Raw genomic sequence first — 144,179 nt, forward strand, 5'->3', positions numbered from 1 at the left:
GGGGCGTCCATATACTACAACACACTGGTGCCAGTGGATGGAAAGGTAAATCAGTATATTATCATAAGCCTGAATATTTATGAGAGTGTTTTTTTCTTTTCTAAAGGAGTGTACTATGAACCTTTTTTCTTTCTTTGTAAATGATCAGTGTGATTTTTAGTGTCGGTTTGATGGTTTAACTAAGTATGAAGAATCAGTGAGAAGCTGATGTCTGGGTATACAGTATATAAATCATTCAATTTATTTTGCATCTCTAGATCCAAGGTAATTGCTTTGATAATGAAAATGTAAGAAATTTGATACCCCACCCTTTTTATAAGTGTTTTTCATGGCTTCAAATATCTTTCCTCCTTTTCTCAGATAATCAAATATGGTGTGATTAGTACAGAGTCTCTGATTGATGACCTGATGCACTGGAAAACCCTGTATGTTGCTGGACGCCTTCACAAGCCGGTCAGTATCCTAATCAGACTGCTACTGAAGTTTTCAGACAAAGTGAACTGTAAAAAAAACGAATTATTCTATTGTGGAATTATTTATTGTTTTCAAAGCAGTCAAATGTTTTCCCAGCTTTAAAGAACATTGAAATAACTTACAATTCCAGTATTTATTATTTATTTTTTTTTTCAAAAAGGTGTTCACAATGACCTTTTAGTCGCCTTCCATTCAAGTTTGCCTAAATAAATACATACTTGCTTAAATCTTCTCAGGCTTTGGTGAAATGTACATGTGCATCAATGTTTATGCACTGTGTGTGTGTGTGTTCCCATGCAGGTAAAAATGCTGGTGCAGAATGAGAACGGGAAGCTCCGCGCTGCCCTCGTGGCCAATCTGAAGAGTGCTGTGATAGCCTCCTTCCTCATGCTGCCGGAGAGCTTCACTGAGGAAGACCTTTTCCTGCAGATAGCTGGTCTTTCTTATGCTGGTAAGTATTTTATACAACTACACCTGAATCTTGACATTATTTTTGTCTCAATGATAATATAAATTTAGTTCTGAAACTCATATGTCCTCTTTTGGGTTTTTTCTCCCACTTTGACACATAAAGTCTACTTCTTAGTTCTATTATTCAAGTTAACAGACGGACTGATATCAAAGCTGGTATTTTTTTCTTTGTAATAACACTTTAGTCTGTGTGGTTCAAACACGTGGAATACTTTATGGACGTGTGAACTCCCTGAGATGCAGTGGTGGATGGCTGGATCCGCAGAACTCACCTTGTTATTTTTTTCTGATGTAATAAAGTGAAATAGAGGGAGGTAAATAAATGTTAGCCTTGTGTTGACCATATAAATGTTTACATGCCAAGAATGGGCTAAACTAACATGTAGATGGGGGCAGAAGAAGTGGCAGAAGGAATGCCCTGATTTTATTCAGGAAACTGCGCATCAGAAGGTGTTTCTGAATTTGTTTCTGCTTTGCTACTATGAGATGAAACAAAAATGTTAAGAAAATATTATAGCAATTATATTATTCGTGATTTGGACTGGGTTTTGTTCCTTTCGGATTTTATGCAACACATTTTATCTGTGCCACTGAAGGGGATTTCAGGATGGTGATTGGAGAGGATAAATCCAAAGTGGCCAATATCGTCAAAGACAACATTCAACACTTCAGGATTCTGTATAGTAACATCCTGCGGGACTGCCCGCAAGTAGTCTACAAACCTCAACAAGGAAAACTTGAGGTATGACATGGTAAACAGACAACAAAAAACATGGAGCCAAGGATATCTTCATCACCTCAGGCGTCACACCGCCCTGAAATAACATGTTTAGCAGGAGGAACAGTTGAGAGCAAAGCAATAAGTATATATTGTTTGTGCATGTGTCATAGTCTTCGCAAAAGACAGAGTGTGATGTCTTTTGCAGTGAACAGTGCCTTGAGGAATTGCAAGCCGTACGCTAGTCCTGAGGGAACTAAACTTATACCCAGAAGTTACAAATGCATGAACCATGGTTACAAGCTAAAAAGTAAATTCCTTAAAAGCTCTACTTGAGGTCATAAACTCTTAACGTCATTTTCTTTGCAGTCGTCCCAGACAACAAATTTCCGTCGAACATTTCACTCAAAATTTGAATTTTTTTTTATAAATATACAATCATAAGTTGCTTTACTTTATAACTAAATACTCAGGGAAATAGTTGAGGATAGTCAAGTATACTCAATCCTACAATTCCTGTTGTTCTTCATAGCTTCTTTCCTCAATACAATCCACCGTTGAGGATAGACTGATAAATTGGGTGGCGTGTTTTAGCCGGTAAATAATAAGAAATTGTGGAACAGTAACAGTAATACAGTCTGTACACCGGCGAGCACAGACAAATGTATTTTTCGCCTGTAAAATGAATGAACATTTATAGGGCTTTTTTTTTTTTTTTTTTAATAGAAATGGTTGTGTTCATGTTAAAAAATTAGTATTGGCCATCATATTGTTTTCAGTTATGATAGTCAGATGAGACCTGTTGATCTGGTAGTTGTGCTGATGTCCAGTCAACTGTTTGCATCTCTTTTTCTTTTTTTCTTGTTTGTGTTTCTGCAGGTTGACAAAAGCCCTGAAGGCCAGTTCATCCAGCTGATGGCTTTACCCCGGACTCTTCAGCAAAGGATCACAAAGCTGGTTGATCCTCCAGGTAAAAACCGGGATGTGGAGGAGATCCTGCTGCAGGTGGCCCAGGACCCCGACTGTGGAGCCGTTGTTCAGCAAGGTATGGCACAGAGGAAAGGAGACGAGGAGAAGGTTATCTACTGTCGGATCTGTTTTCTAGAGATGATGGAAAGGCACATTTGGATTAACAGAGAGAGAGAGAGAGAGAGAGAGAGGGAGAGACGGAGACGGAGACGGATGAAAGAAAAACAAAGACACCTCATTGATCCGAGGTTCATTGTCACTCCTATTTTATTTGAAACATAAATAATAAATGACTGCATGAACAACTTCACTTGTGACTTTTATATATCAGCAAGCAAATATTTGAGTCTTTGCTAGGTTAAGATTGATGAATTAAATAAATTAAAAGTTAAAAATCCTAAACTTATTCCCCATGAGGGCATTTCCTTCGTAGTAGGTTAAACAGGATCCCCCCCATATGCAGCAGTCATACCATCATTTTGCAGTGTGATGAGATATTAAATCATGTTTGTTCCTCCTCAGGTCTCTCATCTATTGTGAAATCCTCCAGTATAACACAGAGTGTCAAAGGCATTGCTACAGCTGGTAAGAATCTCGACATAGACACATCGTTATGTTGTGTTATTGTGGGTTGCTTTAGTGTTGCAGATCCCTTAAAGAAATCGTATGGCATTTTGGGAAAAGCAACTATTCGCTTTTGAGTTAGTTAGAAGATTGATACTAGAGCTTAACCATTACTGAACACTTGAGACAAAGGTCAGTAATGGAGGAAGATTATTTCACAGTTTAATCATAAACTTTATTGTCCAAAATGATATCAGTTCACTGAAATAATTGTAATAATTATGAATTGATATTAGAGATAACTTTTAATAAAAACTTAGTCTAAACTACCCCATGCATCTTTTTATGCATTAAAAAAAAAAAAAAAAAAAAAAAAAAACGTTTTTGATTGACAATGATCTGGATGAATGAAAACCTTCACAGACAATATATCTGTGAACACCAATATTAGCTGATATAATCGGCCAACTGATCAAATTGATCAGGCACTAATATATACCTCTCTCAATATTTGTGCAATCACTTAAGTGCTGCAGCTCACCATAGGAAATTATAAAGGTAGAAAATAAGGGAAGCAGTTAAGCTGGCTCAGTCCAAAGATGACCATGTCTGCCTTGCACCACCTCTACCATTTGTCTCATCTAACACTTTGCAAGAAAGTGAAAAAGATTATTTCTCAAATGTTTCTGATCATATAGCCTTCAAGCACTAAGATGCGTTTTTAAACCTTCCACTGTTTTCATACAGAAATATTGTTCTTCCCATGTGATTCTTCATGCTCGGTGCATTGTTTGTCCCGGTTCTCCTCAGGCTTGTGGAAGACAGTGTCGTACAGCTCCAAAAAACTGATGAAGATGTGGAAGGGCTGGAGGAGGAAGCCGACCGTCTCACAGATGTCCTGATCCTGTCCATTCACCAGGAACCTGTCTGTCTTTATTACTGTCAATCCGACAATCCAAAAATGTCCATCCTTGTGATTTTTTTTTTTATTTACCCAGAAAACTGTGACTAGACCATTCACACCCGTACCTCTGGGCCGATCACTCCACAGTCTCTATGGATGCACCCAATGACCTGGTATCAGGCTGTGTGTGAATAGCATAGAACCATCTCTGCATCTGCCCGTTCTCATTAAACCGTAAAAGTGGTAGAATAAGAAGTGACATTTCCTGAGTCTGACTGAATTATGGCTGACATTTCTGGATGATGACTGCAGTGACACGTGATGCACTGCTGAATGGGCAACATTTTAAAGAATAAAAACCACAGTGTGAACACAGCACGAAACATTTGAGGTTTGGATGTCCTCTTTTGAATTATGTGTTACATCTGTACATTTTTCTAACCAATTGTTGCCATCTAGATGACAGATGGTGGAGAGTTAAGATGCAGAAACAATTTAGAAATTGAGGATAATATTTCTGTGCACGTTTACACTTCTCATCCATCTTCTCACCTCACCAAAGATCTCAAAACTTTTATCACTTTACATGTTTTGTCATTGTGAGTTGATCATACTGGACACTGCCTTGATGCACTGAAGATGCAATGATTGTATCGTCACAAACACTAGTCTAATTTAGCAAAAATAAATAGTTTTAATAAACATTTTAGTATAACAGCATTAATGGCTACTTTCTCTTCAATAACATGGTTTTAACTTTAAGTCTTAAAGAATCCAAAGTGACTTCATCATGTAAGAAAGTCACGAGAAGCGTTTGATTCCATTACTGGACTCCTTAATCTCTAGTATATTTATTTTTTAGTCTTTTAATTTGAGTTAACTGGTGTAAATATAACACATTAACCCCCACTGATGGTCAGTAAACATCCCTGTGACACCGAAGTGAAACATACACATAAAATACATAGTGCATTAATCTTACTCTGTACTTTTACATGAGAAAAACATTCTTTGAGCTTTTAAAATTGTTTCATAGGACTTTTTCTCTGGTGAGTTTGACATGTAGCAGGGAGAGCAGTGGTGTGACTGATAACATTAATTACAGCCACATTTCATTTAGGTGTCTCAGTTTTAAGAGGCTGGTACTGTGTGTGTTGGCTCACTGGCACATATACTGGATCCACATTATCATTAATGTTATTAGTTACATGTGTCTTTTCAGCTGTGACAAGTCTACAACAAATACTGTAGATAAAAGCACCATGTTAAAAATTCTGATAAACAAATCTATCAAAACAAATAATAAATATAGATTTTATTTTTTATACACAAGAATGGAAATTTATATTTATGGAAGTATAGTTTGGCAATTAATAAAAGGTCATTTTGATATTATTGCTTTTTTTTTTTTTTCCTTCCAAATGCTGAAGAGAACATTTTTAAAAGAAAAACAAAAAGCATTTAAAAAGCTTAAAGGTGCTTTGGTCTAACATAAAAGTACAATCACAAGTGACCAGCTCCAGTTACTACCTGATACTGTTGCTGTTTTTGCATGTTACACAGCACGGCATCATGAGTCATACTTTAACTGTGAACACATGAATCATATCAAGCCCAGCTCGTATTATCTGTTTCTCTTTCTTTTTTTTCCGCTGCATTTGGGGCAGTTTGCTGAGGACAGTCTTTTCTTTGGCATTTTCCAGGTCAACATTTTTGCATTTTCACACATCCTTGTGGTATACTGTTCATGGTGGAAAGTACTTGAGTAATACAGTTAAGTACAGTTGTGTCATGTTTTTCTTGAGTATTTTCATTTAATGCTGCTAAATTCTCCCTTCACGAAGCTGCTTTGGTTCTGCAATTTACAATGATGTGTCTATTATGTAGCTGCTTTTGTGAGTTACTTTTCTGATCATTACTTTCCATAAAAATACACACATTTTTAACACAATTTGGTACTCAAGCTTTTTGGCTTGTGACCCCTCTCACAACTCAAAACTCAGAGTCTAGTTTTTGCCATTTGCCATGAAACAGATGTATGTTTGCACGCTTGAAGATCTGTGTGCACCAAAAATATATTTTTCATATAAAACTTCTCTTATCTTCTGTTTGTTTGTTTACTTGTTCTGACGGCAGTGCTGTTTGTTTACAGTTCTGTGCTTTTATGAATTTAGTGATATTCTCTTATTTATATAATAATAACTTTATATTGCACTTTTTTAAAAACAAAATCACAAAGTGCTTTACAATAACAAACAGATAATAAATAAGATCCACACTATATGATAATCAACATAAAGCAATTTAGATATTTTACATGAAATCCCATCAGTAAATTAAAAGAAAAATAAAGGTGAGACTTAAGACATTTGAAAGAGGATATTAAGTTTGCCTGCCGGAGATCTCCAGGCAGGGAGTTTTAACAGCTGAGGGGCCTGAACAGCAACAGTCTGCCCACCTTTAGTCGAGATTTTGGAACCATTACTGGGGCCCTGCTGGAGGAGATCCAGCAGCAATCAGGCTCATAGGGAGTTAGCAGATCACAAATATAGGCAGGATCCAGACCAAAAATCTTAAAAATATATTCTACAACTCACATGTAAGTGGTAAAGGCCAGCAAGGACTGATCTCATGTTGTCGCTCAATTCAAGTTAAAAGCTTGACACCAGTGTTTTGTATCAATTGCATTCTTTGGATGTTATTATTCATGTCTGTATTTTAATTTGATTAGACCATCAGCACTTGTTATTGTTAAATGTGCTCTATGAATAAATTGACTGAAATACTGTATGCCTTATGTAGGTCTGAATGTACAGTATAAAGCAGTTAAAACTGGTTCAATCTTGACCAACAATATTGCTGCTTTACACTGATGCAGTATTATAGAGTAATATTTAATAAGTATTTTCCCCTGAGATACCACGAATTTACTTCAGTCAATAAAGGTATAAATACTTCCTCCAGACCAAACTGCTGGAGGAAGTGAGGGAGGAGGGAGGGAGGGATCAGCAGTTTGGTCTGGAGGAAGTATTTATACCTTTATTGACTGAAGTAAATTCGCCACACAGAGCTTCTGGCTGAAAGGCAGTTAAACTGAAGTTGTTGTTAGAGGAGGGAGAACTCCTCACTCACATCTACTAAATGTTTCACCACCTCGGTGTCCCTGAGTGATGCAGTGACAGGCAGCAGTCTAACCTTCAGAGGATGTGATGCAATGCACCATTATCATAATGTATGCTGATATCATTGCTTCAGTCCTCCACCAATCAGCGCGCTGCACTTTCACCACCTGCTAGGAACTGAATTCCATCATTCCAGGCATTCCTGCTCCCTCCCTCCCTCCCTCCCTCCTCCCTCACTCCCTCCTCCCTTCCTCCTCTTCCTCGTTTACAACCAAGTTTGTGCCGACAGCTCTGCTACTATTGTCTTTCCTCGTACAGGACCGTTTAGCCGCGGCCTTTGTTTTGAATCTCTGGGAATATTATATTTTGTTTTAATTTATTTTTGTGTGGACATTATCATACTGGAAGATACCAAAGTGGCGCTTGAAGGAGGTACGTGCTGCTCAGCGTAAAGTTGTGTCTGACTGACATTGTTTCGGGTTTGTAGGATGAAGAGTGCGCTTTTTATTTGAGCCGTGTGGGGTAAAAACAGGACGACTTTTCTCAATCATTCAGCTTGTAGCCTACTTGAATACTGTTTGGAGAAGGGGTTGCAAATAGGGGTGAAATAGTATCCGCCTTCTTACGCGAAAGGGGATAGTTGAAATTTCATTCACCAAATGAAGCAGCGCTGGCGGGTTCCCAAACTTTCTCATGTCAAAGAAAACCCCTTCAGCCACATGCTCTCCTCCAGGGACGTCTCAGTCGTCTCTGTTGTACTTAAAGTGCAGAGGAAGTGCCCGGAGACGGAAACCCAATCACAAAACGCATTTCCTCCTTCGTGCCTATTTCACTTTAGTGCGCAATCATTTTTTGCTGTAATGCTTCCCACATCTTAAGGGACCGTTGTTAAAGAACCACTGAGTCATACTGATATAAATGCCGTTGCTGGTGGGAATAAAAGTGGACGCACTTGCTACACTTGTAATCGCTTTAATTTTTGCCCGAGTCTGTCCCATTGAAAGTTTCTCGCGTGTCTTTTACGCGCACCGCTGCTGCGTTGTGACGAGCGGTAAATCTGAAATGTTTTCATTTCGGTCTAAAGTTGTGGGCATAGATTTCACTGGTAATGTTGCTCAAAACTCTATCTTCCTGGAGAAATGAGGGAAAGGTATTTTAGGAATGCAGAAAGAGGGTAAACGCGCTCGGGAGCCTTTTTTTTTTTTTTTTTTAATCCACAAATACCTTTATTAGCTCAGCTAGACTGAAGGATCAACATAGTAGTAGAAAATCCTGAAAATCCTCAAACAAATTTGAGAAGAATGTCAAATATCACAGAAGGGTCACAGTTAATATAAAAAGCTGGAGGACTATAACGGTGATGCCACTGGACAGTGTTGATAGTATTTGGCTTTCCAGGAGAAATATGCCAAGTAAAAAGTTTAGTTAAACAAAAGTGCAGAAGTATTTTCAGTTAAGTGTAATTACTTTAGGTATCAAAAGTGCTAGAGTGAGCCCCATTACAGTCTCTATAATAGATAATAGCTCTCAGAGCTTCCTTGATTGACAGAAATTGAATCTTCAGCTATTTTGATAATTGATTTAATGGCTTTGAGTCATTTAATGAATTTTTTTTTTTAACATTGACAAATCATTTGCATGCCCACTGGAAAGAAACTCACTAGTCATTCACCGACATCACTCATGGTTTAAACACATTCACCGGTAATAATTTATCAGTGATAAAAGTGTGGAAACAGTGGAAACACTTTGTAGCACAAAGTAACAGAAATAAAATATAAAATAAGACTTATGTCCACTGCTGTTGCCCCCAGAGCATGCTGGGAGGGGTCCCAACACACCTATCTCACGCAAGTGTAACATCATGACCAGCACTTTGAACTTTCTGCTTATTTTGGCTCCATACAAAATGTGAGTGGAGAATAATTTCCTCCAGGATTAACAAATCTCTAATCAGACTTCATTCAAGGAACCAACTGATTCGGATGAGAATTGATCAATTTGCTTTAGCCTGATAACTGTGTGCCTAAAATGTTTATTTGAACAGCAAGATTAGATGTCTTGAGACGTCAATATTCTCAGTTTGGTTGTATGGGATTTAGACTTTATTTAGTGGGATACAGGAAATTCACAACCAATGTTGTTTTATTGTCCAGCCATAAATATATTGTTGAGCTGTTTAATCTGCAGCAATGCAACATATTTTAATAGATACTCCATTTCTGGAAAGTCAATACTTTATATCTCCCTCTGAAGTGTAGTAAAACTAGAAACGTAAATCTACATTAATGAGAAAGTTAAAGACAGCCACTGCAAAAGTGCTCTGACACAGCACATTAAGCACTGAAGTCAAATTATTTTAAGTAGTAAAAAAGGTTTGGGAGAGCATCATTAAGATTTACATTCACTGAACTACAGCAGGTAAAATAGTTTCATTTAAATACTCAAGCCAAGTCTTTATAGAAATATGAATGACTTTATCTGTATCCACTTGAGACTTTGGGACAGTTCTTGAGCTCTTAATGACTTTACACCCATCAAATATGAACTTAGCTTTTGTATAAAATACGACAGACAGAAGCCAAACAGTTTTGAACATTTTTCCCTTTCCTCTGTCCCACAGGCATCCAAGCATGGAGACACCACTGGATGTTCTGTCACGAGCAGCATCATTTGTTCATGCGAATGAAGAAGAGAGTAAGTTTCTCAGGCTCCAAACTCCTCTTGTGTTTATTGTGTCTGTAGAGGTTAAGTTAAGATGTTTTTTTTGACCCGTCTCCTTCTGTTCAGACTCTTGTGCTGTGGAAAGGTGTGGACAAACGGATTTGTATGATTAGAGTCGTGTTTCGTATGAAGTGCAACGTTATATTCAGCCATATCCCCCGGCCCTGCTTTCTGTAAGACAATAGGCGTCTTTGTGTTGTGTTCAAGCCTGCAGTTGCAGATACACAGGCAAATAAGACCAACTGCCCTCAACTGCCATCACCACTGCTTTGTAACCAGCTGCTTGCTTGTGTTAACCTGGTTTCAGTCTCCTTTTGTTACTGTTTGTCTCTGTCTCATTGACGTCTCTCCATCTTCTTCTCTCTGTCAGTCGCCTTATCAGTGGTATCCACTTCTTCTCGTCTCCGGTCTTAATTTCTCTCACGTCTGCTGTTCTGACTTCTGCCTTTTCCTTTCCCCTCTCCTAATCATTTCGGGGGACTTCTGGCTTTACTGAAATAAAATTCCTTCCGAGATTAAGGAGAAATGGCCAATCCTTCTCAGCAGGCCTCTCTGCAGCCAGCAGGCCTCAGAGCTGAGTGAAACCTCTGAGAACACTTAACATTCAGTGGAAACCCCTGATAATTGATGTCCACTGTTCGGAGGAGGCAGTTCAGTTCGATATTTTTGGTAGTCTGTACAGCATTTTAATATATTTTATAGTTGATGTTTCATAATTGCTCTCTGGCAGAGGGGCTTCTGAAATGTATCCACTGTTGGGGAGAGGAAAAGCTAGGAGCAGGTGGATTTATTATTTTTTTGGAATAACTCATGTTGTGGAGGAATTCAAAGCTCCTGAAGCATCAGGAGATACTTTAGTTTGAAATTCTAAAAGGAGCCAAGTGATGTGCAGAATCCCATTAAGGAAAACAACATTTTAATTTGGTAGATGTTCAAGCTTGCTGCTATTTCACATTCACATGGAGAAAACATACCTTCTAGAAGATTATTTTAAGATCCTAATTTAGAGTTCACTTTATTACTTGATTAACCTGGAATAAATATGAGCAGGAAATTGCACTGTAAGGCAATCACTTGTTAATTGAGAGACTGAGAATGTTTAGAAAGAGCTTCGTCTCCTGTGTCACCAACATGTTCCCATAATGCTTCGGTTTAAATGGTCTCCACTTTCAGGAAAATGGCCTGGGAGCTCTCCTCCCCTCCTCCTCTGTTCCCTCGCTCCCCTGCAGTGTTTTTGTTTTTTCCCTCTGCACTGATGTCACTTTTTGTTGTGGGCTGTGCATGACCTCTTTGTCTTAAGACAATGCATTCGACCTGTTTCCACAATAGCGCAACAAAAAATGTCGAAAGCGGCGAGCCAGCGACTATAAACTAGTCGCCTAACCAGCTGGTCAGCTAAACTAGCTAAGAGTTAACCGTTTAACCAGGCCAACCGACTTGCAGACGATTTGCATGTATGACAAGCCTTTATAACGACGGTGCAGCACTTGACACCAGAGTGGGGAGAGGCTCAGGCCTGCCATCACAACGGCCGCTTCAACTCCCAGGGACTGAGTGGGCTTGCCAGGGCCAGTGCTGCAGTTTGCATTTGGAACTCGAACTGAAAAGCGTCATTCAGTTTCTGTAAACCACTCCCCTATCCCTGCAGATAGCCCATGTCTGTTGGAAATTTTTGATGTTATGACACAAATTCTGTCTGGAGAGAAATGGCCTTGGAGTACATGAATAATTTATTCCTCTGAGGTTACGCTGTTTGGCTCTAAAATGGAAAATCCACTACAGTAATGTGCAGAACTCTTGGATCAGGCCTGGATATTAAGGTGGTTTAAATGGGAGTGCTTATATAAAATAAAACCCCTGTCTACTCGTTATTATGAAAATTAGTTCCGTTTCGATATCTTTGGAATTTGTTCTGATTGCAAACCTCAAATTACTGTACTTTGCACACATTACTTTGACACATTTAATACTTTTGATGGGTTGATAGCAGTAACAGTTTTTTTTTTTTTTTTTTTTTTACCAGCCCACAGTTAGAAGAGTTTATAATATCACAACAGTTGATCTACATACAGGTCACACACATTGTGCTGGACACAAACTTTGAAGCAGTGTAGCCACAGCACTGAAGTATGACTAAACTGAACATTAGAATGATGAATTTAATATGGACAAACAGAATGAATGCGTTTTATTCATTAAAACTTTCATAATTGTATCTGTAAGACAAATCTCTCCATGAATGCCAGATAATTCCAAGGGGTTTACGCACTTATTTTTTAGATTCACTATTGCAATGTGTTGTTATACTGTATTAATCTCAGTAAGATTTTTGATACCATGGGAGGGAAAAGCATGACCAAAATGTCACCATAATTTGATGTTGTCTAGATTGGCATGAACATATCAATGCTTTACATTCCACACCACATCTGAAGTCCTGCCCTGCTTACATACATCTGTATGCGCAGTCTTCAGCACGGCTAGTTCTTGCAGTCGGTGAGCCACCTTCTGGTTAGAGGACAACCCATCTGCATGCAACACTAATCACAGGTCTTAAGTCTGATACTCCTGACCTTGGACATACAGTGATGACACACTTTCCAAAAAAAGCGGTGAAGTAAACTGTGTCCTATATTTAATGTCGAATGTTGGGAAATGCTTAATAGTTGTCATCACCCCTCCATAACAATTTTGGTGGCTACTTGGAAGATCTTTCAGCGCACTCCACCCTTCCTGGAAGCAAACCTGTATTTGAGATCAGTCTGAATTGCACTACAGGCTCAGCTCCAAGCACAGATCAAAATATTTTTGTTTGTAGCTCAGTGTTTTCTATAATTGCAGCATATTTAATACATTTTTTTTATCAGCAATATCTTCAGTTGTACTATAAATTCAGTGGTTTCGCATACCTAAGGCTATCTCCACCATGCTGTGCCATCCTGGAGGATGGTCTGGCTGCACCCATATCATTCTGGTATGAGGGGAAAAAAACATGCTGGGTTATTTTAGTTATTTGAACCAGTCTCAATTATCTTTGGCAGTGCTAAGCCAATGATGCAGGGATCATCCCCTTGCAAAATAGTGTCGGGGGGGGGGACTTGTTTGAACTTGAATGAAAAGATCTGGATCTCGACTTATTGCATCATCCATACTTTCACCAAAACTTGCCATTTTCAGGGGGTAAGTTGTTAGCGCGAAGGTTGTTGTTTCCCACTGTGATTCAAATTTTGAAAATGGTAACACACAGACAGCAGAAAAGGAGGAAATTGTCGCCTGAAATAACCGGTCAATTCGGGTTCATACCAATATTTTACATTAGACTTTGAACTTAATCACGCTGTCAGTCAGAAGGCCCAGATTATTGTTGTTGTATCCTCGATGTTAGATCGAAGCCAGTCGTTCCAAAAATAGCCAGCGGTTTCGGGCCCCGATGAAGAAATGGAATATGGAGCTTTTGTTTTTGACAGGAACCACAACAAAAGATAAACTGCTGCCAGGAGAAGGTTTTGGCTGAGATCGCTGCTCTGGTTCCGTACACTGAAATCATGCTTGTGTGTTTAGAAAATACACACACCCACGTACAGAATCCCCCTTTCATCGTTATATGTGGCCTTCTTAAAAGGATGAGACCGGACACCAAAATAAATATTGTATATTTTATGCGGGTCTTTTATTTCCCCCGTCTGCACTCTTGAAGCACAGCGTTAGTGTGGCAAATTTTGAAAGTACAGAACAATGTCCGTGACAGCAAAATGAAACGATTGCTTTTCACTCAATTATGACCACCATACAACAGGAATGACAACTGGAAACAACACTACTTTAAGCAAACACTATGTTAAAAAGCTACATGGAAAACAACAGCCGTGGCTTCCTTCTGTCAACCAGAAACATAGAACCTCCGCATCTGTCTCATGGTGTTCGACTCTCAGAGATATGCAGGTAGCACTAACTTCTACAGGAACACAAACATTTTCAAAGTAAAATAATGAACTCGCTCGTATTCCGGTGCGCGGCCTTGCGTGTTTAACCCGCACACCTGGAACTCACGGCAGCTTTCGTCTCCCCTCTGCACGAGGCGGACGCATGCAACCTAACCAACGTCTCAAAACGGTTAACAAACCCAATTACTGGGTGATTGGGCATTTATCAGCGACTTCTCCCCGCCACTTACGCTGACTCGTCGTTCGACTCTTTCCCTTCAGCGCAGCTTGGATGCTAAACGCTCGTGCTCGATCCTCAGCAGCCTCTAATTCCCGGGCATCGCCGCTCTTTGTGTCTTCATCTCACGTCAGCTCCGCGCTCTCGCGGATCTCACACTTCACTGCTGGTAAAGTGACAGCACGACCAAAATAGAACATGCAGCTGTCAATGATTTAGCTGCACGTCAGATCATACCTATCAGGGACAGTACCAAAAACCTTCCTGCCCCAACTTCACCTGGCTACATATAGTTTCCATGGTTTGGTCAAACACTGGCCGTCCTTTTCCTAACTCTTACTGTTTGGTCTGAGGGAAGCAGTCCATTAAAACAGACTCCTTTGTGGTTCTGTGACCTGTACAGCTGTGACAGATGAGTAGACAAAATAATAGAAACACCTCACGGTGTAACATTCTGACAGGCTACAAGCATGCAATAATACTGTTGTATTTGTTCGGGTGATTTTTGCCGGGTTGTCTCTTTTATTTGCTTCAGATCTTGTTTTCAGTACATTTGCATAATGTTCAAATTGGAATACTTTCTGAATCTACTGCATACCTGCAAAACTAAAGACGTTCCCATCAGCCTAAGCTGGACTTTTTGTTAGGTATCAATTAACAAATGTTAGCACGGTAACACTTTCATCTGCAATGGTGAACAAGTCAAACATTTCCTGCTAAGCATCGGGATGTTAGCATTGTCTTTGTGATCAGGTTTGCATTATGACGTTAGGATTTAGCTCACCGCACCACAATGCTTTTAAGTACAGCTTCTGAGAGCTGTTATATGTGTGACTGTATAGACTTAAAATCTTTTTTACATTTTTTTTTTTTTAAATAAGTGACACATCGTAGGCTGATTTACTGTTTTCTCTTACTGGTATGACAGAGCAATTTAGTAACCTTAAATAATCAAATCTGATCCTTGCTGCATTTTATTCTCTTTCATCAAAATCTTGGCTTTGTGTTAGCAATGTATTGGAACAGTGTTGTGGTAATTATAGTTTGTGTGAAAGCTGGCTTTGGTGCTGTTATGGCAAACTTAGAAGTACTGTCAATCTGGTCAATGCAGTCGCGCACTTGAGGTTTAAATCGAGGTGTACCACAATGGTAGACGTAACTTTGTTTTCCTCGTCTTGGGCGTCCACATTTTCGATAAACTACTGAATGTTTGGTTAATCCGGTTTGGCCCAGTTCGAGACTCTTAAAGGGTGGCGTCGTCCTCTCGACTAGTTGGTGCTCATTTATGCTCAAGTCAACACTGAAAGTGAAATCGGAGACCTTACATCATGGCACTTTGTTGAAACCCATCTAGAGGTAACCACTATTCCAGGTGGGAGGTAATTTGATCGAAGGTTTGTGCCCTTGGGTGGGATGGGTTTTGTTTTTGGGTGTGTAGAGCTTCCTCAGCAAGGAGTGGGTTTGCCCTCCAGCCTGTGCAGGTTTATGACTCTTTTTCGATGCAGCCTGTGTAACCTGACGCAGGTGTTAAACAACTGACCAATAATAACGCATGCAGATAATGAGCAGCGTAGCTGCATCTGTGTAACCCGTCCTCCCTGCATGGTTTGTTAGGGCATTTTCAAGTTAAAATAGCTTAAGCTTTAACACACAATGTGTTCTTTAGTGACCCAGGTGGTCACAGCAAAAAGAAGGTGGCTGTCGTTAGCCAATAATATCATTTTGCAGGATCACTAAAGCCAGTTTGAGCACTACTTTCATATAGTCCAAAAAATTTCAAACATGCAACATACACAGTCTGAGTGTCATTGAGCCTACATCTGTTTAACAATGTTAAGAGTAGTCTGAGACTTCCTTGAATTTCTGATTGGTTGAAATACTAGAATGACTAGAAGATAGCTGGAAGTCTCTGCTCCTGGTCATGAAATGGTCACATACCACCTATAAAACTGCAACTAGTCATTTTAATATACAGTATTTGTTCTGCTCAAAGTTAAAAACTTGTATTAAGAGGTGCCAGTGGATTTTTATATATATATATATATATATATATATATAAAAAATCCACTGGCATATATATATATATATATATATATATATATATATATATATATATATATCTTTGAACGTAGCCTGCATGCTAAGCTAAGCTAGCAATCCTTAGGTTGCAGTTTTCTAAAGTGTATATCCTAGAGATGAGTGGTATTGATCCTCGCAACTCCTAACACTCCTACCATCTAACAGTATTTTAATCTGTTATTCACTCAACTTCTTGTTTACTCACCTTTCAAAGAAACACATCATGAGACAAGGTGACACCACAGATGTGTAATCTTTCTGCTGAGTGTATGGATTACTGTGTGGCCCTAATTTATGACTAAAAGTTTATAGCAGAAGTCTGCAGCAAACATGTCGGTCATAACCAAATCAGTTTGAGACAATGTGGAGAATACTGACACTTAGTGCAGTTGCATGTGCATGCAATAGCTTTTATGTGTATGCAATAAAAGTAAAAAGAAGTGCATTGCATTCATGAAAGACTATTTGCTCTATTGTGTCCAACGCCACCCGTGTTTTATTGCTTATTTTCCTATCACTTTCCCTGCCAGTGTCTCTTGTCTTTTTACTGTAATGACTGTGAACACTGTTGGATTTATTGCTTCCTATCAGTTTTTGTGTGCGTGGGTCAAAGAGTCGGCAGTAGAAAAATACTTATCAGTAAAGTTTTTTTGTTTTTTTTTATCAGTGCTATAAAGAGCTAATAGATTATAGGTCAGCGATGAACAGACGATATTTGCCGTCATAATACTTATACCTAACCCTTACCCTTATTATTGTGCTTACGCTCGCGTTCTCTCGCACGTTATTTTCCTCATCACCGAAGACGTGTATTTTATCTGAGATATTAGGAATATACTGTCCTGGACCAAGGCCTCAGAACACTAGTAAGTTAAATACTGTTTCTGGTAAAAAGTGAGGATAGGTCAGATGATTAAGTATAGCAGTGCTTGCACTGTAATTGATTATAATCCTGTGTTCGACAGAGTTAACAAAAGACTGTCATGGTTTAATAGAAGAAAATGGCAGAGGCATTATGTAGATCTGAGAGCCATGAAGCACACAACGCATGAACTAATGATAATGATCTGGTTGGTATATAAATACATATATATATATATATATATATATGTATCTATACATATACAAGGCTCTGTTCCAGATAAAGTAAGAAAACGTACTCCCACCGACATTAATAACAATGCTAATAAATACAAATGTATTACTCAACATTTCACTCTTGTGGACAGTACTCTGTCCAAGCAGAACTTACCAACCTGTAACTAAGCTGGTAGCTGTCCCTCAATGTTTAGATTGACAGCTTCCCTATAGTTCCATTTTACCATCAGTCTATCTGATGTCACCGTCCCTCTGACCTGCTGTCATCTATCTGTGCCCCTACACACACTTCCTTCGGCAGTTTTACTTACTTATCTGTTGACCGCTGCACACACATTCATGCACACATGCAAGCATAAAGGCATGACGTCACCGTCAGTGCTTTGTTAGTGTCGCGCTAATGCAAGCTGCCATTAAGACCAGAGGCGCAAAAGGCCACGATGGTCACAAGGTCAAAGGTCAAGTTTCACAGGGTCATGGTTGCAAGCCATGTGGTTAAACACAATCGGCCCCTGTTTTTTTTTTCTTGATTTTCCTTCACAAGTAAATTTCCATACCAGTAATCATTTTGCATTGTTCACTGTGAAAAAACATAAAGTTCAATTGTGTTATTGATCAAATAATTGTGGGAAGTGAAAGTAGAAAAGATAACTGTAATTCCCCCCCCCAAAAAAATTGTGTATGTTACATCACCTTGCAATGTGATATTGTTACAGCAAACTGCTTCACGGTTCTGGAGAGGTTGTGGATGGCCACATGTACACCTGGGACACTTTTTGCCACCTGCCAGCAAGATGCTTTACTGTTAGGCACTGAGGTGCATATCTGGTTTTCAAGAACAAGGTTGGATGAAGACTCATCCACTACAGTAAGACCAACATTGTGTCCACTTTTTTTGTAGCCACCACCATTCATAATGTGGAGCTTCTCTCTTCTACATCTATTTCTCAAACAATGGCCTGAGTCAAACAGTCAGATGTTCCGTTTTTTTTTAATGGTTTTTCACCTGACAAGAGGGGCTGGTTGAATTCGAGGCACAGGTCGAAGCAACTTTCCTTGATATTTCCATCTAGACTGAAATCGTAAAAAAAAAAAAAATCCATGTCCTACATTCACTCTCAGTAAATGTCACGCTTGCTGGTCCTCTTCCAGCTCTGCTGTCTTAGCGAGGGAACCTTTTCTTAGAGCTGTGGTGACCACACATACTTTGCATTCCTCTCTTTTTGATAGCACTCGCTATAGTTACCCAGAATGAAATGAAACAGGATTGCAATGCCTCTCACAAAGAAAAGGTTAACCTTTACACATCAGAAAAAGGTATTTCGTCTGGAACATGCTCCACGCATCTTTTAAAGATGCTGTCGATTTAGACAATTAAGAGCATTTATATTTCTTGTGAGCTCACCTAGACACAAAGAAGGAACAATCATAATTTAGTTAGTGTATTTATCTATCCTGTAAATTTTAACTTTCAAATGGGAAAGCGCATATTGTATTTGTAGCCTCTGCATCCAGTGAAAAAGTTGTGTTGGACATGGATACTGTAATCTGAGCAAAGAACATGAGTGGTATTGGTACAGAGCCTCCTGTCCCAACTGTCTTAGCCAATAAATAATAAGCCCCATGGGGTCAGTTTGCTACCAGATAATTGTTAGCATGGCAAGAATGTTGTCACAGGTCCGAACAGCTAATGGGAGCAGTGATCATTTTCCATAACCAGAAATAGGATCTGTTTGGTGTAATATGTTTGAAATGCTTGACCAAGCTTTATATAGCAACAAAACAGACACTGACCAACATAAACATCTGTATGTTAAAGTTGGGTATCATTTGAAGACTTTTTTCTTTTTGTAACTTTTAGTTTTGAACCGTGAATGCCTTGGAAACCACTGCCAATGTTGCACACAGGTCAGATTTGCAGATCAGAATGGAGTTGTGTTACAGTCAGTTGCATACTGTACTGTATATATCCAGCCTTGAATCACAAGAAGCCAGTGCAGACGGTGTCTGCCAACATTCTGGATTTGTTAATGTTTCAAACAAATTTTGACAGGCAAGGTGGATTATAGGAGATTTTTGATTAACAGAAGCAGGAAGAAGATCTGAAAGAAAGATGATGTTCAGGACAGACATTGGAGAAGAGCTTTGCTAAATCAATGGTAACAGAAGAAAACTGTAATAGCAGAGGGAAAAGAGCAGATAAAGAGCTCGTCAGTTTGAGAGAAAAGGGAGACAGTTTGCTGAAATGGTAAAAATAAAGCAGAACAGATGGCCTATAAGGAAGAGTAGGTCACAGATAACTTGGATGTCTCGGCTGCGAGAGAACACTGCGCAGAACGTAGCTGGTTTACCTCGACTTTGTACAGATCATATAAAACAACTGAGAAACCTCCATGATTGTTGATAATAGTACACATGAGATCTGGAACTTGTTAGGCAGCACTACTGCGTGATATCGTCTCTGCTCAAACCTGGGAAAACCTCAAACTTCGGTGAATGGCCAAAGTGAATAATCAGAACTCTCAGTGTCCATGTGGTGCACATTCCACACTGCTGTACACTTATCATGTGGTGGGACATTAATATGACTAGAATATAATCTGTGATGTTACAGTAACATCCAGCATTAAGCAATTCTATCAACAATTCCATGAAGGCACACTAATACAGACCAAACTGTCACTAAAAGTAAAAACGTTGACATCTTGTGGCTTGCTGGTAAAGACGTGGGCGCTGTAACTCACTCACCACGTACGTCGGTCTTTATCAACATTGCAAACTGTTAAATGACTGCAGAATTTCCAAAAAATCATCTGGAAAAAATATAAAAGATTTCATTCTGGATATTACCTATTAAACAGAAACCACACAATGTAGGGAGGCAGCAATATTTCTAATGTCAAGCAATTATCTTTCGTCTGCTATTAACTGCTAGTTATGGATCATGCAGGAAACATCTGCATATTCTTCCTTAAGTATTTTATTACAAATTCTGTAGGCTATATACATGCTAGAAATGAATCGCTCTCGTATCCTAACAGGCAAAAAAAACCAGCACCTAGTTTTGCATTTAATAATAAACAATAGCTTGACTTGTTTGACAGATTTTCCACTCTTCACCCTCTGCCACAACAAAAAAAAACACAGAGAACACAAAGGTGGGAAGTGACAGAATAGCTTTGGTTCCACACAGTCACCTGTTGTTATCATTGTTTCAGTGTAGCAACCTGATATTTCGTCTTCTGTGTGTGTGGTGAGGATTGTGTCGTCCAAACACTCCCAGAAATCCCGTGTAAAGAAAGAACGAGCTCGTGTTTGTTGTCTTGTGTCTGCTGGGAAGCAGGAATATTTAAAGATTTGATATAAAAAGTTGGATAAAGCCATTTAGTATTTGTAAATGGTTAAAAAATTGTAAATACACTATTGTTTGTAGTGTATCATGAGTTGAAATACAGGTCTGTCAGGTGCTTTTAAACATTATACTTGGAATTTAACCTTTTACAGCCTCAAGGTTTGTCGAAAAGACGTAGTTAAGTAACCACGCTGATATCAAACACTGAGACAACAAATTTCAGAAGGGATAAACGCCTTCGATCCATTGTGTCAACATTTAAACAAAGCCCGTAATGGTGCGGTGGAATTTCAACAGAGGTGCCGTAAAGTAATCAAGGATTTGACCTTTGATCTCTGTTAGTGCGACAGTTGTTCTTTCAGCCTGACTTTCTAAGATCACGTTTTCACGAAGGAGACAAGTTGAAGGCCAGTTTGCCAAAACCGACGACACATTATTTAATCAATTTTTAACAAGGCATGAAGAGGATTTTGTAGGATCAGTAAATAGAGACTGAAATCAAGAAAAGAAGCTTGAAAGATGAAAAAGCCAGAACCGAATCAATCTTTTTTTTTTTTTTTAACACTCATCCATCATCGCACAGTCTTTTATTCTGCCAGTGCTTGTGTCACAACATTAATGAAGCATAAGGATGAATCACCGCCAAACCTGTGCTGTGTTGTTATCCAGACACACCCACTCCCCGGAGAAGCCCAGACCTGTTCAGGGACATCCAACATTTCAGGAGATTGAGTCGGCCTGGTAGCGCTTTATCCTGATAGATTAGATAAATAAATAAATAAATAGGCAGGCAGGAAGTAAGTAACAGGGAAAATTACATGAAAGAGTGGTTGTTTAACCATACCACTAAATGAAAAATGGATGTATAGAACATCTACCTTCTAAAGATAAATTATTACTGAACAACATTCAAACCTGATTACTGAAGTTTAACTCCAAGCATGACTTACTCTATAAGGACAGAGAATATCTCGTGTCTGTAGTTATTCATCATGAAATCATGTTCAGGTGACGGGCAAGACTGCCTTTCCAGCAGCTGACATCTTTTTAGGTTATCAACCTCGCAGTGAGCTCAGTCTGACTCAACCTAAGTAAAGCAGGCGGTGAGGAGAAAAGGTTATTGCCACAGTAAGCTCTGTGTAACAACTTGTCCCTATTGAAGAGAGAGGTGGAATTTCACCGACTTGTTGTATAACCATTAATCTCCTTAGTATACTTATTCATCTGACAGCATGCCAGGTCAGAACAAAGAAACTGTGTTAAAGAGTGTGGTTGCCACTGAAAAGTAAATTCTATGTTCCCCTTTTCTGATGATTGTTAAAAAAAAAAAAAAAAAAAAAGCCACAGCCACAGCCACAGCGGAATACACCCTGTGGTGGCCTCAGTTCATGTAAAAACCAGCAGTAATCAGATTGATTTATGTACATAGGAAATACAATCGTTCCCCAAATAGTCATTCTTAAAAAAAAAAAAAAAGTTTATATCATAAGTGGTATTTTGTTTGGAAATGGGTGATTCAAATTAAGGGTAAATGTTAGGATTGTCATTTTATTTGTATAGCTTTATACTTATTTTTCATAAGTATATAGATTATACCCAGAAAATAATAAGTGTGAATGATCCTTGGTCTATTACTATTTTATTTAGACGAGACCCACAAAGTCTGAGAAAAGGAGAAAAAGATAGTCTGAAAATGACATTTAATTTTATACAACAGGGGAACCGAAGCATTTTTTTTTTTTTTTAATTATTTTAGTTATCTTCGACAGTCTTAATAGTCCAAGAAGATTTTGGAGAGCAATTAAGTCTTTTTTCTGGCAGTGAAAGCTTCATTGAGCGGCCTCAGCACATTGCCAGGGCCTCATTACAGTGTCTGATAGAGCTGCTATGTTGAATGTTTAAATGTCATATCCTTTTGCTCGCTGTTTGACTCACCAGCTCGCTGCCTGTGGAAATTAATCACGATTTTAGAAACCACTTTTGGCTACTGGTGTACATGCAGCTAAAATCCAATAAACGAGGCCCTGATATTTAGCTGCTGCAGATTCAATTGTTTTTAACTCTTAAAATACATATCTATTAAATAATTTACTAATTTAATCCTATGCCAACCCTTTTAGGTTTTTTAATTTTTTTTTTTAAATTAGAATCCAAAGTTTTTACCTGATTGGTTGCTCTGCCACTTTCGTTCAGACTGAAATATTTCAACAACTTTTAAATAGATGGCCATACAATTTGTACAGACATTCGTAGGTCATAGAGGGCAAAGCCCTCTGACTTGGGTGACCTGCAGATATTCCCTCCAGTGCAAGCAGTAAAATATCTACTAGAAGTAATATTCTATTTTTGTCTAAATGAAGCAGAAATCCACTGTTTTGAAAATATATATTCAATATCTATTGGCCAATGGGTCTTGAGGCCATAAGGGGGCACTAGTCTGTGAATGTCAGAGTTTTTTTTCACTGTGGAATGTACCTGTCTCTCCTATTACAGCTTGGTGCTTTAGAACAGTTCTGTATTTTTTTTTTTTTTTTTTAAGTTGTGGCACTGAATCAGCTTTTTACCTCTTGAATTTTAAATTCATGCAGCAACTTTTAGTATGTTGAGTATGAGTTGAGTACCAGGCAGGCAACAAAGTTCAGCTCCAGGCTTCATACTTTTTGAGTGCTCGGCCTTGAGTTGAAGGCTTTGAGGAAAGTGCAAGCGGCAGCACCAGCTGTAGCAGCCGTGGTGGCACTGAAAGGACTCACTGACTGAACTTACTCTTCTTGTGTGTGTGAAACTGGAAACAAAAGCCGTCCAATGAGACAAGGACCATGTTTCGCTAGTTCTGAGCCACCGTTGGAGTGGGAGGCCAGAGGGGAGGAGGCTAGAGGCCTTTGTTTGTATGTGTGTGTGTGTGTGTGTATGAGAAAGAAGGGGGGGGGGGAGGTGTTTCGACTGATTTGTGAAGCAGGATGGGGTGGGTGCATGAGTGCATACTGTGTTTGTTGCACTTGTAGCTGTGTGTGCATGAGAGTGTGCAAGAGACAGGATCAGTTTTTTTTTTTTTTTTGTATAATCAGACTGTTAACCAAGTTTTGAACAGAGTTAGACTTTAGTAGAGGCCTTTTTAATGAGATAGAAGTCAGTCAGCGAATTGGCCACAGACTCTGTGTTGAATGTTGTATAATAAATGCAAACGTTGGTGCTTTTTCTACCTGCACGGAACCCATGATATAAAGGTAAATCTACCAACATGAAATATGTTTCTTCCTTTACGCATCTCATAAATCGCTGTTTCTGTTTGGCTCTTTTCTGTGTTCTTACCCTATTTGTTTATAATTTATCTTCCCAAGGCAGAGAATTACAACACGCACTAAATTATATATCTTTTCAATTATTCATTCTTCTCATTTCCCCACTCTGTTTATCTTTTGACATATTTTATATTTTGTTAGCAAAGAATACTACAAATTTCCTTTCAGCTTCTGGGTCATTTTGAGTTCATGACATCTTGCAGGTATTCAGTATTTTGTCTGCGCTTTTCATGAGGCATCTTGTTTCCCCGTCTGTGTGTTTAAAGACGTTCATATGGCAAATGTGCGTTTGTGTGTAAACTCATACTCTAAAGCACAGCCACACCCTGATCATTGTGTTCCCTGTCAAATACGTACAATAAGCTGCTAGGTACTCTTCTCACTCAACCCATGTAATTAGTTGACGGTCATATTCACTCTCCATTCATCTGTCATAACCCATTTGCCTTTTTCACATCGATTTGTTTTTCTTTGGAGCAGAAAACCTGGATGTAGCCCATCTCATGCACCAGGGGGCAGGAGAGGACCACTCTAAATGTTAGAAGAATCCACTAGGCCTTTGATAACTTTATATATATATATTTTTAAATCAACCCAGTAAAGTTTGTTTTTTTCATATCCTCTGTTATGTTGACTCACAAAAGGCAATTTATATTGATATACTGAGACCAGCATGTTGGTCGAAAACAAAAAAGTTGTATATGCTGACGCCCATAAAGTGAAGCATAGTGTCCTTGTTATTTACTCGTCATTGTACATTTAGGTTTTTACGGGTCTGTATGGGATGACCCAGAAAAACACAGGGAAGGAGCCCTGTCTTTTTCTGGGTCATCCCATACAGACCAGTTTATAATCACTTGTCAACCTTTATAGCTTCGATGCTGTCACTTTAATGTGGTTATAATAATCCTCACAGATCCGTGATATGGTTATAGCGACCTAAACTTACTTGTACGGCACCATTTCATTTTCTCAGTTATCACCTCTGTATTTGTGGAGGGAGTGCCTAAGATACTTTCAAACTGTATTGTAAAGATTTAATATGGGACTGCTAGCAGCTCTTTTGGGGGTGGTGTTCTCTCTCTCTCTCGCTGTGTTTGGAGAGGCTGATCTTGCGCGTCAAACATCCCTGATATTTGAGGCGCTCCAGGGATTTAGCGAGCATGCCCAGTGCGCCCCTCTCAGCAACAGAGGAAACCACTGGTGCAACATAGGAGTCATACCAAGCATAGCCTGCGTGTCAGTGCAGTCGACTTACAGCTGGCTGTGAGGAGAACTGACGCTACTATTTTTTTTTAAATTTTTTTTTTTGCTCTTTACCACCGCTAAAAATTTACCCGTATTTTTTGTTCTTTCTTAAAAAAAAAAAAAAAAGAAAAAAAAAGTACCCTAAAGTCATTAAACAACTGCGAGAACACTCTCCGCGGGGGTTTCTAGAAAACTAAAAGTTGGAGGCTGGGCCTTTAGCTTTTTTTTTTGACCGTCGCTTGAGAAGGAAAAAAAAAAAGCTGGTCTTTTTTTTTTTTTTTTTTTTTTTTAATTTTTTTTTTTTTTTATAATAAAAGCTCGATAAATGCTACTAACGAAAATGGACTTGTTGAACTATCAGTACCTGGACAAAATGAACAACAACATTGGTATTCTCTGCTACGAAGGTAAGCGCGAGGCTTCGGGCTGTTTGTGGGCGTTTTTACGGTTGTTTTTAAAAGTTGGAAGTGGCCGTGGCCCTTACGCTGCGAGATAACGTTAACGACGTAGCTGGTCGAAGCCAAAGTTAATTAGTGAGCGTTTACTTTCTCCACGCCTCGCCGAGAAAAGTTTAATATTTTCTCACACGTTAATTTATTTAATGTTCACGCAATTTTTTGAATACTTAAAGTAGTTATTTTTTTTTTTTATTATTATTATTTTTTTTTTTAACTTGACGCTAACGTAAATTACGTAGCAACGTAGTGAGCGTTGGCTCCAAGTATTTCTCAAATTTGAATGACTATATGTTTGTATTAACCTGTCTGACAATTTTACGTGTTATTGGCTGGTTGCTCTAAAGGAAAACCCTGACTTTGAAGGTGGAATTAATTAAATAACAGTCTGTAAACCATGTGTTAATGTATTGGCTCTCCTATGGCTGCCTCACCGTACTACGAGTTACTCGGCTATTCGGACTGCTCTGTATCGTTTTATATTCTGCCTTTTGCATTACTGACTCTTGATGTTCCTGGTTGAATGTCTGTCTGATGAAAGTGTCCAGGATTTGCAGACTGCGAAGTTTTGTGATTGCAATCTAGTACAAGATAGAAAAAGATCCATCTGAAAATCAATGTCTCTCTTTTGATATGGGCTGACATTTCTCATTTTCTCTTCCGTCGGAGACTGCACGTTTTTCCTGACACGAACAGCACCGGATTTCATGTTATGTCATGAAAGCCCAGAGTAGGAGCCTTTACATATATTTTTCCAAAGTGGCTGACTTTGGAGTAGTGTAACTTCCCTCCTCTGCTCCGCTGTTGGTGTTCACATGTCAGGCGTTGTAATATCACCCAATGTCTGGGAGCTAGATCCAAGTTCCTCCTCTGGCCACTACTGCAGCATGCATGATAAAAAAAAAAAATCCACCAGAGAAAAACAAGCCTTGCCTTGTCTAATTTCACAAGAAGGTCTGACTGAACAACCCAGGTAGAAGTTTCAGAGATTTACATGAACATGTATTAATGATGTCTTTTATAAGTGAGGAATTACTAAACAGGGTCTGGTAAAAAAAAAAGAAAAAAAGAACAATAGTAAAGACTGATAATTCATCTTCCTCTGATTTTTATACATAATACAAAAGTTGCAACAAGATAAAGGTAAAAAAAAAAAAAGAAATTATAATAAACTGGTAAGCAGGCTTTTAATTTCATAGTTTGTGTCCCTTTTTGCTGTGCAACAGCCTGCTTTTCTCAACTACTCTGCCATAGTTAGCAGCTCCCCTCTTCATGCAACATAATCAACATTTAGTAGTGCTTCAATTCAAACTGTGACTAAAAAAAACGTTTTTGCAGCGCGGGCCAGAGAGGCACATGCTAAACACAGAAATTAGATTTTGCTTTGAAGTTGTCTTTTACTGAAACTACTTGCAGCAGAGGGAAAATGTTTATTATTTTTTTCCGGTGGTTTGGCATGCGATTAAGGCCTCTGTCAACAAAGTTGTGTATTTGTCCGTTTCTATTGCCTCAAACGTGTTGGGTTGCTTCCATTCTAATTTGGCAAACTGTGCTTGAGATTGTTGCATTTATAGGCATGTGACTCTTCTAGTTTTGTTCAGCTGTTTGGGCACACATGACGTTCCCTTGAAATAAGTGACAGTCCTCTTAAAGCTCACTTTTCTGTACATTTGAGTTGTAGCAGATAAGCCTGCCGCTGGCGTGGAATTGAAGTCAGTCAGGATGGGGGTTGTCTGTGTCACTATGAAGCTTCGTCTTTCTCAGGTTTCATCCCGTCTATCTCTGTGAAGAAAATTACAGGAGTGAGGAGGAGGAGGAGGGGCTTTTTAGTGTTATATTTATACTTGTATATCCACTGGGTGTCTCTTAGGTATAATGCATTTGAGTAAAATGCTTTATTTCTGTCTTTGAAGCGTGTCGTTTCAAGATTAGCCCGTCTATTTGTTTTTCTCTTCTTCTTTTTTTTCCCCCTGTTGTTTTTAGCTGACTGAGCTAAAGAATTAACTCCATCATGTGCTTCATGATAAGAAAACAAAGATAAAAGAACAGGAAAAAGAGCCGAGCAGCAAAAAGAGTCAAAGTATAGCCCCTCGTGTTCCAACACGTTGAGCCAAGAAAGGGTTGGAAGAGCTTTCTGATATCGTGGGTGTCCTGACTTGTTATTATATGCATGAGCACACCTACTCAAATACATTTCCCGACAAACACACACACATGCATGCTCATACTGGTACGCTGTCCTGGGAGCTTCATCTCTGTTTTAAAGCTGTCTGCTATCGTCATTAACATTTAACAGCAAGTGCAGATGTCACACATGGGCACAAATATCTTCTGAAAAGTGTTAGGTGCTTTAATATGTGGCATATTTTTAGAGTATTGTTGATGCCTTGAAAAAGCGAAAAACAAGACAAGTTGAAAATTTTTTTTGATGTCTGTTGTTTTTTTGGCCTGATTAATTGACTGATAAAATTGAGTATTAAGGCACTTATCTCCATCCAGTTCCCTTAGTGACTGTTTATGTAAAAAAAGAAAAAGGATCCTACCTGTGTTAATGTGCTGTTGTAAATTGAAAAATTCACATTATTCCAGGTCTTTAACCAGTTTATAGAAAGACAGATTTGCACCTTAAATTCACTCAAATCTAGTCAAGTAATATATTATAAGCCACTTAACAGCAATTATAAAGTCCTGTATTTTAATTGAAGTGCTTGGAATCGGTGTGTAAGGTGCCAGCTGCGATAATCTATCGTTTTCCTGTGAGCCTTTTAGGGACAAGCATATCATCACGTCATTTCTTTGTTCATCTGTGTCTTTCTGTACCTCTCACTTTCTCTCTCTAAAGCTTACTATCAGTTGTTAGCCTGGCAGTGAGGGGTGCAGGGGAATGCTGACCTTCTCTTTTTGCTGCTGAGCAGGAGAAAATAAACAAGGCTGAAAACCTCCTCAAAGCCATCCACTTTTGTCAACCTCTCGCTTTTTGTTTGTCTGTCTTTCTTTGCCTTTCCTCTCTCTGCGAGAGATCAAATCAATCTAACATCTGGTTTAAAAGTTCAGCTCATACAGACAAGAACTTCTGTAGAAGTTGTTTGTACATCCTTTTGAGTATTTAAAGTATTAAACCTCTATGGATTAAAAAAACAAAAAACAAAAAGGGAAAAAAAAAAAAAAAAAAAAAAAAAGGCAACCCAGAGGGCCAAGTTCATGTTACTGAGAAACTCAGCCAAAAATAACTACTTTGTTTTGCAGAGAGAGAGGACAGCCTTGGACTCATCTTTTTTTGAAGTATCAGAAGGGGGAAAGGATAGATTGAGAAAGACACGGAAATTGAGACAGAGAGAGAGAGGTTCACCTCAGTTTGTAATCCAATCTCCTCCTGATTCCAAGCTGTTTGAAGTTCTATAAAGAGAAATAGGCTTTGATCTTGCGAACCAAATGAACTGAGAGCAGAGAGGGGAAAAGCCAGAGTGTTTCTGCCCTTTTTCCACTGATTGTCTGCTGGTTTAATGAAAATAAATCTTATAATATTGCAGTGTTCTTCATGTAGTGCTGTTTTAAGTAATTTTGTCTATGCATAAAGTATAATTTTCTCGTGTATTAGAACATGTCTTTTTGTGAGTGATTGCATGAGTGCCTCTACTTTCCTTTTTCCCATTTGTCTTTGGATTTCAGGGTAAATTGCAAAAAATTGGTCCTTTATAGCTTTGTCCGTCAGGCTGTTTCTGCATTTCCTTTTTTCCTGTTGCTATGCAAATGCTATAGTCAGTGGCAGTCTTACTACTTAAGAAAGACCACAAACAGTTTTACTATTGAGTCTGTAATGGGGAAAGAGGCATGACTAACACACACTATTTTCACAAGTAAAGTTACACTCCCAATTGCCAGTTTATAAGGTATCCCTATTTAAGAAATACAGTCAACTCAATGTTGAGTTTTTCTTGAAACTGCTGCTTCCTCCAAAACAATTCGGGTTGCGTCATTGTCTCACTGCCAACAAAAACTATCCATCATAACCTTATGATTTGAAAATGTATCACAAGGCTGTACTAGTATTAAGTATATTGTTGCTCAGGTTCAACTTTGACTAGGATGAAGGTCAGCAGTGTTTGACTCCATACAGTCAAATTGTCTTACTTGTTTGCAGGGGAAACACTCACAGATTCACCCTTTGTTGGGTGCTTCACTCACTGATAAGCTATTATGTGCCCTGCGTCCTGATTGGACAGTGTGGTGTCACAGTCTCCCTTCTTTTATTGCCATCCGCCTGCCCTGCCAAAAACAATGATGTCACCCTTGTTACCATGGTACACAGTAGGGCGAGCAGGAACATGCCAGAGAGAGAGAGAGAGAGAGAGAGAGAGAGAGAGAGATGCTAAAACTAAATATACTAGTATCGGAATACAGGCTTTGTATTACATTGCAATATTCAGCGTGTGTGCTGCTGCTGCCTTAAAAATGACTTAATGATTTTCAGATCAGTTCAAACTGGTTTTCACCCAGTTTTTATGACCTCATGCATCTAAAAGTTGCACAGAGTATGCATAAACATTTACAACAATAGTGTTTACAAGCTTAACATGCTGCTACTCGGAACTATTGTGGGTTTTCACTTGTTTCTGCAACACAAATATAGGATAAATAATTCTCCAACTATTTTGCTGTGAAACCGGATCAATTAATTGGTGCAGGGGATTGGTGTCCAGTGTTTGCAACGAATTTGTTCTTTTAGTATGCAAGTATTAGGGAGAGAGCTCCAATTTGGTTGGGCAGTTTCAGTCTAGGCTTTATGTTTTGTTTGGTAAAAGTCAGACAGATACATGAGGCTGAGGCAGTGGAAAGTCCCAGCGCTGAGACAGAGCCAGTGGTAGCTTTCCTGATTCTCTTTTGCTCTCATTCCCACTTACTGACAACTCTGTAGGCCCTCTGTATCAGGACAAGACTGCAGAGAGAAATAGTTCCCACTACACACACACACACGCGCACGCGCGCGCACACGCACACGCGCACACACACACACACACACACACACACACACACACACACACGCACACACGCACGTATGTGGAATCCGTCCACAACTATTTCTTCCAAAACATTTTTGACCAGATACTCTGCTTATGCCAGAGGTTTGTGCCTCTCTCAGCAAACTGTTCAAGTCAAGAAAATCCAAAGTTTGAGCTGAAACACAGCCTTTATAGTAAAACACTGGCATGAAGGACTATTTGCGGTCAACATGTTTAAAGTGTCAATACAACACTTAACTTCTGTTTGAAAATACTATGAATTTCACTAACTACTGTCATTTTCATTTATTTTATGGTAAGGTTGGAAGTGTAGGCATGTGAATTGACAGCAACTGCGCAACTGTTCAATCGTTTATTCCGTCAGAGTTTGTGTCATGGAGTTCATCTGATCTCCGTTTCATGTTGACTTCAAAATGCTCAAGCATTGGAAAAGATGTTCAACCTCACTAATAACTCTCTCTCTCTATTTTGTCTTTTTTTTTTTTCTTCTCTTCCTGTCTTCCCTCCTCAGGTGAAGCAGCTTTGAGGGGGGACCCCAGACTCCAGTCCCTCTCCCTATCCTCATCTTCCTCCTCCTCCTCCTCCTCGTCCTCCTCCTCATCTTCGTCCTCCATCTCCAGCCACAGAACAGGTCCTCCTCCCATCAGCCCCACCAAGAGGAAGATGAGTGGGGACCAGGGGGACAGCGACATGGACGACAATGAGCATGTGGCCAAGATGAGTCGACTGTTTGCTGCACAGCTGTGAGTACACACTACTCATTTGTTGTTGCATGTGGGAGCAGGTGTTCACACACATTCTAATAAAAAAAAACACTAAGACCTTGAAAATGAGTTCATTTCTAGATATTTATTATCTGAGATGCTTGTAAAAAAAAAAATTAAAAAAAATCCGAATCACTGCCCCTCTCTCTGTCCTTTCCATCTGCCTTTTCCGTTTGTCTCTCTTTAACACATAAACACACACTGTAGCCTAAAAGCAACACATACCATACTGTGCATATTTACAAAACCCAGTATCTTTAAAAGAAGTCGCTTTTATTTTATTTTTTTGCTTGCAAGTGCAAATGTTTCTGCTGGCCATTTGTAAAGCCAGCTGTGTATAGGCAGGCTCTCTCAGAATTCCCACTTTGGACTTCAGGGTGCGAGGCATGCTTCAGCTTGCTCCACAGTGTTACGCACTCCTTATAGCCACAGATTTCTGGAAGCCTAGAAACAAGGACTCCACAACAGAAAGATTACTCACATCGTTCCCACATTCCCACTTCCAGAGATTCTGGAGTGCTGGTTGGTGGTGAAGGGCTGCTGGGGCTGGGGGCAGTGGAATCAGAGCCAGTCATGGCTGACTCGGTCATGGGACTCCAGCCATTGCTATTTATTGCAGGCTGAGTTAAGGAGGTGTTAGGTAGTGCGGTGCAGTTTAGCATTTAGCTTTTAGCATTTAGTCTTTCTGCCAGTGTATCCAGATGTAGAAAATATGAATATGAAATGTGAGTTGTTGTTGTTTTTTGTGTTTTTATCAGACTTGAGGCTTTGAGCTGACACAATGGAACACAGTTAATGGTAAACTGGTTATACTGGAAGAATAATTGAAAGCCTTTCACTAAGTGAGTCACCACATAACAGAAGTAAATGTAAAAGTTGGATATGTTTACTTGCTTTTACGACATGCCATGAATATATTGAGTAACAGGTAGAAATATATGACTTTTGAATCAAGTTGTTCTGGTGACACTGGGAGAAGGGTCTTTGTTGTTCCAGCTCGTGACCATCTTGGCTCACATAACAAAGGATTAGCTTGTGCGTCTTGACATTTGTGCAGAGTCATGTTGTTTTCTGTTATGGATGTGTCAGTGGTGGGAGAATGAAACCAGGCAGTAAATCCCTCCTCCACTTGGTGTATTATTCTGTTGTCTAATTTGCTTTTCACTCATTATATATACACTGTGTGGTTAACTTCTGCATGCATTGATAAGCAAATGCTCCTACACGCCACAAGTGTACCACAAGTCTGATTTTATTTTGTAAGTCTATGCACAAAAAGTACAATCCAACTCGTTGTAATATCAGCTTTCAGTTGGCGTCGCACTCCTGGCCATGGTTCCTACATGCAGCCATTTGGTTTAGTTAGTATGAGGTTCTAAAAAAAATACAACTGATACATAAGTCTGTGATTTTTTTTTTTTTTAAGGCTTTTCAGACTGCTCATTGTACCATGATTATTTCCTAGACATGAGCCATAATCCCTTTACTTAATCTTCTTTTTAATTATGACCCTGAAGTCATTTGACTCTTGGTGCTTCAGGGTAATCTCTACCCTACAAAAGTCAATTGCTGGTTGACTTGCTGCAACTTGAAGACAAATTCAAACACTATTTGTTTTGGTCCTGGAAATCTAGTTCCTTTAGGGCCATCCTAAATGTGTCTTTTAGTCTTTTAATTTGAGGTTTCTCTGAGGGCATCCTTTCCCTGGAAAAGATAACTGCTGAGTGACTTGTTGAAACTTGCAGTCAGCGTCAGCCTCTGAAAAAAAATCCTCCTAGTTTTAACTGTTGTGACTGTCCAAAGAACAGTGATTACACTAAAGTGGAGAATGATGGTTTACTGTTTCAGAAAGCGTTAAGGTAAAAATAGCATGTACAAACACCCTCCAGAAAAAAAACACTATAGGGCACTTCACATTTTTTTCCCCAACATACATGACCTTTCTGTTTCATTTAACTCGTGTCACTGTCAATTGTAAGGTCAGTGATTAGGCTCAATTTGCAAGTGTTGGACTTAGTTCTTGGAAAACAGTGAGACAGAAAACCAGAAAATGAACCATGGATAACACACACACACACACACACACACACACACACACACACACACACACACACACACACACACACACACACACACACACACACACACACACACACATACAGACTTAATGTCCAGAGATAGCTATCTATCCATTCTACATGTTGGATTTTGTGGGCTGCTTCTCTCTGTGTCTTTTTGTGTCAGCTCTGATTGCTCTGCTCAGTGTTTACTGTTCATGCATGGGCAGAAGTTTTTGCATTCATTCTCCCCTTTTCTAAAAATGTTTTTTTTTGTGTGCTGACTTTATTGGTTAAAAAATATTGTGTCTTTTGTTGAGCTGCTTATAGTCAGCTTTCTTTTTGTCTGTCATATTTTTGGTGAGTGTTGACACAGACACCTGACACCTCAGACTCTAGGCAGGGCCATGGAGGAGGACACTCAGGTTTCTTTTGTCGTCCAATCACAACAAGCTGAAGTTAGAGAGAGGCACAGGCTGGGGTGAAAGAAAGCAAACTCTCTGAACCAACTCAAAACTTTTTTTCATTTGGCAGAATCAAAAGGGCATGATACGTGAATGGATTTCTCTTTTGACAACAGCCTGTGTGTTTAAAAAAAATGTGGGTGCGAGTGTATTACTCTGTGTCTTAAGAATATCTTTTGCATTTTTTTTTTCTATGAAGTCTCGTAAAATATTTCACAAATGAAATACAGAAATACATTTGCACGTGACAGTCTTATTATAAATACTGGCGGTCCTCGTGGCAGGCTGCGATGTGGATTAGATCTGTATGTCTGCACTGAGCCTGCATCTGTTTGTGCAGGTATGCATGTGTCGTGTGTGTGTGTCGTCTATACATGCATGTGTGCTCTCCCATCTGTGGTCATATGTGTTCCTGTGTCTGTGTGGGGTGAGCCAAGCAGAAGGGGCTACTTTCTCATTTCCTCAGAGGAGTAGGAGGAGCCTTGAACAAAGAAGCCTTATCCTGTCCACTGGAGCCTGCGGGCTGGAAGCTTGCTGCTGCCTGTTCGCCTGCCCGCCACCCTGCAGTTGTAGACCCGCCAGTATAAAAGTCTTCAGCTGTTTTATTCCTCTGAAAATAGGAGCCAATGAGATAGAACGTTTTTTTTTAGTTTTTTTTTTTTTTTAATTATTTCATTTTTTAAGATTTTGGAATTTAACTGCTTAAACGTGTATTTACCACAGCTAGGTTACATGAAACTTAGTAGGTACTAGTTTTGTTGATTTCCCTAAAGGTAAAGCTGGCAATTGTCAAATTATATTGTGTTCCTCAAAATACTACGAACTGTTTAGTTCTCTAAATCATCAATGCAATGAAATTACTAAGTCAGACAAACTGGACGAGTTTATGTGATGATGTGATTTTCTCTTTTGTCATTGCCTGGAGCAAATGTTCCTTTTTTACGTCCTTTTTCTTGGTCCTCTTTAGTTGTGTAATCAGATTGAATTTTCATTTCTCTTGGCTACATATTATTTTAACTGCTGAAAAACATCAGACGTGGACAATAATTTCTGAAAACGATAGGGTATAGTAGTATGTAAGGTGCATTGAATTGATACTATATTACTCTTAAAGTAACTCTGCAGAAATATGAGCTTAGCAAAGTAAAATCCAAGAAAGTCAAGTAGCTGCACTAAGTACTGTAACATACAGCAACTGCAGCTGCTTTCTACTGGGAACTTCATCAGTAAGTTGTTCTCATGGAATTTTCTCTAGAGGCCAAATGAGAAGAAAATAAGAGAGGACAAGTTAGTGTGTGTGTATCTGAATGTGGCCAAGGCTGGTGAAGTCATTGTTACCCTCTTGTTTTACATGAGACTATTTATGTAATGAGCATGTGGGGAAAGGAGGGAGACATGTGGGTGGTTTTTTTGGTTTTCTGTGTGTGTGTGTGTGTGTGTGTGTGTGTGTGTGTGTGTGTGTGTGTGTTCACATGTTGTTTTCTTTGCCTTCTTGTTGTGGTTGCTCCTATATCCGATCTGTCCCGGCTTTGATAACAAAGAATTTTCTTCAGTTCTCTTTCTCTGTAGTCGGTTAACTGGCAAAAATGTGTCTGATTTCTGTCAGTAATTTTGCACGATTGAATATCTGAAACATAGCCGTGTCAAGAGCAACGCGAAAGTTTGTCTCATTTGTTTAAGAAATCAAGAAATGTCTGATTTGATGTAACATTATTTTATTAATTACAGTAATAGTCTGTAAAACACATCTGTTAAGGTGTATTAATCCTAAAGGATTCAAATATTATTGCTAACTTCCGCTCCGACCAGCTACTGAAGCCTGGATTGAGTAAACTATGTTGAGATGTTCTTGTATACTTATATACATGGCTGGATAAGCGGCATGTGGCTTATGTATATATATATATACATATAAATATATATATGTATACATATACATATATATATAATATGTGGTTTTCTGCAGGCCTTGTAGAGCTTGGTTCTGGTTGTAACCTGTGGTTGAGCCTTCATCCTCCTCCTCTGCTTTTTTCTTTATGTTTGTCGTCTTCTCTCTACACTCTGATTCTTCCCAGATGTTTCCTGTGTATCTCTCTCTCTCTCTCTCTCTCTCTCGCTCTCTCTTTTTTTTTTTCTGTTCTTGCTCTTTTTTTTTTTCTTCTTCTTTTTTTAATTCCTTAAAGGAGTAGGATATGAACCTCTGGCCAACTGAAGATTTTTAGGGAGGCTTTTTCTGAAGACTTTGGAGTACAATTGTGAGAAAAAGCCGGGAACTTTTATAGCTTCTGTGTATTTGCCTCAAATATAACAAACCCAACAAATCTCCAGTCTCCAACAGAACCAAACCTGGCTCACTTTTAAAAATGAACCCTTTTTAAAGTTAGCGTACCACGTGTTTATATTTGTTTTATTTTTGTCCATGGGGGAAATTAGGCTCATACAAAGTTGCTTGTGTCAGTATTAACAAATTACAAGTTTTCAGATTTGACAAAAACCCAGGTCGACAACAGTTTTTTCTTTTTCTTTTTTCTTTTAAGTCATTCAAACACATGATCACAGTCATGCTCTTTAGCTTGAGGTTAACTTGAAGACAGGGTGTCATGTGAATGGTTACTTAAAAGGCTGTACTTAATGACAGATCTGAGTAGTATAATATTGTTCAAGATATATGACTATATCATTTATGTATTGAAGGCTGGACTCTCTGGGTTTTAAATTAAGGGATCTTTCAGTAAGTGCCCACCACAGTGACGACCACTAATGCCAGGCTGCACATAACCCAGGCTTTGGTAAAATAGAATCAAATATATATCTTCTCTCTATTTCATTGTGTCAAGCAGTCCATTCTGATGTCAGTCACAGGGTTCCCATTTTTAAAGCAAGTCAACTGGAAAAAAAAAAAAGAAGGTCGTTCTTTTACTCTTTGTATCTCCAACTGCGTATGACAAGAAGTGCTCCATAATGTATTCTAAATTTAAAAAATACCCTTTAACAGTTTTTTAATGCTGCAAAATCATTTTAAGATACACTTGTTTAAATTTTGTAACATGTCCTTACACATGTCAGACAAAAACTTACACTCCTTGTTTTACCATAAGGAAGGGTGGTTATTCTTTGGTGTTAAAGCAAGATGGATTCACTCCCTGCAGTATATTGCTGTTATTGTTTAGACAGTTCAGTCATTGCTTTGTCCTGTGAAATATTGAGGCTTAAAAGTGAGTGAAAGTGGGATTGACCTCTTGAGAGGCAAAAGTTACATTTTGTAGTTTGGGCAATTTTAGGAAGAAGCATTAATTATGTGACAGTCTCTTCTGCAGACAGTTTCCAGCCATAAAGAAGACGCCTGTATGCAAAATGCTTGCAATAAAAGCTCACCTGTTGCATAATTGGCTGCTTTGTCTCACATCTATAGACAGTATACTTTATTGGATTGGTGCTCCCCTTTCTCTCTCTGCTGCACATCAGCGCGACTCTTTGCACTCCTGTTCAGTGAAATCGGTCTAAGCTGTGTCATCAATCTCTTCCTCTAGCTTTTCTCTCCAATCTAAACTCCTCTTGTTTTTTCTACAATTTGTATCCCCCCATGCCCAACACTTCGAGTTCTTTAATTTTTAAAGGATGTCTCCCCGTCTAAAACCTGGCCGGACTCTCTCTTTAGCTCTCGCCTCTGTTACCACCCTCATGTTTCATGTTGAGCCCTCGCCATCCGCCATCCTCTCCCTCTCTCCCCAGCTGCGACCTTAACGATAATTGAGAGGTGAGTAAGAGAGACAAAGACACGGGGAGGGTTTTGAATGCCTGATCCCTGGCATGAAATGTGGTCCGGGGTTTGGTGCGCAATCAGGCGAGGGAAGGTGGGGGCGGCTGTGGATTCGACAGCTACGCCATTCATTGGTTGGATTTGTTGATCCCATTCAGTGCTCCTGCGACGGCCCCTCTTGTATGAGGATGTGGGCATGCCTGCTCTTTGGCAATAATTAAAGTTTGGAACAACTTCCACAACCTAACTCGAGACTCAGCTGCTGAGAAGGCAAGAGAGAGCTTTGTTGTCTTCCTTCCTAGTTGCTAATTAGGTGTTTGTTTATATTTGTCGATAATATAAAAGTTACACCAGAGGTCTTTTGGATCGAGCATTTGATTAAAAAAAAAAATCATGTTTCCTGCAGAAATAATTAGTTGGAGCAGACTTCAAAGGTGATTTACCCCACAATGCATTTATTTTTTTTTTAGACTATTTGATAATGAATGAACCTGGAAATTGATGCCATGACACAAAAACATAAAATCTTGCGGCTAAGCTGTCGGTAAGGGTTTATGCAAGTGCTGCCAAGTCTCTCCCTCTTTAACCCTCAGGAAGTTTGCTGCCGATTGAGAGAGGAAGAGAGAGGAAAAAAAAAAGAAAAAGAAAAACAAAGAGAGAAAAAAAAGAGAGGGGGTCTCTGCTAATGTAAGACCTCGGCACAAACGAAGGAAACTACTGACCTCACTCTTTCTTAAAGCAGAGGTCTGGACCATTCACAATGCGACTCCCCCTCCCCACCTCTCCCCAGCTCTTCCTCTCTCCCTTTCTGTATTCTGTGGAGACTGTTTATTTGTGGTGGACGGTGCTGTGGACTCCAGATGCTTGACCCAGCAGTCAGGTTGCCTGGTCACAGGGTTTTACAACTGTTTGCCTGAACTTCTTGTTTTGCATCCAAACAAACCTGAAAGGGCTCCAAGAGCTTTTTTTTTCCTTCTCACTCATAAGTCTGTTGTGTGTACTCTTTCACACTATATATATATTTATATATATATATATTAACTTGGGTGAAGAAATGCCTCAATACGTATCTGGTAAAGACTGAAGAAGTTTTGTTCTGTCAACTATTGTTTGAGTGCAGTTTATTTACAGGTACATTTTATTTCTTTTTCCCAATTGAGTCTTCATTATCTACATGTAGTTTATATGTCAGTGTTCAAATGATGAAGTCAGTGTGTGTGTGTGTTGTGCATGTAGTTATGGAGTAAGACAGAAAAGAAGAGATAAAGGCGAGTACAGTAAATCTTGCTCCCTGTAACGGGGCCTCAATTTGTTGGAGGGAAGTGGTGCTGAATGACCAGGCATGCACACACACACACACACAAACAAAGAACACAGACCGCATTCGACGCGCTGATCAAAATAATTGCAACATGGTAAACTGCAAGCAAGTGTGCACACAGCACCTATCACTACATATTAAACCCATCAAAGCCATTATCATCAGAGCTGGGAAGTGGAAAACAGGCCAAATCCTGTTGTGTTAAACTGTTTTGTTTTTTTTACTTTAATCCCTTATCCTTATCTCTGCTTTCTCAATGATTAAAATATGAGCTCAGAGTTTGGAGGGATCAGAGGGATTTCTTTGTGGTGGGAAGTCATTATTTTTCACAGAGAAAATCTTTGCCGAGCCTACCTTCTTTTACCTTTTTATTGTTCAGCTCACAGACGTGAGTGTGGACAGTGTTGACGAAGGGAAGTCAAGGGGACAGAAACGGCAACAAAACAGAAGAAGAGGCATGTAAACGACACGTTTAGTAGTTTAAATCAAATGTTGACTGAACTTCTCAGTATGCATTTAAGCTGCATAAAGACTGAATAATTGTCTGTTTTCATCTGATAGCAGTAAGTGCAGCTGGATACAGGCTCACTGCAGAGATAAAGGTGATATTCTGTACTGAGGAAACCACTTTAGTGCTTTGTACTTTATGCCCATCTGTCTTCCCCTGTGCAGCGATAAGTTTGGAGTCCATCCATGTTGGATAAAGGTAGTGTTCCTTTCCACTTTCCAGCTATCTTGAGAAAGAAGAGTGTGTGCGTGTGAGTGTGTTAGATCAGTATTAATAGCTTTTGCTGGTCCTGCAGTGTTTGACACAGAGCCCCATTTACAATTGTCCTTTTATTTATCTTTCCCTTTTATCCTCCTCTCATTCTCTCAGCCACTTCTCACCCTTGTCTCCATTTGTCTCTCCACTACTAATTTTCTTTTCTCCATCCATTTTTACCTCAACACTTCATTGCCACCAGTCTTTCATGATCTTGTTTTTTTTTTTTTTTTTTTTTTTTTTTTTTTTAGCTCACCCCTCATACCAATTGATGGTTTTTTTTTAATAACTTTTGACCAGGTGTCATGTTTTAAAATCAAACGATTTTTAAAATGTGAATTTCGTATCAAATTTTCACTTCTTTTAGCAGTAAAGAGCTCTTTAAAAATCCAAGTAGTCCCAAAAAATTTGGCCAGGTACAAACCTGGCCAAATTTGAGACGTCGTCTTTTCTTACGTAAAATGAATAAAAAATAGATTCATGAGTTAACACTCGGACTAATAATTGGATTTAGAGTGTGCTTAGTGCTAACAAACCTCAAACACACATTAAATGAATACATCACCCAATGTGCAACATTTCATATGTTCCTTTCTGTCTCACTCTGGCTGTTTCCTAGGAAACCTAATGGAGACTATCGCAGCTCTCCCATCTCCAAGGACCGTAGTCGGAGCCCCATTGAGCGTGTGGTGGTGCCCAGTGCCCTGGGAGTCCACGGCAACCACCTGTACAGCCACACCCACCACCATCACCACCACCACCTGGCCAGCTTAGCCAGCATGGACCAGCCACTGGCACTTACCAAAAACAGCATGGTGGAGTCGGCACGCAGCAGCAGCACAGCAGCTATGGCCACAGTGCCGCACACAGTCAGCGCAGTGGAACGCCAGCAGGTAACCTGCACATCCTGTTTCTTTGGCTCTAATACTGACCACATTTTTCTCAAATTGTCGTGCGCAGCCTCGGCTCCGGCTGCCCGCCCCACACGATGTGACTAATGTGCTTTCATTAGCCTCGCTCCTCGGTTTGAGGAGAGTAGAAATTTCCTATTTAACTTGTTAACCAATAATGTTTCACAGTCCTGGTGGTCACTGAATCACCGTGTCTCTCTCGGACCTGAAAACCTTCTTTATTTAACTGAATATGACAATCTTCAGTTAAATAATGCCTGCTCTGTTGTTTTGGCTTGTTATTATTGCCAGCAATAATAAGGGTGGAATTTGTTTCGTTGTGTTTCAGAATCGTCCTTCAGTGATCACATGTGCCCCAGCCAACAACCGCAACTGCAACCTGTCTCACTGTCCAGTTTCCCATAATGGCTGCTCCAACCTCACGAACAACTACAGGAGAATCAACAGTGAGTGCATTCATGCAAGTGCATCTGTACCGACAGACTCATGACATCCTAGTTCTGTGTATTCTGTTACATTTTGTATTCATAAATGAGAAGCAAAGGGTTGGCACCCAGTAACCGATAAATACGGATTAATATTGAGTGATCTATATTGGGTGCATTTGTCTCTAAAAATCAACCCATTTATAGAAACAAACACATTTCTCATCAGTGCAATTTGTGGAAAAACTCTGCAATAGCAAATTAACCTCCAGTGAAAACACAGCAGCACATACTCTCCACATGTAGACTGACTTAGATAACTAGTGATTCTAAAAAAAAAAAAAAAAAAGTCATCCCAGTTTTCTGTCAGTAGGTTTGTTTCTGTTTATAGCCCATCAATTGTTACGATGGAACCTCAACATGTTTAATTTACAATATTGTCAGTTATCTGCATACTTGAAAAGTCACTCGAGGCCTCGGCCAAAAACATGTCTGCTTTATTCGTTGATAGCTTTACTGTGGCTGCTTTTATGATCCCAGTGAAATCTCAATGATCTCATTGAGGTTAACAGTGAAATTTAAAACGGCGATTTAATATAAAAAAAAAAACTGCAATGAAAAATGAAGTAGATGTCGGAGTTAGTATTTTTCCGTTGACTTAAAATACACGTAACCGATGTTTAAACTGATGTTAGGCAATAAACTGCCCACTGACCATTTATACGAGTGAATTTGTGGGATGTTTCTCTTTTCATTATTAAAATGGTAACTCAAAACTCTTGTTCTTTGTTGCATTAGCCAACACAGCCTGTGACCCGGTGATTGAGGAACATTTCCGTCGCAGCCTCGGGAAGAACTACAAGGAGCCCGAGCCCACCGCCACCAACTCTGTGTCCATCACGGGCTCGGTGGACGACCACTTTGCCAAGGCGCTAGGCGAAACTTGGCTGCAGATCAAAAACAAGGGGAGTCCCTCGTCGTCCAGCAGCAGCCCAAACTCCTCTCCCGACAGTCACATGGTCAATCACAACCACTCTCCTTCTGTTGTCTCGTGAACGGGCGGGGATTTTCCCCCTACCCCCCCCCCCCCCCACACACACACACACACCTCCCCCTCCATCCCTCCCCAATCATCCCGGCTTCAACATCCAATGCCCCCGTTTCTTTTGGTCTGTCACCAGCATCCCAGAGGGAGTGCCTCTGCCTGCTGGTCTGCTAAAAAAAAAAAAACATCCAAAACCCTCAAGCCTGCTCTCTCACTGTGCACTCATGGAGGATCAATTAAGCAATAATGACACGGCCATTTTTCCCTTCTGTCCTCTGGCATGCTCACGCCAGACAACAATCAGAACTGAGCGAGGAGGGTTCGACTTGGGACTTGACTGGGCCGTCAGCGTTGCTCCTTTCCAGTCACCCATCACCCCGAGATGTCAAGCTTGGAGCTGAGCAAAGTGTCTGTAGTTATATGTACATAAAGAGAGGAAAGGCGGCGTTTTAATTATTCATTTTCTTTTCTTTGTTTGTTTGTTTCTTTAACAGTAGTTTTGTGTACTGCTTCTGCATTTTGAGATGCCCGACGTTTGAAAGAAAAGATAAGTGAGAAACGCTTTGGAGGGAAAAAAAAAAAAAAAAGAAAAGATCACAAACCACCTGACTGTGCTACCAAAGAAACCTCAGACACTGATGTTTATCAATGCCCACCTCAAAAAAAAAAAAACAGCAAAAAGCCATCATATAATCGCCTCCCGGTTTTTTATCTTCTTTCATTTTCTCCCTCTCCTTCTCTCTCCCGTGTGTGAGCTCTGGTGGTTTTGTTACTGTATGTTTAGGCGATCGTCTTGGTCTGATTTACACGACTGCCGTAGAGGGTAAAGGCTGGTATGTCCGTTTTGTACTCTGGCACCGAACACACCGGGGCTGAAAAAGCTGATTTTGACACGGTCAAATATTATTCAACTCTATCGGCTCCTCCGTCGACTCCTGTTTAAAAATCTGCCGGGGCAATATTTCAGAAGCCCCCGCCCCCCTGCAGAAAGGTATGAGCTGCATTATTATTACATTATTTATTGAAAAGCGTGTCTGAACAATGGAACACAGACACCGGCGGGGTTGGGCAGTAGACGAATGCCACGTGCTACGTTTGGTTGCCACGCGTCCCGCTATAAAAAAAATCAATCTTAACTGTCCGAAGCAGTTTCTTTGATTACTGTTAACTAAACTGATTCGGCCCCGCCAGCACTTCACCGCAGATTATCAGTCCGTGGAGACAAACGGATACAAATTATGTGAGGAACATGACCAATCTTTAACATCCATCACCATGGATACCGATAGTGATCTCCCAACTGCGATATTCTGCTGTTTTCACAATACAAGGGCACAATCGAATCAAGGAAAAGCGGGACGTTCCAGCTCCAGTGTAACTTGTGGATTTGGTTTAAAACTATTATAGGAAATGTAAATGCGGCAAAGTTTCATGCGCAAATACAAAATATGAGCAAGACGGGAAGTTAAATTCACTCACTGTACTTTTTTTTTTCCCCCCGTAAATTCAAAATATATTGGGATTAAAAAAATGCATCAAGCTGCCCAGCTCTACTTTTTTTGTCACACCCGGTCGGTTAATGACTTCAAAAACCGTTGCCCTTCGGTTTACAAGCAGTCAGGCGATCGAATCGGCGAACTGGTGTCGATGGCCGTAATGAGAGGAGATTAGGGCGGGAAACAAAAACCACAGCAGTCGAACAACCCGCTGTGTGTTGAAGGTTGGGCTTTGCTGAACAGCGTGCTTTGATGTGTTTCACAGGCTTAACTGCTGACAGTGATGAGGAGATGGATGACGCCGCATGTCACTTTGTGGTTGCAAAAAAAAAAAAAAAAAAAAAAATAGTCTGGTTTTGTCGACCGGGGGAGAGAAGATTATTCAGATCTCTTCAAACGTGCCTTTGTTTTCCTGACTCTTTGAACACGGGTGTTGTAATTATAATTGGCTCGCGCCCTGCTTCCCTTCCCTCCCTCTCCTACACACTGTGGTTTGGTAGATTTCTACAAGGTTTTATGGGTAAATTAATGCTTTTACAGATGCATGTTTTTTTGTTTTTTGTTTTTGTTTTGTTTTTAATAGCTGGTATCTATTAGTGTTTTTAGCATTTCAAACTTAACTACTATTAGCCTTTTCCATTCAGACGTTAGTTGTTACTTCTTTCGTTGTCAGTAACAGACATAGACACTATACACTCACTGCTGGGTCAGTTGTACTCCATATTGTTATTGTTATTATTAAAAAAAAAAAAAAGGTTATTTTTTTTTTATTTTTATTTTTTCCATTAATATCGGTATGGTAACGAACACCCGCAGCGGGACAGCCTCCGGACAGGCTCTCTTGTTAAATGATGCGAGCTGCGCTTTTCTCAAAACCGCCTCGGCACGAGAGGCGCCCTCGCTCCTCCCCCCCCCCCGCGGCGGGGCGATGGCCGTCGTCGTGTTCGGTCGGCCTTTGGGGGACGCGCAGCTCGGAACGGTTTTTCCTCAAGATGTTGAACCACCGGTGGTACAGGATATGCTACGAGCTTCAGCGGCGACTGAACTGAGACACCAAATTGGCACAAATTAGTCAGCCGGGGGGGAGGGGGGGGGGGTTCCCCCATAAAAGCATCTCTGCCCAGAGTTTGCTCAGTCTGGTTCGGCTGCCGTCTTAAAATCCCCGCCTCTGCGGCGACCTTTGCCCACGTGCCCGGCCGCGGTACCCGGCTGGCTCTCAAACATCTCGGTGACGCATAAAGTGTCTTTTAAAAAAAAAATTCTCACACTCGAGAGGAAACCCCCCCCCCCCCCCCCCACCCCCCAGCATCGACACATGCCAGAAGGCAAAAACACTTTGCTGATAATTGGTGATCTGAATTTATGGCGTGATGCCGCGGCTCCTTTCAACCTTCACCAGTTGACTTTTTGTGTTCCGACTTGGTGTCCAGACCTTTTTTGTTTTTTTTTGTTTTTGTTTTTATATTTCAGTTATTTCTTTTCTGAAAAGCGTTGTTTTGTTTGTGCGTTGAAACTAGACTACTGCAGTCTAAGGAAATGAATTTACTCTGTAAAAGAACCCGCGCCAAGGTGGCACACATTCCTCCTGTAGGCCTCGCACACGCACACTCAGCGTCTCCTTGTGGACGGTAATAACCGGCCAGAGCCGCTCGCCTTTTAAGAGTTCCCCGCCGACGGCGTCCCCGCGTGTCCTCGCCAGAATTATAAAGCGTCCCTTTTCCTTTCCGCTCCGTTGCGTTCGTCGAATTGGCCAATATGGACGACGCGGGAACAAACTAAACATCGAGGACATTCAGAACGTAGAATTTGGAGAACTTTTAGCCTGCAGGTTTTGGAGGTGGGAGGAGGTGGTGGAGGAGGTGGAGGAGGGGGGGGGGGCCCATGAGCTTCAGGAGCTGAGCTTTTTGCAAGCGCGAGCTGTGAGCCGGGAGACGTTCACCTGCCACTGAAACTCTTTAAGGTCTCGCAGCGACGCCCCCTCCACCACCCCCACCCCCTCCACCACTTCCTCTCTCAGATTAAGATCACATGTAGTCAGCGCCATGTTAGAAAACCCATGGGAAAAAGTGTCCAGAGAATTTAGTTTTTTTTTCTATTATTATTATTATTATTATTATTATTATTATTCTTTCTCATTATCATTTCACTTACCACCCTGTAGATAGGAGGCTCTCTTTATGCTTCGGCACACACACAACTCCCTACACACTGTAGGAAAAAAAATCACCTTAATTAAAAAAAAATAAAAAATAAAAAAATACTTTTTTTTATAATAGGTAAACTATAAGACCATCATTACGCTGCGCGTAACGAATGTACAGAGAACAAATTCGTAGGTATTTTTTTGAGGAGCAATTAATTTGTTAATGATATGTAGCTATTTAATTGTTGTTGTTTTTGTTTTTTTCTTTCTCTGTCCTTATATTGTAATCATTGCATTTTCTTTTTTTTTTTTGTGAAAAAAAAGTTGATCTTTTTTTTTTGTTTTGTTTCTAGAGTTTGTCTAAAGGTTCAAGTGCAGGAACACGGTAAACGTATGAAACCACGATAAGGCCCGCAGGGCGTGTTCGGCGACAATCGCTACTTCCCGTCGGTCCCCAGAAGTTCTGCAGCCGTTTTGCGTCTCGTCGGCCATTTCCAAAACAAACAAAAAAAAAACACAAGCATTTGTCGTCGGAAAACATTGAACCTCCGCTTATATAAATCTGTCTTCGTTTTCGTACCGGTTTTGTACTGGAGTTCATCCGCTCAGGTGCCAGTCACCGAGGCCCGGATGAAAGCAGCGCGTCGGCTTTAGGGACGCTTACCCCCCCCCCCCCCCCCCCCCACACACACCTCCCACCCCCTGAATCCGCAGGAGGCCGTTCCGCATCTGTAATCAAGTTACCGGGCAATACGAGCAGATAAATCAAAGAACAGTTAAGTCTTTACTCTGACTGTACCGCATTTTCCAGGTCCTTGTTTTTTTTTTTTTTTTTTTTTTTTTTTTTTAAAGTGGAAGTAGCATGTACTTAGTGGTAGTAATACTCTGAACTGTAAGAACATTTCTATCAAGAAAACAACAAGTCAATCTGTGGCTCCGTGTCTCCTCCTACTAAAAAGGTTTTGGCGGGCCACCTTTTTTTGTACGTAAAGTAGCCTCGATGAACAATAAAAGTGCTTTTAAACCACCGTCTGACCTTGTGGGCCTCTTGTCTTGTAACTGCTCTGGTGCGTCTGCGATTGTGTTCAGAGATGCAAAAACAAACAAACAAACAACAACAACAACAACAAGGAGCGAATGAGATGAGATGCAGTTAAATGGAGTGGATATATTATAATAACTGGCAGAGGAATTCCACATAAACCACCATTCTCAGGTCACACATGTTAACAGAATTTGATTTTATTTCAGTTTTCGGTTAAATACAGCTCACAAATATCAGTTGTGAAAACGAGTTCAGAGTTTAGTTTCAATCGCCAGACTTAAATCGGAGTAACATTTTTTTGGGGAGTGTGTTTATTAATATTAAGAATTTTCTCGCGGTTCTGACCTCACTTTTTTGTTTTGTTTTGACTCGCATCTCGAATTGTGAAACAAAGCTTTCAAAGCGACAAAGCCGCTTTTTAGTGTCGGCTGGTACCGCATGTATCGCAGTCGCCGGCAAACAGACAAGAAGATGGACGGATCTGCCGAGTTGTCCGCCGTTCTTTTTTTTTTTTTTTTTAATATTTTTCATTATTTACCCCAGGCTCTTTTCAAAACCGAATGAGCGAGCAGATGTCTTTCAATGTTTTGCCAAAGGTTGTTTTTTTTTTTTTTTTCCTCCAGTAAACCCATTAACGGTGTCGATGGAAAGACTTCGGGAGGGATTAAAAGTGTGACCATTTAGTGAGGCTTTTTGAAGCTTTTAAGACCAAAAAAAAAAAAACCAAAAAAAAAAAAGCCTCTTTTTCGCAAACATTTAGGGGTTTTTCGCTCAGGGAATTGGAAGCGTGACTGATTACACATCAGAAGGTGACGGGAGCGGGTACATTCTTCTGAGAATACAAGCTTTCATGAACACATAAATCAGAATATAAAAAAAAAAAAATATATATATACCTTGTTCGAGCTCTGCTGCTGTTTCTAAAGTAAAAGCAAAAAAAAACACTGAATATTTCAGCAGTAAAATCCAGCAAATTATTTAACTTGATTTTTTTTTTTTACCATTTTAATGCGGAGTTTTGAAGGTCTGACTCTTTGTATCTGACGAGAAATTTTGAAAGCTTTTCGTTCCTTTTTCTGAGGAGGCTTTTTTTTTCAAAATGTTCTTGGTTTTTGATTATGTGAACGACTTTGTCATTTGAGAGTGTGGGATTCAGAAAGAAAGAAAGAAAGAAAGAAACTTGGGACGAGAGCGTCGCGTCATTCTGGAGCTCGAGTGTTTGTTCCTCCCGTCCTTCAGATGCTCTCGTCGTCGCTCATATCCCAAATCTGACGAGAAAAAGACAAAATAGAAAAAGATATTCAGAGACTGAAACAAGTAATTCATGTGGTAGTTATTATTTTGTCTACAAAACCACAGAAGGTTGGACAGCAGGCCGTGCTCAGGAGTGGAAATGTGACTTTTTGACATCACAAACCATCCGAATGGCCCATTTGCTAAATAGGAGTTTTGTATATTTCTTTTCTGACAGCATTTTTGACACTTTGACAGTATATATATATACAACACCTATACCTACTTTATAATATAATATCATATCAGAGACTTTTTTGTTAATCAGTCATGGGAAATGAGAACTGCGCGACTTTTCCTTTCGTATCGAGCAGCAGATGAACAAGATCTGAGTGAGTGAGTCAAAATGACCTTGAGAGAAAATACAGAGAGCTCTCGTTTTTTGTTGTTGTTTTTTTTGTTTTTTGGGGCTTACGTGCACCAATTGTATAACGGCTTTTAAAACCGTCGCTCGCAGTCGCTGCTAAGAAGTTTCTCACAAGGAAGTGGCACGCAGACACGCCGCACATAAACGCTCGGAGGAACCTCCTTTGCAACGGTGTGTCAGTAAACAACAGCGGCCTTCTTATGGCAGCAGATTCTTCGCATTCCCCCTCCGCAAGACGTAATTCACATACCTCTAACACTGTCTGGAATGTCTCACACACACACACACACACGCACACACACACACACACACACACACACACACGCACGCACACACACACACCCTTTTGACACATACATGCTGCATTCCTCAGAATAAACTGCTTCGCAACTCAAAGAGCTGGAATGTGACATTCAAGCGCAGCAGCTGAAAATCCGATATATCGCCAGGGTTTTCAGGGAGAGCAAAAAAAAAAAATAAAAAAAAATCTTACTGACAAAAAAAGTGTTCTTGACAGGACTTTACAGAGGTCACGTGCAGTCGAGAACAAGGTGACAACGCATCAAAACAAACCACCGAAGTTGGGCTGCAACAATTCTTCTTAATATAGCAGATAATTATAAATATTGTTTTGTCTGAAAAATGTCAGAAAACAGTGACATTTTCCACATTTGCTTTTTTTTTTGCAGAGCCTAAGGTAACAACTTCAAACGTGTCGTTTTCTTTAACCCGCGGCGATCTGGCATGATTTGGAACGTTTGGCGTTTTTTTGCTGCATGATTGACTGATGCGTATAATTAAACACATTATTATAGTAACGGCTTTGTGCAGAGGCCCCACGGCAAATGACTGCAGGAGCGTGAACGGGGCAACGCTCGGTACCGCGGGGGCAGTAATGGCTTTGCCACTTGTGATCAAAATATGCGCTCTATTTAAACTGTACATCCAGATTTGGCAGGTTCATGTGAAACGATCGGTGTTAACACACCGATTTAATACAAACAGTGCAAACCTCGCTGCCTATCGGCCTCATTAAAATGGAGACTGACCTATTTTAAATTCTAACAAAATGTGCAGAGATCGAGCTCTGTGCCGACTCTCGGACGTAAATCACCTTTCACAGAAAGGAGCTACAAAAACAGCTAAATCAGCTAAACTCATGACTGATGCTTCTTGGCTTGAATTAGAATTATAAAAAAAAAAAAAAAAAAAAAAAAAAAAGGTGCCGGACCGGAGCAGCTGTTTGGCATGTGACTTTTATCTGATCATGCTGGTGAGACTTCTGAACAACAACAATTTTATTTCCGTGTGAATATATAACACGTCAGTTCACAAGTGGCATGAACAATGGAACAAATAATCACTTCTATAACCGTGAAACATTTTCCTTCGCAGGTGGAACTTTAATGTTTAAAATATGACTGAGTAGTCGTTAAAGATTCTGGGAAATACACTTTAATTAATTGTGTAAGTGCAGATGATTAGTCTAGTTTAGCCTCTGCAGCTGGGGATTACAGACGGGCTCTCTGGTGTTTTAAAACACATCTGTAATGGTTCACATTTAACACAATATATCTTGGTTTTTTTTTTTCGTTTTATGTGTGCAAAAAGAGCAGCTTGTGGTTTTAGGAGAAGTTTTGTGCTGTATCTATTTCTTAACCAACAACAGTTTATCCATCCTTCTGTGCCTCTGTGCACAAGCGTCACGTTGGGTCTCTGTCTAGCCATGATTGTGCTAAACCTGGCAACCTTACTGTGACTCTGGAAAGTTGCTGTTTCCAACTGGTGTTCACCAAGGAATAGATACAGACCACAACTCCCTTCAAATGGGATTTTAGAATTTATGTTTGAGTATGGATTAAGCAAAGGTTTTGCAACATGAAGTAAAGAGTTATTGGTAGTTTTTTTTTTTTTTATATATATTTTTTTTTTTACTTTGGACAGAGTCAGGCTGGTTGTTTCTCACTGCTTCCAACAAGTCAAGCCAGGCTTACCACATCTCGTCTCCAGCTTTTACTTAACACACGAAATTAGTACTAATTTTCTCACCTCAATCACAGAAAGAATGATAATAAAAAATAGTAGTATTTAATAATAAATCCCAAAACCTTGAACTGAAGGATCTTTCTCTGAAGGTCCTTTACCTTTGAAGGACCCAATTTTTATATCTAAACTCAGACTCGGATGTAAATTTTGAATGAATGAATCAACGAAGCAGTTTAAAACATGGCATTAATCTGGTAACAGTGGAAAAAAGGAACACCGGCTTCTTCATTTAAAGATGGAATTTGTTCCAGCAGCACTGAATACAAATTTCCTCTGAACCATATTCTTCCATTTAATTTAATTTCTGTTTTTGTCCATCTGAATCTATTCAGAATCTATTCTAAGATGTTTTTGCTTTACCTGACATACCTGCGTCAACAGGGAAGTAGAAGTGCACAATAAGAGAAGACATGTGGCCAAAAAGTCATTTGTGCTGGGGAAAAAGTTGTCGAACCTGTTCTGCAGGCTAAAACTGAAGAAGGTTGTGGTGTTCCCACCCTGGTCTTCGCGAGGCTCGTTTCAAAAACTGAGTGTAGTTGCAGAGCAGTGTGGAGAATCAGGGACAAATTCATATCAAAGCTGGACGTTCTGCGTTTCTGCTCCACTGCTGCTGGGGAGCAGCCATCAAAAGGACAGCAAGCAAAGAGCTCTTTGAAACAGAGCGACACTGGAGCCCCTCTCTGGACGGCTGCCATGCCGCACTGATGCCGTGCGTGTGTGTGTGTGTGTGTGTGTGTGTGTGTGTGTGTGTGTGTGTGTGTGTGTGTGTGTGAAATCTTTTGTGAAAAGGGGGAAGGGGTGAGCGGGGCGATTTGGGAGGGAGGGACGGGGGAGGACGGGGGGGGGGGGGGACCTTATGTAACATGAATAGCTCCAGCAAACTGAAGCCAACAACTTTACAACACTCTTTCAAGGGCGGCTGAATACTTGGGATGTTTCTCAACCATTTACCTCCGTTTCTGCAACGCATAAGCAGATTTCGGAGAAAAAGCCAAGGTCAAAATAAATCACTTCTAAAACTCTGTCCAATTAGGGAGCTTATAGATTACACTAACATCATTTGTTGTCAGTCAGCAAATAATGTGGACCTGAACCAGTGGAAAAAAAACCCAAAAAAATCTAAAGGTAAGACTGACAGATTTGACCAAATTTGCCAGCGCGTTCGTTGATTTGCGAAGACAGCATCCAGGAGAATTGTTATTTCTCAGTTCAGCAATTTATTTAAGCATTAGAGAATCAAAATCAGCATGTACATGGATCTTTTCTGTTCAGAAAACCACAGACTGCAGGCTTCATTTATTTATTTATTTACTTTTATTTTATTTTTTTTTTATCTTAATTTGTTTTGATTCTCTTAACTCCTCCCTCAAAACAGTGATTGTCCAATCGTGGCTTGGTAACCATAACTGTGCATGGAGGGGCTGTCCAGCTTTGGATGTCCCCACATGTGGAAGTTGTGGGGCTGTAGAGAAAGACAGTGTGTCTGCTCTATCATTGGCTGCAAAGGTGAACGTTTTCTATCCTAACATTAATGTTGTAGTGCGGGACGTTTACGTATGAATGAGCATCCATAACATTCAAGCCAAATATATATATATATACACTGGCCATTCTGGAGCCTATGTTGTTTTAATTACTCTCACTGGCAGAAGAGGGAGACAAAAGTTGAGTATGAAACCATGAAGCACAAATCCAACCTTTGTCATGATTATCCAAATATGTAACTGAGCTTTCAAACAGAGTAATGTTAAAATAATGCAGAAGTCAAATCTTGCATTTTTCTGCAAAACCAGAACAAAGTTTTTTTTTTCTTTTTAACCACATCGATCATCAGTTGGCGATCATGTGAGTTTTTCATGGAACGTCCAGCTTTAGCCAGACTGTCCGTAGCCATTAAAGTGCATAGTTGAGACCCTCTTGTAGGGTTCTCAGATTAAAATGAGTCAGCCGGAAACATTAAAAAGCTGAAGATGGTGGTTTCAACCACTTCGCGGAGGTAACGCCAGCTTAGCTAGCTCCAGCCGATAACATCCAGCAGCAAATATTCGTGGCAAAATCAGTGGAAAATTAGAAATTAGAAGCCTGCTTATTTACCTCTGTCTGAAACATAGGATTAAGTAGGAAGCCCGACACCGTTATTGTTGTAAACAGCATTACCGTGCGAGAAAAGAAAGCTTGACTAACACAGCAACAGTAACTATGGGCAGCAGGAATTAGCAGTCAACGTGAGGATGTTAACCTTGGGCCATTTCAAAGGCTGAATTAATCCGAAAAATCCAAGCACAGACGTACAACGGAAATAATTGTTAGTTGCAGCTCTTACTTGAATTATATCCGTCCTGACTGGTCGACCCCCACACACACCACACCACACCACACCACACCACACCACACACACGGACACAAACAACACCATGACAGCACCTCAAAGGGATTGGCTGAAGCACAATCAACAGCACATCTTTAACTTTGAAGCAGCCTTATCACTTGAAGACCTTGAGTCACTGCGGGTTGAAAAAGAAGGGCTGCTGGATGTTTCATAAAGTCCAGCAGTAAGCTGCATGTAATCATTGTGTGAATGTTTTTGTAATCAGTTGGGCTTCGGCTGATACGACACGTATAATCCAGGCTAGTTGTTGAAATAAGGCTGGGATCTGATCAGATAGAGGCGGTTTTAGCTGGAAGCTGAGGCCGCTGGAATCGCAGCCAACTCTCTGCTGCTGCTGATTACTGCCCGCCCCCCTCACAAATACAACACAAACCTCAGCACGAGGGTCTTTAGCACCGTTCTGCAGAACTGGGTCCAAGCAATGCCTCAGGGAAAGTAACACCAGAACTACACTGTTTGCCGTCTTGGAATTACAGTTTATGAAGAAGCAACTTTTCAGATGGCTGTGATTTCATTGACATTACCACTTTAAAGCAGATGGTTCAGGATTGTGGCTCCTTTAGAGAGCTGATTTAAAATACTGAGCCTACTTACAGGAATACATCCTAAGTGCGGGTGGCCCCAAAGGGAATCCAACCTCCAAAGCCATTCAACTCTGCAGTGCTACACGGCCACTGATGGGCTTTCCCATTAAACACACATCTGTTTTACATATTAGAACTGACACCAAAGCACAAAGCGCAAAGTCAAGCTTTCATCATAGAGACTGGCTCCATCTGATATGCAATTAGGGGACCACACAGAGTGATGTGGTTTATGGCTGCTGGATACAACAGTGAATGTGTGCTGCCGGTTGAGGAAGAAAAGTTAGGAAATCCAGTTGAACTGCATTTCTCTGTCATTCTTGTGTTCTGGGATAGTCGATGCGAGTTTTTCCAAAGCTGAAGAAAGTGACAAATATGTGTCAGAGCGTAGCGGCACACTGAGGAAATGAAACCACTTAAAGCCCTTTTTAGACATGGAAATGTATTCGTGTATGTTTTTCATACAGACACTGTAGCCCATTATATTGATGCCCTCAAGAGCCACAATGCTCGGGTAAAATTTGGAACCTATTGAGTTGATAATTATGATAATAAAGTGGTTTTTGTTTTTTTTTAGGCCTGCATTTTTTTTTTAACTTGGTAGGAAAGCGATCCCCGCTCGTCTTCCATCAAAATACAGTTGAATCAACTGCTTCTTAATCTTTGACTCGGATGAAGACACAGTAGTGTTGAAACCTTGGTCTCTTTGCACTATTAAAGGCTGAAAATCAGTCGTATTTTTTCTGTCTCTTCTCTCTGAATTTTTCAAATGAATTTGCAGCTGAAGCCTTAATTGACCATCACTAAATCCAATGTCATCATTTATTAGAGAATGCTGCAGCATATTTCAAAATCCTTGGCAGTGCACAAGCATGGACTGACCAGATTTACATTTGATGATATCGGTATTTGCTTTTATGTTGTGTGTAAAGTGTGTTGCTGTGTATTCAGTTATTTATCCATTCACCTGAAAATGGAAATCCCAGGCAGAGTTCTGCTCTCGGTATTTTTGTGGATGTATGAGGGTTAGTCTTTTTTTGGTATTTTATTGAACTGATTTAAAAAAAAAAAAAGAAAAAAGAAAAATGATTAAAAAAAACAAACACGTAAGAAGAGTTGCTCCAGCAGAGTAAGACAGCTTACTGTGACTTTTAAGTAAGAGAGACTCATCTGCTTATTCAAATGTGAGATTTACATGCAAGACTGCAATCACATTTATGGTAATAATGTGTTGTTGTTTTTTTAAGTGGATTTCATCAAAACACAGGAGTGAAGACACAAACAGTTTGAGTCCAGAAACTGTTGATTTTTAATTTCACAAATTGCAGCTATGGCAACGAGTTGCTTCATATTCAGCATCAATATTTCCCCAGAAATAATGCAAATAAAAGTTGTTGTTGTTAATTATGGTTGTATGATGATGATTTGATGATTTGTTTGATCCTCGAACATTTCAGAAGTGCAAACTGTGTTACTTCTCTCTTTCTCTCAGATCTGTCTGCTAACCTGATTAGTCTGCAGAGACATGAGCCCAAGGCAGGAAGTTCAAACATAACAAAGGGGTGTCAGCCATAGAAATGATTGTTTCCTCTAACAAATGACTTGATATCCGTTTGCCAAGGGGATGCATTTGATGATTTATGTTAATGAGAAGGGGGTGCTTCCCCTTTCATTCCTCTCATAAGCCTCCCTGAAGGCAGGATTCACATGCAAGCGGGGAGGGAATATCCCCACAACAACTTCTACAATTAAAGAGAATTGTACTCGCTGGATCCAAGACGTGAACACACAAGTCTCGAAATGTTTTCAGCTTACAAGAGTTTACTGGCTGTACAAACACAGATCTCCATCTGTTTTACCTCCACAGCTTCTGTCTTTCTTTTCCCTCTCTTCTTCTTTTCAGTGGTGCCCTCTCTGCTGGCTAACCACAACCCTTTCATCATGGAAACACACAATATCTAGAGAACACACTGGAAATTACCTAAACATCGACAACAATGGCAGGTGTGTGTCTGTTTGTGTGTGTGCTGACCTCAATGCTAAAATAGTTTTAATGTCCACTTCCACATGTGTATAACCACTCAAACAATGACAGCACACACACACACACATGGATCTCTCACACACACCTCCTGAGGAGCGCGCACAAACACACGCACGCACGCACACACACACACACACACACACACACACACACACACACTAACACTAACATAGGCACAAAGGAGCTGTGGGCTTAGGCTGGTTGATGTAAATAAATAATGCAGTTTGGGTGTAGCCTCGCTCAGGATTCAGTTTCCGGTATGGAGGAGTATTCTGCTGTGAAATGACAGCAGTTTGAAGCACAGAAGATGTGATGAGGTCAACATTCGCCTGAGGGGCGGCTGAGGGAAAAACTTTTATCTGCTTCACCTGAAACTTGAGAATGAAGAGAAGAACTTCTACAGATTCTTTTAAAAATCCCACTATGGGCTGATTTCACGGGTTCAAAACTGCTATTTGGTTGATTGAGACAGGTTTTAAGCTTGAAAGTGAAGAGGACGTATAGTCACGAGTGCACTCCGTACCAAACTGTTTTCCATGTCCTTCGCCTCTTCCTGGTAGCTGCACTGACATTTGGAAAGCAAAACATACATTGATTCCATGGTGTTTCGTTTATGACCAAGAATAACCGTGATGGGCAGCAGGACAGAGCTGCCTGACATGTCACCCATCCTGTGACACCCTGTCCAGCTGAGGCTGCACCTGTCACCAAGAAGGAGGTGTTGCACACTATCTGGAGTAACGTGGGAGGCCTGCCAGGGTAACTGCATGTGGCTCTGCAAGACAGCGACTCTCAGTGGTCCACGTCGATCCCAGTTCGAGTGCAAACGTGTCACTGTGTTGGGCCTTAAAGCTCATACAGATTTACAAATGTACATATCTTGGCATCCTCTATACGACTCTGTGCTACCATCACTACTGATTTCTTAGAATATTATCTCGTGTCAGATGGCTCTCTCGCAAACGTTTTGACATATCTGGGCAAATTCCACGTTTTGTTGATTTGCCGGGCAAGGAAGACTTTATTTAAGAGAGTTTCTTTAAATATTTGTGGACTTTTACTTTTTTTGCCATGGAGGTTAAAAACAAACTGTGGCATTATGCAAAAGTTTGGGCTCACTTCCACTGAAGTTTTTGATTTGAAATTATATCTCAGGTTGTATTTGACAAGTTAAAACCTGTAAGATAGGTCAAGAATTGACATTATAATTGTGAGCTAATTGAAGAGCTGATAAATTCTTTGACTTTTCAAACTTTCTTTGAAGAAGGCACTTCTAAGCAACTAACAAGATCTGAAATTAAGCTAATTGATGCCTACAAAGATCATAAAGGCTATAAAAAGATATTACAGAACTTCCAGCATGCAATTTCCACAGTCAAAATTGTCATTAAGAAATATCAGTCAGGGAAACTGTGGAAGTCCGAAAAAAAATCTGGAGGACCAAGGAAATTACGGCCTTGCAGTTGTATGCCTCCTGTTCAAACTCATGAAATATTTCATGAAGCAATTTGTTTAATAAAGCTGATTCTGGTAGAACACAACATTGGTGCCATGACAGTAGAAAATACTTTAAATATGGATATTGTTACAAAGAGGCTACCAATTCTAAAATGTAGATGGTTCACACACATCTTCAACCTGACAGCACAGAGGATCTATGCATTCACCACAGTTTCAAGGTGAACACCCAAGATTAGTGTCAAATATGGTGACAATTGGAGCAGCGGTGAGGTCACAGTGACCTTAGACACCCAAAATCGAATCAGTTCATCCCTGAGGCCAAGTGGACGTTTGTATGTAGAGATGGGATAGACAATCCACAAACAGAATGTCTTGCAGTCAGTTAAGACAATTAAACAAATGAGAGACCTGCTTTCATAAAAGGACTATGATCCAAAGCAACCATCTAATTCCACCTTAACCAGCTTTAGGAGCCACAAGTTGAAGCTTTTCGAACAGCCCTCACTGTCGCCTGATTTAAACATTATTCAAAATGTGTTGGTAGATCCTAAACATGCAGTGCATTCAAGACAGCCTAAAATTTCTTAGAACTTGAAGTGATCTGCAATGTAAAGGGAAAATTCCCTCATCAAGAATCAAAACACTGGCGGATAGAAAAGAAAAAAAATCATAATAGTGTTCGTCCTTATATGAGAGAAAAGTCATTGTTTTGTCTTTGTGTGTTGGACAACATGCTGGCAGCACTTCTAGTAAAACTGTAGTTATTCAGTAGCCTACCAATTCTAATATATTATGACTCTTGCAAAATATATATGAAAACATTGCTGGAAATATAATTTGAGTCTGAGAAGACAATGTGTCATGCTCCAGTAAAAAGATCAATTGGGATTGAGTGCTAAACCCTATTTTGTGTATCCTCTTCCAGTAACACTCCTGATGATTTCACACGCGCGCACACACGCACACGCACACACACACACACACACACACACACACACACACACACACACACACACACACACACACACACACGTGCAACACATGCAGCAAATCTACACAGGCAGATGGTGATGAGAGTGTGCATTCCCGTTTTCAGCAGAGAAAGTGACCTCATGGCACTCAACGTAACACCAACTGTTGTGGCAGCATGCTGCATTCCCAGCTACATTCCTGAATTCCCGCAGACATTCCTGCACAATGTGGCGGGAATCTACACTGTGGTGGTTTGACTGGTTAAGAGGTGGTTTAAACTGAAAATTCTGGGAAGTCTCTGGATGCTTCATAAAGGCTATAATCACAACAGTTTCAAGGTGGACACCCGAGATTAGTGTCACCAATTCAATATCCAATAAAATGTGAACTATGGGCACAATCTCCCCCTCTGTTCCTGAGTTATGGTGTTGAATACAGGCCAGAAAAGTGTTTTTGCAGAACATTATGATGTTAGTGAAGTTGAGAGGAAAGCATGTAATATACTCATCATACCACAACAGGATATGTGTCAGTATAACATTTTGTCTCATAAATCTTATGTAAAATATATAGTTTACTCCAGTACACAAAGTACATAATACTTTATATTATTATATAGCATTATAGAGAAAAACTAAATATATATATGTATATATATGTACACGTATATATATGGAAAGCATCCAAATTACAGGTCAAACAAAGCATATCAATGTTAAACAAACCAGCTTCATAAATGTCAGCAGTTACATTATTGTCGCCCTTTCATACAGGATGTGGAGTTACATTGTGCACGGAGTCAATAATAGATTGAAACCAAACTGATAAATCTAAAGTTTCCAGCGCCTCCTCATCTGCAGGACACTCTAGACTTTGTTCTAGAATCCAAAGAACAACTTCAATATGAGTGAATGTTAAAAATGTTCCCATAGTGACATTTTCCAGCAGCCACATGTCAGCCCATGTGAGATGAGCTGTCATTGTTCTTTGCGCACTCTTTTTTCAGTCTTTAGTTTCTACTCATTACCACCGCTATCCAAAGCCACAGTGAAAACATACTACTGCAGGACCTTAAAGCTCCTACTGCCTTCTGTTTAATAAAATAATGCCTCCAGTCACCATATACAACTGTACACAAATACTGGCTAACATTGCTTGGCAGTAAAAAGGCTCATTTGATAAAGTGGTTCCAGATGGCTCAGTGGATATCAGATGTCGGGACTGTGTGATCCAGATTCGAAGCTGTTGGTGTGTCCCATTTGGACGTAGTTTCTTCAAACTGGGAACAGACGTTAAGATTGTCTAAACCTGCAAAGTGCAGTCATCCCACACAGAACAGCTATTTCCACCAACATACACAGTGTTGAAAGTCAGAATGGGACACATACTGAAACACAGACTACTAGCGACTATAATTTACCAGTGCTCAATCTTCAAGCAACGGTTCCAAATTTTGGGAACATTTTCCCAGACAGGAGCAGACTGCGACCATCTAAAGCATAACTAATGTATGATTGGTTCAACAAACTGAATAAGAGTCCTTGCCCAAAGAGCAGTGTCTCTATGGCCTGGTATTATAAGACCCAAATATGGGTCTGGCCATGCGCTGTTTGGGATTGTATTCCATCGATGCGTCTTAATCGGCGTAGACCTCAATTTATTTTGAATATATTGGAGCAGTGTTTAAGTCCGGATTCACCACCATATACCCTGTGTAGTGTGCGGAAACTTTACTAATGCCACCTTTGTTGGACCTACTACAACGTCATCGCACTAAGTGACCCCCACTGGGCCCTGACTGGACTGCTCTTCAAAGTTGCTGAGCAAACTTTTATGTAAACAGGGTTTCCAGACTTTAATCACAGCGAAGACTGAAGACCATCAGTCAGGCCGAGCCACGCAAAACCAGGAGAGCCCTCATCCAACACCATGTCGGGAAGCCAGGTTGCCAGGCTAATGTCGCTACTGCCTTTGCTGTCAAAGCACTACACGAGTGACCCGCGACTCCAAAAGTTATTTTTCCTACCTATTTACACCCTAATCCGAATAAACAACCCAAAGCCTTGGTAACTAGCAAGCTCTACATGACTCAGCAGCCACATTGTACCACACTGTATTCCTTAGGGTGATGAAAATTAAAGCCAAAACACTTTTTCCACATCTAATGTTTCCCTGCACAGTATGCCCCTCCTGAATTTTAAATGGCAGTTCTGTGTTCTTCTATTTCTTACAGAGATCCTCTGTGTTATGTCTGGTGTCCTCGTTGTTCCCGACCTGCAGCTCTCAGGGGGGGAAACACAGTGAGCAGGGTGTGTAAAGTTGTGTGCATCGGTACACAATCTATTCACCGACACTTGAGAGAGGAAGAAGGAAAAGGGGACGGGTGGAGACAGGAAGAGGAGGGGAACCTACTAACCTGACCTACCCTCTCTGTGACACACATCCTGTGCACCGGGTTAGATAAAAACTGACCCATACATCCACATTCAATACTAAGGCCAAAAACAATGACTTCATGTGAATCATGAAACGAGTCCACAATACAGGCCGGTTGATCATTTGTTTGTGAACTTGAAGCAAATAACAATCATTTCTTCTCTCTTAAATCTTTCCTGGTTAAGTACCAGAGTCTAGGTATTTATTTGACCAATTATTAAGGTAGTATAAATGTCATTGACCAGAAGGTGAAGTAAAACATTTCATAAAATGTTTGCTTTTTATCCTCGCAGATAAATGCTATAAATACATAATAGCAGGGCATGACATGACACGACATAGTAAAAGCAGACTTAACCAGTCTAGTGCTAATAAACATCATAATTTATACCAATAAAGCTGCGGTTATTCTATATTTTTACTATTAATATATGATTTGCCTATCCTGTCTGTTCCTCTCAAACCTAAATGCGAGTCCTCCCGCGGAATTATGGAAAACAAGTAACACAAGAGGAGGTCAAAAACAAGTATACGCCTGGACCACGTATGACATGAGAGGGCTTTTCACGTCATTACTGGGAGAAGTGGCAGCAGTGATGCCTTCGGTGTACCATACCAAAGTAAAGAGGGGCTGACCTATAAGGCAAAGCTCTCTAATTACCGGTCAGTCTTTATCCTTTGGTCATGATCTCTGGAGAATGACCGAAACAATGAGATCGGCGGCTCAAGATTCCCCGGGACGAGCCAGGGGGAATTGCAGGAAACGGACGTCTGGACTTCTCTGCTTTCCTTGCGTGTTTGCCAAGGGGATGAGCTCTTAATGTGAAACGAGAAGGATCTCACTACAGTCTTACAGACTACGCAGCAAATCCACTTTAATATGTAACCCCCCCCCCCCCCCCCGAGATAACCTAACCAGGTGAGTGAGACGTGTAGTAGTCCTGTCATGTAGTTCTGTGTGTTCGCAGATCGACCTATTTGTTTGAAACTCATAGTAGAAGCATTTAGCCAACAAATGCCGTAACTTCAGTCAGTCATGTGGCATTCGGCCAACCAGTGGTGAAACTATGATCACTCAGTTACTCACGTTTCTAGGACTGGCCACGCTGTTGCTGTCCAGCCAAAAATATACTTTTCTTAAAAAGTTATTTCTTTAAACAGATACAGACATTTAAATGATACCCGGAGGAGTAAATGTTGGATTTGTTGAACACTGTTTTCAACTTTGGACTAATACAAATGTAATGCCATAGTAATTATTAACAGCAGCAGGTTATAGTGTGCAGGACTGACTCCAAATAAATTAAAATGTGTGATCATGGTAATAAAGGTAAATACATATAAAGACCAGGGTGACGTGTGCCTCATTGATGACAAGTGAGCTTTCTCATGCTTTGGCTAGTAAGGAAATGCCTGCTCATAAAATAATGTTACTTTAGGCTTTAAATGCTGATGGCATTTAAAGGAGGACTCCATTGATTTAGAATTGTTGGAGTCATCATGGAGTAGAGCCAGGGAGGCCATCTTTTTTATTCAATGCAATCTTTTTCCTTGCCAAGTGGTCACTGTGACGTCACCAACTGGCTTCACTATTTATACACAGTCTATGTTCCTCGCCAAAGCCTGGCACCTTCATTACCCATAATGCAACTTGACAGAGACGAAGAGTGGGCTGCTGGGCCCTGGTAAGCCTCTCTCTAACTCCACACTGCTTCAAACGTCTAGTCTTCAGACACAACCAATGATGACTCAAGTGTCGTCGCTTGAGGCTGTTTTTCAAACTTCACACAGCTTTCTCTTCATCCCCAAAGACCGAATACTACTTTTTCACATAAACAACAACGCTCCCCAAAACTTGTAAACAGACTTTGATGTGTAAAGGCGGTGTAATATGGTACAAAGCTGTGTGGTAAGTTAGACATAATATGCAGGTTTAATTTATTTGTTTCTGAACTTAACAAAAAAATAATGATAATAATTATTTTGTATTATCCACCGCATACCAAGTAGTCACTCTACTGTAAAATAAAGTGCTGCCGTCACGGCTCACATGTACAGTAGCTGGGCAAAATGTGATTCATCAACTGAAGAAGGTTTAAACTCTGCTTTCAATTTCGTGGCATGACAGCAGAGTGTTTTACGATAGATACATGTGACAGAAGCACAGTATGCTAGACTAAAAAGGCCAATAAAAGCGTAACTATTAAACTGGGAGGCGGGGGGGAGGGAGTGAGAGAGTGACACAGGGGAAAGGGTGAATAACAGAGAAGAAAGATGAGGACTGAGAGGAGCAAAAGACTGAAGATAGGAAAAGTAACGACAGAGGGAAAGTGAGGGATGACATGGCTGGGAGTGAAAGTGATCTGACACTGGTTAGAAGAGGAAAAGAGATGGTTTAGAGGATCTCTGGTGGGAACAGAGTTAACGCTCAGGTCCCAGCTGAGGTCGCGTCCTCTGGATATGTTTTCATAAACTCCCGAGCCTCAGGGTAATCAAACAAAGCACCGGCATTCTCAACGATAGGCCCAGATAACAAACTTTGGAACCAAACCTCAGGACAGAGAAATGACAAACCAGGAAGGGATGCAGCATCCTCTTCTCCCACCTTTTCCAAATTCCCAAGTAAAGGTCGGACATTTGCTCCTCTTCCCCATTTTTTTTTTTTTTAAACTTTAAGTCAGTCAGACTCCATTGCCGCCACCCTCCCCTTTCTCCCCGCTTTCTCCCAGAGTCGTAAAGGCCAGCTACAACAACAAATGGAGTCTCTCTCGGCTGGGTGTGGTGGCCTGCGGAGCAACAGCTGGGTCCTGTTGTTTCTCCTGGGACACGGACTGACTGCTCGGCCTCCTTTTCAGGACACCTCTTCCTCCATGTCCTTAAAATGTCCTTAAATGTCTTAAATATTTTGTCATTTTAATCTCATATTTTCAGAATTTCTAATCTTTCTCAGGAGAAGCGCTCGTTTGCGTTTCTCCAAACTGTTTACTGATTTTCTTGGAATGAAACTCTTTTTTTAAGGTACAGCAACTAAACACGTTATGTTTTGTTTTATCAACTCTCCAAAATCCTCTTTTCTTTAGAAGTTAGTTTTTTCTCTCATTCCATCTGCCCCACTCTGCTTTTCTGTTGTTTTCTCTCATTTAATCTGTCAGTCTCGATCTCCCACTTCCCTTCGCTCGTCCTCTCTCCCTCCGACACATTTCCTGTACAACAGAGATTATCAACACATTTGTGGTCACACAAGTGTTTCATAACGCCAGAAGTTTATCAACCTTGTTAAAAAAACCTGTGTAAAACGTGGCTAGGTACCGAGACCCATGGTAAGCATGTACAGAACTTTTTACAAATAATGTACATATGACTTTAAAAAAAAAAAAAGAAAAAAGCTTTTCTCAGTTTACTTATGTCTGTTTTGAGGATGACAAGTTCTGTGTCACAATTGCAGTAAAATACAAAATAAGTCTTGAACACTTCAAAGCCACCTTTTAGTTTAGTTGACTGAGGCATCAGTGTGTGTGTGTGCAAAGAGTATAAACTCAACCTAATGAACCGTTTTGAGCATGCAGCTAACCGAATGGCAATAACAGATCAACTGCAGAGGAAGTGTGTGTGTGTGTGTGTGTGTGTGTGTGTGTGTGTGTGTGTGTGTGTGTGTGTGTGTGTGTGTGTGTGTGTGTGTGTGTGTGTGTGTGCACGCGTGTGTTGCCCGTTCGGACCTGCCCTCGGTTTAATTAGAACCGAGTCAAAGCCAACTGATGTGTGGTCAGAGCCGCAATCAAACACTGGCAGGGCCCCCCGGGCGCATGCACAAACACATGCACGGACATATGCATGCGTGCACACAAACAGAATCACACACATTCATGTGTAACAAACACCCTTCCAGAAGAAAAAAAAAAGATGAAATCAGAACAGTTTCTCTCTGTCTTTATCTGTTGTTTATATTTCTCAAAGGGAGAGCAAATAAGATCCAAACTAACCAATCTTTAGGAAGCAGTAGATCCTGCCCCCCCCCCCCCCCCCCCCACACACACACACACAGTTCACAGGAAAAGAGAAGGCAGAGTGCCTAGTAAACCACAGCTGAGGCAATCTTTTGATCTGATTCTAAGCACACCAGACAGTCACAGTCTTTCATTACAAAGACTTCTTCACTGTGAATCAATCACTGACAACTTTGTTTTTTTTTCTTTTTTCTTACAGCCAAACTCCATATCTTAAAACTTAATAGAATAGTTTTAAAGATCAAAAGAAATCCTTGTTTACAGATGAATCAAAGGAGCCATGACTATTTGAACACTTTGGGGGTCGGGAGAGGTTGCAAACCGACATCACAGGGAACCATGAGGCTTAACGAGATACACACAGACGTTCCTGAATAATAACCCTGGATTTGTTTCAGTTTTCTTATTGTTTCAATATTCGCACATTCAGATGACCTGCAGGGTACTTTTTCACAGGAAAATTAGGGCAAAGGAAGTGATGCCATTCAAGCATTAGCTAAAGGACACACACACACACACACACACACACACACACACACACACACACACACACACACACTGCAGTATAAACACAAAGGCAAACATACATATACTGTACATACCTAGAGTATGTGTATTAGGCATTATTTATTATGTCTTTCTGTATGTGTGTGTGTGTGTGTGTGTGTGTGTGTGTGTGTGTGTGTAATTATCCAAGCCAGAGGCTTGATGCTATCACTGCCCTCCATGTGCTGGACAGAACAGGAAAAAAGATAAGAACTGGCACTGCAGCCAGATGTGTGTACACACACACACGTACGTACACACACACACACACACACACACGCACACGCACACGCAAAGAGAGAGAGAGGGCCAGCTCTTATCTCTGTCTTTAATGCAGCTGGAGAGTTTTTCTGTATTATCCAAACCAGGAACAAACAGTCCTGCACTCAGATAAGAAACATGAAAATACTTTCGAGTACTTTAAAGTTCTTAAGCACATTAAGTAGCTAGGCGTGATTATACAAATGTTAAATTATTGTTTAAACATTTTTATTTTTAACTTTGATGAAAGTCAAATTATTCTAAGTTGTAATAGTTGTGATAGAACGTCTCAGAAAGATACAACTTTAGAGTGGGACTATTATGTTACAAGCACTTCATATTCAAGCTGTTAAGTTGGGTTCTTGAGACCATTTTTTATGACATACTCTCCGCTAAGCCGACAATACAGCATTACTGGACACAATGCGTGGTTCACTTACTGATAACATTCACTTCCTGAGGTTTCAATGGAATGATTTATCACCAACCCAACTGTATATAGAAGGACGCAGGTGGCACACTTGACCTCCATGAGAAAGTCCATCAGGTAAACATCCCTCAAATTCACTACTGGTATCTTTAAACTTCCTGTTTAGGAACCGGGCATTTCAATTTGTTTAAAATCTGACCGAACACTCACCCTAAAAATCACATGCAGTTCCATTTCCATGATAAAAATTGGGTATGCATCAGTCTGTTACAGAGATGAGACGTCATAGTATTATAAAAGTTTATGTTGGTCGGTGTCTTGTTGTCAAATAAATATTCCAAATGATCCATTTCTCAGACTGGGATTCTTAGAACACATTTTTTACCTGTACCTGCAAAAACACACCCACATCATCCAAACCCTGGATGAGAATGATGCTGCTCACTAATTAACTATAAAATTAAAATGATCTTGTTCCTTTTTCCAAAAACTGTGGATTATTCTGTTTTTTTTCCTTCATTTTAATGTTTTGTCAATAACAAGGTATACAAAAAAAAAAAAAAAAAAAAAAAAAAAAAAAAAAAAAAAAAAAAAAAGTGTGGGTTATCAGTGAGTCATTCAAAAGGGCTTTTTTTTTTTTTTTTTTTTTTAACAAGGTAAAGGTGACATCATTTCAATGTATCATTTAAACAGGAAAAAAAAATGGCAAAAATGCTATTTTGGAATGACAAAATAAAGTAAAATATAATATATAATGTTGATGATAAAAATATTAATATTTTTTATCTCCAACTCTTGCATACTTAGCTCTGTCGCAAACGGATCCACATATAGTTTAAGTTAGTGGGTGTGCTTTCGGAAGTGAAAGTCTATTCTAAAAGTGCAATGCTGACATGGATACAGAAATAGTTGTTAAAAGCTGCCGAACAGGAAGAGGAGTAGGAGCTAAACAGGGACGCCTAGACTACTACTCGGTCTGCTATCTCGTCATTTGTCTGTCTGTCCGTCTGTCTGTGTGTACAGCCAGCTGCCAGGCTTGAAGGAGGCATCACTCTGGACTGTCTGGCGCCGGGGAGGAGGAGCCATGTATAGGAGCAGGGCCGCTGTAAGTTTTCCCATGTAGCGAGGGAAAAGCTGGCTTTATGGGTCCTATTTAAGACTTATGAAAATAACTCCCCTATGATTGATGATTGGCAATGCTGTATGAGCTCCTTTGGGCACAAGACATAGGACAGCTGTCCTGGGTGCCATGCATCCCGTCTACCCCACCCCCACCTACAGTACACCTCGTCGTCATCTCCAGCCCTGTGTACAAGGGTATTAATACAGCCCACTAAAGTGGTCCTTGTCACGGAGGTTGGGATCTTACCACCTACTATTCTTTACAACGCCCTCTTCATCAGTTTTGTTTGATCAATGAAAAATCCTTTAACATTTTTTTTTAACTATTAATAGTGAAAAACTTAACCTTCAGGTATCCTCATAAATTATAAAAGAGGGAACAGCGAATAAAAAAATACATTTTCTTTCCGCAAATGAGACAAAAGAGTCACCAACTCTATATTCTTTCTATTTTTAATATGTACTGTATTTATCCTGGGAGACTATAGCTGGTTGGTTCTTTGCTGAAGATAGCGCCCTTTAATAAGGGAAACGCTGAGCGGCTATGCAAGCTAAGAATCAAAAGACCTCAGCTACAGAAACAGAAGGGGAAGGCGGGAGAGAGTTGTGTCAAGCAACGATCACATACTGTAGCTGTCCCGCCTGACAAAGTCCTGATTGACTATCTGCCCTGACGCAGACTGTGTGGTATTTAACATGGTGACTGATTGGAGTCAAATCAGCTTATTTTGAAGCACCAGTAAAATATATTTGTATATAAAATAATATCTGGTCTCTGACACCTTCATCAGTGATGCCAAGATGTCGACTATTTAAATCTTTTAACACATTTTATATTTAAATAAGTGTAATCTCTGTTTGGACTCTCACAACTAATAAAACCTGAAGATTTTAGCCAAAAGCCTACACGCTAAACCTGTTATATAGTAGCTGCTATGCAGTCCGTAAACAGTATCAGAGAAAGTACTAACGCCTTCTTTTGTATTTTCATCTTGTTAGCCATATTTGTTAATGCTGTCAGTCATTTTTTGTTTGCATGTGTTTGCTAGCATTTACTCTGTAATCGAAGTACCGGGACCAGATTTGTGTACATGTAGTTTGAGTGCACAAACTGATAAATGCGAGTCATGTTCTCAAATTAAAACGTTGCCTTCAGGGGTGGACTGACTTTAAAAGAGAAGAATAGAGCAGAGCAAGGGTTAGTGTTAGAAAACCTGTGTAAGGAGGCACAGACCAGAATTAGCTGTTTAGACAAAGTGGAGGAAAAAAAAAAATAAAAGCACATTTAAACTTATATATATACACACAAGAGAATATTTGTTTAATTTTAATGGCTTGATTGCAGTTATCAACACAGACAAAATAAAAAAAGAAATATGTTCAAGTTGGTTGGTTAAGAGGGATAACAAAATATTGATGGATCATATATAACCAGGGAAGCCTGCAAGATAGTTTATAATACTGACACACCAGAAACAAATACAACAGTTAAAGAATTAAGCCAAAATATAAACAGGAATCTGTTCTTCCAAACATATACACATCCGCAGGGGTGAACAACCTTTAAAACTAAGTCAAGCCACCGACTGACACAAAGCTTCTGAATTTAGCCCGAAAGAACTAGGAAGATTTAGACTATGTATAGTGCCTGGGTATGTGCATGTGTGTGTGTGTGTGTGCATGTGTGTGAGAGTGAAACTATGTAAAGAAAGAAAGGATAGGAGGTGTGACGTGTCTGTACATGGCTGACATGCATCTGCGCAAGCAGAGGACACGTTTATAATTAGCAGTGCAATAGATGTCAAGCAGGCATAGCTGGCACACATACGAGACATAAATACACACGTGCTACATGGTGACACTGGCATATATGTGCATTTTACCTTTTTTTTTTTTTACATACAAAATCATGCAAGAAAACACAGGCAAATGATAATATTACACAAGTCTGTAATGTTGAAATATTTTCCAAATATTTCCTTGGAAAATGACTGAAGTTTCTGATAAAAAAATATATCAATAAATAAATATTTACTTGGATTTAAATGGAAATGTTCTTTAAAAGGAAATCTCTGAAGATTATTTAATCCATTTATAAACTCAAAACAACAAACTAATCCAACTGAAATTACTTTCTCAGTTGTAGCTAGTAACCAAAATATATATTGTTTTCTTTATTTCACCATGAAAGCTGCCAGTTAATGTGTGATGAGCATAGACTGTAAAAACAACAACAACAACAACAACAACAACAAACAATGTAGCGCCTTTAACTGGAATACCACAGAGGGTCACTAGGGGCTGGCTCTAAAAAATAAAAAAATAAAAACTCCAGTAGACATCCATTTCAAAAATGTCAACTTCTCTTATGAAATATTTGGTCAATAGATGATTTAAATGTTACAATTCATACCTTCGGATCAGAGTTGTCATGGTCCATCGGGAAATAGTTTCAAAATCAATTAGATATTAGGCCTTGAAGAGAGCTATATTTGGGGGTAGATCTGGTTTGATCCGCATGCGTTGGGTGCAGTCAGGTTGCCAGTATAGGTGTCACATTGTGTCCTTCAATTTTCCTTCGGATCGAGTCAGATCCTAGCCTGCCTCCGGCAGATTATTGCTTGGAGCTTCAGTTTTCTTTACTGTAATTACAATCTGGAAATGTGGCTCGCATTAAAGTTTGCTCAGCCACTCTGGATGGCAGACCAATCAGCGACCGGAGTCGGTTTTGAAGTGCGATGACATTTAGGTCGATCATTTTTTTCTAGTTGCCTTTGTGGCAGAGTTTCAATTAGTTAAAGCTGCTCCAATAGTTTCTAAATTATCCGGAGGTCGACGCCCAGAAAAATGCAACGACTGCAAACGATTCCCTATGGAGCGTCCCCAGACCCCAGAAATATTAATGCAGTGAATTTAGGGCTCGTAACACCAGGCTAGTCAGATCCACCGCTCATTTCTGTACAGCTTGGTCAAATATGGTCACTTCTAGCTCAGAAAAAACAAGATGCCAACAGCCAAAATGCCAGACTCATAGCTTCAAAAAAAAAAATCAGTTCGCAAACCAATGGGTGGGTTGATGACTGGTGCTAAGCTTGATATAAAATGCTTTATCTTTATACCACATCTTAATGCTTTTGACATTGTAACTTCTGTGATTTGACATGTTTTTGCTTAGGACTTGACTGGGTCAAGTCATAGAAAAATGAGAGAAATCATTTTAAGATTAAACATGTTTCCATACGATGCAAATCACTGGTACTGAAGATGACATTATGCTGCTTCTAATTTTTATTTTTTATTTTATAGTTAAATAATATTAAACTGGGAAGAACATTAAATCGTAATATTTGTGAGCCAGCAACTAAGGAAACTTCTGAATTTTACATTGATTAATGTCATCAGTTGCGTAACGGATTAATTAACTGAATGTTATTACAGCATTTTCACCCAAAATTTGGATTCACAAATTCTCTGAATGGAACTTCCTTGTTTTAAAATGAAAAAAAGAAAATAGCGGAACTTTTATGAAAAACTTACATAACACTTGACGTTTTAAAAACAGAGCATTCAGTTTGTTTAATGGGATCCTAAAAATAGGAAATAAGGAACGATACAAGGACAGTCAATTGCACTCATTTTAAATTTGATTTTTTTTTTTTTTTAAATGTCTCTCTCAAACTCCCCATTTTTTCTTCCTCTTTATCTGTCTGTCTCACTGGAGGGTGTGCAGTGCACTAATGAAAAACCAGACTTAATATGTTTTCCCCGAGTCCATCTGGTAATAATTGCAGCATCTAGCAACCGTAGCTGTGTTTGGATAAAACTCTGACATACATGGGCCCCTCTGACGCTCACAGGCGAAAATGTGTGTGTGTGTGGGTCTGTACGTGTGTGTGTGTGTGTGTGTGTGTGTGTGTGTGTGTGTGTGTGTGTGTGTGTGTGTGTGTGTGTGTGTGTGTGTGTGTGTGTGTGTTTATATGGGAGAAAGAAAGGAAGAAAAAAAAAAAAAGCATGTGATTAGTGCGAGGAGAGACTCTGTGTTAATGCGAGTGTGTGCGTGTCCACGCTTGCACTTGTGTGTCTTCCAGGCAGCTGGGTGACGGGCCAACATAACTAAATCAACTTTATTGTCAGCGCACTGTTTTACGTAGAGAGGCACAGACCAGAGCAGGGCTGAGTGTGGGTGGTTGGATAACCTCTACTCCTTCGGGGCAATAGCATGAGTCAAGGTGATGATTAGTGGCATCTGATGGCGCACATAATGTTATCAAAGAGCCAAACGCACACATCTGGACAAACACAGGTGTCTATATTTTACTCAAAACTGCCTCTGTGTACTGAAATCAGGCAAAACCGATTTTTATCAAGACTTGGATTACTTCTAACTTGGAAGGCAAGTGTGGTTCAAACATAGGTCATCATATAGAAAAAAACTAAATGTTTTTACTAGCAATTGGCAGAGTAATTGTCCTGTAACTAAATCATCATGTGTTTGAACCCCCCAACTGTAAATGATCAAAAAGTAACCCTGGATATCTGGAGTATCAGCTAAAAAACAAATGCCTCCCAAATCAGGGCCCCCGCACTCTAAGGAGTCCTAGAAAGCCTTATTATTAAGAAGTGACTGAGGTAATTTCACAGTCATGTCATTTAATAATACAACAACAAGATGATGATGTTACCCAAACACAGGTTACACCCTCTAGAGCAGTGGTTCTCCACCGGTGGGTCGAGACCCAAAAGTCGGTCCAATTTGAATAAGTCACAGATGTGTGCGTGAAAAAAAAAAGTTGAGGGAATAAAAGTCACACTTATTTTGAACTTTCCGAGCAAGTACCTGTTTGCTTGCCATGACAGAATCGACTAAAACTAACAGTGTCACATCAATAGTTACTGTAGCTCATATCCGAGCATTTGTAAAGAGGGTTAGGATTTAATAAGTCTGTGTTCTCATTTCATAATTCATACAGTTTGATGTAGATTCTCGAAACTTGATGAACAATTCAATGTTTAAACCTATTTTTTAAAAGCATACAAGTTTGCAGTTTAAGTTCAGTCAGACCAATTAAGAACCACTGCAGAGTGTTTTCACATAACTTAATCAGCACAATATATCTTAAGTGTTGCCCCATTGTTTACTGAATCCTATGTGAAAAGAATTACATCAAGTCCATATCCGTAGATTCGACATGTGATTCTTGCCATTAAATTGTTATTAACGCCCTTTTACTAAAAACAAGCAATCGTCACTGTATTAACTCAATGTTAAAAATTCATGTCACAAATTTGAACTTAAAAAGGAGCAAAATGTGACAAGTGACACATTCTTCTCAGAAGTTCAGCTCAGACGTGTTGATCTCGTGACTTACTGGCAGAGCCAGTTATAGTAGGTGGAAGGGTGGAACATGAACTCTGCAGAAAGACCCTTTGTACTGAGAGGGTCACACATCCTCTGTTTGGGGCATTCACAGCCTCACAGATTAATGTGTGCGGGAGCACATGCATACACAGGCTTACTGAAAATGATGATGGGAATATATCATGTACAGAATGACGAGTGATCATGTGCTTCCTTTAATATGGGAGCCCTGGAAAATAATGACACAAGAATTTTCAGTTTCCCTTATCTGATGTATCAAGTTATAAAAACCCAGTTATTTAATCCCACTATATCAATTTATTTTCAAAATATCACTGGCAGGGCATTTTCTATTAGGTGACATCTCACAGCTGGACTGGAATTACTTTAAAATTCTTCCTCTACGAAGTGAAAATAACAAATAAAAAGCAAAACCTGACTCAACCCTTAAGTTTATGAGAAACTGCAAAGCCACCAAAGACTATTTTACCTAGGAAACAATTTGAGGCTGTAGTGCATAATTTCCGTTGCAATCATTATTGTATGAGTCCACAGAAATTCCCTTACGATTATTATGCATAGGTTCCCATGCTCATGTAGCTGTTTTTATGTTTTAGAAATATGAACCTCAGGTTTTGTGTTGATTAAATTAATCTCTTTTGTCCTCTGTCCGCCTACATAATAAGGATTAGCCTGATCACTTTATGTGGCTGTATGGATGAGCATATAGGGTATTTTATGTAACTCAATCTGCCAAGCCAGAGACAGTAGGTGGACATCAGTGGAGAGGTACGGCATCCTGTGCAGACACTCATTTCCTGTCAGGCTCTCTGGGTGTTTGCATGTGTTGATTTGTCTGACCCAGCCCTCTATAGTGAGGCTATACTCAGGAAGGCCAGTCAGCCAAAACACAACACTGTTCTGATTTAACAGTAGTTTAAAGGCTTTGGAAAATGTTGGGAATTGAAATTTAAGCTGAATATATTTACCAGGTGAACCAAAATATGACGCACAATAAATAACAGAAACTGTTCTTGTTGCACGTGAACTAAGCGCAGCACTGTAATGCGACTGGAGCAGGTAGAAGCAGTAACTTTGGTAAGTATGTATTCCAAGTTATGTTGTTTGATCAACACCTGTGTTACACAAGGTTTTGTGACCACTACGTACACCATGAACTTGAGCGGAGTGCGCACATAAAATGTTTAGTCAATCAGGAAATAAGCAACAGAAACCATTGAAATGTTTCAGAAAGTCTACCGCAATGAAGCCATAAGCCAAATGAGGTGTTTCCAGACGGGAAGAATGTCATATCCAAGGCTGGAAAAGGCTCATCAGGTCAGGAGCGCAACCAGGAGGTTTTTTTTTTGTTTTTTTGTTTTTTTTTACATTCATGAGGTTGTATGCCATGAATTCGGCCCCAGTCAGAATATCACTGCTGAGTTTAACTGTGATATTCTGAGGTGTGTGGGCGGAAACATTCAGTGCAAATGACCTGAATTGTGGTGTGATGGCACCTTGGTTTTCCAACGTGACTACACATCCACTCACAGCACATTGAAAGCGGGCTAGTTTCTGGCCTTTAGCTCCCAGGGACTTTTTTCTGTCCAAGTTGAACATGAGTTGGGGTCAATGTAAATGTAAACTTGTGTCATGTGAGCTGGCTCTGCTCCATCCAATCTGGTTTGGCTAGTCACAGGATGGACACAACTTAAAGTCTACAGTGAAAATGCATTTCTGTTAGTGATGTTGATTTTTATTTACATTCAAGCAAACATCTAACTTGTGAAAATGAAGGAAAAGACTTGAGAAAACATGCATGTGGCAGTCTCAAGGCCTCAGTATCAGTATGCCCTATGATGTATTTCAACCTCTAAGAGGACTAGTCTGAAAGGTCACCCTGACCTGCCCGCAATGTCTTCACCTGGCTACATCACGCTGTCTCTTTTGCATATTTCATTCGTGTTGCTCCAAGCTGCGCTTACTAAAAAGTGACAAAGAGCACATTGTCAATCACTGCATAAAAGGTACTGTGATTGTTGGATCATCTGTTCCAGAAAGTTAGAAAAAAGTCAGAAAGTTAGAGGAAAATGTTGCTGCTTGACACTATGAGAGAAGCTGAAAAGGACGGTCCACTGAAACCTTATATTCTGGAGTGACAAAATGAGGTAACTGCAGTACACGAGGGAAACTGGCCTTAGCAAACTATAGAGTTTGAGAGGGGAATACAGTAGGAGTATGGATCAGGTAATAAACATAAAAAAATGGGTCATGTTTGATTTTCCTTGCCACAAACATGAAAGGTCTCGTGAGGCTGGAGATACAGCGCGCTGCATACAAATGTTTCAAATACATGTACCTAATTTGCCAGACGCCAGATTCATAGTACATTTTCCACCCTTGAAATTTCAGCAGGGCTGGTCTTACAAAGAAGCCATTCACACCGATTTATGCACATTCACCCACACTCAGTCACACACACACAAACACACACACAAACACACGCGCACAGCACTCAGTCAGTCTAAACTTTTACCGAACTTGAACTCCCCCAAAAACCCTGCGGTGACCGTATAAGAAGTACTTCTCAGGTTACAAACTCACCAAAAATAGGCCTTAAGTACATAGTGGTGATATCTGGTGACGTAGATTATAGTTTAGAATGGTTACACACACTTGAATGTGCAAAAACACACAGATACACGCTGGCTGTCATGCATTTAGGACCATGGTTTAGGGAAGGACAAGAACATCGTAAAAATAACTCATTATGCAAATAGAGTAATTTAAGTCCACACTTTTTAAAATGTATGACCAACATCCCGGTGTTCATTACTTGTAATTACAGGCTGACATGCAGTTACAAGTCTCAGACAAACAGTACATCTTCTGAACAAAGAATATAGGAAAAAGGCAAACATCGTCACACATGAAAAAGGTCTCTCTTGTCACAACTCAAGGATAAACTCAAACCCCAAACACGGGGTTATTAAAGAAGCCACTGGACGTGATCACCTTCTTCCCATGAGAACTCAATTCTGTGTTAAATTTAAAGATTTACACAGAAAGGGATCCCACGAGGGCCCTTGAAACCCCTCATTTTTACATTTAGAGTGATCCTCATTTCAGACCAGTACTTTTGAAAACACGGGTCAAGACCCAAAATAAGCCGCAAGCCTGCTTCTAGTGGGTTTCTCCATGAAATAAGTAATAATATGCTTTCACGATCAAGAAAAGAACTACTGTCCCTTCCTGGAATTGAGAAAAAAAAAAATTTAAGGGACGTCCTCCAAGCGCAGTAATTTTCAAAATCTGTGTACAGGAAACAGGCGCTAAGACTTCTGGCGCTAGTGGGCTGAGCAATCAAAACAATCTCTCCATGTTCTGATTGAAGAGAAAGGGACTACACCAGACTCTTCAACACACTTCATCAGGGAGAAGGGGGTGGATAGAGAGGAAAGGAACATGCGCAAGAGATGGAGCGAGCGATAGGGCAGAAGGTGGAGATTGATAGCAAGGCAATGGAGAAGAACTTAGGGAAGAAAAAAGAGATTAGTTCGTTTTTACTTTTCTTTCCTCATATTTTTTTTTTTCTCCCTGTTCATCCCTTGTCCTTTTTTGTCTTCCATTCTTTTTTCTCATCTTTTCTCCGTCCACTGTATATTATCTTATCTACTTCCGCCTCAATTCAGCCTTGCTTTTCTTTTCTCCCCTCCTCCATCTAACTGTTATGAGTTGGGGAGAAAGTACAAGGGATTTTCCCACAGCGCAGCAGGACCAGACCCAACCCCCACCACCCACACACACACACTCATTTTCTGTTTCTCCCTCAACTCGCTCTGTCTCATGTCAGAAGGGAGTCTTGAGGAAAACCACCCATATTTCACCACAAAGTATTCTGGATGTTTGCTGGAACTTTATGCAGCTCGTTGTTCCATTAGACATCAACTCTGTGCTGCTATAGCAACAGAACAGTTAGAGGAGGGTTATAGGACAAACATATCTGTAGCCTTTGGATTAAAACTGCATCTCTTATTAAAAATTTCGTTTGAAAAATCCTGCTAATGATATTTCAATTTCCAGAACAGGACATAGTGTTGGGATGGATTTCCCAGGGTCATAAAACTTAGTTCTTAAAGGGACCCAAGTAAAGAATATGTGCGTTCAGGCAGCTGGCAAGTGGGCAAGTTCCCATTTGAGAATATCCAACTTCTGAGTTGGGGCAACATGCCCAACCTGCGCTGCTTTGCTGCTGTCAAACAACCTTGTCAGCGTCCATATAAACCAACACAGAGTAAATGGAGGTCAGCTGGTCAATATTATTCGTACACTACATTTCTACACGTTTTGATGCACTTCTGTTTTTTAACAGGCAATGCAGCTAGCAAACCACGTAGGTTAGACTAACTGAGTCTGGCTATTGTTTTTTTTTTTTAATGCAAGTACATCTCTTCCTTTCACCTAAAACGGTGCCATGTTAAGTGCATCAAACCTATTTCTTGGAGCTCTGAAAAACTAATCCGAGCCCCTTCTGGATTTTTCAACTCTTTATTGTGTCTCCAGGGGTACCTTGCAAAGACATTTTATTTACTTGCAGTCTTTAGGTTACTACTCAGGTGGCTACTCAGTCATGACAATAGGCAGTCTGCTCGGTGCTGTGCTCACCTGTAGTAAACTTAGAACATGCTAGCTTTACCTGGAGGAGTTTGTCCTGTACCTCATCTTCATTTATTTATTAAGATGTTTCACACAGGTTGTAGAAGTCTTTGAGTGTTTCTTCTGTTTGTATCGTAGCATCTAACCTCACTTTACAAGAGCCCGGTGTTACTGTTGTTTAATGGTGAACAGCTTTTAGGTGTATTACTGCCACCTACTGGTGGTAGTAACACATTATTACCAGACAACGGTAAAAATAAGAGAAAATATATTTTTTAAGACGGTAGTCGCATAAACTATTCGATTGATTATGATTTAATGAATATGCAAACATTTTAAAATCATGACCATCTGTAGTAGTTAGGGAACCCAGAACCCAGATCAGAGTAGCAGGTTCTGTGTGAATTTCCACCTGTTAGTGAGCATGTATGTAAGTGTGTGATTTACCTCTGCCGCCTGTGTTTCCTGGTGCAACAGAGTCAGCCCCGTCAGGTCTTCCAGGAATGAGTGGGAAGAATTAAAAACCTGAGACAGAAAGTTGAAACCTTCCCTCTCATAGTTGTCCAGGACCTAGACAAAAAAAACATGACGAAAAAACAATTACAGGTATGCTGTGACAGAGAATGTAATTGGTAAACAGTGAGACCACAGGAAATGATACTGCTGTATTGGCTCAAGGTGCATGTTAAGTATCATACCATAACGTCAAAGTTTTACACTTCTACATTTTATTAAAATCAGTGTGTAAACAGCACCAGTCAACCAATGTCACAATCCTTTTTTGTAATGATTTAGAACATTCAGAGCGACAGAAAAAGAGAACAATTTGGTGAAGATCCTTTGTGTTACTGTTTTTTTTTTACCCTACAGCAAGACCAGATGCCAGAGCCTGTGCTTTCAATTTACTCAGGTAAAAGAGCTGAAACAGTGAAGGTCGCATTCACATGGTAAAATAGGTTTCCTAACATAAATGCATGTTTTACATTACTTTTAGGTTAAAATATAAAATCTAGCCCAAGAAATTCGTGCAAGGGTTTTGGCGAAGGGGTGGGTCATGTTAATGCATCGCATCTTAAGAAAAGGCATCCACTTAAAACAAAAACATGATTACATAAAAGCAAAAAATAATTATCTTTAAAAAGGATAAAAAAAAATTGACCTTGATCGGTCTTGGCTCTATGACGCAACCTCTATGGACACCACAATTTAGCACCTCTGCAATCACACTGCAGCGTTTACCTTGATCTCCTACCAGTATAGACTTCAAATACCCACACCTCTCCAAAATTCCACGCCCGCGTGCACGCGCGGATCCTCTGCCCTCCCAACTACCTTCCTAAGCTTAGCCAAGCCTTTCATGGACGCCCACAGACCCTCCTCTGCAGGTGTAGGGTTACCTCTGCTTCAGACATCAACACGCTGTGTGCATCACTACCTGTGTGCGTGTGTGCGTGTGTGTATGTGTGTGTGTGTGTGTGTGTATGCGTGTGTTCGCAGACCGACCTGGCGTCTAGTATTGGAGCCAGACACACCACACACACAATACACACGAATGTGTCCCTCATTCATCTTTTCAACCTCTCTTTTCTTTCTTTCCTTCCTTCTTTTATTTCTTTGATTCTCCACTTCCATCCACAGCTTCAGTTACGTGAGACGCCAACGGCCAAAACCCACTTTGTTGAAATATAGCTATTCATAACACAGAAAGCAACCTGATATCTGTGATGATGTTATGATAGTTAATAAAGTCACTCTACAGACACACTCGTACACTCACAAAACACACTTATACCACTCACTTCATATCAATACCACCGTGAAAAACGAAGACATTTAACAGTTCAGTTTAGTGTTTTACATTGTTTCCAGTAAAAATGTAATTACGTTGTTAGTAACGCAGTAGCACTGAGCAAATGATATCAAGACTTTTGTTGGAGAGGGTTTGTAAACTTTCTAGCACGAGTGAAGATTGTGATACATAAATGCTGTGACATATTCTTGCTGTGGTAAAAGCATTGTGGGAAATATTCATTAGAAACATAAACATACATCTTCTACTCGCTGGATTTGGCTCCATGCAACTCTTATTTGTTCCTAAAATAAGATTTAAGCTTAAGGGTCACAGTTTCGACAATGTGAAGGAGACCCAACGGGAATCTCAAATGGCAGGAGCACTGGGAGTGGTAAATTATTGCACAACGGAGCTACTGTGACGTGGATGGCAGACAGATTTAAATCGGGTATGGTTTTGGTTGTTATATGCACAGTCTCTAAACTATTTGATTGCCCCTTGCACTGTGTTTAGACACAAAGAAAGGAAGAGACCAAAAAGAGAAAAGATTCTGATGGGTTTTAATAGTGAGCACATGCTGTTGACGGGTAGCACCAGTTAAGACAACCTACAAACACACCAACAAACCATCACCTAGATTAGTTGGTGTGCTACATATATGCATATAAACACACATATGGGATGCACATGTGTGAACTTGTCCTTTTGCTTCCTTCCGTATGGAGCCACATAAATGTTTCCCCAAGCTTTATTTGACAGTTGTGATGTCTTCTTTTTGAAGTTGTGTGTGGACATTAACTGAAAGTATCACACATAACAGGCAGTGTGTGTGTGTGTGTGTGTGTGTGTGTGCTTGCATGTGTGCATCCCTGAACACATCAAACATCGGGTGGTCCTGGTGGCTCAGAAGGCCTTTAACTAAGGTTGTAAACATACAAAAAAAAAAAAATGGAGGATCAACGTTTTTTCTAAGTATGTACGGCATAGCAGATGCTTTGGACATAGAATTAAACTATAGCCAGTATTTATAATTCAACTTGGCAACATTATTTTCTTGGTAATAGTATTAACAAGGATGTGAGGGGAAATTTTCAGAATATTACAGCTAACAGTATTAAGTCGATGAGCCCAAGAGCAGAATATTTATCTACAACAATTCTGCTAATCCCCTACCCTTTTATCAATTGTTGGTTAAGCCAAAATTACCCAAATACCATGTATTTTTTTGCCAGTTTTCTCTGAAAGGAAACTGAATATCTTTGTGACTAGGCCTGTTGGTGGACCAAAACTAACTTTTTTCAATAGTCAATTTGGGCTCTAGAAAATTCTAATTGAAATTTGTCTCTATTTGTGAGAGTCTTGTACGACCACAAACTAAAGTGAGAAAATAACTGACATATTGGTTGATTGTGAAAATAACTGTTAGTTGTAGGTCGAGCTAACATTGTATAGTAAATAGTTTAAGATTTGGCTGACGCACAACTATGACTGAAATGCTTCCAAAAAACAGTTCCAAGTTAGTGGTTTTGCCATAATATCACGATCACTGTGTTCTGAGTACTATGAGTAAAGAGTTCCTGGTGACTCAGTGGCTTTGACTTCCCCTGTTAACATGTACGGTCATCACACCAGGTTAGACACTTGCCCTAAAAACACAAAAACTCCCTACCAACTCATTAGTGTGGCCCCTAGGGCCTTATGGTATTTCAGAGGAACGGCACACTTCACAGGAAGCCCAGGTCTTAAAGTATATGTAGTAAATGCTCTGTGGTAGTTGTACACCATATACATGCCTAAAGTATATGTAAAAACAGTTAAAATGTCTCATTGGTGTGAAAATGCATTAATCATTCATTGACTGTTCTGCTCTAGAATACATAGTTGAAATTAGAAGAACATATTTTCTGTTATATTATTTTTGCTTGCACTTACTTAACATCAGATATTATATTGAGCCATGTTTTGAGTGTTTAATGTAATGATATAAATCTTGTAACACAATTCTCAGTTTCAATCACTCATGTCAAACATATTTTAGTTTTTTTGAGTGGTTTTAATTTTTGGCAATAATGTTCATATTCATAAAACCTCACAGGAATATATGCTCAACCAAAATACAATAGAGTGGTCCCTGCAAACTGAAACTCGCTTTCTGTGAGAACAATTTACTTAAAGTATAAAACAAACCCGTCATTAAAGGTTTCAAAGGAAGGAGCACCTTAATAAAAGAACACGATAAACTATGTTAGTGACCAGTTCAGAGTTTTTTCAAGACTTTGTACTTCAAATGTTAAAAAAAAAAGTTTGCTATTAATAGTGGTAGTGTGTACAAGTAGCTGTAGTACGAGGTGTCTGGCATGGTTTTAGACAAAGCCACGTCAGCTGTGATTTACCCTCTGGCGTGCAGTTTTATTGGCTTGTAGCCCCAGAAAGAATTAGGAAACACACACACACACACACACACACACACACACACACACACACACACACACACACACACACAGAGTGAAAAGCTCCAACTCTACAGGAACTGCTCCAGCCCAGACAGGGGCTGAATTGTTTTGTTTCCATAGTGACCTGGCAGCACACAGCTGACTGCGGCAGGAATACACACAGACAGACATGCACTTGCTCACACACACACACACACACACACACACACACTGAAGACAAAGACGGAAACATACACACACACACATTAAAGTGAACGCACGGATAGATGGACAGAGGGACCCACAAAGGGGGGAGAGATAAGGACAAGAAGAAGCAGGAAGGGAGCGACGGTAAGACAGAATAGAGGAAAAGCAGGAGAAGTGAAACAGCGGACTGAAAAGAAAAGAGTGAAAGGCCGATAAGCAGATGCAAAACAGAGAGGGTAAAGATGTGTGGGTGGGATTAAAACATATTCACTACAAAACCTTTATTTCTGCCTTTGCAAAGAATTGTCTTTCCTCATGTTGGCCATTGTTCCTGACTACACGGCCTTTACCCAATCCCCATCAGACCATATGAAACCTCTGTGCAGAGTGAATAATCTCATCAGTCACACAGGCAGAAACATGACGCCTTAAAATGGGGTGGAACGCTATACTTTTTTCCAAAGCGTAGGTGGAGAAAACTTTAGTGCGCAAGTTAGCCAACTCCCTCCCTCCTCCGCCTCTTGGTTTCTCCCTCTGTCTTGACATGAAAGTGATAGATCTGGGGCTTTATGACCTCTTCATAGACACAAAGACTGCATTGAGATCGGGGGAGAATGAAGGGAGAGCGAACCAGCCCTCCACTCATCACAACACCCTTTCTTCAGCTCTGCACTTCCTCGACATATAACCCCCCTGAATTCCCCTTCTTTATTTTAACTTTCTCCCTCCATAAATTGTGGTTTTCTATCCCTCCTCCCCTGGTCTTACACCAGTGTACTCCAACCAATCACATCGCTGGACGCTGCTTGCCACATTGACCAGTTGGCTATGGACCAATGACAAAGCAGTAAAAAAACACTAAGGGCAATTTCTCCCACCCCACTTGGCTGATTTAAGATTTATGGACCTTTCAACAACCCTTCTCTACACACACACACACACACACACACACACACACACACACACACACACACACACACACACACACACACACACACACACACACACACACACACACACACACACACACACACACGGCAGTGGTGGGAGCTAATTCCACTCATACGACAGTTACTGACATCAATGAGCAACTGCTGCCTGATTGTTACCATATGGTTTTACAAGCTTTTCTGTGTGTGTCTCCTCAGTATTCCTCAAGGAACAACATTTCAACACCACAGCTACACTGACTTAATGTGGAAATGGGAGCGATGGGAATCCCCTTATTTCTGCTAAGGCTGCAATTTGTGTTTCAAAACAATGTGGTCACATAGTAACAGAATCTAATTTGATAAGTAAATCAGAACCTCCCCGACTGTATCTATGTTTCAATCTTTCAAGAAAACTGGAGTTTGCCATTAAAACAGTGCTGTTACAAAACTGGATTTTAAAACAAAATAACAACTGTTCACTTGCAATTTGTGCCACTTACAATGGGTGAGCAGGCTGTGCATTTGTCAAAGGCCAGGCTGGCAGGCAGGACATTGTCGAACCTCGAAAGAAAGCCCCGGATCTGTGGAAGAGAAATCAACACTCTTAAAACAAAACACTTTTTTTTTTCTTTCTCATAAAAGCACATTTGAATAATGTGAAGTCTAACCAGAAAGGCACAAGTTGGAAAAAAAAAAAAAAAGGGAAAAATAAGCAGATTTTGGTGGGAGATTTTGTTGTGTTTAGCAAGAGACTTAATCAGTCTTGAATTTGTATCTAATGCCCATGATGCCTTCGTTCCATGTAAGCAAACGTAAATGTAACAACAACACAGTAGTAAACATGGAAATGAAATGGAGATTTGCCAGCAGTTTGACTTTGGCTTTTTCTGTATTGAATAATAAAGCAGAGAGCTCCCTCTGGTGGCAGCAACCGCTACAGTGAAACATTTCCACCACATTTCTCACTGCTGAAAAACCTTCAATACTAATTATGGCTAATTATCTTAATTACTATATATACTGTATATTCTTTTCATCACTTCCCTTCACATCCTCCTGCTTTTTAATAAAAGCTTCATGCAATTATGTTTTCTTGCGACACACATTAGACCAGAGCATGAAATGACTTCCTGACTATAATTATCTGGTGGTGAAATGGACAAATATATTTACGACCAATTATTGTGCATAGGGTGGAAATTAAAAGCTTTTAATTCCTGGCTTGGATGTTTGGGTGCAAACGTCATGACATATTCAAGCACCCCGATTTTACTTTTTCTTTATGGAGCCAACTTTTCACTAACCCCAACTCTGTGGTAACTGAAGGCTATCATCTTGAAACTGTATGCCTGAAAGTGAAGTACAATTGGTGCAGTGCTTTTAAAATCACTTTATTACATCTTCACAGCACATTTCCTTTTCTTTATTCCCTTCCAGTATTTTTCTATCTTTTCATCTCCATGCTTAACATTTCAATTAAGGTGGCACATTCAAGGACAGGCAAAGGAGAATAAAAAAACAGGAACAGGAACAACAAGGAAGATAATCTAACTGCAATAAGCAGGAGGTATGATTATAACATTATTGTGTCAAGAGAAATGTTAGAGATAACATGTCCAGTGAATGAGGAACAAATGAAAGGCTGATGAGCGAGTCCGACCAATGGGTGAGCTGCAACAAGTGAGATGGACCTGAACAGACAATAAGCTCTACATAATATTACACAGCCTTTATAGAGAGCATACTGAGTACAGACGTCCAGTTTTATTTGGAAATGATGGAAAATGGAAATGAATAGTCATTCAAGCACTGCCTATGAGACCTGTATTATTTAAGAAGGTAAAGCCTATTGCTGCCTACAAAGACAAACGGTTCACACTGACAATGAACATTTACAGCTTTGAAAGTATATGTCTAGTCAATGTGCATGTTTGGTGGCCCCTAGAAGGCGCCTTACTTTCCTCCTACATCATACTTTTCATACATGTTTACAGTTTATTTATAATTTTTTTCTTTCTTTTCATCCATATTACAATATTACATTTATTGAAAAAAATAAAATAAATCATCGATTTTCCCTTTTAAAGGTTTGTTTGAGCATCTGAACTGAGGGTCGGAGGAGTGTGGTTTGCCGCTCAGACTGTGAAGCCCCATGAGGCAAATCTATGACTTGTGATATTGGGCCAGATAAATTCATTTGATTTGACTTGGCATGGGTCCGTATAAAAGTGCACTGTTTTATTGGCTGTTACTTAACACCTACAAAAGGTTTCTGTTGTCCATTAGTGTTGATCATTCGATTTAGTTTGGGTTCAGACACGCAAATGTACCCAAAAACAAGCGGACAAAATTCCCATTGATTTCAGAGATAACTATGGAATGAATTTCAGGGAGACAGACTGAATTATTTTTTTTTAAGACCAAAATAAAAAAAATTCCAGCTACAATTATCCTACACTCACAAGTGAAAAAAAGCTTATAGCGATTAAAAATGTTGATATACTTGCACTCACTTGTTCAGTTGGCTACAAGTAAGATATTGTGTAGTTTTTCTACGTCACCACAAGCTGTCACTGTGGCACCACAGAAAAAACAGCCGGCAGCCGCAAACTCCAAAACTGCAGCCGAGATTGCTGGTGGAACAGGCGCGATATATACAAACACTGGAAACACACACATTCACTCCTTCCTCATGTGGATTAGTTACTTTAGGTTTCTCTCTTTCTTTTTTTCTCATCATTATCTCACCCTTTGTCTGTCTCTATCTGTACACGAACACACCACATTTGCCTGCCATTTTTCGATGGGTTATTGAGTCGAAATACCACGAGCAGCAGAGGTGCCAAACAAATGCCACAATATTGATGATGATGCAAATGGGGGTGTTGAGATAAGGCAGTTACTTGGCTAAGGGTCACAGTTTGGTCAGGTCTTCCTCTATTAAGTGACTATACCCTTCCCCCAAGCCCATAGTATATAATTATTATTTCAGTGACATTAACTGTGCTTATGAAAAAAATTCTGTTTGGCAAAGCAGTCTTGGAAAACTTAGGTTGTACCATTTACATGCATTTTCAGTTGGGCTGCATCCAGGCCTTTGACAACAAGGAACTTTTTAGTTAATCTTACGAATATTATGTTTTTGTTCTTGGTAATTACTGAAAGAGCAGAGTCTTGCCTCTGACCTCACTATATGTGACCTGACAATACTTATATTTTTCGAATTTTTTTTCAATCAAATCCAATCATACATTCATGAAAGAAATACACTAGCTTTGAAGAAAGGTTAATTGCTCTTCTCGTGCCACTATCTTTATAAATCCAACCTCATATCCATCCAAGGTTTTTGGGGCAAATGATCTTTATAAAAACACACAGACCCGTTTAAAACAACTCCACAAAACTGTCTAGGGCAAAAATTAAGTCATGCTCAAAGACAATGTCCGAAGACAGACCATAGGAAAATTGCTACACAAAGGTCCATATCCGCACACGCACACTTTCTTCTCCACAGTTCTACTGGGAGTATCACCTGCTGCAACTAACCCGTTGATTATCCGTATGTGTTTAATTATGGTCTTCCCACTGTTTCCATTAAGTCTTGTCTGACCTCAACTGCTGTGTTTTCTTGATCTATGAGATGGAATCGGATTTGGTCAATATGACAGCAGCTAATTCAAGTCTAGTCATCTTCTGTTGTGGCAAGCCACAAGACTTTATCCTGCACCCTAAGCCTAAAAATGTAAAAAGCACTGAATACAATTCATTATTATAGATAATGCAATAGAAAGCTGAAGTTTGCGTGCAATAAAATATCTTCCTGTCTCAGTAAATGGGATTCTTACTCTTTTAAACACACGAGGCAACCATTAAAATGTCCAGAACAGAAACGTTTGTGCAATGCAGTGCAAAAAACATCAGATGTAAAAATGTGGTTACTACATATATTTAAATGAAGGTGGACAAATTACCACTAAATACAACTTCAAAACAGGTCACAGCTTCCATACAAACAACTGTTGTAGCCGTCTCATTTTCAGTAAGGTGCTATTTAAGCAAATATGCAGCAGTACACAACGTCAGTGACAAAAGCTACCCTTTTTACTTGTAGAACATGATTAAAACATGACCTGTTCTTGATGTGCTCAATCCTGAAACACTCAGACATGCAGTCATCTTCTATACTCCATTATACAACAAGTAGTTCCAACCCAGCAATCTGATTGCTCAACTGTACGTTTGGAACGTGCTCAAATCACCATAAAGCACTCTGTTCATCACTAGAAACACCACTCCGCCTTCTTAATGGGAATATATAATTGGAATTGAATTTTATTTAATATGCAGTATAATGTTGTTTACTTTTTATAGGTCTATTAAATGTGACCCATTTGGTAAAATAATTTTTTGGTCCTTTTTTGTCGCTCCGAGCACCAGTACTGTAACACCACAGTGTATGGGTATAGCACAGAGAGTTCTTAGCATTAAACACAAATTTTATGAATGTGATTACGTTTGAGTTTGTGTGTCTGACCTGATGTGGCACGAGACCCAGGGAGGTGGGAGGTTCATTCATTCTGTCGTCACTGCTGCTGGCCACTGCATAGCCACTGGAGACAGAGAATAAAGACAAATTTGTATTCATTATTCTTTTTCCACATAACTGTAATAATAACTTGTGTAACTTTAAAGCCTTTTTAAAAATTGCAGTACGTGTCCCCTAAAAAACAAATCCCACAACATCACACAATTTATGTGTAACAGAAAAGTATGTATATTAATGCATGCTGATTCATTTATGACACAGAACTGTAGCAAACCCACACTGTAAATGAAATTGTACCAATACATGCCACTGAATTTGGTAACCTATTGGAGCACTTAGAGATCGTGGTTGCTTGAGTGTTACAAAATATTAAATTTTTCATGTGAGAGCTTCTGCTTTCCAGAACATTTAGACAGGTTTAAAAGATTGTACTCTGTGGATAACAATAATGAGAATACCACGTCTCCCACTGAGCTGACAGTGGTTTTGCAAAGTCAGAAATGTCTGTCAAGCAGCTGCAACATTAATCCTTATGTACCTATGTTTCCAAAGCCCATGCTTGTTACAAGGTAAGATTGCATATGAAAGCTAGCTAAGGGACTTCAAGGGGATAAAGAGATGGCGGAATGGGGGTTATAAAGAATGAAATAAATACAGCTATAAAGTGAAAAACAAGAACTCTGACAGGGCCAATGCAAGAGGGGCAGATCTTAGTGTAAAGGAAGGAACTACACAACCAAATGGGTACAGAGAGCACATGAAAACTCTCCATTCTCCATTGCTTTCTAAGGTTTTTTATCCAGGACAGAAAAAAACCCATCTCTGGAGCAGCTTATAATGTCTCAAAACATTCTGAGAGAAAATGCCTGTCTTACCATGCTGAGTAAGCAGCCACTTTAGTATGATTTATACTGAAAAAGGCACAGACTAGTCCATTTTCACAAAGGCACACCCACATACATGACTGCATACCTAATAGGCATGAAAACATCCCCATCTGTGTCTAGAAAAAAAATTGAGCGAGTACAGATTGCCAAGCGAACATTAAAGCTGGCTGAAGCTCAGTTTTAGAGCTTTTGAAGCATAAAAATAAGAAAAGGAAGGGGTGGGGGATGGGATCTGTGCCACAGCCAAATTACAGATATTACCTACAGTGCGGGGTAAGATCTCTGCAGCAGTGCTGGAAACATCTCCCTTAGTTTTAAGCCCCTGGTGAGGTAGGGCAAAGCTTTGACTAGAGCACTTCCGAGAGCTACTAGTAATCACAGTTTCTCATGAAAGTATGTGAGCGCCTGCCTCCTAAAAGTGCTAGCTAGGACGTTTTATAAAGATAAAGATTAAAATGTGGAGCCTGCTGGGGGAAAAAAACTAAAAGCAAGTTGTTTGCAGTGTGACATAAAACCTTTTTCTAAGCAGGGGGTATTTTTTTTAGAACCATGCTAAGAGGTGGTTATCCCAGAAATAGGGAACCTGAGGGAAGAAGCACAAGTGAAAAAAGACGTGACTGTGTGACACTGCACAGATAAACTCCAGCGGCTACAGATCAGAGACACAAGCTACAGAACAGACTGTAAGTCCACAAAGTTATTCCTTACAGCATAATTCCTAATAACGCGGCAATATAGCTTTTATTGCGCTTACCCTTCACTGTGCTGTAGAATGGACACCATCATTTCAACAGCCAGGGCTCCAGCAATCATGGCGAGGCCTGGTCTGCTGACTGTGCACTGCTGATCCAGGGTCCGATCCCTGGTTGACTATTTACAACAAAATATAACAATGGCATTAACAGCTGGCAATAGTAAAATACTAATGACATCAATATGAGGAATCACATCCTGACATCAATGCAGAAACCCAAAATTCAACACATTAAAATCAAGTGGATTTCCTCCAGTGCAAGGCGAAAAGTGGAGAGCAGAAACTTTGGAGGTTACCACCAATCAAATGGGTTTTAGCTGATGTTCTTATCCAAAGTGGCCAAGGTTTTGATTGCAGACTGTTTGCCACACATTGACTATGGACTTTTAGTAATGCCATATTATGTTTATAAATGGGACCATTAATGTAGCTCTGTCCTTGAGTGGCAACCTGTGGTTCAGTGTCAATCAGTGAAAAAGGCTCCAGCCTTTCCACAATGCAGTTAGTGGATGGATAGATGGATGGACCGATAATGTCTGTATCAAACTGCATGGCATTTCATCTACTACTACTACTACTACTACTACTACGACGACGACGACCACTACTGGTCAGGATATTACACTGTGGACTTGGCTGGATCAACAAGTCAACAAAATGGAAAGGTAAACTTATGGCATCCACACATTTAAAACAATGCTCTCATTATATTATTTTACAACTTTCTATTAATTAATTTACCAAAGTTAAACTCATATCTGCATTCAGAATTCAGTGAGAGCATGCTGAGCCCATAATTTAAATGTTAATATTCCTACAATCTGTGACTGTGAGCCAGAGCCACATAGCTTTTATAGGAGAATTCAGAACTGAATGGAACAAGTTCCCAACAATTGGCGGTGGACTTTAATAACCAGTGAATGGTCTTTATACATTACTCATATCAAAAGGTCATGAGAGAGAAAAAGACCACAGAGAAAAACAAAGATTGTTAGGGAACACAGGCAGAATGTGGGAGGTGAAAGACGTGTGATTTTCACACAAGTGGAAAGGTTGTGTCATGTTTCTTCCCTTCTTTTTAATGTCACAACTATGCAGCCTGTGACAATTTAAATGTTACTCCTAGTGAATGTAAAATTAATCTCAATCATTGGGCTAAAACCTGCAATTTAAACCTGCATCAATAGATTTTTTTTCTTAACTTGGGGGGCAGTAAAACAACCTTTAAACTAACCACTGATAATATCTTTGCAACAGTTCCACAGAGCAATATTCATATGGAATCGTGTTTCTTGCTACTCAACATATTTAAGTTCAAAATTCACTCTCGTTTTGGTTTCCACCAACTCCTGAAAAAAAGTACACAGTGGGATTTTGAGAGCTAAAACAGATCACATCAAGTAGTAATTTAATCCATTGTTAGTAAAAAACAATGCATCTATCAAGAGAGAGAACATCTCAAAGAATCCAACCTGTTGCATGCATATTCTTAAATGCTTGCGTTGTCATGCGTGTTAATTTTGAGTGCATTAAGTGAGTTTGAGTGTATGCCTGTGTGTTTTCCTCACATCTCCCGGTGCCACAACGTCATTGCAGAAGTAGCAGCCCAGCTTGTATCCAGGGATGTTGGAGAACAGAGAGGATCCTGGGATGGAGGGTGCAGAACGGCCCGGCGTGGAGGATGAAGAGGAAGTCGAGGAGCAGGAAGGGGAGGAGTCTGCCCCTGTGGAAACACTCTGGCTGACGGGAGGTTTCTTCAGGCCGTGGCGCATCACAACAAACGTGTCAAAGCCCAAAGCAGCATTCACCACAAGCTGATGAGTGAAAGATAACAATCGGGGTGCTTCATCGTAATTGTGATTATTACATAAACGATTAAAAAAAAAAAAAGGTTGGCTTGATTAGGGACATTTTAAATTTCTCCTGAACTAACACAGCACGTTTCAACCAAATCAAATGAACCAAATGGCTTGCTTTACACAGACAGTGGGGCTACAAAGTACTGAATCATTTCAGAAAAGCAATGGAATACAACATCAATAGGCTTTTTAAAATGTTGAAAGCATCACGACTCTCAGAGAAACGGTTCAAAGAAATGTTGCTAATTAGCAGTGCAGTCTGAAACACCCCCACGGCACAAATGGCCCAAAAAAAACCATTCAGCTAAGTAGTAGATGATGAAACCTTAATCAGCAGTCCAGAAAAAAAAACAAAAAACAAAAAAACTCAACAATATAGAGGTTGCATCAGTGTTACCACTGAGTTATTGACATAATGTTCAATAAATCTAATGTTGCCTGGCAACTAATGAAATACAAAACTGGTAAAAAGAAAATGTGCCCTGGTTCCAGTTTCCTGGAAGAAAAGGGAAAGGAATTCCCAATTTCAGATTCAAGCATAAAGGAAGTGAAACAAGATCTATGTAAAAAAGTAATTCATGTCTCCTGACAGTGCAGCACAATGGCTCGTGGTCTAATGTAACCCTTGAGCAAGCAAATCTGTTGAAATCTATTGTCTCAATTTCCTTAATTTGCCTCAGTACCACCATCAAAATACTATTAAAATAATAAAGTGCATAAAACAGGCATATTCTAGGTGACCACAATGCATCATTACATACCAATCAAGGACATAACACATTTGTATTTGAAACTATTTTTTTTTTTACTTAGCTTCATCATGTGAAACGCAAATTGAAAAAAAAATTGAATCTTAACAGGCAGGAGTTGAACCTGCGAGGCTTTACACCTCCAGCACCTCCATCGGGGACCATCTGGGTTGCTGCATGCTCATCACTGACCACCACTAATGGATGTCTCTTCCCTTATCTAGCAACATTTCCTGATGGCAGGGCGGTGAACAGGGACGCCTCCCTGATACCATCTGCAGCTAACATATCTATGAAGTTGCTATTTCCTTGAGTCTGGGCACGTTTTCTTAGCTAGGGCCAAAAGTGTGGCTTCTCGGCCCTCTCTCCAAAGGGTCCTTTCTGAAGGAAGTGGCTCCCCATCTGAGTCCCGTGGCTCTCGTCTTGCTTCCTTCTTTCACCACCTCTTTTCACCACTGTCAGCATGCAAGATTTGACCAAATCTTGCATGCTGACAGTGTATTAGCTCTATCTTGTGATAATTACGACCTCGGACCTCAGCACTCTTCTTGTAAAAAGTGTAAACACAAGCTCATTTAAAGGCAGCATATATGTGCTTGATGGTTGATTTTGTTCACCAGCTAGTTTCTAACTCCATCTGTTAACTGCTGCTGGTCAGTAGATTAATGAGTGTTTTGTTTTTTAAAACATAATTTTTCTGTGGCAACAAAAGAGGTTAACATGAGCTGTGACACTGCGCCACACTGCAGCAGCTTTAATGATCATTTCTCATGTGTACTTCATTGCAGATGTCCACTTTCACATCGCCTGTCATGAGCTCATTCATTCTTCATATGCAAAATATTGTAAGGGGAGCTTTAATTGCTCCACCACCTGCTAACCCAACCCCACTGGTGCGTTACTGTCATTGTACATCATGTACTGTTCCCTCCTACCTTCCTCTTGCTGGCAGCTATTACAGTAGGCAGCCAGCGGCTCTCCCTCGTATCCATCAGTAAGAACACCACATCATGCTCTGAAATGAGCTTCTCCAGCTGCTCGACTTCCTTCTGGGCCTGGGAGAGAGTAGCCTGAGAGAAATTCACTGGGTGGCCAGGCATGGGGATGCTCATATTATAACCCTCTGCATTCTGCAAAAGGAAGAAAAACACAGTGTCAAAGAGGTTGAAAAAAACAGGACACTGCTACAAGCCCATGTACCCATGTAGACTTTACAAATCCCTGGGGTATTCATAATCATCCTTCTTTTGTATGCGCAACAAAGTACAATTGTTGATATGAATAATTTTATTTTAAATGGGGTATTTGCAAATGTTACATTTTCACAGATTGATTTAAAAAAAAAAAAAAAAAAAAAAAAAAAAAAAAAAAAAAAAAAAGCTTATGTGGGAATTGTTGAATTGTTGGGCTCCTCTGTATGATGTTGTAACGTTCTGTTATAACCTGTGTTGTGATTTGGCACTATATAAATAAAATTGACTTGACTTGACTTGAATAAAGCAAGCAGAGGGCAACACGTTGGACAATTGAATTAAATCATGGAACACATGGTGCTGAATTATATTGAGCTAAATTAATTTGGTAGACATGACAGATTGCTTTACAATAGGCTATTTGGCTGCTTGTTTCAAAAACATTGGTACTTGCGTACCGTGCTGCGAACAGATCGGGTCCAGTCTACATCCAGGACATGGTCCAACCTTACATCCCAGCCCGCTCCCTCCACTCTGCTTCTACCGATCGGCTTGTTGCTCCCTCACTGCGAGCTAAACACTCTACAAAATCACGACTGTTTGCTGTCCTGGCTCCTAAATGGTGGAATGAGCTCCCCACCGACATCAGGACAGCTGAAACTCTGTACATCTTCCGCCGCAAACTAAAAACACACCTCTTCCCAACTTTACCTTGAACAGTAGAACTTTAGTAGCACTTAAAATGGCACTTACTGATAGCACGTTGTAGTTTGGCTTTCGTGAAGAAATTGTATTTCCTTGATTCCTGTTGTTCTGGGTTTTGTACCCTCATGGTTGAAATGCACTTATTGTAAGTCGCTTTGGATAAAAGCGTCAGCTAAATGAAATGTAATGTAATGTAATGCTTGTTTAAAAAAACAAGCTGTATCTGTCAATCTGGTGAACTCAGAGGTTACAATGGAAAGATTACTTGCATAAAGCAATCCGCTTAAATGCAACTTTTAAATTAGTCTACATCTTGCCAGTTGTCTGATATGCACCACTGCATACTGTGTAGGTCACTGATGAAACACATTATGTCAGAAATATGGAGTCAAGGCAAATTGTTTTGCAATTATCAAAATTGTATATTTACCACTAGTGTACATGCTCACATCAATGAATGAAGAAAAACGTTTGTGGCAGGGTTAGTATTTTTGGTCTAAATATGTTGTAGTCCTTTAACACTATAATACTCTCTTGGCATCATATCAAACATACTGCCTTCGAACAGACACTTGTGGTGAAATATTTACATTAAAATGTTCACTCTTGGTCAAAAACGTACAGTAACTTTCAAAGTAAACTTTTCTCTTATAAGCATTTATTCTGACATCACAACCACTAACGTAACTAATTTTTCACTTCAGGTGAGCAAGAGTTGACTTCCGGTCTATTTTAGTCCAATCTAAATGTGGACAGTGACGGACTCTCTGTTGGAATCAAGTTGAATAGCAGTACAGACTCATTGTTATCATTCGCCTTAAGATTCATCAACATGATGCTGCCTTTTATCCTTTTAATTTTGTGTTGTTGTTTTTTTTATGGACTTTACTGGCCAGATTGAGATGGTCCTTAAGCTATACTTTGTCCTGTGTTTGGTCTAAAGCATCAAAATTAAAAGGTTAAATTTTTTTCAGGGGGTGGTCAGTCACTCTTTAAAGCAGCACATTTTAATTAATATAGTTCTTTACTAAATACATATAGCTTGGCACAAAGACCAGGGGCTACACTGTAATCAGAGTAATCTTCACATCTTTCCAGATTTTATATCCAACAGGTCCCTTTAATAGAAAATGCTTTTAGGCTGTAGGAAATTTCCAACACAGAAATTATCTTTATGTAGGGTCAAATACTGTATGTATTTTTGCTCTGCTGGCTGCTGACTGACACATATATCATAAAAAATAGGGACCACAGTGGATTTAGATCTCCAGTATACGTGAACAGTAAATGAAAAGAAAGCCCTTAAATCGTCGTTTCTAAAAGTCCTTTCAGAAACATGGCAAGGTAAAATGTAATATGTGAGACTGAGCCTCTGGGGGTTCAGTCACTTAAAGTCTTTTGTTGTCCAATGCCAAACTTATATTGCTACGTCTATCTCCAGGGGCTGGATATTCAACCATGAGGCAAATGGAAATGTCAAGAGTAATTTTGTAGTCAAGAGAGGGACAGAAAAGGCCATAGATGAAGTGGGATATTTTTGCAAGAAGAAATGCCACTTTTACTAAATCAGTGGATGTCAAGCCTTATCGCTTCACATTTCAGGAGTGGGAGCTGTTCACCAAGTCCTGAATTCACACTTTACTTTGACATAAGTGTTGCTAAGCAGCAACATTGTGACTTTGATGAACACAGTTCAACTAATGTATTTCTGTGCTTTCGGCGCCCTTGCTGCACTCACATTTCTTTCTATCTCTCGACCTGGCACCTGATGCCCCTGTGTTTGTAGAAACAACAAAAGCAGGAAGGAGAAGGAAACGGGCAAACACCCATACTGATAAAAATAGGAGCAGGTACAGATGCAAGTAGTGTCCAGGGCAGACAACCTAAGTGTCTAGACCCATCATGACAGCACAGAGCCATCCATCAGGTGCTGTACATCAGTTATTTCATTCTCTCCTTTGTTCCCAGAAGAATAAAGGAGGGCAGAGTGAGAGACTTGGACATGGTTGATGACAAGACAGTCATCAATTGTATTTATGGGAAGAGTCCATTTTTAAAGAGCAGGTCTTCTTGACAATATTACCCCAGGCTATTGCATTTCATTTGAGGAACAACCTATTACTGAGTCATAATTGCAAGTTATGCAAATCAATATCTTAAACTGAGGCTTAAATCTCATTTCAAGGATCAGACTGTGATGTGACAGAAGAGGAGACTGGGGACATGAGAGTACCGAGATGTCTGCTTTTAGTCAGTTTATTCAAAAATCACAAGCTGACGAGAAGCTGAGATTGCAAACAGTTCATTACAGAGGCTGTGCTCTGGTTTCCAAAACAGAACTCTTGGTAAGCCTTCATCTGACATCTGAAAAAGGATCTGAACAGTCCAAGTTCATTCCACTCCAAGGTGATGCCTCAATTCACTTCATTCAATTGATCGAGCATCCCTTGCCATTTTAATCCTGGCTATTATAAGAGACCCACAACCAGGGGTCCAGACCACACATGGAATCCTGAAATATATCTGAAAAGGTGACCAAATGGTTAAAGGTAGAGTTTGCCATCGAGATTACCAAGATTACCAAGCAACCAGCAGTGACACCAGAAGTTACTGCTACTCCTGATCAATTTGTCATTTTTACATTTCGGTTTTGCTACAGATCTAACAAACAAGATACAGCGTATCTTGGGAGGCAGGCAGAAGTAACGTTAATCATCTTATAATGAAATGCGTACACATACACGGGTGTACACATGATTCACTTTATAAATATGCATTTCGTTTTTTTGCATTTCCAAGTAGCCTCATAATAAGGGCTGCTGTCTTTCACAGCAAAACAGAGCCATGCTGTGGGTGTTTAACTGCTTTTTAATTTGCTTATATATCAAGATATCTCCCCACAGAGCACGCATTAGTCAGCAAAGTAATGAAACCGGCAGAATTAATCTGCAGATAACACAACTCTTCATTTTTTTTCCATCATTTGGTGAGCACACCTCAGATCTGATCAGTCATACTATAATGGTAATGCATTTTTACAGTGATTACATTTTGCCAAAGCTCCTGCATAAAGGAAAAAAAAACCTTTATATTTCTCAACTTGAGAAAAAGTAAAGAGGACTGATAACGAGATGACACCATCACAGGTTTCCTGGGGGAAAAAAAAAATCAATAATTTGATTCTCACAAATGAGGAGTGACAGAGGTGTCATATTCAAAATTGGAGTATTATAATTTGACTCACCACACCAGGAAAGATTTTGGTAAGTCGGTCAACAGCTGCTATGGCTTTGGCCTTCCCTCCTCCAAGACAGTCCTCAAACTCGTAGAGCGGCTGCCGAACCGGATTGGAGTACGAGATCTTTGCATTGTCTACAAATGTGATGTGTCTCACTCCCCATCCCTGGAGAACGAAGGAAACAAACCCAGTTCATCTTTTCTACCACATTAATTTGAAATACGTAGCTGCTATTTAATGACATGCAAATTGACCCAAGTGGCACTTTAAGCAGCTTCAGTGGCAATGAGTGAGGTAGTGCGCCCCATGTGCACTTCAAAGTTATTACTTAGTGACATTCAAGTTTAATTCCAAAATAATGGATGCATAAGTGTTCAGGCCGAGACAACCTTATTGTTCTAGTCGAAATGCTTTTCATCAATATAATTTTCTGTGAACACAAATTCTTGCCAGACTTTAAATGACCAGGGAATTTAGTTTTTCCAACACTGACTGAAAAACTGTCTGAGAGAGTGCTCTATGAACAATAGAGGACACAGACGTGAATTCAAAGGAGCATTATACCTTTTAAAAATTGTTTCAAAATATTTAAACAAAAAAAGTAGGCCAGCAGAGAAAATCTAATCTTTTGCAAATTAATCTGGTAATATATAATGAAATATGAGATGTCATAAATCAAAGAAAACAAGCTTAAAATAATTCAGAGGAAGTTTTAACAGCAGATCAGTTCAGGGGAAGGTTATCTGTTCTGTTTATCTTGAAAAGATTATGCTTAATCTACAGAAGAGACACTTAACAATAAAGAACTGCATGTTTTGAAGAGGCATGAACAGTTCTGGGTTTTGTACCCTCATGGTTGAAATGCACTTATTGTAAGTCGCTTTGGATAAAAGCGTCCGCTAAATGAAATGTAATGTAATGCAATGTAACAGCAGTGGTTTCTGAAAGTTCGTGGACAGTTGGCTCACTTATAAATAGCTGAGCTTCCATTTGCTGAGACATTAAAGTTAGATGAGATTCTGACCTATTACTTCTGATTTCTCTTTGTGAATGCCAGTAGCGCCCACATGTACAATGAAAAACTTTCAACACTCATATATACATCTGTTAATGTGTTTTTTTTTCTCTGATGTCACAGTCTAAAGCACATAAGAAGCAGCATGTTTTAATTGTTTCACTGCATCTTTATTTATTGCAAAGAACATGCCACTTTTTTGGTATGGATCCAAAATGAGAGATTTAAAATATTTAATATATGACAGCATGGTCAAGGTAGGTTGGTAAATGCTGCTTCCTTCAGGAGTACAATTATGATTTTATCTTTGCATCAAGGTTGTTCCAACATGTTGAGCTCCTACTTAAATCACTTTACTGATACAGTTTTGGGGTAATGTGGGAAAATTCAAAGTGTCATTCTCACTAAACAGTATTTAAATTTTGTTGACCTTACTTGCTGGTAGGAGATAGTGGAAAACATTGTGCACAGAACAAAACATTTTTATTTCGTGCTACTATCGTTGTCTCAAAAACGCCGCTGTCAATTTCTGACAGTTTGCCCGTGTCATAGACCCTCATGAATATAGAGGCATAGCACTGACTCAGGAGCACTTCTGTCAGCAGTCAAATAAGTTACTGTTTGGGTCACACTAATGTAGTAAGCAAGAACGTAGACAGTCTGTACAACCTGCTACTGCATCAGATATGACCAATACATGTGGTTAAAAAACTCGATGCAGCATCTTTGAAAAAAATTGGAATCCATGATTTGAAATATAATTTTTCAAACTGTCAAAACTGTGTGCCAAATTCCAGTTTAACTTTATTAGTTTGTCCACCAATCTATTTGGTTTTCCACTCTTACCATGAGAGTCCTGGCCACATTGCAGCCCAGCGTCCCCGCGCCCAGAAGAAGACACTTTGTGCTGACCACTTTGTCCAGGTCCAGGGAAGGAACCAGCCTCCACCTCATTAGCTTCAGGTTCAGGTCCACTGATGACTCTGCAAGCCTGGAGACAGTCCAGTGAGACAGCTGAAGACCTACATTGACCTCAATGTTTATTTCAGAATATACACAGTTTGAATGTCAGCAGCAACAAATTTGAACAGTTATGGGCCGGCGAAGTCCAGTCACGCACTTTTTATATACAATCTAAGGTCACACACTGACACTTCAACACATCTGTATCATGTATTTTACCTTTTAGGGTCCATGCATTCACTGAGGTTGACCATCCTGGGTCCCATGGCCCCCTTTGGGTTCTTCTCCCAACCTACACTCTTAGGACATGCTATGAAAAAAAATTAAAATGAAATAAAAATCTTAACAGAGTAAAGTAAAATTTCCCTTCAGCAACGAGAGAAACATGGAAACCGTTTACAGGACAACGGTGAAGTCGTGTGGCTGCACTCTGTTTGCAAAAACGTACTTCTCACTTACATCCAATTTAAAAACATGAATGTAACATACTTACAAATAAAATGATTATTTTTCTATTTGGTCCTCAAGAAACAGTGCTATGAAACCTATTGACAGCAAGTCAACCTCATAGTGGATTTATTTGGACCGCTTCAATTACAACAAGTTCTCCTGTGGCAAACAAAAACCAGTGCACAAAGAGATACAAACAAAAACTGAGCACTGTCTCATTCAAAACCTTATATATTGCCAAGTACAACAAATTATTTTAATCTATACCTTACAATGAATAATTTCAACCTTACAATTAATATGAGTCATACTTTTAGAGTACTTCAATTATGTAAATTCAAATCTGGTTAATAACATTACATGGTTGTAATAGTATAATCTGAAGCTAAAGATATTAGTACCTTATCCATTCATACCAGTCATAATGTTAAGTGGAAGGATAACAGGTTTCTTTATTCTATTCCTTTTGTTCTTGTTTTAGCAGCACTTTCACACAGTTGTATTGCTACATTGGACACTGATGCAGGACTCCTTGTTTACTTTTTGCTATTTAGATGTAGCCACTAAATGCATGCGTACATCTGTGTAATGCAGCATAAAATAAACAGTGAGTGGAAAAATATTAGTTTAACACAATTTAATTTCTCTTTTCGAATGAGATGTGTGGATGTTAATTTACGCAGTCAGGGCATTATTATCTTTGCCCTCTCATTTAAGCATTCAGACAGTGGTTCAGCTGAGCCTGGCGGATCTGAAAAGTTGGGCCATAGTGGATTCGTTAATCTCTTTGAAAACAATACTTGATTTGTCCATGCAAAACCAAACAAAATAGCTAAATTGATTTTTCTTTCATGAATATATCCTCTAGGAGTTAATTAAAAGCTAAGATGTGCTGGAGAGGTTGAATGAGGTAAACAAAGACACATCACCTGAACTCAACAAAAAACATCACAGAGCTACTCCCTTTCCCATACTCCCATTACCATTTAAATTACTTTCCTCCCTTATTCAGCAGATAAAGGAATAATGGCAACGCTTTCTGAGATTACTGTGGCTTAAAAAGGAAGCAGATAGTCTCAGTGAAAAGTGGCCTAAAACTGTGGGCTCATATCAGTGACAATAAAGTCACACAAGTGCAAGAACACACATTCAGACGAACACATCAGACACATATCAGCGCACACACAGACATGGTACACAATGTTAAGTGCACAAACAGAAGTATACCCACACAAACACAGACACACATAAAGAGACAGATTACCTGAGTTACTGGGAAGTTCGGGTAGTTTGACCTGGAAGATGACACTGTGCTGCATGGAGCGGCTTCCCTGCAGAGTTCTGTCCCGAAAACACAGCAACTCCACTGTGCCGACCTTAGAGCCCCTGACACACGCACAAAAACACACACTTTTTTTTTCAAAAAAATGCGACTATTAAAATCTCAGTAATAATGAAATACAACTGAACATGCAGTAATGTCTCTCTCACTCTAATTGAAGAAAGTAAACACATGAATGAGCACTCTTGACATTTTTTATCAACCTATGTCAACGGACCAAAACATTTTCCCTAATATGGTGCTAAATGACCGAGTCAGATTACACAATCAAATTCTAGTGAAATGACTGAATAAACAAGACATCACGGCTTCACTGCAATCCTATCTTCTCTCATCTACGCCTGTATCAACAGTTAATGTATAACACTGAGAGAAAGTGTAGTTAAGATTGGTGAGGTATATATAATGAAATCAGTCTCAAACTGCAGGGCATGAAGGCTTATCTTTGTATGTGCAGCTGATAAACCACTGATGTCAGAGGACACTATTGCTAAACATTGGAATTTCCTTATTTATGCAATAAAGATCGTTTTGAAATACCAGAATTAATGCCAGGGGAAAACTAAGCTGTTGAATAAAAAAGTGTGACAAAAAATGAGTTGAACTCTGAGGAGTATACAGCTCATCCAAACTGTTTCAACAAACGGAAATACAACGTCAGCTGAAATACACAGTGCTGACATTCTCAGATAATAATTTTGCAAAATAACAGAAATGTAACAATGTTTTTATTCATTTTCAGACATTCTCAAGATCAGCTTGGGGAGACTGTTAGTTACTTGTCATTTCTTAAAATCTCTTCAGAACAATTATCAACATGTCTGGCGTTGTGTTTTTGTCAAAATCCAAACGCTGTTCTGCGACATCGGCTCTTAAGTTTACATATTTCCATTTTGACTTTGATTTAATGTGTTTTGGAAGAGCCATTCAATGAAAATCTGTGGGAAAATAAAAAGCAGAACCTTCTTGATAGTTACTGTAGTTTACAGAGTCACTGTAGGAAAAGCAGGTACTTCATCAATAGCAAATTGCATCCTTTCATTTATACATGTCGACCATTGGTTGCTCTTGTTCCTCTGCTATAATGCTTCAGTTTTTGGAAATTAAAATAGAAGTGTCTTTGCCATATTACCTGTTTCACAAGAACAAAACTCCTGCATGTGATGTCATATTAAGAATAATACCAGCTGACATGAAATTAAAATGTCTCAAGTGACACCTGTAATGCCTGTCGTGTACTTTTTATCATTGTGTAAATATTTGAATTGACTGAAGGATTCTTGGATTAAATGTCAAGTAATAAATCTGATAACCTGCACTGACTCCTCCCTGTAGCACTGAAATATTCCTTCTGTAAACATACAAGTTTCCACACAGCACCATCATTTCTGCAATAACTTAAGTCAGTTTGTTGAGCAATTCATGAGCTGTAACATCACAATGCACTGAAATCTCTGAAGCTCAGTGATGTGTTTCATTTATGCGTCACACTTTGATGTGAAGACCAGACAGCAATAGGAGTAACAAATAAATCTCTCCGAATATCCTGCTTCCTGTTGCTCCTCAATACACGAACACATGGTAGCTATGAAAAAAAGAACTAAGGTTTTTAAGAACATTAGTATTGAGAATACACAGCAATCAGTGGCTGGTTCAAAAATGCTTTCATAGGATTCACAAGTTTCAAGCTGCTGCAAATACGATGCATGTCACGAATGTTTACACAATGTTGGCTGTGGTGTCCACAGACAGCAGCTGCTGTATGTATCACTGGCATGGGTTAACAAACCAGCCATTGTCCTTGACCTAGACTGGCTAACTGCATGGTTCATTTCACAAAAAATAAGGAGCTTAATAATCCAACGCATCATTTACATACATTCACACATAAGAGTGAAAGACAAATGTTGTAAAGTTCTGGGAATTGGGGATGATATTGGAAAGGTTTAGGTGGATAAAATTAGCAATGATATCATTACAATTAAATTGAACTTAGACGTATTAAGGAGGTAGCTAATGGGGGAGTCTGTTGAACAATGAAATAATGAAAAAAAGAAATAAGAATATAAATTATACCATTCCACAATGATCAGACATTTAAATACAGAGACAAATGCCACTGGCTCCACTTCGTAGACCTGCCTAAGCTCTGTTCAGGACTGGTTAAAGTGAAAGTAATGCCATATGCAGATTTAAATAAAACTACACATCCATGTACAAGATATGATATTACAGCCAAGCAGGTGGTTACACCTACATCAGTTTCTCTGAGCTTTCAGCAGCAGCTTCACACTCTTATTGCAAGACACCGAGTCTCTGCAAACTGCTTATTTTGAAGCAACACCACAGGTTCAGAGGAAGCTTTGAAGAGAGTGACAGTCACTATACCCATATACAATTTATGAGCCAACATATTTGCTTGAACTCATAAATTGCGACACCTTCTATAATATCCTTATCTACTGAAAGATCACAGGTTATGTAACGACCTGAATATTTCATTTTATTGCACATTTCTGAAAATTAAAATTTGCGGTCCTCCTTACTTCTAATAATCACAATATTTTGTATAATTTGCATAATATTTGATGTCAAAATCTATACCACAATGTGAACAGTCTCTCATTGCTTGTTGAAGACCAGCACTATACAGACGCAGAATCATCTGCATAAATAAGGTGGCTACAGAGAGAACTACCAGCCATAAACTGTGTCACTTCCATTTAACTGCACTGACAAATCATTTGTATAAATATCACATAAAAAAAAGAGCAGATAAGATACCACCGTTTTAAACTCCGTTACACACATACAAAAGGGGCAGGTACAGCATTTCCCCATTTTACCAGAAAACCAAGATTCTCACAAGGAATCCAGAAACCTTTCTTAGAAACAATTTACTAAATCATTTTTCATGGTTTGAAAACTCAATAAAACAACAGAAAATGTACCTACTATCTTTATCCAAGATTTAATTTTAGGCAAAAATACACAAATCAGTGCAGCATTGATGTTTAAAGACAAACTGATGAGTATTCGAGATATATTGTTCTGGCCTAAACAGAACAGTTCTCTCCAAAACTCTAGCACAAGCTATAAACCTGTATTTCTTTAAACAGATTAGTTTACCGGCTTTATCTTCAATGACAGGCACTAATAAAATAGATAGAATAGTAATAGGCCATGAAGTAAAAAGCCAGCCAGCAGGGGATAACGTTTTTTTAAATCGCAAGTTTTAAGTGTTCAGCAGTTATATTATCCGTTGTTATCCGTTAGCTTTCACATTGCATCGAGGACTTCTTGAGGGCTAATAACCACCTCACTCTTCTCCTTGATGCCAACTATAAACGTGTTTCTTTTGACACAATTAAAAACATCATAATAAAGTTTTTCCCACAACTAAGAAAATGTATCTGAACCACTTAGCCCATCAATATTTGGCCGTTAAGCTGCTTTACAGTTATTTATCATTTTGCAACTTTCTTGCAAATGAGTCAGACCTCAGTGTTCTTATTCCTTTTAATATATTGAAGCTTGTTTGAAGGACTGTGTCTCTCTCTACCAGACTCAACCCATGCTATAAATGCCCTCCTTGCCCTAATTTATAACTCTTCCACATGTTCATTCCCACCTGACATCTTTACACATCCTCTGCAAACAACAGCAGCTGGGTCTCTTATTTTATGGTCGTGTTGCGTTGGAACGATGGACCTCATTGTTCATCGGCTTTATAGACAAATGGCTCAATCTTAAAAGCTGCTGTCATGTTTCTTTAAGCAAGTACTGTCATCCATGAAGCAGTGTAATAACTAGAATTTATCTCAAGCTTGCAAAACTCTTACGACACCTCAGTGACTAAGCAGCAGCCAAACAGCTATTTTACAGTCTGAGTGCAAAACAGATAAATTTAGTCCAAATTTCCTGAAATGATTCAAAGCTATTGAAACAATACTGTCCTTTTTCAGTTTTGTATCCATGGTAACACGAGGGTTTCTGCTCCCTACACTTCAGGGTCAGGAAATCAGTTAATCAGTTTGAAGTGGAAACCTTAATAGTGTTTTTGAAAGTTATTTCAGTTTCATAGTGAGGACCTACAACAATGGTCCTCTAGTGAACTTCCTCATCTTTTCGCAGCACAGACAGACACAGAAGTATGATTTACCATTGGTTAGCTAAGAGGACCAGTAGATTTCTCAGAGGCCAGCCCGGATGTTGAGACAGAGTACACGGATCATAGACACCCACAGTGACCTAGGAAAAAAAAATAAAGTGAGCGTGTTTTTACATGTATAGTACACAAGATTCTAATCTAATAAATGTAATAAACAAGTAAATATATATATTTATATGATAAATATTTATATTTATTATATATAAATACACTTAATACAAACCTATAGTAATTATGTAAATTCAGGATTTTTTTTTTTTTTTTTTTTTTTTTTAATGTATAGATAAAATTGTCTTAACCCAACTACCTTCTTATTATCCGTGAAAAATGTCTCCCAGTCCCCGAGTGGAGCCATCTGAACAGTGTCATCTGTGTACTTCATTAGGAAGTAAGGAACTGCAGTGGTCCCTCTTTTGATACACAGCCCATCATAGGCCTCCTGCAGGGCTGCGATCTGAGAGAGAAGTAATTGATTAGCAATATTTATAGAAAGCGCTGTACTGTGTCCGACATCCTCTGGGATATGAGTGATAATATACACTCACAAAACACTGCTTTTAAAACTATTGTAATTGGCAGAATATGTCAATTTTTACTGTGAGTATTTTTCAAGCACCACAAACAATGTTGTCTTGTTTGAATTTGACCTATTCGGTATACAACTACCAATTATATATAAAGCAATACTCAGCTTAAAAACTGCACCAACATATTGGAAAATTCATTGTGCGCTTTCCAAAGGTACATCAGAACGACACCAACAAATATGAATTAAATATTTGCATTAATCTACAAGTCAAATGGACACATCTGAGAGGTAACCATTGACTTCACTTCATTATATAACATACAGAGTATTAGACATAAAAAAATGCATTTAAAGAAAATGGTTGCGAGTTGCATCAAGTTAACCAACCCATTTTTTTTATTAGAGGTTAGAAACATTAGGATGGTCTATGGAAAGAGACTTCAATGGAAATAAAAATCAAATTTTTAGGAAAATATAAAATGCCATTTGAAAACAGTATATAAGTAGCACAGCTGCAAATTTTATGTTTACAATTTGTACTGAGCATCAACACTTGGATTTTCACCTATATTTTAATAAATGGTATTCAAAAACTCCTAGTTTAAAAGAGGAAAACAGGATAACTTTAAAGTTTTCACTGTGCATGTTGGACAATGACTTTTAAAAAGCCAACCTGTTTTGCTGAGAAAACTTCTTCTAGGACGGACGGCTCTTGGATGATCTTTATCCCTTCTGGGAAACAAAGTGCAGGGAAGCAGAACCAGTAGTAGAAGTGGTACTTCTTCAAATCCTGCAGAAAGATGGTCAAAACAGGGGACTTAAAAATTCAGCAAAAAGAAAGAAAAACAGTCATGCATATAGTCATTTTTAAATGCAAGTAACACATTTACTTGATAGTATATATACGTACTGCAAAGGTCAGCAGAAGAAATCTGGAGAGGATAGACGGGTCCTTCAATGCAGCCCCAGACTGTATAGCCTCCCATATCTACACAGCAAAAGGAGATGAGGAATTGCAATCTGTCTATTTAACAGATATTGTCCACCAGATGTCTGTGAATACGTGTTTGTGTCTAAATAAATTCCCTTTGGATGTCTTTTACCTCTTTGGCCTCTTTCTCCAGCAGAGCCTTCTTATCGGCTGTCTTAAAAGCATCAAGTGTGTTGGTGTTGTACAGTGTTCCAACAGCTGGACAGCAACGAGCCGGGGTTGGACCATCACTAACAGAAAAATATATTACACCTTTGTATCAAACTGTGTGCCTTCAGTGTGATAAACACAGCGACCGCTGTAACACAATTGATGTTAACAATGTGCTATATTTTGTAAATTAAAACATAGTTGAGCGTAAAGGTTCATTTTTGTCCTCATATAGAAGGTAATACGCAAATCATCTCTGTGACAGCTGCCAAATTTGCATATAGCACTGTGCATTTTAAGACTCAATAGCAACAGAAAAACAAAGGACGAGAGTACTGTTTGTGCACACAACATTCTGCATCGTACTTACATATCAAATGCACTGAACTCCAAAGTTAGACGAGTAGGCAAACCAACTGGATCACCTATCACATGTAAATGCAGATAAAACATTTTATTGAATATTAACCCAAGTGTTTCCACAGGGCTCTTTATAATGACACTGTGTAACCACACTACTCACCATTGTAGTAGTATCCTTTGATACATTTGGGACTCTCATCCAGTCTGTAGTCATTGAGTTTCTTCTGAGTAAGCTGGTGCCAGAAACCTGCCTCCAGAGCACTGCTGAAGGGAGCAAACTGCAGCTTCAGGTCTGCAGTGGACGACGACGCTTCACTGATGTCTGACGCCATCACAACTTCACTGACAGGCCAGGCAGCCAAGTTCTAAAAGCTGTGAGATGAAAGAGCTGTAGGTTGAAAAACACTTGCAAGCGCTATACTCAGAAATAACTTCGACACGCACAGAGTGGGAGAGTCAAATTCACAATCACATCTCCTGACTAACAGTCTTAACACAAGTAAAAAGTAAAAGCGTGGTTAATGGACTGCACTAACACTGCGCTTTTTGACCTTAGAGGACAAAGCGCTTTCCAATTGTACCTCTCATTCACCCATTCACACACACACACACACACACACACACACACACACACACACACACACACACACACACACACACACACACACACACACACCAATGGTGGGAGAGCTGCCCCTGCAAGGTGATTGGCTACAGTAAAGTTCTTTGATGGGTTTTTTTTTTACATATTGTAAATCGCTTTGTGAAAAAAGTGTGATTTTGGGCAATGTAAATATGTACCTTCACCTGCTGTATAACAAATGTGCACTTATGTAATCTTATATTACCTTAGTGGTGGACAAAACAATTTAAAAACATTGTTTCTGTTAGAAAAATTACTCAGAGGCTTGGTTCAAAATCAAACATATCGGACATTTATTCTTGCAAGAAGGAGCAAATACATGCCCCCTCAAAGAGAGGTGTCCAGCAGTGCTCCCCGTCACTCCTCCATAGGGCAGCTTTTATACAGTTGACAAACAATTAACAGTCACCCCCAATTCCTTTGTATCTGCTTTCGTATGATAATATTGATTAGATTTGCAGGTCACAAGATAAGGACACAGGGGAGTCGTCAATTAGATGCGGAAAGCAAAACAAAAAGGAATCACTTGCAAATAAGAGAGGAAAGAGAAGAGACTTTTCGGAGCCACAATGCAAACATGCAAACAAGAGGAAGAGACTAATCTTTTTTTTTTCATCAGTTTCCTATTTACACTCACACCAGTGGCGACACAGCTGCCATGTAAGGTGCTTGCCTGCCATTGGGAACAACTCAGGGTTCAGTGCCTTGCCTGTGGACAGGAGGGATTGAACCAATTTAACAATTAGTGGGCAACTCGCTCATCATCTGAGCTACAGCCTCCTTAGTCTCATGACAAGCCCCAAAGCATTTGATGGACTATCACTAAGCATGGACAACTCGTTCCTTTTACTTCCTTTTGCCGTGAATTCATCCGTCAGTACTTTGGGTTCTGTGTTGTGTGTCAGAATAAATAAACTATACCGAGATATTTTGTTCAGGCTATGTGCTAACGTTTGATGGCCACCTGTCTGTACTTCTGACTTATCAAAGTGTAAAGCAACAGTTATTTATACTATGTGCACCTCTAGTTGCTTTACCATCTTCAGGACATCAACCAGTCAACTGGTTTGGATGTAGGCTGGTTTGACAGGTTTAGGTGTTCACAGAAATCCAAAATGCAAAGTGAACTCAAACTGTGGCACAATAAAGACCTCTAACCATTGGATACCTTTCTTTAATATTTAGGAAGTTTCATGCTTTACATGTGAGTTAATGTTTTCTTTCTTACTTATTTAATTGTTTTTTATTAATTTTTTTATTTTACCACCATTCAGTCACTGTTGAGTCTGATCAGCACAGAGGAACCATCAGCTTTAACAGATTAAACACGACGAGAATCAAAGAGGAAATAAATCACAAGATGCGACACAACTGTTTTACAGACCAGATAAATCAGTCTAGCTTCACACAAGACACACACACACACACTACTTCATATGACGAGCTATAACAGGCGTTGTGCACTTACCATGAATTCTTGCTTCCTGGTGGCGTGGATCACGTGACCGCGGGACTTGTCAACAACGCAATGCACTGTGGGTGAGTAAGCCCCTCCCTTTAGCTTAGCTGCTTTATGGTGCAAGCACCATCGAGTAAAATATAAAGAACCAAAACATGAACATAAACGCGCAGACGACGAAGCAGGAGAAAACTGACAAAAACCTATACGCGCCGTTTCTTTTCATTTCGTAGAAAACGGGAAGAAGCAAGAAATCATATAGTCACCAGGAAGTGTTGTTTTTGGTACGTCCCCCTTACCGTCGGTTTCAGCGGGTGAAGTCACAAACTAAACAACATAGTGGTGAAATGTTTACAAGTTGAGTGATCTGTAAATGTAAGACGTGGAGCTACGAGACCGTTTTTACGGGGGTGGTCACCGGAAAGTTAGAAATTGGCACCATCTGCGTACCGAACCAGCGACAACGAGTTAGGGGCCGTCTCAAAACAACAGGCTGGGAAAAAAACGTGCAGAAATGGAAAGAATGAAGGTGTCAGCATTTGGCCTGGCTCTTCAAAGCATATTTAAATTATTTGGTTTTGCAACTATGGCTAGCGGCACAAAAATAAACTGCAAGGACCATGGCCAAAACAAAACCTTTTTTTTTTTTTAGTTTTTTTTTTTTTACATTTTGAATTCTGGTAGAGAATTACTGAATCCTTGATTATTTGTTTATTTACCCAAATAAATATACTAATATAAAGTATCAAAAATACTGGATCCATAAAAACAGTAATAGAAACAGTTAAATGACTGGTGCAATGCTGAAACTGAGATTCAAGTACTAGGTAACCCCTATTATCGTTAACAACAACAGCTATTTTTGTCTTGGTTACAGCTACCTTTCTTGAAATACAGCCCAGCAACAACAGCATATTTATGACAGAAGTGGTACTGAAATGCTTTTGAACTCAGTGTGCTATACGGAGTCCATATGTGTCCTTCATAGTGCATTTTCTTTACCAAATCTCAGTTGGGTCGTTCCAACCATAAATCCATGGATGGTCTGTGAGCTCTAATAAGTGTTTGAATGAAACAAGGCAGCAACAAATCTGACAGTGCCCCTCATGTAGGCATATATGAACCAGCTTGCTTGTGTTGATACTTTTTTTTACACATTATAAAATGTTGGACTGGATTAAAAGTACAGGTTTGTTGTCTTCGAATGTAGTTACGTTTTTTTGAGGTTAGTACCTGAAGGAAGTCAAATTATTGGAGGTATTTTGGCAAATGTGAGGAAAAGGTTTTACTAAGCCACACTGGTCAGAGCAGTGATTGTAAAAGAGAGAATAGAAAGTTTGGGTTGCTCACTTTCATTGATATTTATTCCTTATATCCGTAAAAATCAAACAAAAAGACATCATTTTTATTTCACTAGAAAATATAGCATATGACTCACTGATAATGTCCTCAATGTCCACAACAAAGCTGTTTTTTTTTTTACTTTTTTTTTTTACTGGAGTTCTTGACAAATGCAGACTTAACTGATCCATTGAAAGGCAAATATATTAAACTTAAATGATATAATGACATTTTGTTCGCAAATGTATGTGGTGTTCATATAACATTATTAAGATGAACTAATTCTACTTAATTTGACTAGATGTAAATGTGTAGCATTATTTAAATTGTGTTCATTCAACAATATATATACACATATTGTGAACATCCAGTTGACAGTTTATTAAGTATCTAGCTAGGAGTAATTCAGCCCACACCTACAGGGCTGTCCCAATCATGACATTTTAGTTGACACTAATGGTTATCCATATTATTGAGATTAATGATTTGTCTGTTTCTGTTTATTTTAATCATATATGCTAATCATAGTTTAATACACATATACACCTTTTCAAAAAGAAGAAGAGGCATTTTTTGGCTGTGGTGTTTGGCTTTGAAACCAAACCCACGATGTTAATGTCTATAGGGCCTTATCAAAATGCAATCATTTAAATTTTAGAAGTTAACCACCTCAAGATAAACAGCACTAATTCTCCACCAATGTGTATTTAAATGTAACAGAGGAAGAAGGTGAGATGACATCATTTTTAATGGGGTGATAAGAGAGTGGTACAATTATATACAGTGTGTTGTGGTAGTCTTTATCGTAAGGAGCATGAGTAAAAGATTGTAAATTGATCATTATTAAAAGAATGGTTACCAACCTTTGATCTCTGTTGCTGGTATTAAAACTCTGAGAATGAAATGCAGCCAGACAGCAGCTTCCGTTTATTGTAAAAAGCGTTTAAAAAAAAAAAAAAGAAAACTGATGAACACCAAAACATCCAGTATCACAGAATATCCAGTGAAGACACCACAGTGAGAATTAAAGCATTTTTCCTTTGCAGAACTTTTTTCAAGTCAAAGAGAAAACAAAGTACCTCCAAAACATAATTATTTTCCTCCGTCTGGTAATACACACACTTTTCTTCACATTATCGCTCTTCCAACTCAGTTCCAGCCCCTCTGATTTGTTGCGAGTCACTAGAAAACATTACGGGTGTCTTGAAGGATCTAAATTTTGCTAGCATTATGGCACGACCCTTGATGTGCATATTCAAATTTTAAATGCAGTAATAGACCTCTGTCATAAGGAAAAGGAAATTCATTTAACATGACAAACTGTTTTTGAAAATCTGAAGACATTTTCTTTTCATTAACTTTCTTTTTTACAAGAAAGTTGCTGGAAGATTTTTTTTTTTTCAGCAGGGAGATATAATTGTGATGGTTTGTCTCTACAGACTGAAGGATGCCTTTTTGTGTTTTTGTTACAAATTATTTAATTAGTACAAATGTATTCCACAGGTCTCAGATTTATGCTTTCTTTCCTGCATTGTGGAAAAATAATTGGTGTTCTTTGGTGTTACATCACATCATAAAACAAATGAGTGTGGAAAGCTTTCAGTTCCCAGTATGAAGAGAGCAAAATCCTGCATTTAGACAGCAGGATTTCTTGTACGCGGTTGCCATGCCTACACAGACACTGTCTTTGTTGACAATGTGATTCTCACTTGCAGCCAATATTTATCTGATGGCAAGGGTTTGTGTATATAATATGAGCAAGAAAGCAGCCACAGTATTTGGAATATTTTTAGGTACTGTTTGCACTGAAGATCCGTTTTGAATTGTCCAAGTAAAGTTCAAATGTCTGGATTGTTTGTTAGATAAAGTTGCCTCACTTTGGTAGATAGCTAGATAAATTTTGATTTTTTTTTTTTGATTTTTATACACTTTATTAATCCTCGAGGGGAAATTTCTTCACTACAGCAGGGGGGCTGTCAGGGGGGAGATGCTGCAGCAGGCTGCCACTAGCGCGGCGCCAGGTAACCTGACCTGAGGTGCATGTTTTTGGTTTTTGAGATAGTCACATACAGCTATTCTAACTGGTAGGCTACAAACTGCCGAACAAACAGCTAATTTAACATATTAACACTGTCAGTATAGTTGTACAATTTGCTGCCTTTATAAGACTAAACAGCTGTTCACTCACCAGTCTAGAAGACACTTTATGAATTCAGCATGAAACTTCGTTCCGTTACTCTCCACGAGTTATCTCCAGCAGTGGAAAGCAACGCCAATGTGAACTTTGGTTTTGCTTTTATTCTGCCATTGTTGTGTTTAACTCTTCCACTTATCCTAACAAAAAGTTAGGGGGGATGGGGGGGGGGGGTGGCTAACTTCAATAGATGTCTCTGCAACACATACAAGAAAAGTATTTGGCATGACTTTCAAACTGCTTTTTCTTCACATTCTGTAAATAGTTTTCGTTATTTATCTTCTTTGAACGTTTTAAGCTAAAAATCTCAAATAGTGTACATTTTTAAAGCTGGATTATCTACAACCCCCCCCCCCCCCAAAAAAAAACAACAAAAAAAAAAAACAGTGAATGAAGGGACAATTGAACAGAGCCCCCTCTCCCTAGAGTAACAGCTCACAAGACACAAGTCAAGGTTTGTGCTTATCCTGCACTGACATTAGATAGAACAACTAATGGCCCATGTCCTTTTTAATTATGAGAAAACCATGTGACAAATAACAGATTTACTCTCAAATGTATGACAGTGCTTGTATTTTTTTTTGCATTTTTTTTTTTTTTTTATCAGCCTGGTGGAAAAACATAAATAGATATAAAACATTTTTCATTTTTTTTTTTCATTTTTGACATAGTTTGTTTTTCTCATCCTGGACCAAAAACAATAAATTCATGCTCTTGTTTCTGAGGGCGAGAGATCAAATTCTTCCCAGTTTAAATGCCTCTACTTTGAGACATATTTTGATATTAATAACATACCATAGACAAAATATATAACACTAGATTGAGACATTTCGCTCAACTTGGGTCAGTGTTGTAGGTTACAAAAATAAAATCTGGAACATACAAGAAATAAGTGACACTCAAACCATATGAATATATTATCAACACTTTAAGAGCTCCCATTTGATTGATTCTACTATTGTCCTCTTCATTATCTGTGTATCTGCAACACACCTGTTATTTAGTTCTTCTTGCAATCAGTCACCAACGAATGTTGAGAATATTTTTGAAGACCCGTTTAAAGTTTCTATTGCATAGCGGATAAATGAAAGGGTTTAGAGTGGAGTTGATGTAACCGAGCCATATGGTGAACATGTGAAGGTCGTGGTGCACGCACTCTTTGCAGAATGCCATGACCATGAAAGCAATGAAATATGGTATCCAACACAATAAGAACGCGGCGATTATGAAGCCCAACTGCTTCGCTGCCTTGTGCTCCTTTTGGATCCTCAGACTTTGAATACGCCGACGTGATTGGTCAATAAACCTTTGCCACGTCTGTCTCAAAGTCACTGCGTTATCTGGGTCTAATTCGCCGTCTTCTTCCCTTTCCTCAGGCCAGGGCAAAGCGTGACTGGGGTCGTAGTTGTTGTAGAGCACAGACGTGTATCTCTGCACATCTGATACCTGACTGATATCACAGACTCTGCTCACCGAGTTTGGCACTGTGACGTGGCATTCATTTAAAGATGCTTGATGTTTTTTGTCATTATTTTCACCTGAGCAAACCATGTCCTGGGGTACTGATGGCTGGCTCAGGGGAACCTCAGCTGCTGGCTTCTTCTCCTCAGGTGACAAGGAGCATGTTTTCGCCTTTTGTGCCATTCTCAATCTTTTTGTTGTCATGGCAAGCAATGATGTCTGTTGGCACTTTACGCCAATTTTTCTGTGAGCTCTCGATGGAGCAGTTTTTGTTTTATCTACATACTCCAGGGAGTATGCCTGATCCAGAGTGTTCTGGTCCAGCAGTCGTTGTTTTTTAGACAGTTTCATTGGAATGTCACTTTCCCTCTTGGGTGATCTGGAGTCATTTTTCTCCAGGGTTTGAGCATTTCGTCCATTCTCATTTTCCGCAAATGAATCGGTTGGATGGATGATTCTTTCTCTGTCCCTCAGATGTTGCTTTACTGCCAGGTAGATATGTGTGTAAAACCACAACATCAAAACTGAGGGCACATAGAAGTTGAAGACTGCAGTGATGACCTTAAACCACGTGACAAAACGGAAGTCTGTGTCACACTTGTTCTCCTCTTCAGGTTTTAGGTCCACATGTGTGAAAGACCTCCATCCTAAAATAGGAATAATCCACATCATTGACAGCAACCAAGCTCCAGAAATCAATACACTCGCCTTTCCCCGTGTTCGATATTTCAGATATTTAAGCGGCTGTCTAACTGAGCGGTACCGATCCAGGCACAGGATAAACAAGCTGAAAATTGAGGCAGTGCTGGCCACGTAGTCCATAATCAGCCAGAATTGACAGACGGCCCGGCCCAGCTTCCATTCGTCCTCCAACAAATACACCAAGTTCAAAGGCATAACTGTGGTCCCTACGATCAAATCTGCCACTGACAGGCTAACGATGTAGAGGTTCCCTACGGTGTGGAGGCTTTTCTCTCTCTTCACGGCATAGAGCACAAGCAGGTTCATGATTATGGTGAGGAGTGAGAGGAGTCCCAGAGAGACTCCCAGCAGGGCGTTGTGGAAGCGGTCATGGAGGGTCAGTGTGTTATTGTTCTTCAGTGAGTCACCACCGGGGAGGCCGCCCCAGGTGCCGTTGCTATTGTTCAAAAAGTTATTGGTGTTGAGGTGTAGAGGGTTTGTGGAAGGTGAAAAACCAGTTTCCATAATGTTTGGTGAGATGGACACCTCTAGATGCAGTCACATTATTGAAAGCTGTCCAGAGTGTCATTTACATGACATGCATGGACCATGTTTGAATCAGTCAATCTGTTTTCCAAGTGAGCTAGGTGACTCAGTTTCAGTCTAACATTTGCAGTTGAAAAAGTTGAAAAAGCTATTCCTTATTTAGCGTTAATTAGTGTCTCTGTGATCTGAAGTCCATTCTGTTGTAAATCCAAACTTGTTATCTAGAAAATAAAAAACAGGACAGATCCATTAGTTATATGAAACTTTTTAAGCACGAGATGCAAAATATTTCTTAAACTGAAGTATTTAAAATTATCTAGAGGCAATCTTTCAGAAAACTGGAGTGTAACATTTTCTTTGAATCTATTCACATTTTTAGTTTCAGTGTACAGTAATAATAGTCTAAAACCTCTATTCATTCTTCTCTTTCACTGTCCAGCTGGCTTTCTTTAACACTTACGCAAGTGGAGGGCGGTAAATCCGATCAACAACACAGCAGTCGACAAACCGTGTCATTGATGGAGAGAAGCCACTCATAGGCTGCCAGTGCTTTATGATGGAATCTGTGTCTTAGGGTTTTTTGATAACACGTTTGAATGTGAAAAGCCCAGTAAGACATCTCATTAAAATGTTGCCACAAAAGAACTTGTATGGACGGTTGGGGTATTGATTTATAAAAGAGTGAACTGAAATAAACCTGTTGCCATGGATACTGCTGGCATTTCTGTAGCTACATCTTTTGTCTTTCTGTGATTAATCTGAATTGAACATCATGTGGCTTTTTTTTAGGATTCAAGCATTCCCAACAGTAATTCTACTGTAAAGCATTACTTACATTTCTTTCATGTGTAATCTTTACAATCAGATCAACACATCCCATTCAGATGGAACAATCTAATTCCAAGCGGAAAAAAAAACTATCAAAAAAACCCAAACAAACAGCAAACAACTCGATACTAGAATGCACAGTGCTGAAATCAGTGACGTCATTGTAGATGGAAATATACATTTCTATATTGGAGTTTATAGCAAAGGCCATTAGTTCAAATGTCATTTGTTTTTTGTCTATTATTTAACTGCATGAATAGTATAAAGAGAACATCTGTCTTTTCTATCTATCTAGTCTTTTGTCTGTGTCTGCTTGCTTACTGATGAGACATATTTAGGAAGAGTTAGAAAATGTTTAGAAAATGACTTATTCTAACTCTCATCACAGTCTGATTTTAAAATGGAAAACGCCTGGGAGAATAATTAATTTTCTTCTATGTCAGCCCCAAGTTTACATCGTGGATACGCCAGACAAAAAAAGTTTTGAAAGCAGTTAATGAACTATGGCGCTCTCCTATTGATGATGGACAGACAGAAGTTATTACAAGCCCTCCAGATTTGTGGTTCAAGTCGTTTTACTCAAGTAGGGACAGGCAGGAGCAAATTCCAGCACCAAAGGCTTCATAAAGTAGTTGTATGTCATACTGTGAATACCAAAATGCATCAGTCGAGGAAACGCGACATGCCAATTAAATATGCGCAAATATGGTACTCTCTGCATATTTTTTAGAGCCTCATAAAACACTTGTATTAAAGCCACTTAATTATTCGAAATTTCTGATTCATCACCAGCTTTTTACAATCTTTTGACTGAAGCGAGTGATTGTAAACCCTTTTTTCAGCTCTGTCTATAACCTCTATGTTCACAGAATAACAGCCTCCCAAACACAAATATTTATTTCTCACTAATTTCACAGAGAATAACAATTGAAAGCGAAAGGGACCGCTGAATTAAACCGGCTGTGCGTTGTTGTTGTTGTTTAAAAAAAAAAAAAAAAAAAAAAATTGACCGGCACAGGGTTGCCTGAGGACAGGATATTAATCCAACACTGATTTTACAATATGATGATCAATAATAACCATTGTCTGTCTGATTTCATAAAAGAATGCGACCACAGATTAATCCTGTTATCGTTTGCCCTGCTGCGATCTGATAAAGCCAATCTATCAAAACGAATTATACAAATCGGTGCGCAGAGAACCACCTGTTGAGACGTTGTAAGATCACACATTGGAACTTTTAGGCTCTCAGTACAATAACAAAATAACATGCACGCTTTCTAACAACAGTCGAACAATGAAATGGCTTCTTGACATCAACAGTTTAACAGTGAGTTACTTTAGCCTATAAGCAGTAGATAGATTCAGATTTACCGATTATGGGTTTCCACGACGGTCCTATTTATTCCCGTTTGTGTTCCGGGTGAAAATCTGAAACGAATGCAGGGCAGAGGTTGGAAATGCAAAGGAAAACGTCTGCCTCCTTCCCTCTCCCTCTCTCTGTCCTCACCTCTCCCTCTCCCTCTCTGGACTGGACTTTGGAGTTCATCTGACATCCTGGTGAACTACTTGCAGCCATAAAAAAAAAAAAATAGCGTTTAATTGAAAAATGAATTTCACCTAATGAGACATGGCGCATTATGATTCACTGTGCAATGATTCAGAGTATGATTCACTCCATACAATTACGCACACAAATTTCCTCCATTTCAGGCAGTCTGGACATTAATGAAACGAAAATAGGAGGTTGCTAAAGGTTTACAAACAGTTCCAAATCATTTAAAAACCTGCGGCTGTGTAAATCTTTAACTGAGCCACATGGAAATCCAGCATTAGAGAGAGGTGAGGACGAGAACTGCAGGATCATCAATATAGTAAAGAAGAGGGAAAGTAGTAATATGAGATAACAGCATCATAAGTTTCTCCAATCACAACACAGAATCTAAAACAGTTTTTTTCCTTCTAAAGTTTAAAACACTCTCTGCTTGATTTGAACTCATGCAGTTGTTGACTGGGTGTAAACACATTCATTTCGGAAAAATATAGTTAAGACATTAAGTGAATTGTTGTTACTGACTTTCTTCCATAGGCAGGCTATTTCACATACTTTTCATTTAATTCCTCACCATGGCTGTCACAGGGCATCATCCCCACCCACGCCAATGTGCGTCTCATCACCGACTGTGTGTGGGTTTACGGTTTACTGTTTGACTAATACGTCTGGAATCACATCTCAGTCCTACAGTTTTTAAGATGAGAAGTTAAGCTGGGATGTAAAATCAGATGGCTTGGGAGGAATCCAAGAAAATACTAATTTAATGTGTTAAATCAGCACAGAGTGAAAGTCTGGAAGGAGGGAGGATTGTAAAAGATATAGATATTGGTTTCATATCCCTAAAGTTCCTGATCTAGATCTTCTGTAATTTATTTAGAATCTACCGTGAAACATAAATCTGTAAATTAGTTAAATTCAAAGACATGTTGCAATCTCCATAGCTATCAGGGACCCAAAATATGTCACAAAGCCTCAGAAAATATGCCATTGTTTCTCAAACAATATAAACATAGTATTTGCCAAAAGTTAATATTACTTTTGCGACCAACTAAGTACTCAGCAGATAATAAAGATATTGTCGTGGAATTGAAACCCCATTAGTGAATGTTTTGTCTCATCTGATATGACATTTGCCAACAGTGTCTGTTTTTCTGTTGGTGTAATTGGAACTCTCGGAAGCAGCTGCTGAATGACAAAAATATCATGCATGTTTGATAACGTTCAGCTCATCGCCCACTGGTGGGATGATGAGAGTCCTAATGACGCTGCTAATGTGCTGATTCCGAGAATGAGCCTGGGATTAACAGTTAATTCATGTTTATTTCCATTTTTTTTTTTTTTTTACTGTAATCTACAATACAAATATACTACATGCTACATATAAACTATAGAATACTATTATTGTTTTTTAACATTTCATTTTCTAAACATTGTTATTTGATAAATTATCCCTTGGCACTTTTGCTATAACAAATTTACAAATGTAACCTTTGAAATGGTGAAATAAGATTTTAAGACAAATAATACAGATCAAAAATAAAAATAAAACCACATCTTGATTTAAGCTTTTGAAAAACCTTTCAAAAGCTTTGTCGAAAGACAACAGTGTTATGCACAATACACACAAAACTAAAATTTCAGTCATTTAAAAAAATATAGTTTAAAAGAAGTGTTCATGATCAAAATCACTTCCTGGAAAACCATGTGAATGACTTAATGAGATTGCAAAAGATTTCAATATAATTAAGCACATTCAGATGAACTTATATTTCCAGCCATATAAATAATATGTACAAAACTTTGACAGGTCTTCAGTCTGTCCAAAAACTGAACTCAAGTAACAAAAAAATACTGATGGAAATAAGTGACCAACACCCAAGACTTACTGAGTACCTGAAAAAAGTGTGGCTAACTGTAAACAAGTCTTTGTTTGTTTGTTTGTTTGTGTGTGTGTGTGTGTGTGTGTGTGTGTGTGTGTGTGTGTGTGTGTGTGTGTGTGTGTGTGTGTGTGTGTGTGTGACTGACTGGGTTCACCGATTTATATGATGTCTGACTGAAAATCCATTCATTTCTGCAGCTGACTTGAGACACAAGGGCTTACTGATGTCATCTTCTGCGCAACCTTCCCAATTCGCTTTCACAGGACTTTGCCTCTTCCAGCCTTGGTGCCTCTATCAGGATTCATCCCAATGAACTGCCTGAAAAACACATGAGTGTTAGCAGGGAAAAATTCTCCCGCTGAGATAATATAAATATAGGAAAGTCTATTCTTGTATCAGGAACACTAATCTTTACTACATAGGTGTATTTAATGTTACATTTTTGCATCTTTTATCATGCATAAATATGTTTCAGAGAAAGTGGTAGTTTGCTTTGCCCTGATTAGTGTCAGGAGAGCTTTCTTAACAAGCTTCAGCAGTCACATCTTGTGGATACTTGGTATTTGCCCTGTGAGATCAAAGGTGGGCTACACAAAGGCTTAAAATGGTCACATCGAACACTAACAGCTGAAGGATGTAAGCATCAACAGTAAACATCTAACCTTGGAATGAATTACAGTATGCAGGCAGCAACATCTGGATGTTGAAGACCGAAAGTGTAGGAAGTGAATTGTGACAAGCCCACACAGGAAGCTGCTTGGATTCCCTCACATATGATGTGCCCCTTAAGGCTGATTATCTTGTGGTGAATACAGCTGCCTGTCGTTTCCCCTGAAATGATAGAAATGTCAACATTAGCATAAAAATGTAGTATGTAGTAAATGTAATCACAAACGGGCTTCCAGCACATTAATATGTTCATCATGTATTGATCTGGACGGACTTTGCAAAGTTGTTAAGCCTGGTTGCTCATAAAATCATAATTAGAAAAAGTATATATACTTCTATACAAACCGAGGATTATCAGTCAAGGAGTTGCAGGTGGTGTGAGTGTCCTTTCTACATCAGCTGTGCCTAGGAGAGCCACACATTATTAAAATCACATGTCCAACGAAGGGTGTACTTAATGGAAGAGGAAGAATTTTGTATTTAAAGTTGGATAAAATTCACCTTGTAATTTGGAAGATTCGATTCAGTAATGCAACTGCCTTCCGTGATGTCACAGTTGAGTTCCCACTGAAATGAGTGTTTAAAAAGTTAATTACCATCTCAGAATCACCGATGTTTTCAGATTACAAGAGAAGCAATATCATGCATAAAACTTAATGCTAGCAACTGTACAGGTTTTTACTACGATATAGTTCACGTTAGCTGATCGAACTGTTCATGTGTCAGCATGGAATCCAATCCCAAATCTGAACTCAAAACAAACCTGACAGAAGTATGTGTTTGACAACAGTTCATTTCTAAAATTAGTTTTGGTAAATGAAGCCCAAACATAAAGCTATAGCATTACAATCAGCTTGATTTGTTGATGTTGAAATCTGTTGGCAAGGTCGGGAACCAAATCATTTTACCAGTACAATATGAGGTTGTTGCAAATGTAATGTATTTTGCCTATGATAATCAAGAAAGCAAAAGAGTACTCACCTATTCATTTTCAAGATGAAGATGGGTGATCCCCCTGTGACCCTGTTCAGGACAAAGTGTGTAATGGATGGATGGGTGTTTATGACTAGGAGTCTGGAAGTATATTTAAAAACTGAAAGATAAACTTGACAATGTCATGAAGTGCAACAGTGCTTGGTATTGTCTAATTGTGTCACAATTTATTGATCCGTATTGGACAAGAAATTGGAAAATACAAACTTTGGCTGCAGAGGTGCTACGTGAAAAGTCATAGAATTGTCAAGTCAGTAGCTTTCCCCATCTTGAGGGTTTGACTGCAACTTAGACTGAGTTTCATGCCAATACAGCCATAGGTTGTTAAATGTAATCACAAACGGGCTTCCAGGCAGCCGAGATTGAGCCTGAACGTTTGATCAATCTAATTGCTCTGACCTCAAAATTAACTTCAAATGAGTGAAAAATTAATAGAAACATTTAATGAGCACACAAAGTTAGTGGACCATTGATCATGTTACAGATAAAGTAGTTCTTCATTCAAAGAAAAGACACATGAATCTATTTAGATTAATCAGTGCAAGGTCATTGTTATCTTTAAAATATTTCACTTTTAAAATACAAAGTAAATGATGCTGAGGAGCTGTGACTCATCATAACTCTGTCTTAAGTTTGAGGTTAACTATTCTATCACCTTGAGACAACAAATGACTAGTTTTGCTGTGCATTGCCTGATAATGGCCAATGAGTGAGCCTCTGTACCAGATACACACAGTTCCCAAAGGTCAAGAATGAATTCCAATGGTCAGCTCAATTATTTCCTTAATATTATGTCATTCAGATTTTAAGTACTTGGACTAATTGGCTGCTTAACATTGTTTTGCATTAGTTACCTGCATTTTTCCTCCTAACTTCCTCTACCTCTCTAGCTTTTTAACCTGTTCAACTGTACCTTGTTTTTGCCTGCTCTCTCCTGACCTTATCTTACATTTGGTCTTTTATTGTCATTTTCGATGGCTAATTTAATATCAGCCCGAAGGGCAAGAGCTGAAAAAAGCCTTTTGGCAAGCACGGGACAGTGTTGTTGATAAATGTGCATTTTCCATGAGGAAATAACAGTTTCTTCAACAGCATATTGATTTTTTTTTAAATATTACACCCACAATGGTGTTTTCAGTTATTTTGAGCCAATCAGACCTGTCCTCGAGAACTGTGTTGGCATGTACAGACTGCCCATTGTTAACATCTTCTTCCTCACCATCTGTTTGGTTTGTTGCAGCTGGTGAGGTCAGGCAATGGCTAACTCCTCTGGAGTTAGGTGAGAAACGACACCTTTGCTGTACTGGGAAAGCAACATGTCAACAGCACAACAGTTAAAAAGAAGTCTGGTGAAGACAGTGCAACTCAGAACATCTTAGTGGATGTGCAAGACCTTTAATCCATCAGATATATTAAGTGTACCTATGGATTGTTGAAGTTAACATCTGTTTTCCTTTGCATAATTGTCAATGTACCGACAAAGTCATTTTAGGATTACTCAGAAAATTGGGAACTGTTCCACTCTCTTCCCCCCTTCAGTAAAAGCTTTGATTGATAAGGTAAGGAAGAGATAGACAGGAAGCAATGAAAGCATAAAATTGGCTTGACTGACAGGGAGAGAAAAAATATGAGATGAAAAGGGAAAGAAAGGTTTGAAGAAAGTAACCCGACTTTTGTGTGTTCATGAGACCATAAGGAAAAACATTTTCAAGAAAGAAGCAGGTGGTGACAGAACTGCTTTTACCACCCCAAGATTTTCAGATATTGAACTGTTGGACCTTTTTGGAAAAATCCCCGCTTTCAAATACCAAATACCATTAAGGTAGTTGAATAAAGCTCCTCTGTGGTCAAAAACTGGGCAGCTTAAATACAGTCATGGAAAAGGTAAGCCAGATGTTGTTTACAGACTGAAAACTTAGTTTGCCTCCTCTGAATGAAAATAAAGCACAAGCCAATTCTTGCAAAGACAAGAACAAAGTTCAAAGGACAACAGGAGGGCAGCTGAGGGACGAATGAGACACCAGAGATTTTATGTTTTTTATGAATTCATTTATATTCCATAAGCTATTAAAAACGTGTAAAATGTCATCACCATGCTGAAAAATTGTACATGAATGACGATTTAAAGTGACAAGCAGTGACGTGAATGTGGAGCAGGGAAATGGTTTTCTGCTCCACAGATGTGTGCGTAATCACATTTCTTTTGTGTGTATGTGTGTGTACATTGGTTTGTAGTGCCTGTGCACACACACTAGATAGGAGAATGCGTGTATTCCAATTTGTGTGTGTAAATGAGTATGTAAGAGGTCTTCCTTATTTCATTAAGACCCATTTGTACTCTGGTAACCCTTAATAGTCTGTAATTACAGATTGTGGGGAAAGAAACAGGCCAGTTTCAGGGTATCGTTGGGTGGGCTAATCCAATATGTAAAATTAAGTCAGATGCTTTTAATAGAAATCAATCATTGGCCACAGACATCAGATTTATTATTTGAGATACAGATGATCAAATATTGTTTTCTTAAACTAAAAACATATCTTTTATAGGTCACAGCTCCAGGATATGACCTTAAACATTTATTAAGAATATCAACATGCTTTAAGTTTTGTTTTATATTTACAAGTGAGAAAGCAATACTGCAAGTCTCTTAATAGTTTCTTCCTGCACCAACACTGAAAACCAAGGCAACCATGTCTGTATTTCGTAGATCAACAGGGACATCTGCTGGTTGAGTCTGTACCTGCTGAAATAATTTAACTATGGGGCCAGGCTTGGCAATGTAGCAACCATCATGCCTCATTCGCAACCTCATAACACAAATTAAAGCTCCTCCTTTTAAGTGGCTGGATTCACCGTAACTTTCAGTAAAGCCTTTGTAAACTCATGAGCAATCACACTCAACAGTGAAAATAATTAGAGGAGAAAATCTCAGCTAATCTCTCCCCTCACATGTGGGATTTACTCTTTTGCACTGGGAGTTGGCTTTGCAAACTTTTACACAAACCCATCAAATGCAAATGTCAACCTTAAAAACAAAAGAGATGGAAACTCCAGGCTGCCAGTCATCATATCCTGATTCTCTTCAATCTACTGCATGAAATATGGTTGACCTTCATTTATTCAATCCCCTTATTTCACCATCTGTACCCCTTTCCCATCTTCAATTTTTACTCCTCCTCAAATGTTCTTCCCTCTAGCTTTCTCTCTTGTCTGTTTTCTCTTGCTAGTTTAAGCACTTCCTTACCTCTTTCACTGCAGCTACTCCCACAGTGCTGTCAATTTGATGTACTTGCACTATATTTCAGACACTATTTCACGAAACGAAGGATTTTGAGCCTTTACTTGAAGTCCCCTGCCACTCAAATAAATGTGTTTTGGTCAATGTTATTTTTCTTGGATGTTTGACTTTCACTGTGCAGAATGACGTGTGTTCAGAGTCTGACACTAAAAGGCTGCTTTCAAGTCCATCCCCTGAAAGCAGAGAGTTTGTCTAAATTCACCTGAAATCTGAGTTTGAGCTGTGTACATGGAAGCAGAATTTGTGACATAATATCTAGTTTGGAGGCCAATCCTGGTCCACTAGAAAAACAAGTGTGATGTGGAAACTTGATATCTGCTTTGCACATACAATGAGACTGGGTGTTGAGTGATGTAGGAGACATTGTGTATTGAGAAGTTAAAGTTTTGAAAGGATTTGCATATTCTGGACTTTTCTGGGAGGGAGGATTCGGATACCAATTTAAGAATTTCTAGACCTTTTTTTTTTAGACTTGGAGAACCCATATGACACAAATTATCATTCAAAGCAGAATATTTTAATATTTATTAAAGCGTGCCCTGAGGGGATTTTTGAAAAGTAGAAATACTGTAACAAATCCTCACTACAAGTGCAATGTTTTTTGAGTAAAAGTTACATTAGAAGGAAAATTTACTTTTTTTTAGAAGCACTGCCCTTGTAACTGTTATACAATCATTAGCATATTACTACTCATGCATTATAGTGTATACAGCTTTTCACTGTTCTGGTTGGTTGAATTGGAGCTGATTTTTTACTAGGGCTGCAATAAATGCAAATGATTTTCAATATGGATTAATTTAATGATTATACTCTTGATTAATTGTTTGGTTTGTGAACATGAAAATAGTATAATATACTTACCAAAAATGATCAAAAGCCCAATGTTGCATGATCAAATAGAAAGTTTGAACTGTTGGTTTGAATCAATCATTTCAGCTCACATTTTAAGTTGTTTTAGTTGCTATCATTTCCATCTAATGCAACATATTTTATGAGCTTTTCATATGTTTTGTATGTGAAGTTATAATTTGTAAAAAATAATAGCAATTATAAGTGTCAAATCAATTTAGTGTAGTAAAAAACATAGTATTTACACATGAATGTACTGTACAATTATAGTGGCATTAATTGGAACTGAAGACAAGTAAAAGAACTGCAAATTTGTATTTGTACTTGAGTAAATATAGTTACATTCTGCAACTGGAGGGGGATTTGAAAAAAAAAAATGCATCCGTCCTTCTAAAGTGTCCTTGAGGAAGACACTTAATCCTTGGCAGCCTCAGTGATTTGGCTTTGTAACAGTGGCTGTGCAGCATTAACCAAATCTCTTTGAAAAGAGAACTATGTTAACATGTAATTTCAGCACTTACTCATGTTCTTTTGATGCCTATTTTATATAAAAAGCACTTCAGAACGTGAAAGGAGAATGGAATTTTTTTTAATTAATTTTTTTATGGAAAACAATATTGGCACATAATTGAGATTTTTTTTTTTTAATGGAAATGTGCAGGATAAATGCAATAATTTCCAAAATGAGTAAAAAATAATTACAAAACAATTTTTTTTTTTGGACACATTGCGTCAGCCAGACTATTTGAATAAGGTCATCAATCTGCATTCCAGTTGACTTGATTTCAACATTTTGTCGGCACGTCAGCATTTTTCAAGCTGTGCTGCATCTGATAAGTGCTTTTGTCAGGCTGCATATCAGAGCCCTCTTCAGCGGTAGTCTTTTTGCCGCTATTGAGGCGAGGCGACTGGCATTAATGAGAATGACAGAGGCCTACTTCATACGCCCTCTACATCATCTTCACTTTTCTTTTTATAAACCTCTCATCAGCCTCCCTCTCTCTGTCTCTATAGCTCACTTGTTCTTCCTCTTCCTCCCTCACCCTGTCTCTCTCTCAAATCCCTCCTCTCTTCCCTCTTCCACTTAATTTTCTCCAATTTACTCCGCTTCCCCCACTTCCTCTCCTCTCCTCTCCTCTCCTCTCCTCTCCTCTCCTCTCCTCTCCTCTCCTCTCCTCTCCTCTCCTCTCCTCTCCTCTCCTCTCCTCTCCTCTCCTCTCACCACCTTCCTCCATCCCCTAGTCTCTTGGGCATTTTGCAGTCACACAGTCAGGCATGTGAGGTGAAAGACTTATGTAATCTGCTCTCTCCATACAGACTCTCCTTTCTCTGTCTGTTTTTGACTCTCAGTCTTTCTTTGTCTTTCTCTCTACAGTGGTGCTAATTGACAATGAAGTGGAGGCTACAGAAGTCAAATTCACCTCTTTGTGCGGAGGAACCCTGTTGTAAACGCACATGCAGGCTGTCATGCACACAGCTGGAAGTTGAAGCTGAAAGTAATCAAGTACTCACTACCCTTCACATTTTGTTCTTGATATGAAGTAGCACCACTTGTTTCCTTCAAATATACTGACAAATTGTAGATAATTAGAATATTTTAAAAGTGGAGTATACACAGTGTATCCAGGTACAATATATTATGCTGAACGCTGATGAGCTGGACATAAATTTTTACAGTTGAAAAATTTTAGAAAAAACTTTATCCGTCCTGAGTAGGCATTAAAAGTGAGGTTTCAACATATTGGATACTTCCACCCAACAAATAACCAGCAGTGTGGAGGTAAGCAATATTAAGTCAAATCCACGTGATAGATAGCAAAGAGGCTCATCATGCAAGTCTATCCATCCTAAAATTACATTTATATTCCTCCAGCTATACCTCAGGAAAACCTGGTCTGAATGAGAACTGGCTGACTGTACTATTTTAGGACATGAGCTACTAAAACATTACATTTTTATTTCAGATAGTCTGAATGTGATATTCTGAATCATACGTAAGTCAATATATAATTATACAAGTTTCTAAATTGTAGTAACCCTTTATTGTTTTGAAAGTGGCTAATTGTTTTTGGGATAATTTGTCACACAGGCTAATTAGACCAAATGTGTAGAGTTACACATATCAAAACATAAAAAAAAGAAAAAAAAAAAAAGAAAGAATTGTCAAACTTAATTGCTTATTGGACATTGTAAATACAAGTTATTCAAATAACTTCTAAAATACAAATTCTTTGCACTTAATTGGTCATTTTAGCACAAGTTAGTTTACATTCTGAAAAAAATTGAACATTCATTTTCCCTTTTATTCATTAGTCTATTCAGGGGCGCTCATGTACCTTACTACGTTTTGTCGTCATTCTAATGAAACAGCAATGTTTGCTGAGGTACAACTCCAAAATGCTAATTTGAACTTAGACCCTTTTCTCATTGTCTTAGAAAGACAAGATGCATTATGTGAATTTGTAAGTGAGTGTGTGTTTGTGTTTGTGTGTGTGTGTGTGTGTGTGTGTGTGTGTGTGTGTGTGTGTGTGTGTGTGTCTCCGCGTGGGGGCCTGGGTGGTGGATTGACTTGAACCCAGGGGCAGTCTTGGAATAGACAGAGTCACTCATCTGTTTCTAATGAAGAATAATGCATTGCACTGGACACAGACAAAAGCCTTTCCTTCTTACACACATACACACACGTGCACACGCACACACACACACACACACACACACACACACACACACACACACACACACACACACACACACACACACACACACACACACACACACACACACACACGAAAAACAAGAGCACATATTGGTACATGCAGCCATGGACACACATGCATCTACAACACATGCCCATGGCTGTATTAACAGTTTCTGGGTTTTAATAGCTCACGCAGAGACTCGACACTGCATAGGAACAGTGAGGCTGATGTAAACTCCTTGAATACCTTAATTGTCCTGCAGAAGCTTAGTGTCTTCTCTTTGTTGTTTTATTTGAAGGGACAGTTATAAATGCCCCAAAGACTGCATCTAATTTTAGTGTATACCCAAGTTAAATCCAACCCAACAACATCCTACAAGCCAACAGCATAAAAACAAAACAAAAATCATCAACTAAATTAACTTTATTATTTGAAATCTTGAAAGTTGAGTGATAAATGTGATCGTTATGAAACACCATATAAGAGACTTTAGTCATTGAAGCTCGCTCGCTCGCTGTCATGCGATTGCTAGCAGGCATAAATGTGTTTCCAAGCGAAGAGTCAGAGCTCGGCAGCTCAGCAGCTCACTGCATGTCAAACACCACTCATGAAGCCATATATGATCAGCATATGATGGGGAAGCGTGATCACACTGAAACAGTGAAACAACACTGGGAGACAGTGAATTTAATGATTTTCAACTTGCAACATATTTCCTAACATTAAAAATGATTTTTAATTATTGTATTTTTCCAACTGATGCCTAAGCATGTAAAAAAACAAAACTAACTATAAGTAAATATGATAAGTGATCATCATATTCTATCAACAAAAACATGATCATGAAACCTTTATATTACATTAAAAAACACAAAAGCTAACGAGTCAGAGTTAGTTGCAGGGACACCGAAAAATCATTATAAGTGTCTTTGTAAAATCAATGTAACAATTTGCATGATTCTTTGGCAAAGCAGCAATTGTTTTATTTTCTTACAAACATTGTTACTCAGAATTGCCATTTTGACTCAAATACTATGATTATTTATTGAAAACTTCTTGAATATTATTGAAGAAGGCAAATAAATTCCTGCACACCATTCCTTCAGGCAGCTGTTACACCACAGAATTATTACAGTGTGTGTCACCGCTTACTTCATTTAGTGAGGAAGGTAATGAGGATGGTCAGGCATGGCAAGACTTAGCAGAGGGATTTTAGTCAAACATTAAAGACTCTGACCGGTGAAACACGCTTATGTCATTCCAACTAAAGCAAAGATTAAAATTATTAAAGCGAGTTGTACAGCAATGTCTAATACAGTTGTGCTAAGTGAACAAGAACTAAGGGATTTACCTGGACTATTTTTCTTTTTTAACGTTTGGATGTCTCTAATGGATCATAATTTGGGCTTTTTCTTTGTTTGGTCTTTTTCTCCGACGGGGGTCGTTTGATTCCTGTTTAGTCACTCTCTCTCTCTGTCCCTCTTTATTCTGTGGCCTTTTTGATATTCTTGTCTTTCGTTGCTGCTTTACGGTGCTCCACGTAAGAGTTTAAGTGTAGAAAATCTTCAAATCACACACGCAATCATCAAAAATACACATAACATCACCCTGTAACATTTTCTCTTAATGATAAGCATGCTCTCTGTCTTACCCTTTTTCACACACACACGCACACGCACACGCACACGCACACAAACACAAACACGCATACACACATATACAAAGCATCAGATGTGTATAATTGCACAGTTTCAAAAGCGAATAACCTTCAGTGCCCATACTGCATGTTTTTCCAGTCACACATATTTGTAAAGCTTGAGCGTCCTGGGGCAAAGAGACATTATCACACTGTGTGTTTATGGTTGTGCGTGTGTGTGTGTGTGTGTGTGTGTGTGTGAGTGTTGTGTGTGCCTGTGTGTGTGAAAGAGAGAGAGAGAGAGAGAGAGAGAGAGAGAGAGAGAGAGAGAGAGAGAGAGAGAGAGAGAGTGAGAAAGAAGCAGAGGCAGACATTATCTGTGCAATTCCAAGCCCTGTCCGTCATGTGGCAGTGTGCAGCTTCTTAGGAGCTGCTGTCACAATGGAGCAGAGCCAGTCAAAGTCAGCCTAATCCCTCAAACGCACACACGCGCACGCACATGCACACATTCGCAGATATGTCTGGTCTTTATCTCTGTGTGCAGCTTGAAGCTTACGGCCTGCCTCCCTCCCCCTGCGTTCTCCTACTCCTCTCTCTTTGATGCCTCTGTGGAAACACAGGACCTGCTAATGGAGACAAGGAAAAGGCTTCTGACTACACTGCCTTCTTGTCATTCATGCCAATTCATTACAGTAATGTTTGAAAAGGAGGGGGGGAGCGGGGCGAGGGAGGGGGGGGATTTGCTGTGTCCGGTGTTCGTTGCATTTGAAAAAAAAATTAAAAAATGGTGTTTCGGCAGAGCACTGACAAATGTTGTAAAATGATAGATAATCGTAACAAATTGTATTAATGTTTGAGGACTTACCATAGTATGGACTGAAGAAGGAGACTTTGTCTCTGTCTGGTTATATGCAAGAAAAAAATGATTATTGTTGATGCTTTTATCGTGGAAATGAGTCACTTTCTTTTTTTTCTTTTTTTTTAAATTTCCTTATGAGACAGAGAACTATAATTAACATATGAAGTTTATTTACTTTACAAGTGCATCTCGGTAATTAAGTACAATTTCACAAGGCAGATAGTTTTATGAGTACAGACAAGATGACATGAGGCTGACATAATCCAAACTGAACAACGAAACAAAAAAAGTAGGAGTTACTTTTCCTCTGGCACAAAATGAGTTCATCATGAACAAACAGCTATTCTGCTTCATATGAAGTGGCACTTGCTCACTTGCTGTTGGTTACAGCTCTGCAGCTACAACGTTTGACAAAAAAAAAAAAAAAGTTCCTGCTGAATATGTCAGTAGCAGCCTAACTAGGGTAGCAGAGGTTGTTCCCCCCCCTGACAAAAAACAATCTCACTACAAGGTCAATTTAGTAGCTATTTTGCAGCATTTAATTCGCAACCCAGTAACATGGCAAAGCATGCAATATACCTGTCAGTCCACTAGAGGGCAGCGTGTCAGTGTCGCCGTTTTTTAGGTTACAGAAAAACAACATGAAAACCCACAAAACAAAAAACACATATCCACACTGCTTTCTCCCAGGCCCGAACGCCAGCTTAAGCTATTCGTTGCCCCTGTGGGCGCCATAAAACCTGACCTTTTACTTCCTGTTACGCCAAGGCGATGCCAGGTGTCACAAACACATGCTTTCCTCTAGTGACCTGGCGGGTGTATTATACGACTTGCCATGGTATTGGGGTATATTTTCATGGCCACCGGGCAATTCCATTTGTTCACGTGGTTATGTGAAATTATCAAAACCTCCAGAGCACCTGCTAAATAGTGATTTCCAAGTACAAGCACATTTATGGAAAAAGAATGCTGACAAATATATCTTCATCAATCTGTGGCTGTTTTATTTGTTAGGGATCTTAATCCAGAGCACGTAGCAACAATTTTGAAGGGCATTTTCCATTTTTACTGTGGTAAGTTTGTGCCTCATTGTGCAAGAGTGAGGTCTACAAAGAAATGTTTTCTTAGTTTAGGGCACAAGAGCTGCTCAGGAACTCAGGCCTCAACACCTTTTTTTTTTGCTGAGTGTGAGCCGTGTCTTATCACCTAACATCAGCAGTCAACCTCTCTAATGCTGTTGTGGCTGGATCTTGGGATAAACCTCTGGAGTAGAGTATCTTATGGCTTTAGAGTGATTTTCAAGAATTTGATAGGGTTAGCCATATAGTGTGTAGGCCATATGGGAATGTAGTGTACCGATTAAACACAAAACGGTGGTGAATCCATGTGTAACAACCCCCCACCCCCCAACACACACACACACACACACACACACACACACACACACACACACACACACACACACACACACACACACACACACACACACACACACACACACAATCAGTTCCCCCCCACACACATGCACATTTAACATTTACAGACCGAAACATATTACTTGACCACCACCCATGGAACAAATATGCACATATCCATCTCTTCCTGTCACACACTCAGAGTCATTGATCCTTATTATGCAATCAAATTTGTCTTTCTTCTACAGATTGACACTTTGATTTATAGCATTTTGTTGTGTGGTAGTAGGAGCCCCGATCTTGGCTATGAAAAAAGAAGGAAACACTCTCTTATTACTTCTAAAGGCTTTTATTCCACCTCAACAGTAGTGCAGTCATCCTGAAATGGCACCCCTGTGCTATTCAGTACAGAACTCAGCATATTTTATGTTAACTGCTTATCATAACAACGAGGCGGATAATGGATTTTAGATTATCCAAATGTAATGTAGACCTAGGGTTTGATGAGGTAAATACATGAAGACAGTTCGCATAGCAGTGGAGAAATGATCAAATTTAGCTGGACTGCGATACGCATGTAAGCAAAGCACAATTTTTAAAACTATTTTTCCTCCGTGTGATGTATTCAGTATCTCAGAAGAATGACATGACAAAGACCCTGGAATCATTGACGGAAAGACATACAAAAACAAAACAAAGCAATTGTCAATTGAAATTGGAAGGAATCATATGATGACATGAACATCTGAAAAAGTGTTAAAGTAGTTGTTGGTCCTTAGCCAAAACAGCACCAACCCCCCACTACGCAGACTCTAAAAAAACCTCTGAAGGTGTCCTGTGGTATTTGGCACGAAGATGTTAGCAGCAGATCTTTTATAAGTTGCAAATTGGGGCTGCCGAAGATCAAGTACATCCCCAAACAACCCATCTGTTCATGGCCTGTTCCTCCATGTACCACTGTTAGAAAAATTAAACTATTTCCTGATCCTGATTAAAGTTTGATTGGGTTTAAATAACTTAATTATGGTTAGAGGAAATTCTTCTTAATTGACAAATGAACCCAATAACTTTGACATTTAGTTAATTACACCTACCTGCTTTCTTGGCGATAGTTTGATGAAAAGATATTCCTCTCATGCCCGTACACTAAATGTGAAGCATCCCACCAACTCATTTTAGTACAAAGACAATCAGCAACCAGTCGGGACTTTTGACCAAAGAAAAGTCTGAAACATAATCCTTCTCCCCTGTAAAGAGGCAATTAAAGGTTTTAAAGACTTGGCGTAATACTAATAAATAATGTTAAACAGTGGGCTTCAAAGGTACAGGTCGGTGGAATTTGTTACCTTTGGATAGAGCCAGGCTGGCTGTTTCTTCCTGTTTTAATTATTTTTATTCAGCTAAGTTAGCAGGCTTTATGTGCTAGCTTTGTATTTACTGTACAAACATGAGAGATTCCAACCTAATGTCATTTCAGGGCTTCAAATATTGTAATTTTGTCACAACCTACTGGCATGCACAAGTTAACTTAGGACGAGGCACCAAAAACCACGTAGTTAGGTTTCAGAAAAGGTCATGGTTTAAGGACTTAAAACTACTTTGTTAGTGCTAGGAAAGATGGTTTGGGTAAAAATAAGTAATTTCATGTAAGTAACTTTACTTACATTATGTAATGTAATTTACTAAAAGAAAGCTACATTGACCTCCTTTTATGACCTATGTGGTCGTGGTGCCAATGCCAAAGAGAACTCTGTGTATCTCACCAGTGGCTTTGACAAAGCAGCAGTGACAATGACGCCCTGGGGATAAGAACAATCTCTCAGTTAACTTACACCAAGGAAGTGAATACATGACTTTTCCATGACTTCAAGGTTCCATAATGTTAGGATAGAACTCCCCTAACATTATGGGGATTGGAGAACTCCCCTTAGATTATGGGACCTTGATCATCATGTAAACGATAACAATTTGGAAAACAGTTGCAGTCATAGTTAAAGGAAACCAACATCAATTACAGGAAGGAGATAGAAAGTCAACAGCAGTGTCCTTTGTAAATGTCTGGCACTTGTTGACCCATTGAGCCTCCTTTATTCTGGACTTTGTAGATGTATGTAACAATGTTTCCTCTATCCACACCTGACTGAAATCACAGATGCTGTCAATTTTCTCGTAAGGACAGTCTCTTTGGCTTGAGGGCGGATTTTTGGCTTTAATGTCCAGGTGATGAGTCAGTCGGATGTTGAGCATGCATAACTTACCATAATGACGTAACTGGCAAGGGCACTGTTTGGATTACGCTGTTATTTTTAAAGAGAGGACGATGAGATATGCTTTCTGCAGGCACATTTCCTTTCAAATAAACATGGCTGGAAGTGACAGCTGTCCTGCAAGTCAGGGAGTACTGGGGTAAAATTATGTCCTGACCTTTATACTTTTAAAATAATTTGTTGGTCCATATAGCTTGGGGTCAGAAACCAAATAGCCTGCACTGCTGTAAGGCAGGGGAGGTGTTGTTCTCCACATGGAGGATAAAAGAACAACTATTGTTGTTGTGTTCTTGAGACTTTCCTCTCTTGAAAGAGAATAAGCTTATTTCAAACAGCTTGGAATGACCTCAGTTAGAGTTAAGAGCAAGAAGCAGTGTGAGACACTTACAGCACACTGAATGTGAAGGTGTGGAGGTCAGAGTCGATGGATGGTAGCACAAAGCATAGAATACAGTTTCTGTCCTGTTTTCCAATCAAGGCAACATTTGACTCCTTCACCCGTAGCGAACATATTTCACAAACCTTAAACTTCAGTGTCTCAAATCCCTAAATGATAATGTCTTGATATACTTATGTTAATGTGCAAAAGAATCATGCAGTTGTATTTTGTACTCCCTTTTAATTGTTCCAGCTTTATACTAAATGTCTCACAGCTTCTAGTTCATTGAGAATAACCTCCATTTGGATTTTAGAGTCAAACAGCATGTTGGGAAACACTCGGGTCTGTCAAATGCAGGAGTTTTTCCAGTAATATGAAAGTTAGAAAGGTATAATTGTTGGGCAAAGTAAGGTATACGGCGTCTCTAGCAAATACTATAGAGAGCTGCTGCTCCTCTGACTAATAACTCGGTAAAACTTTCTGGTCCGGTGAAAGCTGGAGAAAAAGTTTTGCCAGAGGATAGCCTAATGTTTAAGAGTTCCTCCCTGGTGTATGTGACCAGAGAGGGAGAGCAGAAAACCACGCAAATAAACAAAATCACAAAAAGTATGCGTGAGTGAAGTACCGAGGCTGCCATCCGCGGCACCATCTTGACCATCTTCTACATAAAGTGCACTGCATTTTTGACAGTGTAATTGCACTTGTACACTCAAAATAATAAGTGTTGGTATGCAATTTGGAACTATACAGACAGCTTTCGAGGCCTTAAGAACCTTTTAAAACCTACATTGGATCTTACCAGCATGCATAGAAACATACAGTAAGATATGCAACATTCAGCACAACTGTCAAGGCCCAGAACAAAAGATCCAAAAGCCCGGCATATGACAGACAGGAAGGTTAAAGTAAGAATAAAGTTTACTTCAAACAAAAAAGGTTTTCTTACAAGTTCCAAAAAAAAAAAAAAAAAAAAAAAAAAAAAAAAATCAGGCAGACGACACAGAGGGAAAAGATGAAAACCTGTTTTTAGGCAGGGTCAAACCTAGGCAGAGAACAAACAGACTAAAGAGCCCAATGCTAAAGTGGAGAGCATAAAGACAATCTGGCAAATGGTGAGTGGAGAACTGGTGGTTTAAGTACAGAGAGCACTGATTGGGGAAATGGAGGCAGTTAGCACAGAGGCAGAAAAGATCCAATGGCACGACTGATGGAAAAGCAAGGCAGGTGGGAGTGGTAGGTCTGAAATGACGGGAGAGTTCGATCATGGGAACACAGACAATCAGAATGAATGATTAGCAATATGACAAACCATGACATATAACTACAAAAGAGGCTATGAACATTGTCTTGTTCCATCAATATAGTTACTTAATATTTTATAATTTAAATTATTGTGTTGTAGCCTTCCTCATCAGAATCACAAATATATTTAAAAGTGTTATAAAAGGTACCCACTGAAAGCCCACATGCTCTGAGTGTTTGAAACTGCAATCAGTGAAATCAGCTGCTACAGTGTCGACTGTTAGTTGGAACGGAAACCAGCAGACTCTTGAGTCTCAATGGCACATGATTGGAAACCAGTAGCATTATGCACAGCGTGCCTGCTTTTTTTTTTCTGCTTTTTTTTTTCTCATTCTACAAAGCTGCTGTTTTTATATTATAAATCCCATATTATCCCTTTTCCTATAGAATCTGAAGTTTGCTTTGTTGTTGCTTACAGGCTGCCTCAGTTTTTCTTATAGTGCAGCAGCATTTGTGCAAGCAAATTAGAATTTGCATTATTTCTTCAGGCTTACCTTTAACGTAAATTAATTCAGAAAACTGCAAAATTCAAACTAAGCAATATTTTTTGATATGACACAAATCATCTTTAAGTCAGGTAATAAAGCTACAGCTTCACATACAGATTCTTGTATTTCGTGGTTCCAGAAAACTAAACAGTCATTTGTACTTAGAGTATTTGTTTTGAAACATGGTAGCACAGTTTACATTTTCAGTTACATGTAAAATATGATCATCTTTTCTGTTTTGTAATTACAATAGAAATGTAGCCCACAACACCCCAGAAGAATACAATTGAAAACAAGCTAAATATTTGTGTTCTTCCATCTAGCTTATAAAATACAAAATATCCAGTATCCAACATTTGTTCAAATTTGATCAATAATGGTTTTACCTAAAGTATTTGACAGAGAGGCAACGTTTTATTTGATGTGAGAGCATAAGAAAACAGAGACAAATGTCCTACAACTCACCCACACCTGCCCTCAACCATTTGCATCCATATTTTGTACCTTATCATAAAATATAGCACCATTTACCTAAACCCACGTGCTTCATATTCCCAGACATACAACTGATTTTCCTTGAATAAATAATGACAGTCTATTCACAAAGTGTTATTATAATGCTGTCATTGGTGACCGACATTAATGGTGGTAAACCATTAATCATACAGCTTGAGAAGAGAGCAACAACCTGCTATAAACCAAAGAAGGCCATTCAGCCAGGGCACCAGGGGAGCCACTGTGTCCCTCCGGAACAATAACACACATTACTAAACGCTGGGCTTGTAGAAGGTAACCGTACTGAATTTAGCACAGGGAATTGTGTGTGTGTGTGTATTGCGGGTATGTTGTGTGGTCGCCTGCTGGCCTCTGTGATACACAAAGGACTTTGTGTTGAAAGTGACAGATTAATTGCTGGTTTCTTCTCAACCCTGAATACACTGGAGTATCTATACCCGTGGGTGGTGGAAATCACAGGTTTCACATTAATCAAACATGAGCTGAGAAAGGCAATCCAGCCAAAAAACACTAGGATTTTAATTCAATAAAGCCAAAGCTGTAATTTCTAGGAACAAGTGTTTCATAACAGCTTGGTGAAATGATTAAAATATATTTTTATTTGATCAGTTTTGTTTTTTGGAGTATGTTGAATAAATGGTCAAGGAATTACATTCACTGGTTCACAGGTTTGAGCTGCTTTAAATAGATTAATGCTGTGATAGATCATTGGTATGGCGTACAATTATGCCACTTTAGTCAGGACTCAAATATCAATATTTCATAAATATCCCAAGAGGATGAATTCTACTGACTAATAAAATGTTGCAACAACAGCTAGGTGGATCACCATGAAATCTGATACAGAGATTTCCTGTCCCCCGAGGATGAAGAATAATGAATTTGATGCTCCCCCGACTTTTACTCTAAAACCTTTTGCAGGTTGAGCTTTAATTTATGCTGTCAAATCTCAGGACATCTATGGATTAGCACTAAATTTTCGACAGTTATTCATGAGTTCCAGATCAAATATCCTACCGACTTAGGATCTCCCCAACTTTTCCTGACTTTCATTCCACCATCAGGTCAAAATCTCAGTTTTTCCAAGGTTAAGGACTAAATACTTTGAAAACAGTGAATGATAGGGAATTGCAGTCCTGTCACATCCAGCTTGTGTTTAGTGTGAATTATTAAATGTTAGAGAACAACCCCATAGGTCTTTTGTGCAAGCAACTTATTACAACCCACAGTATCGTTTTGTTTAGTGACTTATAGCGGTTATATAAATAACAACAGACTGGTTGTCACTGAGTAGTGACGTAGTTTTAGACCAAATGGTAACCAAGTGGTTCTTGAACTCAAACTTAACTGGGGGCATTAATTTGGGAAACACTGCTGTGGGTCATGTGTAAAGGTACGAACAAACCATATACAGTATGTGGTCGTATGAGTTGGAGGACTTGTTGGAGCGTTAATATGCTAACACACTAAACTAAGATGGTGGACGTAGTTAACGTTATGCCTGCATAACATCAGCATGTTAACATTGTTATGTGGGCATGTTAGCATGTTGACTAAGGCATTTATCTCAAAGCCGTACTGTGCCGAAGCATAGGCCTACAACATGAAGATGGAATCACATAAAAAGAGAGTTTGTAATCAGATGAACTCATTTGCACAAACAAAAATACATTTTCCTAGTAGACCATTACAGCCGCCACATCCGTTTTAAATTACCTTACTCTTTGGGTTATAGATATAATGCTGTATTATTGTCTCTAATTAAGAACAGCTGTTCTTAAGAGTAAAATAATCAATGAAAATGGCACTTACTGATAGCACTTTGTAGTTTGGCTTTCTTGAAGAAATTGTATTTTCTTGATTCTTGTTGTTCTGGGTTTTGTACCCCCATGATTGAAATGCACTTATTGTAAGTCGCTTTGGATAAAAGCGTCAGCTAAATGAAATGTAATGTAATCATATATTGTTAATTTATAGCAACAAGCAGGCAGTAGCGGTATAAACATTTCATATGCATTTGTTTTTAGTTGTTTATAATGTTATTTAATTTATTTAACATTTTGTAGATCTGTATCTGAGCAGCCTAATGCACAAAATGTGCTAAATAATTGTTTTTTTTAAAGAACAGAAGGAGAAGAAAAAACAAAAAACAAAACAGAAAAACCTCCTACAAAAAAGCACACAGCACATCATTAAGAATTTGCTTCATCACAGTCTTCCTTGATGGAGACATGTTTTGCTGCTCCTCTGGTAGAGAATATTATCAAGTTAATGTAAAACTAACATCATTATGCCCACCAACCAGAACCACTTAACAGCAGGGAGCAACATTCTCAATAACCACACTCCCACTGTTTCTCGTTACAGATTAATGAACTCAGTGTCAATCAGCACTTCATTTAATTTTGCCCTCAGTAAATGGATATTTCATTAATAGATAAACAAACACGGGAACATGTCTTACTTCATTGCTCGCATTGGCCTGCCGGGATTTATGTGACAATGTCAATTGCTTTATATAGTAGCTCCTCACTGTCATGCCAACTCAGCATTTTTTACCCAAAGAAATTAAACTTTATTATTAAAGTGTTTTGTGACAGACATTTTGACAAAGATTAAGATGTAGGCTGTTTTATGTCACTGTAAAGATATAATGTCGTATTCTGTGCTTTCAAGTCTGTGTCACTTTTCCATTGTCCTCGAATGTATGCCTACTTCCAATACATTTTTACAGCACTGTAGACCTTTTGGATGACTAAAAATGAACAAACTTCTAATTTTGTAAATGGCAAGTACATTCGATACACAGACAATTAGAAGGACTTAATCAGGCATTAAACCTGATAACAAAAATTAAATGGTTGCAAACCAATTTAAAAGAGATTAAAAACATAAAAAAAAAAAAAAAAAAAAAAAGATCTGATCTGTAAAAACAGGGAGGATGAAGATGCCTATAACAGCAGAAAGCAATATGCAGACTTGGCATCTATAGGTAAACCTGTTTTGAATGTTACATAAATGTAAAAGTAAGTGTTTACAGTTTTTGAGTTTCTTATTTCTCTCAACTTTTCTTAATACCCTGTGTAAGACGCAAGGCAAGGCAAGTTTATTAGTATAGCACATTTCAACAACAAGGCAATTCAATGTGCTTCACATAAAACCATTACAAGCATCAAAACATAAGGCAAAATAAAAGGAAATTTAAAAACAATTTAAGAGGTCCTAAAACACAACAATTACAAGTAGTTTTTGCCCCTAATTCATTTGCACAATACATTGCTTCAACATATAATTGGAATGTAGGCAACAAATTACACATTGCCACAGTTTTTTTGTGTACTTTTTAAAGCATTTAAAAAATATATAGTTATTATACTTTTACTCAAGGAAATGTTTTTTTTATACTTTAGGAAATGGACCCTTTTAAGATGCATCCGTTGCAGGGTAAAACTAAAAGTCTCACGAAAAAGCCAGTAACTGTGAGAGGATGAAAAAAAAGCTGCTGGTTTGGCTGTGGACAAACTCCCTGTTTAGAGAGGCACAACCAGACTCCCATCCCTTTTAGAAATATAATGTGGTAACATTTACGCAGACTATTCTTTAAATGACTTTTTAAGTAGACACATACATATACTTTTACTCAAAGAAGTACTGTTAAAAGTAAATTCGCAGTATTGTAGTATACTCTTTTTTTTACTCATCTTTTTAATTTTGGTAGCGCCGGATAAAATACATTCATAGTACTAGACTTTGTCAGGACATATAATTGGGTATTTTCTGCATAGCAATGGAAGCCAATATCATGGCTAAGCAAAATTGGCCCCAGGGGTACCAAAAAATAAAAGGGAAACACAAAATAAATACTTGGGAGACCCAGCAAAATGATTGAAATAATTTAAAAGTAGACCAGCTGCTCTTTGAGATTTAATTTTCACATTCACTACAAGATAAAATTTAAGATGCTGAGAATAGACAATTTTGAGATTTTGATTTGACCCAGTAGAAAAAGCAAAAGTCTTACTAATAACATCACTGATAACTATGTTCCATTTAGATCAGCCAGCAAGTCACGCAATCATGGCCAAACTAACTAAACTCATATCACAATTGGCAGAACTTGTCACTGACTATCGCAAAGAAGCCTACAAGCCTACGGTATTATGCTTAAAGAATTTCTGGGGTTTGGGTTAAAACTTTAGTTGGTTACAGCTAGAAAACAAGTGGGGTCAAAGTAATAACAATAAAGAGGAAATCGCTAAAAAAAAATGGTTGTGGTTAAATGAAAACAAAAGTCACTGTGACTTAGAGAAGACAACAAATGCTGTAGTTGTTTCTTGTAAAGACAGTCTTAAGCCAGCATTAACATTACCAACGCCCCATCATTGGCACACACAAGAAAAATGCAGCTTTCACTAATTGTACTTGTTACACTTGTTAACACGTTACAATGTTCATTGTGAGACAGTTGTGCTGGCTGCCTATGCACAAACAAACATAACTGAAATGAGTCCTGCTGTACATGGATATAAGATTATAACATTTCAGAAAATTCATTAGCCATTTCTACAAATATTTATAAATTTATTGCCAACATTTTATAAATGCTCAGACATTTCACATCTGTGTCAGATCAACAAAATGCCACTACAAACATATATGATAATGCCCTCCAAACAGGTCATTATAGCCAAAAGCCTCCAAAGCCAGACTTCCAGCTGAAGGGAGCTCTGATGTTAATGTGTGTTAAACAGCCAGGTTAGAGTATCCCATTTAGAATGGATGGATGGATGGATGGATGGAGGGGAGACTCGAGGTCATACTCTCGACTCTCTCTCTGTCTCTCGCTCTCGCTCTCTGTCCGTGAGTCAGAGGCAGTCAGGGTAGTCTGGATCCTCTGGTCCACTGGAGACTGATTCAGTTCCAGCAGACTCCATGTAGAAATAGAGTTCACAGACACGCTGTCATAGATTCATGCACTGCACTTTTGAGGGCAACGGTTTATTGTATTCTGAGATGCATTATAATAAATCATATTAATTAGAATACATGTATGCAAGGAATGACCTATATTGCTAGGACTTTTGGTTTGAGTGAGCATGGATGAGCGACTCAAGAGCTGGTGGGGGATTGGCTTTTGCAAGTTGAGGGCAATGTAGTGCTGACCTTCCTGGAGGTGTAATGGACCCAGTTGGATGTAAAATTTGGACTGAGGTCTATTCAGGAGTCCGTAACTGCAATCAACTTCATATTCAAGAAAAACCTACCTTGCTGAGACAGAAGAATTGGTAACTTAAGTAAATACGGGATACATGTTCTTCATTGACTGTATTAATATGAATCACAATGACAGTTTCATGGATGTACAATATGACTTTCTAGTTCTACTCATTTTAATTCTATGACACATGCACAGTCATTATTAGCACAGTTCTTACATACAGTTTCTGATCAACATCATTCATGCAAAGATGAAAAGCTGTGACACTGCAGCCTGAGTCACAACACTAGTCCTGCCCATGCCCCTTTTTCCACTTATTTATTTTAATCTTCCTCATTTTCACCTAAAACACCCTCAATAATCCACTCTTCTTTTCACATAGTGTTTATATCCAGCGTTTGCTTGATCCTGAGATCCATTAGAGCAGCAACATGCTCCTACTGACTACAATAGTGTTTTTGTTTTTTTTCAAACAGCTTCATGACAACTTCAACAAAATCTAGATGTTGTGTGCAACATTTAACATCCTCATAGCTTTCAGCATTGTTTAATACTCAACAAACTTCAAGCAAACCAGTTGAAGAAATTTAGTTCACATAACATTTTTATTTTACTCTTATTACAAAGCATTACAAATAATAATAATAAAAAAAATAAAATAAAAATAAAAAAAAAAATCAAGGAGTTTATGCCCCGAGCTTCTTGTTGGATTTCCCTTGTTTTGCCTTCACCTGCAGTCATGTGTTACTACTGCTAGAAGGTGGCAGTAGAGCACCTGAAAGCTGTTTGCCAACTTAAGCAAAAATGGCAGAAGACGAACATGTTACAATCTGAAAAACGTGTGTGGTGCTCTGAAATTACATGTTACTGTACAAACAGCAAAAACATGTAAATATAACTATAATTGTCAAAAGGTTTTGTAAGGAACTTAGGAAAACTAAACACAAATGAGGCGCAAACTTTGCCAGATAAAGCCAGCATATTACATGTCTACAACAGCTATGAACAACCATTTGGGAGTGGAGCACCAGGCAAACAGTTGTGGAAAAAACTTTTGTACTCACCACTCAAGTTTTAATTGAATCTTAATTTTTGAATGCTTTGTCAATAAAGTATTGATTTTGTGTAATGTTACAGTTCAAAGTGTATAAACTGAGAATAACTGGACTATGTGCCAGTCAAAACTCAGTCAGGAGTTGGCATTGGACAGCAGACAATCTAACTCCATGTTGCCCATAACACGTCAGGTGGTCGTCTCAAACTGATTGTGTCACCACACGGGCAGCAGCAGCTGATGAAAAAAAGGCATGCATTTTTAATTACACTGAATAAGACTCATGAAAGACATGTGACGGCTGACGTGACTCCCTGGGCAAAGACCATACCAAAGCAAGAGACCTGAATGGTTTATGAGGCAGTGCTTGACAAATCCACTTCAGTTGCTCTTGCAAGAACACTCAGTCTAATGAAACCTTTGATTTTCAATAAACCTACATTGGATCCGACTTAGAAGACTTTGTGTTTGATTAAAATGACTTCAAGTGGTGTGAAAGGGACTCAAGCCATTTTGGCCCCGGTGAGGTATTCTCCACCAGACAGTCCATCTGCAGTTCAACAAGCATTGGCTATATTTGTCACAGGACAAAGTAAATTTGATATAAGACATGCTGAGCAAACAATGGATCTCTTTTTATTGGTGAGCTAAAAACATGCTTCTCATTAGTTTTGCCGAGGGCGAGGGTATTTAAACTTTGATGGTATTTGTTGTGCCCGAATTTAGAGTGTACTGTATGTATGTGTGTGTGTGTGTGTCTGTGGGCGTACATGCAGCAGAGGGGGGTGGTGGTCTTTGAGTAATAGTTAGGTGGCTCCCACCAAATATGAAACAGTATTTTAGCTTAAAAAGCCCATCTGAAAGCTCCATGCAACCTAACTACCACACTTCGTTAACATAATTTGGGCCTTGAAGAATAAAGTCATTTTATTAGCAACTACTTCATAATCAGATTTAGTTTACATCCATAATATTATATACTTCATCAGACAGCAATTAAGTTGTGAATTCAAATGTTGCAAGCATTCATATAAACTGTTTGTTATAGAAATTATGTGAGGATAGGACAAATGGAAAGGTCTTGCATATTTGTTTGCATCATTTCTTGTAATGGCAGATTGTATACTCCTTCATGGATTAATTTTTAGACATGTATTGTGAATCAGTCAGAAAAGACATAATTATAAGGTGTGATAAAGAGATTTTAATAGATTTGCCATTGCAATGGGGTACATAGTCATATATCAAAGAGTTTCAATGTTCCCCTAAATATGGTCTGGAATAAAATGAGATGCCAAGAAATTGCAGTGGACATAGTTTTTATTTTTTAGATGATTTGTTCTCTTCAGATTTTTTGTCAAATTCTGTTCTGTTACACTATGATTAGATTTGTGATTTCAGTAGCTCAGATAGCTGGTAGCAGTGAATCCACCCAGCATATTATATCCAATTCAGCCCATCTTTTACATGTTTTTACCGCTGGCTTTGCACCTACCAATGCAGGTCTTTCTACAAGCTCATACCATCATGAAGCTAAGAGCAAACATGTCTTAGTAAGATGTAGGAGCCAGCCACAACCGCAGCAACAGGTTGCTTCTTGGCATACATTATAAAAGGTGTTTAGTTGAGTCAAAATGTGGTGACTGTAGAGGGTATATCAAATATTTCATATCGTTTTCAAACGCATCGAGCTACTCAATGCCCTATCGTGCACCACATGGAATTGTCATAATTTTGTTTTTATTATTTATTCAGGATTTAGATTAATTTCTTAGCAACATGCCTATATATTCAATTTCAATTAAATTTATTTTATTTTGAATGTAGTGTCATTATGTAGCATAGTCCCAGTACTCT

General features: G+C 39.1%; 4 protein-coding genes across 6 annotated transcripts in view; 2 read left to right on the forward strand and 2 right to left on the reverse strand.

Moving 5' to 3' along the window:
- Positions 1-4,485, forward strand: part of tamm41 (TAM41 mitochondrial translocator assembly and maintenance homolog) — a 5,921-nt gene extending 1,436 nt beyond the window's left edge. Inside the window, exons 2-8 of one of the 2 annotated variants that reach the window (XM_069146209.1) lie at positions 1-45; positions 361-453; positions 775-925; positions 1,542-1,687; positions 2,543-2,708; positions 3,155-3,217; positions 4,007-4,485. The exon at positions 1-45 is cut by the window's left edge and continues 138 nt beyond it. In XM_069146209.1, the coding sequence (XP_069002310.1) occupies positions 1-45; positions 361-453; positions 775-925; positions 1,542-1,687; positions 2,543-2,708; positions 3,155-3,217; positions 4,007-4,098 (756 nt within the window). In that variant the 3' untranslated portion in view covers positions 4,099-4,485. Of the gene's footprint in view, positions 46-360; positions 454-774; positions 926-1,541; positions 1,698-2,542; positions 2,709-3,154; positions 3,218-4,006 lie in introns of those variants that run through there. The other variant, XM_069146218.1, reaches the window with a different exon arrangement.
- A 3,005-nt stretch (positions 4,486-7,490) lies between these two features.
- On the forward strand, positions 7,491-46,840 carry vgll4b (vestigial-like family member 4b). 2 transcript variants are annotated; one of them, XM_069146255.1, is made up of 6 exons: positions 7,491-7,654; positions 9,846-9,919; positions 31,171-31,402; positions 40,408-40,681; positions 41,028-41,145; positions 41,923-46,840. In XM_069146255.1, exons 2-6 carry the CDS (start codon positions 9,856-9,858, stop codon positions 42,177-42,179), a joined length of 945 nt encoding a protein of 314 aa, XP_069002356.1. In that variant the 5' UTR covers positions 7,491-7,654; positions 9,846-9,855; the 3' UTR covers positions 42,180-46,840. The 2 variants fall into 2 exon arrangements, with proteins under 2 accessions (XP_069002356.1, XP_069002346.1); XM_069146245.1 differs by lacking the exons at positions 7,491-7,654; positions 9,846-9,919 and adding an exon at positions 25,118-25,590.
- A 194-nt stretch (positions 46,841-47,034) lies between these two features.
- Positions 47,035-108,687, reverse strand: atg7 (ATG7 autophagy related 7 homolog (S. cerevisiae)). Its single transcript, XM_069146230.1, has 19 exons — positions 108,203-108,687; positions 106,252-106,463; positions 106,099-106,153; positions 105,691-105,808; positions 105,498-105,575; positions 105,261-105,377; positions 104,366-104,512; positions 104,050-104,138; positions 99,810-99,931; positions 98,315-98,405; positions 97,979-98,123; positions 96,124-96,282; positions 91,917-92,111; positions 89,942-90,187; positions 88,374-88,489; positions 86,721-86,796; positions 82,687-82,767; positions 77,271-77,393; positions 47,035-48,121 (listed from the first exon to the last, which is right to left on the reverse strand). The coding sequence occupies exons 2-19, from the start codon at positions 106,421-106,423 to the stop codon at positions 48,089-48,091; spliced, it is 2,163 nt and encodes a 720-aa protein (XP_069002331.1). The 5' UTR covers positions 106,424-106,463; positions 108,203-108,687; the 3' UTR covers positions 47,035-48,088.
- Positions 108,688-112,093: 3,406 nt separating this feature from the next.
- hrh1 (histamine receptor H1) lies at positions 112,094-116,759 on the reverse strand. Its single transcript, XM_069146271.1, has 2 exons — positions 116,619-116,759; positions 112,094-114,637 (listed from the first exon to the last, which is right to left on the reverse strand). The coding sequence occupies exon 2, from the start codon at positions 114,393-114,395 to the stop codon at positions 112,749-112,751; it is 1,647 nt and encodes a 548-aa protein (XP_069002372.1). The 5' UTR covers positions 114,396-114,637; positions 116,619-116,759; the 3' UTR covers positions 112,094-112,748.
- Positions 116,760-144,179: the final 27,420 nt, after the last annotated feature.

This window comes from Embiotoca jacksoni, unplaced genomic scaffold, assembly GCF_022577435.1.
Source record: "Embiotoca jacksoni isolate LCO1_2020_lvr unplaced genomic scaffold, fEmbJac1.0.p SCAF_1, whole genome shotgun sequence".
Lineage (NCBI taxonomy): Eukaryota > Metazoa > Chordata > Actinopteri > Embiotocidae > Embiotoca > Embiotoca jacksoni.

Bases quoted from the DNA above. Each gene is read 5' to 3' on its own strand.
- hrh1 (XM_069146271.1), bottom strand. From the start codon at position 114,395: ATGGAAACTGGTTTTTCACCTTCCACAAACCCTCTACACCTCAACACC.
- vgll4b (XM_069146245.1), top strand. From the start codon at position 25,509: ATGCTACTAACGAAAATGGACTTGTTGAACTATCAGTACCTGGACAAA. The intron at 31,403-40,407 runs GTGAGTACACAC...GCTGTTTCCTAG, and splicing joins CGACTGTTTGCTGCACAGCT to GAAACCTAATGGAGACTATC. The intron at 41,146-41,922 runs GTGAGTGCATTC...TTGTTGCATTAG, and splicing joins CAACTACAGGAGAATCAACA to CCAACACAGCCTGTGACCCG.
- atg7 (XM_069146230.1), bottom strand. From the start codon at position 106,423: ATGGCGTCAGACATCAGTGAAGCGTCGTCGTCCACTGCAGACCTGAAG. The intron at 105,809-106,098 runs GTAAGTACGATG...TTTTTCTGTTAG, and splicing joins GAGTTCAGTGCATTTGATAT to TGATGGTCCAACCCCGGCTC. The intron at 92,112-96,123 runs GTGAGTCAAATT...TTCCTTTTGCAG, and splicing joins CCAAAATCTTTCCTGGTGTG to AATGCAGAGGGTTATAATAT.